The 144179-nt window shown below is 42.3% G+C and overlaps 1 protein-coding gene, 1 non-coding gene and 1 pseudogene across 14 annotated transcripts; all 3 read left to right on the top strand.

Annotated features, from left to right (window-relative positions):
* Nucleotides 1-22860: 22860 nt before the first annotated feature.
* On the top strand, nt 22861-141636 carry Lpar1 (lysophosphatidic acid receptor 1). 13 transcript variants are annotated; one of them, XM_011249932.3, is made up of 5 exons: nt 23487-23754; nt 32940-33078; nt 72107-72266; nt 89664-90411; nt 139254-141636. In XM_011249932.3, the coding sequence occupies exons 3-5, from the start codon at nt 72222-72224 to the stop codon at nt 139553-139555; spliced, it is 1095 nt and encodes a 364-aa protein (XP_011248234.1). In that variant the 5' UTR covers nt 23487-23754; nt 32940-33078; nt 72107-72221; the 3' UTR covers nt 139556-141636. The 13 variants fall into 13 exon arrangements, with proteins under 13 accessions (XP_011248233.1, XP_030109075.1, XP_011248231.1 ...); XM_030253214.1 differs by lacking the exon at nt 32940-33078 and adding an exon at nt 29716-29784; XM_011249933.3 differs by lacking the exon at nt 23487-23754 and adding an exon at nt 27177-28521.
* Gm12577 (predicted gene 12577) lies at nt 92886-94352 on the top strand (annotated as a pseudogene).
* Nucleotides 135790-135876, top strand: Mir3095 (microRNA 3095). The gene has a single exon (NR_037278.1). It is a non-coding gene; the product is annotated as a microRNA 3095 (primary transcript).
* Nucleotides 141637-144179: the final 2543 nt, after the last annotated feature.

Raw genomic sequence — 144179 nt, 5'->3', positions numbered from 1 at the left:
AGAGTTTTGTGCCAGACACTCAGAAGTTTTGCAAATGCTAAAGCAGTGTTTGATACTGATGGCAATCTTAAATCACGTTACCAATGAGGAAATCAGCTACTAGCATGGGACCCTAGAAAGAATGCCTGATGCGGCACAAGTTCAATAGCCAAAGAGAAATGGGCTATGATTTCAACCCATGTTACCTAACACACTGGATATGATCCCATCATGTGATCCTATCATAGCACTGCCGTGGTTATACTTTGTCTGAGACATGAGGTAATGCATGTATTCGTTTGGTTTCCTGCAGGGTCCACTTTGCCACTTATCAATTTTGTTTTAATTTTTTTAGCAATAATATTTCAAATCTATGAGAATTCATCATTACCATCCATTTTTTGCTTGCTAATACATTCTAATGGAAGGGTGTATTGCAACTTTTAATCATCTTTTAAATCTCGCGGGAGACACTAGTTGGATTGTTTTCCAAGAGCTACTTAGTTTTCTCCATTACGTTCTCCTGCTAGGGTCATTTTCTCTTATTTTTTTCAATTTAATATGCCTCTTCCTGATGGCTGAGAGTCTTCCAGTGAGTTTCCCGTGACTGTACACTCATAAAGGAAGAATTAGAATGCCCAGCATCAGTAGCTGGCTCTGTCTTCCTTCACAGCCTTGTTGGGTCACCTTAAGTACCCTTTGGTAGGCTTCTTATCTGCCTTATGCTCTCCTCGGGCTGACATTTGGTTGCTGTTATGACAGTATTATGAGGTGGGACCCTTAAGAAGGGACTAGGTCGTAAGGGCTCCACCCTCACTAATAGATTTGTGCAATTTTAGCCAAATGGGTTTGGCCATGATGTCAGTGGACCCCGATAAAGGGCTCAGCTCCAATCTTTCCATCCCTGTGTGTCACTTCCTTGCCATGTTATGAGGCAACCAAAGCCAGTGCTGTGCTCTGGGACTCCCAGCCTTTGAAACTGCGAGCCAGACAAATGTCCATTACTCAGAGGTTATCCGTGCTGCAGAATTCTGTTACAGAGACAGAAAGTCTACTTAGACGCACCTCTTCCCTGTCTTTTTGGGGAGTAGGGAGATGTAAGCACCCTGTGGATGGAACAATACCACCTGGACTAGATCAGGAACCTTGCTTCTTTGGATGATGTAAAGGAAACGTCCATGTTTATGGAGTCATAATGTGAAACCAGCCTAGACATACGCCAACAGATACAGAAACGTGTATGTACACAGTGGAGTTCTATAAGCTGGAAAGAGGTGGGAAAGTGGACAGAGCTGCAGACAGGTTAAGTGAAGTAAGACAGACTCCCTGGTGAGTCTAGAGAGATAGAGAGAAGATGCAAGTGGAAGGAGGACTGAGCTGGGTAGCAGAGAGCTCTAAGAAGGAGGGGCCAAAGAGGTTAGGGGTCAGGGGAAAGAGAACAGAAATACCATGTTATTCTCCTGTGAAGGATCTGTATTTAGACATGCATATGATCAAGGCACAAAAGTACATTTGTATGAAAATCTCATAATGAAAGTTATAAACAATAATAAAAAAAAAAGTAGACTACTGCCAAATGGCTAAGCAGTTAAAGGTACTCTGCCACCAAACCTGACTACCTGAGTTCAATGCCATGCATCCACACAGAGGAAGGAGAGAAGCAATTCTTGTAAGCTGTTCTTTGTTCTACAATCACAGGCAACCAGACACAGACATACACATACACACATACAGAGAGGCACACACAGACACACAAACACACAGATGCAGACACACACACACACACAGACACATACACACGGAGAGACACAGACACACAAATATACAGATGCAGACATACACACATACACACAGACAAGAGAGAGAGACACACAGACACATACACACATACACACAGACACACGGAGAGATACAGACACACAGACATATACACACACAGATACACACACAGATACACACAGACACACAGAGAAAGACACATGGACACACACAGACACATACATACAGACACACACAGAGAGATACACAGACACATACACACAGACACAGAGAGAGAGACACACAGACACACAGACAAACACATACATACAGACACACAGAGAGATACACAGACACATACACACAGACACAGAGAGAGAGACACACAGACACACAGACAAACACATTCACACAGACATGCAGAGACACACAGACACACACACAGACACACACACACACATAGACACACATACATACAGACAGAGAGACATACAGACACACAGAGAGACAGACAGAGAGAGAGCCAGCCAGTCAGCCAGGCAGGCAGGCAGGCAGGCAGGCAGGCAGGCAGGCAGACAGACAGACAGACAGACAGACATGTAATGCTCCCTGTCATCAATCAATAACTGTTCAGACTACAACCAGATCTAGACAATGGTCTCCTTGCAGCTCTTTTTGCGGGTCTGTGTGCTGAGCTCCCACTCAGTTAAACTGAGGCTCAGGTTGAATGATGTGCTGGTAAACAGGCTTTTAGAATCCTGTCTTTGAGTGACTAAAATGGCTTCTTAACCTTCGCACTCAAACATACAACCTTTGCTCGTGGCAAATCTTGGGATTTTGGCACCTGATTGGAAATGTAGTTGCCACTTAGAAGCAGGAAGGAATTACCACGGTGACTAAGCGTGAATGGGCTTTAATCCTTAACTCAGGCAGTTTTCCTTATGTGGTTTATGGTGGAAAATTCCATGCAGTAGAGGTTTGGAATTCAAAATTGGCTTCAAGAGTCATCCGTTGTGTTTATCTGGGCTATTCTTACCAAATGAATCTTGAAAGTCAATATACGAAACCTAAGTTTTATGGATTACATATTCATTATATTAATATGATTGTCCCCTTATCTACAGGGGATATATTTCATGACCCCCATTGGTGGTCTAATAATACCAAACACTGCATAGGATGTTTTTCCTGTATATTTACAACTGTAATAAGGTTTAATTGATAAGGTAGGCACAATAAGAGGTGAAAAATAATAACTAATAACAAAATAAGTAATCATCATGGTATGATATAATCAATAATATGAATTATTTTGAATCCTTAATGTTTAAGAGTATATTATTATGCAGAGTTTTGTCCAAATAATTAATATCGCTAATAATTTAATAATTATCCAGCAGTAACTAAAACTATAGAAGGTAAAACCAAAGGTTGGGGATACAGTTCAGTGGTAGAACATCTGCCTAGCATGCATGAGGCCCTAGATTCAATCACAACCAATGCAATAATAATAACCACAAAAACAAACAGCACCCCCAAAACAACATAACAACACATGGATGAAGGAGAAAAAGTGTGTAAGTTAACTCTTGGGTTTGCTTTTCTCCTAGCCATGTTAAAGAAGTGTTCTCCTTGAGCCGCCCTTGAGTTCTGCAGCAGAGCCTTCTTTCACCCAGCTACACTGGAGACATCAGGGAGTGGAGGGGTCCTGTGGCCAAAGGTGGCCCTCTCTCATGAGGAAATGTGGAACAAGAAGTTTTATCCACCTAAAAGTAAGCTTGGCCAACCATATACTCATTCTCCAGAACTAAGATAATGAGATAGATAGATAGATAGATAGATAGATAGATAGATAGATAGATAGATAGATAGATAGAGTCAGGGAGACATAGAGACAGAGAGACAGAGAGACAGAGAGATAGAGAGATAGAGATAGTGAAGAGGGGAAGAGAGAGAGAGAGAGAGAGAGAGAGAGAGGAAAAACAGGAAGAATAAAGAACACAGGAGTCTCGAGGTTCCTCAAGGATCCCAAGCAAGCTCAAGTGATGGCGGACAAAGCATGTCACTTGAATAAAAGACTTTTTATTAAGATGGATGAATTCCACTGTATCAGGGTGACTAGAAACTGGGATTATTATATGAGGTGGATCTTGGTGTGTTTGAAATGTGCACGGCCTACCTAGTGTTCTCAGAGCCCCAGCGACTCTCCATGGGCTCACTCAGAACAGCGCATCAGGGTACAGCTAGTCTGAGGACTGTGGCAATTCTGCTCTCTGACTTGGGGGTGAGGGAGGTACCTGAGTTCTTGCTCATTAAGCTGTGCAGAATTGTGAACGTGACAAAATAGAAACATTCTATCTATTCTATGGAGAAAAAGATTTTCAACTCTCTAATTTGTTGTACCTAAAGTTACAACACAAAATGTTGTATTTTGTTTCAAGTATTCCATGAGAATGACGAGCAGAGCAGAGAATGACTCCCCCTCCCCCATGAAAGCAAAGCTGGGGAGGTTTTTAGAAATGAATAGAATCCAGTTTCAGCAGCCAAGGAGCTCCTGGTTGATACAGAAAATCCACTGAGCAGAGATATTTTCTCAGTATTATCTGATAAAAGTTTCAGTTTGGTGTTGCAGCAACTTAGAGAAGATGACTAAAGACCACAGTGAGGTAGGGCATGGTTAAAGAGAATCATGGGGTGGAAATAATCTTTCTAGGGGAAGGCAGACAAGGCTGATGCTGAAAATAAAAGTATTAAAATATGTGTTGGGCTTCTAGAAAAAAAAGGTCTTCCAAATACAGGGATATATATATATATATATATATATATATATATATATATATATATATATACATATATATATATATATTTTTTTTTTTTTCTTTCCTGTGTCAAATAACAATCTACTAGTAAATGGTCCAGGCTCATGGGACAGCTCTTCTGCCTCCAGTTAACCATTTGGGGACAATGTTTAATTCCTAGGGCGTTTCTTTAGTTGACTGAAATTAGATCAAGCTAGAAAGGGAAAGCACAGAGATGGAGTGCAAGTGATTTCCTATGATACAGAAGGCTGCTACACCCCTTCCCTTCTGCTGAAGAGAATGATTCCATGTCTGCTACAAAGCAGTGTGGCAAAACCAGAGGCAGGCTGCAGCTGAGCATCCATATGCCCAGCTAAACTTTTACTGCTTGGGAAGAGAAGAAGGACTTCTGGTGACCACTTGCAGTCTGCTCTCTTGAGAAGTGTGGAAAGCGAGGTCAGCCTCCTTTTCCAAAGCACTCAAAGCCATCTGTGGCTCAGGGATCAAAAGGTTAGCACTCTGAAGTCGTAGGACGCAAGTGGAACCTCTTAGCTATCACCATAAAACTCCACTGGTTTTCAGTTGCTGGAATCATTTGTTGTAGCCATTTCCTGTCCACCTAAAGGATTCTGTGTAAAAGTGTAGATTATTTTCTTTGCTTTTCTTAAAGGAGCAATGTGGGCAGTCTATTTTGAGGCCCTGAAAGATTAGCTCTGCTCAGGGTTGCTCTAAAATCCTTTCTTTTGTTCTTTCTAGGACCTTCTTCAAGTGCCCATTGTTTTCTCTCACAAAGGAACACAGGGTAAACTCTCCTTAAATGGCTCCCTCTCTCTTTTTAACTCTTTGGATAGAAAGGGACAACATAAAAAGCTGAAATAAGTATTGGCACTGTCGACTCCTGGAATGTAAATGTCTACAGATGGAGTGTGGGTGCAGCTTGATATAGGTGTCAAAATCTGTCCTCCATATTAGTGTCTGAGTGCTGGCTTACTCCCTTTCCAAGGTCTTATTCATGGTGGTCTCTAACACTGTAAGCTTTCAGACTTACAACTTCAATTCCTAAGGAAATCCAATATTCTCCCTTTTTGTCCTTTTTGTTTTTATTTTGTTTTGCACCTGCAAAAGTCCCAAGATCACTACTACAGAGCCCAACTCTGACCAGACTCTTGACTCATCTCTAATTAATCAATGTGACCTGGAACTCAATGCTATGGATAGTTAGGACCACATCATAGCCCTACACCCAGGGCAAAAACCGAACCACACTAAATGATAGAACAGAAAGGCATTCAGCTGTGAACCCATGTGAACACAGAAGCCAGATGATGGAAATTGTTCCCTACCAGTCCATCTGCTTGCAAAGTTGATGCATGTGAAGCAATTGTATAGCGCTTAAGTAGTTACCTTTGTCATTTTTTTTATTACATTTTAAATGTGTATATGTGAGTTGGGCATGTGTACCCAAGTCCCCCACAAACATTTGAAAAATCAGAGCATAACCTGTGTAGGCCAGTTCTCCTTTCTCACCATGTAGGTCTTGGGGATTGAACTCAAGTTCCTGGGATAGGACTCAGGTTGCCAGGTTTGGTGGGAAGCACATTCATTCATTCATTCATTCACTGAGCTAGCTCACCCCCTGTCTTAGTCAGGGTTTCTATTCCTGCACAAACATCATGACCAAGAAGCAAGTTGGGGAGGAAAGGGTTTATTTGGCTTACACTTCCATGTTGCTGTTCATCACCAAAGGAAGTCAGGACTGGAACTCAAGCAGGTCAGGAAGCAGGAGCTGATGCAGAGGCCATGGAGGGATGTTCCTTACTGGCTTGCTTCTCCTGGCTTGCTCAGCCTGCTCTCTTATAGAACCCAAGACTATCAGCCCAGAGATGGTCCCACCCACAAGGGGCCTTTCCCCCTTGATCACTAATTGAGAAAATGCCTTACAGCTGGATCTCATGGAGGCATTTCCTCAACTGAAGCTCCTTTCTCTGTGGTAACTCCAGCTGTGTCAAGTTGACACAAAACTAGCCAGTACACCCCCTGATGCTTGGATGTCTCAGGCAATTCTCTAATGCCTCTAACTGCTCACTTGCCTGAGAAGTTCTCTGGCAGTGCCATTCTTTAAATGCTTTGCAGTTACCACACCCCTGTGTCCTTTTGCTTGAGGGCAGGCATATGTCTATGCACCTCGACCTAGTGAGACTATGGACTTCAGTGTGCTACATCACAGTACTCACAACACCCTAACTGCAACTTTGTATCTTTGGCTTTATATCCTACTTGTATGTTTGTCTGATTTTTGTGTACTTCTCTCTCATGTGCTCTACTCTAAGGGAAGCTGTCAAGACTAGAGCATCCTCAGCCAGACTGCAGGAAATCAAATCTTTATTGCTTAAATATACTAACGTGGTATTTTTCTATGATCCATGAAATACTGGCTTTATTGACCTGTGGTTAGACACCCTGGGATGTTGCCTCAGGCTTGCAGTAGACAGGTTTTGTACCACAATAATAGCAAGACCATTCATATCATCCAGGACCAAGAAACTGAGCCTGGTAGTGCCTGCTTGTAACTCTAGCGCTTGGGAGGCATTTGCTGGAGGGTGGAAGTCCAAGCTCATATTCAGCTGCACAGTTAATATGAGACCAACCTGAACTATGAGACCCTGTCTCAAAACAACACACACACACACACACACACACACACACACACACACGGGGGGGGGGGGATTGGAAAAGTAGCAGAGAACTGACTATTGCTTCTATACCCTTATAGCAAGCTAGATTTGTTGACACTTAAAGAGTTTAGTGTGCAGTGAGGGGGGTTTATAAAACCTTCTTTGGGCTAAAAATCAATGTCACCATTTGCTCCTACTTAGGTTTAGGTAAGTAATCTGACTTCCCCATGCCTTAGTTTCTCAAGATAGAAAGAACAGTACTTATCTCACAGCACTGACGTGATGTTGAGATGAGTCGATATTAATAGATATAAAATGTTTAAGATGAGTTAAGATCTAGCACGAGAGTCACGTGACTATGTAGTCATAACTTTGCTAATGATGGTTATAACCTGTGATGGTTTGTATATCCTTGGACCAGGGAGTGGCACCATCTGAAGGAGTGGCCTTGTTGGAATAGGTGTGAACTGGTTAGAATGGGTGTGTCACTGTGGGTGTGGGTATAAGATCCTCACCCTAGTTGCCTGGAAGTCAGTCTTCCACTAGCCGCCTTTGGATGAAGACATAGAACTCTCAGCTCCTCCTGTGCCATGCCTGCCTGGATACCTTGATGATAATGGACTGAACCTCTGAACCTGTAAGCCAGCCCCAATTAAATGTTGTTTTTTATAAGACTTGCCTCGGTCATGGTGTCTGTTCACAGCAGTAAAACCCTAACGAAGACATAACCTTTTCATGAACATTCGTGTGTAAGCACTCCGTGAACAATGGCAATGGAAGTACTTACTGTTCAGTAACAAGTTCCCCAAAGCAGGGAAGCATCCTGAAGCACAAAATGCATTTTCTTTTTATGAACCTTGTCTGAATTACCCACCTCTGAGTAAGAAAGTGGGAATGACATACTAATGGAAAAACAGGCTAATGTGCCTGCCCCCACCTCCCATTCGTGGGGTGGAATCATTTATGGGAACACTCTCCAACTTTCTAAATGCTGCAATCAAATCGCTGCATGGAGAAAGCTACAGAACCAAGTTCCAAACAATGAAAATATCAGTTTCTCCGTGGAGCTGGTCCAACCATCTGGCATTCATATGTCGTTCTGGGGTGGGTGATCGTACAGGCGAGTAATGACCCAACCCTACTTCTAGGCGAGTGAGTGGCTTTCGTACAGGAAGCTTTCTCTGGTCACTTGTGGCTGGTCACTGTTACCAGAAGAAGCCTCCTCCCCCCACTTCCCCTGTTGCCGATTTAAATTCAGATCTTTCTTCAAGGGCCCAAAAAAAAAAAAAAAAAAAAAAAAAAAAAGAAAAGAAAAAAGTAAAAGAAAAAGACTTAGCATGCCTCTGGGGAGTTCAAGGCACTGAGGATTCAGTATTTCATAAATAAATGTGTTCTTCAAGGCAGTTTCTAAGAAAGAAAGGGCCGACCCTGTTAGGCAGGCCAGACACAGTTTAATGACAATTGCCTCTTCTAAATGGATCTAAATTAAATATTGATAATCTTAGTTCATGATAAAATCTAGTTTTTTTTTGTTTTTTTTTTTTTTTTTGGGGGGGGACGAAAGGTTTTATTTGGCTCACATATCGAGACCACAGTCTACCATTGAGGGAAGTCAGGGCAGGAACTCAAGCAAGAGCAGAGGCAGGGACAATGGAGGAAAGCTGTCAGCTGTCTTGTTCTGGGCCATTTACTCAGCTTGCTTTCTTATCACCCAGGGTCACCTTCCTAGAAGTGGCACTGTCCACACTGGGCTGGATCTTCCCACATCAGTAGTTAATTAAGAAACAGAAATCACTATTCAAGAAAACAGACATGCCAACAGGCCAGTCTGATGGAGGTAAATCTTCAACTGCAGTTCCTTCTTCTCGTGTGACTCCAGTTTGTGTCTAGTCAATACAATATGATGAAGCAAGTGGAGTAGCCGTCATTTCTTTCTTTTTTTTTTTTTTTGTAGTTTTAAATTTATTTATGGTAATTTTTAACACTTAGTAAATACTATCTACAGTTAAACTACTTGTTCTTTTTTTTTTTCTTTCCATTTTTTATTAGGTATTTAGCTCATTTACATTTCCAATGCTATACCAAAAGTCCCCCATACCCACCCACCCCCACTCCCCTACCCGCCCACTCCCCCTTTTTGGCCCTGGCGTTCCCCTGTTCTGGGGCATATAAAGTTTGTGTGTCCAATGGGCCTCTCTTTCCAGTGATGGCCGACTAGGCCATCTTTTGATACATATGCAGCTAGAGTCAAGAGCTCCGGGGTACTGGTTGGTTCATAATGTTGATCCAACTATAGGGTTGCAGATCCCTTTAGCTCCTTGGGTACTTTCTCTAGCTCCTCCATTGGGAGCCCTGTGATCCATCCATTAGCTGACTGTGGGCATCCACTTCTAAAATCTAGTTTTGATAAACCTTGGAACACAGACAGGTACTTCTTATTTCTTTAGTATAAGCTGTGAATTTTGTTAGCATTTTATCTTTTCCCCATAGTGTGAGACTTGACATACAGTTGAAGGCGCATTTGTTCCTTTAAAATAATTACTCTAAGGAGCTGAGCTACTAAGTTAGGTATACTTACTTGGTAGATTCTAAGGAGTGCTTTAAAAATATTGGGAGCAGTGTATGACAGTGGAAGACTGTCATAAAATGCCAATAGTGTGATAGGTTTTTCTTTTTAAACCAGAAAAAGGTGAAAAGGAAGCTGGAAACCAGAAGTGATACTCGTGAGACAAGTTAAACAGAAACACAAATTAAAATATACATCAGCGAGAATAAAAAAAAAACAAAAAACCACGGAAACAGGACTAGTGATGTGGATTTTACAGTGTGCACCGTCCAGGATTTGGGTGAGGTGCTGATTTGAATGAGCGCCCCCAGGCTCATGTGTTTGAAGGCTTGGTCATCCTTAGAACTGTGAGGGAACGATTAGAAGGTGTGGCCTTGTTCAGGATGTGTGCTGCTGGGCACCGGCTTTGACCTTTCAGAAGCGCACATCAGGCCCTTTTCCCTCTGCCTGAAACGTGTGGATCAGAAATGAGTTCCCAGCTACAGCTCTAGCACCATGCCTATCTGCTTCCAGCCATGTTGATCATGGACTAACCCTCTAAAACTGTAAGAAATCCCCAACTAAGTGCTTTCTTTGAAGAGTTGTATTCATCCTGGTATCTCTTCAACCAATACAGCAGTAACAAAAACAAAAGGAAAGGGGCTGGTGAGATGGCTCAGTGGGTAAGAGCACTGACTGCTCTTCCGAAGGTCCTGAGTTCAAATCCCAACAACCACATGGTGGCTTACAACCACCCGTAATGAGACGCTCTTTCTGGTGTGTCAGAAGACAACTACAGTGTACTTATGCATAATAATAAATAAATCTTTGGGTCAGAGCAAGCGGGCTTGACCAGAGCGAGCAGAGGTCCTAGAAATTCAATTCCCAACCACATGAAGGCTCCCACCCTTCTGTACAGCTACAGTGTACTCACATACATAAAATAAATAAATAAATCTTAAAAAGAAAGAAAGGGATAAAAAATGACAACAAAGTACCTAAGTTCAGGAGAGGGGACATGGAGTTAGTGCATGGGTAGAGCTGACCCCAAAGGAGGCAGAGCAATAGCTTCAATTACATGGTTAGATGTTCTCTAGCCTGTTTTGTTAAGGTTTATAAACCCACTGAGACCTATTTTTGCCTTGGGATTATAGGTCAGTGGTAAAGTGTTTGCCTAACATGCATCTAGCCCTAGGTTCAGTATGTGGTGGTGATGGTGGGGCAGGGAGGCAGGAGTGGTACCTAGTTTGGAGCAGTTAGATGGATGTTTAGGTTTTTATCAGCCCTACAACTCTCTCTCTCTCTCTCTCTCTCTCCCTCCCTCCCTCCCTCCCTCCCTCCCTCCCTCCCTCCTTTTCTCTGCCTCCTCTCTCCTTCTTCCCTTTCCTTCCTTCTTAAAAGGGCAGAGAAGTCGAATGTGCACAGAGATTGAAATACATACCAGTGTTGTGGATTGTTTGGATTACTGTGATAAAACACATTAAACTAGCTAGTTCCTTTTCTTTTCTTTTGGGATTGTGATGTGGCTATACGTGGTATAGGACTTGCATGGTCTGTGCAAGGACCTAGGTATGACCCACAGTACCTGTGAAAGAACACTTAAATAGACAAACAATAATTGTGTACATTGTAGAGTATGGGCAGATTTTAAACAGAAGGAATCCACCAGTCAGTGTTCTGAGGCTGGAATGTCTATGACCAGGATACTGGTAGATGTGTATCTAGTGAGGGTTTGTTTCCTACAGAGACGATGTCCTTTCATGGTGTCAGTGAATGGCAGAATGGTGAGGACGTTCTCTGGGGCCTGTTGTATGTTATGCACTCACCCTTGTTACTCACAACCAGAGCCACCATTTCTCTAATCATCTATCAAGCCCCCTCCTCCCCATACTGACCCCCTCAGCATGTGGGTTTGGCATATGACACTGAATGGAACATAAATATTGAGGGCCTTGAAATCAGCCACAAAACCTTATTTATTTATTTATTTATTTATTTGTTTATTTCAAAGTATGAAGGTGATGCCAATTGCAGAACAACATTAAAAGAAAAGAGTAAATTAAACTGAGTATTTAGCACCAGAAACTAGAGAGAGTAACAAAATGCACCCGAGGAAGTCAGTAGGAAGGCTGAGACTATAAACAAAACACTGGATGAGCTACGTAGCTATCAAGGAGCATGGTCAATAAATCCAACTGGCTGTGCCTCTATGCACACACAACCTTTTAGTAATGTGAATGTTTAAAAATTGCTAAATCTAAAATACGAACATAAACCAAAGGGCTAAGACATGACTTAATAAGGTGATTATAACAGTTTCCAGTCAGGAAACTTGAAACTATCACCTGAAAGACTGTTACATGAAATTTATTTAGAGATAGATGTTAAGGCGGCTAGGACCTTTGTGAAGGTACACGCTACAGGTTGTGCTTCCTGGGAGTCAGCTGGTGAGGCCGAGAGAAGCGCCGTGTGTATTGGAGAGCATCTCCCATGAAAGGGAGAGATGAGTAAGCAGGGCAGGGAGCGGAATCCACAGACTGATGCAGACCTCTGGTACTCCTGCAAAGCCTTTGCTAGCCCCGCTTGAGCCTCAGGAGCAAAGGCAGCCCTTTGGAAATGTCTCTCTTTAGACAATGGCTAGGCCTATGTTTCCTTAGGCATTGGCTGTGGTCCACCCTGAGAAGAGAGTTATCTTGGCTGTCACCACTTTGCTCACTACTCCCTGGAGGAACGTGCCAAGGAAACTCAAGTTCCATCTCAAAAGCCACAGCGAACTGTGCAGGTATGAAACCTCTGCTAGCCACATCCTTTAAAAGGGAATTGAACAGGGCTCCAAGGATGGGAAATATAATGCTATATTTAGAATATGAACCACTAATTCTTCTAAGATGGAGGAACCCGAATCTGGTCGTCAACTTGATCACAAGTGGTCTCCTCCAGGAATAATACATTCTAGGGATTCAGAGGTCGCTTCCTTAGCTGGCAGCTTGCAGATTCAGAAACAGCACGCATTAGATTGGATTTGGTAGACACTGTGCTGAGTATCTTGGATTTGGATTCACCTAGGACATACACCTCTGGGCAGGCATTGCTGACTAGTCTTTGTGTGTGTTGTCTCTGTGGTGTGTGTGTGTATGCTGCATTGTGTTGCCACTGGAATTTCCAAAGAGGCTTAATTGTGGTGAGAAGATTAGCCCTAAATATAGGTGTCACCAGTCCATAGGCCGGCGTCCTAGACTGAACAAAAGGGACAAAAAGGCAAAAACAAGCTAAGCACTAACATTCAGAGCTCTGTCTCTTGACTGTGCACACACTGTGGCCAGTTTTTTTCACACTCCTGCTACGGCCAGAGCAGCTTTTGTCCACTACTCCTTCCTTGTCACGAGAGACATTCCCTCAAACCATGAGCTGACGTAACTATTTTCCTTGACTTGTTTTTGACCGATGTGTTGTCACAGCAATGGAAGAGGAACTAAGGCAGAGTCTACATTGCCAGACCTACACGCATTCCCCTTCTCTCTGACGGCCGACACGCTCATCTGTTTTATGGGGTCAGACTGACCCAGACTGGCTCAGTCTCCCTGTGTGTGGAAACTAACTGGCATGACATCCCTTTACAGTTAGAATAACTGCTCGAGGACTATGAGCACTCTAGATCGTTCTGGAGTTGATTAGCATCGTTTCATTGCACCTGCCCAAGACTTGTCCCTACAGGGTCAAAGTCCATCTTCTCTTAAGCCAGTGCGGTTCTCTTTGAGAAAAAGTCCACTTGTTTATATTGTTAGTCTTTCAGAAACTTGAAGTCCCAGAAAGGGCTGTCAGAGTGACTTCATATTCCTTTTCTACATGTTTTTGTGGACATGGGACCTCAATGAACATCTTCAGCAAAGTCTGTCAAGATGCAGTTATTATAAAAATTTCTTCTTTGATCACACTTTTTTTTTTTTTTATTGTTGTCTTGAGACAACATGTAGCCCATGCTGGCTTTGAACTTACCACATAGCCAAGGTCAACCCTGAACTTCTGACCTTACTAATGCTGTGTCCCCAGCACCTTCCCCCATCCTTTTCTGCATGGTGAGTCAGAGCACTGGTCCTTAAAGGAGGCTAGCTTTGCAACTTGGACCCTTCTATGTAAACATTCTCTACAGTATTTTCCCCTCTGAGGTCTTCCTGTCCCCCCCAACACCACCTCCAGGAAGCAGGTGCTCTCTCCTTTCAGAATGCACAGACCTCACTGTTACTGTCCCACACCTCAAACATGTTTTCCTGTCAGCTCTGGTCACATTGTTCTGTGGATGCGCTTCTCTCAGCCTCTCTGTACATATGTTTGGCTCTTCTGTCTTCTATCTTGTCACATACATGCCTGAGTAACAAATGCAGGGAGAAGTCAATGTACAAAAAAAACCTCTCAAAACAGAGGTCTATCTGCTCAGAATGTTTATATCCCTCGAAAACCAGAACACACTGTATACCCATGTCCACTGAAGCATAATTTATATATGTTTAGAATTAGGGTGTTGGCAATGGGAAGTCATATTTCTGCATAGCAACAAACCATTGACATTTCATATACAGCTAACTTGCCATGGGATATGAAGGTGACAGGTCTGTTTTTACACAGTTACATAATCATTTTCTGCTTCCAGGTGTTCTAAGGTTACGTATCTAATGACAGCTGCAGCCCCAAAGGATCTTGTGGTTGAACATCATTACACATTCATTTGTTTTCAATAGATCAACATAATTTCATTTTCATTTAAAAATGTATCATTGATTCAGGTGTGGTGACACATGCTTGCAATCCCAGCATCCTGGGGGCAGACAGGAGAATCATAAGTTTGAGGTTAGCCTGGGCTACATAGCTCTTTCTCAACTACGTGAACTAAGGAATAATTGAAGAGAGATTTACAGAGGATACATTTTATTAATATTAAGTAAGTATTCAGTTTAATGGATTAGGACAATTACATTCACTCTGTGAGTACCACACTAAGAAAAATATAGGACATTTCTCTAGCCATAGAAACTTTTCTTGTTTGCTTTTGAGTCTCTCTCCATCCCTTAGACAACCCCCGTTTTGCTTCTATCATAATCGATTAGTTTTGCCTATTTTAAAAACCTTATAGGAACATGTAGCAAGGAGTATTTTATGTCTGTTACCTTTTGCTCAGCATTGCATCCATCTACTTATTTATTAGTATATGGGTGTGGTATGGGGGTGCTCTAGCCACAGCAAGCAAATGAGGGTCAGAAATTCTCCCTTTCCACTGTGTGGACTCTGGGGATGGGGTTCAATTTGTTAGGCTTGCTAGCCTTACTCCCTGAGCCATCTTGCTGGGCTTCAGCCTGGGTTTTATCCATTTGTATATCAAAAGTTTGTTCCCAGTATTACCAACTGGTGTGTTTGTGTGCGCGCACGTGCGTCTGTCTGTCTTGGTCTGTCTGTATCTTAACTTTGGAATATTCTTTGCCCTTGCCTTTGGCAGAGTATGCTTTGAGAAAGCAGGGAGGTGGCAGAGCCAGCCAGGAAGACGTAGTCAGTGCTTAATCAGGTAAACTTTGAACAGAGGTGTAACAAATTCCTATCTTGCTCTCTTTCAGTGAGATTCAGTCTGCAGCCAATATACTTGAGTCTCTCAGTTTCTCAGATTTATCCACAGTCTATGTCAAAGAGTGCCAGCAAGGCTCTGAGCTGACACTCAGGATGTCTGTGACTGAATCACCAAGTTAAGCTAGGGCCACAGGTAGATGCCTTTAGGTTAGTATCACGGAGAACATGACAACAGTGTTGATTAGGTTCTCAAAGGTGGGGTCTATACCTCCAGAGCCTTCTGTTGTGGGATTGTTAGCCTTTTTGTTTCCCCTTGCACCAAAAGGTATAAGGGGCCAACAAGAGAGAACAATAGAAATTACACAACATTCACACAGTACAGAAAATCCCTCTTTCCCACTGTTGCCCAGGTCTTACACGTGTTCGCGACCGGCCAGGAAAGACGCAGCAAACCAGAATCTTCTGCGGCAAAACTTTATTGCTTACATCTTCAGGAGCAAGAGTGCAAGAGCGCAAGAGAGAGAATGGCGAAACCCCGTCCCTTTTAAGGAGAATTATCCTCCGCCTAGGACGTATTACTCCCTGATTGGCTGCAGCCCATGGCCGAGTTGTCGTCACGGGGAAGGCAGAGCACATGGGGTGGAGAACTACCCTTGGCACATGCGCAGATTATTTGTTTACCACTTAGAACACAGGATGTCAGCGCCATCTTGCAACGGTGAATGTGAGGGCGGCTCCCCACACCCAGGGTGGCCCAATACCCCTCACCTTTCTTGGAGTGTTCCCATTATGGAACTTGGCACAAATATCCAAACAACTACTCAGGCTCAGGAAAACCTAGCAAATTATAACAGCCATGCTTTATCTGAAAGAAAGGACCGTATTATTTCATGGGGCTTGCACTTTTTTTTTTTTTTTTGAACATTATGTGGCTCATTCTCTGCTCTGCGGTGACGAAGAGTCTAGAACTTCTAAGTTCTTCTTTGCAAATTTAGGTTTTTAACTTACTAAAAAGATGCAAAAAACAGGGCTGGAGAGATGGCTCAGTGAGCAAGAGATAAGGTTTCGTTCCTAGCTCCCACCTGGTGGCTCTCAGTCACCACCTCACAACCACCTGTCCCTCTAGTTCCCGGGGATCCCATCCCCCTCATCAGGCACACGTGTGCACATACGTACAGGTAAGTAAAACACTCAAACACATTAAAAAAAAAGCAGCTTTGAAAAATGCTCGTAAAATCGGAGCAAGGAAGGGAGCCATTGTTTTTTCACGTAGAGTGACAGTGTTTTAGCATTAAAGTCCATTGGTTCAGTAGTTAATTATATGTGATACTATTTCTGGACTTCTAGGTATTTTTAATACAGTGTCTTAGCAGCCACCACATTGGTTCCTTGTCTTAAGGATTCTTTTGATTATATTCTTCACTCAGTCACATGAATGTTGGAGTCACCTTGTCAAGTTCTGTGAAAGTTATTTTAATCGCAATCTACGAATTTATTCACGTAAGCATTTTGCATTAGCTTCAGTCCAGTAAAGACCTGCTGCAGTTGTGAATGAAAGTGTTCAAAAACTCATCTTTAATTGACTGGGGCTTCTTAGTGTCAATCTTAGGGCTAACACTTGTGAAGCTCACTGTATTTCATGTACTGCTGGATCAATTTTGTTGGGATTTCTTAAGCTGACACCATATTATTCATAAACAAGATGCCTTCATTTTTTTTTTTTTTGTTTTGTTTTTGTTTTTGTTTTTCGAGACAGGGTTTCTCTGTGTAGCCCTGGCTGTCCTGGAACTCACTCTGTAGGCCAGGCTGGCCTCGAACTCAGAAATCCGCCTGGATGCCTTCATTTTTAACCTTAACACTACTTAATTTCTTTTTCTTATTTTGTTGGCAAGGGGCTTGAGCTCACTGTTGAAGGTACACAATAAAGCTGTCTTGATTACTAACCTTATTAGGAAGATTTCTAATGAATTATCCTTAAGAGTTAAGGTGTCTAGACCAGCTTGTCAGTTGCAATGTTTTATTTTGCTCGGGAAATTCCTTGTTTTTGTTTGGGAATATTTTCAAAAATGAATGGTGAATTATTTTATATTTTCTAATATTAAACCATTCTCATAAATGGGGGAGATAGCTCAGTAGTAAAGTATTAGCCTAATAAGTACCAAGTTATAGTCTTGATCCCCTAGACTACAAAAACCAACCAACCAACCAACCAACCAACCAACCAACCACATTTATATGTGTGGTGTTAATCTCATATGTTTATCTTAAAGGCTATTTCTGAACTTGGTTTGACAGCATTGTGTATAGAATTTAACTTCATTCTTTATGAGATTGGCCTTATTTTATGTCTGTTTAATTTTAGCAATAAGTTTTATTAACCCGGTAAAATTATAGAGATAGGGGCTGGAGAGATGGCTCAATGGTTAAGAGCACTGACTGCTCTTCCAAAGGTCCTGAGTTCAAATCCCAGCAATCACATGGTGGCTCACAAACATCTGTAATGAGATCTGATGCCCTCTTCTGAGCTTCTGAAGACAGCTACAGTGTACTTCCATATAATAAATAAATAAATAAATAAATAAATAAATAAATCTTTAAAAATTATTGAGATAACCTTTTTTCCTATTTTTTAAAACATGTTTTTTTGTTTTGTTTTTTGTTTTTTGTATTTGTTTTTGTTTTCTTTTGAGACAAGGTTTCACTACACAATGTAGGCTGGCCTTGAACCTGTGATCTTCCTGTTAAAGGTTCCTGAGTGCTAGGTAGTAGGCATGCATCACCACACTTAGCTCTTTAAAATCCTTTGAAGTTATCTCCATGTGAATATTTGGCCAATCATAGTCACCAAAATGTTGATCTTTTACATGGGTAAAATTTAAAACAGAAATTCAAATTATTTAATAATTAAATATATTCATTTTTTTATTTTTTGGTTTGAGATTTTTTTTAAATGATTACCCTTTTTTTAGTTTAAAAATTTCTACTAAAACTGTCATTGAAATCTTCCTTTACATAGTCATTTCTTCTTCCTTTTTTGTCAGTTTTACCAGAAAGGTTCCTATCCTCCTACTGTTTTATGCAGTAAGATTTTGTTTTGTCCACCTTTCTGACCATTCCTTTTAAATAGTTATGCCTTATTTTAGCTCTAAAATTATACATGCAACACATACACCTGTGTTCTCGCTCTCTTTGCCTCTCCTTGGACTCTGCAGTTTTAGCGATGTAGGGAGAAGTGCACTCAGAGGAATTATCAGTCGCAGTCTGCTTCCAACGTTGCTTGAATTACTCACACAGAGATATGTGGTAAGATTCAGGTAAATGCCTGCTCACTCAGTTTCAGATTTTAGCTTCCTTGCTGCCCTAGTGCACAGCAGGAAGCTACTCTGTAGCTCCAGCTTCTAGCGCCCATTCCTGGAGTCTCCTTAGCCTGTTTCTTCTCTAAAGAGAATCTCCCCCTCCTCCTCCCCCTCCTCCCCCTCCTCCTCCTCCTCCTCCTCCTCCTCCTCCTCCTCCTCCCCCCTCCTCCCTCCTCCTTTTACCAGAGGGAAGGGTTCTGAGGGAGGCAAGGGGAATTAGAGAGAAGAGCAGTCAGTAAACCCTTCGGAACAAACCCTGCCTTTCAAACCCCAGGAAATGCTCCCCTGTTTACAATGTTTGGACCACTGGATAATGTGTAAGACTTTAAGGTGTTTTGTGTGTATCTGTTTGTGTATGGTGTATGCCCAGGCACACATATATGTGGCCACCACATGACATTTGGTGCCTTACTCTGCCATTATCCTCAGGTGGGATCTTTCACTGAGCCTGCAAGTTCCAGCAACCCTTCCTTGTTGCGGGAAATAATAAAAAATAGAACCAGCATGCTCCTATGCTTGTACCTCTGCCCTGGAAGCCTGGCCGGTCATGGACTGATGGGCAATGGCTAACCTGTTTTTATCTCATGGAGACTCTGACTCAGAACTCTACAATCTCTCCACCCAGCTCACTAGTTCCCACTGGCAAGTTGCTACCATGCCAGCCCCATGCTTCAAATCCCCAGTGGCCTTTGTAAAGTATCTCAGGCAAACCCATGCTTGGCCGCCATACTTTTCTCTCTTAAACTCAGATGAGCCACTGGATGAAGGAAAACACAACACAAACTCAGTCCAGAAACAATGGTAACTCAGTCTCTGGGCACAACAACTAGAACCTAATCTTGTAAACCTTATTAAAATCCAATTCCTCCAGTGGTGAATTCTTGTGGATCCTTCATGATACCCGGAAACTCTAGCAGCTACATCTTACCCCTCTGCTGTCACTCTGACCTAACTCTCTCCTGCTTCCTCTCTTCCTTTGTCCAACCCAGAAGTCCCGCCTACTTGCCCAGTGATTGGCTCCTTTATTCATTAGGGGATTGGTTCACAAGAACAGCACCAGGCCCCTCCACAGTACTTCCATGTTGCTGGGAGTGTTTTTCCTCAAGCTTGACAGGACTAGCTGTTTGGCCGTTTTGGCCTCTGCTGAAGTCACCTGAAGAAACCCATTCTTTAATTTGGTGAGATTATTTAGTATACACAGAGAGATTATTTAGTACAGATAGCATGAGAAGGTCATCTGAAAGGGGGGATGAGTCTGAATGACAGGAGGACTCCAGACAGATATTAAATAAAGTGTGTGTAGGCATTCCCTTCTATTTGTATCCAAACAACATCATGGATGTTGGTGTGTTAAGGAACTTACTCAAATACATTGTCTTTGATAAAGACAACTTGGAGCATGGCTCATGTAAGCTTGTCATGCCAGCACCAGGGAGGATAAAGGAAGGCTGAGAGTGTGAGACCAGCCAGACTCCGTTAGTTACACAGTGCAGTCTAGGCTTGCTTGGAGGACACTGTGAGACCTAGACAGCATACAAAACAAGACAGCTTGGAGCTCTGGGAAACAGTGTACAGTTGCCACCTTATAGACTTATAGACTTGGAACTCATTTCACACTGGTTTTGATGGTTTAGTCTGGGTTTTGCACTATTGTATCATATCTCATTCTCTCTCTCTTTTGTACTGGACACCTAACCTACTTCTGGTTGTTGACCTAAAGCTGGCTGCAGAGCAGTCTCATTCAGACAGGCCTTTGCTTGTTAGCAAGACAGGTCTGTCCAGGCAGACCTCTTGTTTATTTCATTTTCAGCCATCGAGGATGGAATAAGGAAGAGATAAGGCAAGGATCTCTCTCTCTCCCCCCCTTCTCTTTCTTTCTCTGTGCATGTGTACATGTTTGTGTATGTATTTTATATATGTGTATATGTGTGCATTTGCGTATGTATGTTCCTGTGTGTATGAATGTGTGTGCATGTGGGTATATGTATATGTGCACTTGCATATGTGTGTACATGATTGTATATGTGTGTTTGTGTGTGCATATGTATATGTGTGTACATGTATGTGTGCCCTTAGGTATGTATATGTGTTCATTTGTGTATGTATGTACATATGTGTATGAGTATGTGTATATGTGTTTGAGTATGTGTATATATGTATGAGTATGTGTATATGTGTGTTCATGTTTGTATGTGTATATATGTGTGTATATGTGTTCATGTTTGTATATGTGTGTACATGTATGTGTGTATGTGTGCCCTTAGGTACGTATGTGTATATGTGTTCATTTGTGTATGTGTGTGCATATGTGTATGAGTATGTGTATATGTGTATGAGTATGTATATGTGTCTACATGTTTGTATGTGTATATGTGTGTGTGTATGTGTGTGTATGGATCAAACCCAGCAAATGCTAGACTAGCACTGATCGGCTGTGGTACATCTTTTCATCTCTAATGAACTGGTGAGCACATGGGTTTAATGAGGATGGACACTCCCACTTGAGGTTGAGAAGGACCATAGAGTAGTCAAAGTAGTTAACACATTGGGATGGAAGTAGCTACATTCCTCAAGAAGGCAAGAGATAAACCAGCCATTCAAGGTGAGTACGAGCTAAGAGAAGCTCATTTACCTTGTGCCTTTAATAGTGAGGGATGGCTAGCCATGGGAATCACTTTGTCTTTTTATTTGATTTAGAAATATTGCTATCAAGAAACCAAACAGATGGAGTGAGCAGTAGGAGGAAGAAAATTAGGCAATAGGTCTGATTATTCTGAGTTTAGTATCACTATAGGGGAAAAGTGAAAACCTTCTTCAGTGTATTCTTGTTTTCTTTAATATGTATGTATAAAACTTGATGGTTTCCTATTCATCTCAACTTCCTAATAGTTTAAGATCAACTATCATTATTTGTAATTAGGGAATGGTTTTTATATATGAGCTTATTTATTATTTTATGGATTTTGTACTGCTGGGGGTCAAGCTCAGGATCTTATACTTGCTAGGCAAGCACTGTATATACCTCAACAATACTTGCTACACAATTGTATATGTTTCTGTTTGTTGTTGAGAACAGAATTGGTGTTGGGTCTAATTTTTATATTTTAAGTAGATAACTATAAAACAAGTCATAAATTGATATAAAATGGATTTGGAAAGCAGAGTCTTTTTAAAAAGAGATTTGAATAGTTTCCCCCACAATTCTTCATCCTGTCTCAAGCTCCCCAGGGCTGAGATTGCAGGTAAAAGTCATCGTTGCTGCACAGAATGAACAAAATTCTTGAACAGAAATCTGCCTGCCTCTGCCTCCCAAGTGTGGGGATTAAAGGCGTGTGCTACCACCTCCCGGCTCAAAATTCTTAAAAGTAAACAGCTTTGGAGAATAAATAAACGACCAGCTTTACAGTTCAGTTTTGAGCACCGTGAAAAATCATGGACAGGAAATGGTCATGGTCCCATCAAGTCACAACCTGTTGAAAGCTTGGGAACTATCCAACCCCCAGTGTCTTATCTTATCAGCTCTGCCCATAGCTGCTAGGCAGCGACCTCTTTGTACGAAGCAAGGGGTTGTCCATCCACTCCCTCGCTGCCTTTCATTTTCTGTCAGCTACGGTGCCGCCAGCCAGTCCTGCTTTTCTGTGGTACTACAACCCTAGATGTCCCTCAGGCTTTTACTCCCAGGCATCTGCTTTTGATGTGTGGAGGACTCCGCTGTGGGTTGAGGCAGAAAATTCTGATGACTCAACACACCCTGGGGGCCTGGAGTGTGAAGCAGGTGGGTGAAGACCGGCTGGAGAGTCCTCTCTCTCTGTCCGCATCTACTACTGAGTGATGGTAAGGCTTCTGAGATGGAAGTCTCCAGAAAATGATTCTTAGGTCCTGCCTCCGCCTACACTTCCAGGTGTGCCTTCCCTGCCCTTAATTGCCCTATGAAAAATCTTAGTTTGCCCTTGGAAAGTTACACTCCTAGCTGAAGAGAAATTTATAATCATAGCTCTAGGGACACAAAGGCACGCTCGCTTTGATTTGCAATTGCAAAGCCAACTATTGCTTTTCTATGGCCTGAAGTACAGGGCTGTGCTGGTTGAAACTTTGTGTGCTGCCTGAAAAAGTTTAGAAACTCAACTCGGAGGAGGCCATACACCAAGTTCTCTCTCCCCCCCCCCCCTTTCTTTTCTTGTTTTCCCCAGGCTCTGTGATGGTTTCCAGGGCTTTTCAAATGAGGAGGGGACAGCAACAAAGCATGCACCATGCAGGGCGTCCACCAAAGCTCTGCAAGAGGCCTGGCGCTGGGGTGAGCACAGGAGGGGCCAGGGGTGACGGAGGTGGGTGTGTCTGCTGTGGAGGGTCAAGGGAGCGCCGCGAAGGTACTGAATGAAAAGCTTAGGCTCCCCTCACCCCCACCCCCTCCCCGACCTGCAGCAGCGCGGGAAGTTCAGTGAATGACTGGGGGAGGGGACCACAGGAGGCAGAGTCGCTGTGGGTGCCACGCAGGTAAGGAGAGCAGAGCGGCTTGGGAGGAAAGGCGCTTTGGGGTGCGGGGAGTTTCTGACTTGTGCTCTGTGGATGTGGCAGAAAGCGCCAGAAGGAGGAGAGGTAAGGAGGCTGGCACCCGTGCCTCTTCTGCTGCCTGCCTGTTCCTTGAGCCCGGGAAGTTGGAACTGGGCGGCAGTAAAGCCCCGGGAGTTGTGACTCTTGTCCTCCAGCACAGTGCTGCCCTCCGTAGGCTCCGGGTTGTGCTGGGGTGAGGCTTGGGTTGGGTTGGCCCGGCGGCTGCGTGAACTGCGGAGCTGGACCTAGCAGGTAAAGACACGGCGGCCGGGTGTCCCTTGGCGCGGCGCGGGTGGCGACCGCCCCGCCTCCCATCGGCGCGATCGGCTCGCACTGTCCCACCACCCGCCGCTTTGTAGCCGTGCGCGTGAGCGCCTGAGTGCGCGCGCCCGCGGGCCCGGAGTGGGTGGGTGTGCGCGCGTGTGTGAGGCCGCCTGCAGGAGGCGAGGCTGCCCTGGCCTCCCGCACCAGCCGGTGGAACTCAGCCCGGGAGGGAAGTCGCCGCAGCCGCCCGGGCGGCCCTCCCGACCTTTGGCCAGGTCAGTGCGCCCCAGGGTCCGTCCAAGTGACACGTAGGTGGCCTCCTGTTGCTTACCTGGATCGGGTTGGGGACGCGAGAGGGCTGGCAAGGGGCTCCCCAAGTTTATTGGTGCCGCGTCCCCGACGACTTAGATGGCTCGGGTGTCCGCGCGTCCCGCGCTCAGTTCACTGCTCACCAGAGACTTTGTCGTCCCTTGAGTTTAAGGAATTTAAACTGAAGTTTCCTTGAAGCCGCCCTAGGCTTAGTCTGTACCTGGGAAATGCAAGGCGGGGAAAAACCTGATTTTGCTTGAATGGGTTGATCGGCTGTTTGCTCCTGTAGGGAGGGAGACTTTACTGTGAATGGTTTTAAACTTTAGGCTTGTTTTTCTTTGCTGCCATTTGGTCTTTGATGTGAGGCACCCAGGGCTTGTTGCTGCTTCCAGGCTGGGGCCCTAGACTGTCTCTTTTCTCAGTCCTTTCTTCCTCGTCTCCCGTTTTCTTTCTTCCTTTCGCCTGTGTTTCTTCTTCTTCTTCTTTTTTTTTTCTTTTTAGTTGAAATCTTCGGAGCTTTCCTTCCATGTGGGTTTCCAGCGAGTACTGGCTTGTGAAAAGTTTTACTCTTAAGCTATACCCATCGTCAGAGATACCTATTGCTAACTGCAACTAGAAGAAGGTAGCTAGTTATTAAAGCGGAATCCTCTATTCGTTTCGACAGAGCTGCGTGCTTATCCTTTTGTGTAAGTGTCTTTTGCTCACCTAACATGACTATGAAGTCAGAAGTCCGGGTTTCAAAGTCTTAGAAAATGGAAGAACATAGTCTCTTTCAGATGGAATGAATACCAAGGAAGAGGAATCAACATTACGCTTAAGGCCCCGTGCACCACAGCCAGCTGCATTAAAACACAGCTGTAATAGCATCTAGTTTTTGCCCTTGGTTCCTCCAGATGCAACATCATGAATAATAATCACCAGGGCTCTAATATTTTTTAAAATTCTATTTTATTTTTCCTTTTCTTTGGTCTTGAGTGTGAATTTGAGGGAAAAAATGTAGAAAGAGAGGGAAGCAGTTTGAGGCGGAAAGGCTGAGAAGGGTGACTTGCAGAACCACATCAGAGCCTCCTTGTACACAGCGTCCCCTAGCGGTGTACCCTGAACGGGTTCTGGGCTCCTGGGCTTGGTGTCCTCATCAGGAAAATGAATGGGTAGGATGATCTTTGCTGTTTCAGCCATCTTCCCTGTAACTGGGAACTAAGGGTGGGTGATTCCTCCATGAGAGACTAGTTGAAGTTGAAGAAGGAAAATGAAGAAAAATTAGTCTTGTGGGGAAATGGGAGGGCAACAGAAAGAAGGTGGGATGAAAGAAACCCGTCAGGAGGGGGATGCTTGGAGAGAGGGACTTAAGTAGGAGTTGGCTTTCTCTAGCCTGCCTGCCTGCCTGCCTGGTTCCTTTCTTCCTTCCTTCCTTCCTTCCTTCCTTCCTTCCTTCCTTCCTTCCTTCCTCCCTCCCTCCCTCCCTCCCTCCCTCCCTCCCTGACTTCCTTTCTTTCCCCTCGAAAGAAAGCAATAATTTCTTCTCCTGCCAACCTTATTATTACAAACCTGCGAGGCTGCTTAAATCTGACATGAGGTCTAAGTGATCCTTGCGGTCTGGCCTCTACTAGGCACCACCTACCCACCCACCCTGCCCTTTGCATCTTCAGCTCAGGGGAGCTGCCACCATCCCCCAAAGCTCAGCGTCCCTGTGAATGATGGTAAAGAAATCACAGAAGAGAAAATTTAAGTGGCAGCATGTCAGAGACGTCTGTTTCTATTCAGAGTTAGTATTCTTCAGAACGTAACTTGATTTTGTTTTCCAGGTTCTGTTATAGGTGTTGGTTTTTACAGAATCTGTTGTTTGACCTAGTGGGACATCCAGGGGACGAATAAATCCTGGTTGCTGAGTCTTTGAGGACATAATAACATTCGGTCTGAAATTTGTGATTTTTTTTTTTAGGAAAAGGGATCTCTTCAGACACTTGGTGTAAAAATTTGTGCTCGGAACAGAACACACCATGCTGATTTCAGTGGGAAGTTACAAGTATTTGACTCATAATGTCTTTAGAAGTTTAGTTTAAGGTCAAGTTTTTAATGTCTGTGCTTAATGTGTGGCCACCCCCCCTCAGTCCCTTCTTCCATCCTTTCCTCTCTCCCCTCCTCCTCCTAATCTGCTCTCTTCCCTCCCTTCCTCCCCTCCCTCCTCCTTGCATCCCTATCTCTCTCTCCTTGCCTCTCTTCTCCTTCCTTTCTCTCTCCTTGCCTTCCTCTTCCATCTGCCCTTCTTTCTTTCCTTCCTTTCCCTCACATCCTCTTTTCCCTTCTTCCTTTCCTCTCTTCCTTGGTACCATCAGGCCTGCCCCTGTGAGGAGCGTTATTTACTTTGAAGGTGAGGTATAACGTCATAAAACCGACCCATAAGTCAGTCAGCATCTTACTTTCTGTCTGGTTTCTTACTTTTTGCAAAGGATGATAATTTGAAAGGCTCTATGGTGTCAGTGTTTAAATATCTCTTAGGGATGTGTTAGAGCGTTGGGAGAGAACGAGACAAATTCAGTCCAACAAGCAACCATTGAATTCTTGTTGTAACAGATACAAAGAAAATGAAGAGAAGGGTTTAGCCAACGCTGAAGTGCAGAAGGTGGGACACAGATAGCTGTGGTGTAGAGAGTGAAGAGTTTCTGTGCCACATTGCATCACTATGTGCTGCAGAGGAGTCTTGAGGACCTTGGCAGGCTGGGGGCAGAACCTGAAATCCTTACTGTGGTGTAGAGGCAAACAGCTTGGCTTAAAGATGGATGTGAACAGTGAGGACCTTTCAGAGGTGCTTGCCACGGTCCTTGGTGGTGATGGAGAAGGCCTGGGCATCACTTTAAGGAGTTATGGCTTGCCATTATTTAACCCCAAGATACCTGAAACTTCCCCACCCCCCAGTCATACCAGCTAGCAGCAGAGCAGAGGTCACATGTTTGAGGGATGGCTGAATGTGTGTTCTCTTACGTTCTGCTGTAAAAGCATGGCGAGTAAGTTGTGCAGCACCATTGCCAACTTATTTAATGTTATTATGTAAAGCTTCTAGAACAATCTGCGTGTCGTTTCTAACCCCCTTGCTCTTTCCAAATGATGGCTTCCTTTTGGGAAACTTAATTTTGTAAAAACAAGGCTCATGGGTTGCACAGGGCCTTGTGGGGCCTTTTGAGCACGTGTGTTAGAGTTACTCTGCACACAAAACGCTGTCCGTGGGGTGTTTTCATCTTCCGTTTGGGGGTAGCCTGCTGGCTAAGGCTAACTTAAACATGACTCTTCGCCACACCTGGCGGGCTTGACCCTGTTTATATTATACATAGTATCTTAATCACAGAGCAGAATATGCTAGTACAGACCAGAGAGGGTTGATATTAGTGCAGAAATAGAGTTAATGTATCTTTTAAAGGACGAGGTGGGGCTGGGGGTTGGAGGAGTAGATCTCTAAGACTCCTTTATAGAGTTTAACTTCCAATACTCCAATAGAAGTTCCTTGCTCAGTCTTGGAGTACTGATTTTATTTTATTTTTTTTCATCTCTGAAGCAGTTAGCTCCACCTGTCTCAGGGGGAATCTTGGTGGAACCCTTGGAGGACCCTCTGCTGCCCTCTGCTTTTGTGTGACTGGTGAGAATACATGAGTTTTCAGCTGCATGTCAAGCTGACTTGGCTAAAGACTTTGAATTACCCCTGAGTTTAGAGAGGCTAAAAGGACGGATCATTGAAAGAGATTTGTCAGCCTTTTATTATCTGCTGGATAAAATTTAAATGCACGGTCCTCTTAGTTGCTTTCAATTAATTTGTTTATTTACTTAAAAAAAATCTTTTGCAAGGTATGGGGACTTCAGTTTAGCATGCTTTAAAAAAAACTAGTTAATTAATTTGAAGAAGTTGAAGGCTGACGTAGTTTATTTTAGAGTTTCTCAAAAAGTCACTTTTTAGTGAGTGGTGAATTGTGTTGCAATGTCTTGGTGCTTTGTCTTGGTAAGCTAGTGCGATTTCAGTGTAGAGTTTGTTCTTCCACAAGCAGCTTGCTACACTGGGCCCAGGGAATTGTATTAATACCTGGACAATCTCTTCTGCCACCCCACCAGTGCTAAGGAAGCTCTAGCCCTGATGTTCAGGGTGATGTTCATAAAAGTCAGGGTTTCCCCTCCCCCCGCTGCTGAAAAGTGAAAGGGGACTATTTTAATGCATCCACAGATTTAGGTTATAATTTATTTTCTTTTTGTGGTACTGTTTAAAAAAGTGATATAATGACAGGGCAGACTCTTGACTTTAGTTCAGTGCTAAAACAAACATGTACGAGCCCGAGTCGGGGAGCCCGGGGTGTGCTTGTGGTAGCACAGAAATAAAGGAAAATACCTTCAAAACCAGTCTCTTCCTCTAAAGAAGAAAGCTGGTTTGGGAACATGTGGCTTTGGGTCTCTGCTTAGGTTGTAACTGTCATTTAAAGGATATCTTGTCTGGTGTGGACGTTCTGCGTGCCTGTGCCTTTAGAGATGCAAGCTTCAGAGAGGGCTGCTCCTGGCACCCATTCTCCTCAGCAAGCTTGCTACCCTCTCTTTCCATTTCTCCAGCGCTTCCTGTTTCCTGCCCTTTGTGACAGCATCTTACACTGTAGCCTAGGCTAGCCTGAACTATGAAACCCCGCCTGGCTTCTGACTCACAGCAAACCATTCCTGCCTCAACATCCCAAATGTTCAGATGAACTACTACCACACCTGAGGTTTGTTTGTTTGTTTTTTTTGTTTGTTTTTTTGGTTTTTTATTATCTAAATTTGAAACAATGGCCTAGGTTAGTGTTCTGGTTATCACCCTGCCTCCCAGTGATTCTCCTAACTCTTCAGTGAATTTCTGTTCCAGTAAAGGATAGTCCTGGCTCTTTTGAGAGAGATGGATGCCAGGCAGCGAAGGCAAGACCTGCCTAAGCCCAGGAGTATGTAACTGACGGTCAGTGCATACAGACCTCGAGCTAAGTATCGGGGATAGACATAAATGAACCAATCAGGCTCCCTCCGCCCCTAACAGAGAAGCCAGTGCGGGTTCTGAATGACGGAGTGCTGGTCCCGTGGGGACATCAAAGGCAAAGGGGCAGGGACCTGGCCTTCAAAGTTGAGGGTCAAGGCACTGGAAGTGGAGATGCGGAAGGTCTGGGAGGAACCATAGGAGATTAGACTCTGGAAGGACCGGAGGAGATAAGCCAAGCCTGGTGAACAAAGGGGACCAAGCTAGCAGAGTCAGGAGGTCTCTAGAGCTGGCTCTGCTGGGCTCGGTAAGTCAAAGGGCTTTTCTTTTTACATCTGTGCAACAGGACCATGTGTTGATATGATCTGCTTCTCAAGTCTAGTGTCTATTCTCATGGGCCCTTTATCTAATCCCATCTATGGCTTGCTCATTCTTTTATCCATTTTATGTTCAGTAGGTGTTTGTGAAATGTCCATCCACACTTGGGGAACAGTTGGAAACAAGCTGTGTAAGGCCTCTTCTGTCATGGAGATGGTATTCTATCATGGTGTCTCTCTCACTCTCTCTTGTTCAACTTTTGAGTATTTCTTCCATTTTTCAGCACCTACAAAGTCCTCAGTGTTTCCTCTCAGTGAAGGAGTGAGAGCCTGGTATTTATGCCTTCAGTTTATAAACGTAAGACACTTCACCAAGATTTAACTGAGAGTTGCAGCAATGTAGTACCAGACCCAGCCGCATCTTGTTTGTAGCCTTGGCTTGCTTCCATTTCCTTCTGGATATTTCTGCTTTGGACCCAGATTGTGAGTTCCTCTGTCCCGTTTATGGCTGTCTTCCTAGAAAATTCAGAGTCTGGCGTTTGACTTTTCAGGTCTTGTTGCTATCACTTAAGAATATAAACATTATAGAAAGCACCCAGCACTGTATCCATTTATAAAAGTAGATTTTTTTTTTGTAGTGATCCAAACAGTACACATATGTCTACAGTAAGAGATGAAACTTCTGCCACGTCAGCTGCTTATCTGAGGTAACTAAGTTGTCATCAGTTTGTTCTAAAACCTTCTATTCTTGGCTTTTGATTACCCTAGCCGAGAATGCTGTGCTTGCTTGCACGCATGGCCATATTTTTATATATTTGTGTGCAATCGTGCCAGCGTGTCTCTAGTCATCTCTGTTTCTCCTTGTCTTAGCCAGGCTGTACCCAAGGTTGCCATCAAAAGTGACAAGCAGAAGGGAGAGAAGAGCCTGCACAGGCTCTTTTTAAACACAGCCTGACTTCATCCAGTAGAGAGTGACTCGAATGACTCTTATGAAAGGGGAAACAGAAAACCATTTCCAGCTGTGTGACAGTCAAAATGAATAATGCCATTGCAGGGCGTGTTCTTTCCACAAGGGTTCTGCTGCCCCTGGGTCTCAAGCAAGGGGGGGAGGGGGCATTTGGGAACACGTGCGAAGCATCTGTGAGCCTTTTGTTAGGTAGAAAATGAGGCACCCGGGGAAGGCCTGGAACCACTTGTGGAATGGAGGAGACAGGTGGAGTTATTCATTATAGGCAGGTTGCCCTGTGGGAGCATTAAACAAAGACTCCCTCCCCCACCCTCCTTAGAAGTCTAATCAGGGGATGATAAGGGTGGCTCGGTCTCTTAATGGAGGAACCCAGCTCAGCTCAAGCAGAATTGCCTTTTGTCAAGGGGTTGCTGGCCTCCTTGGACTGTGATTTGTTGGGAGAAGGGTTATTGTCACGTTGAGAAAAGGAAGCCTCCTTCTGCCCCACTCTTTACTGCAGCTCCACAGAGAAGCCCTTGGCTTCCTCACTGAGTAGACACGGACACAAAGGTTCAAAGGTCAGGGCGGGCTGACTGATTTCTCCAGATTCAGCAACATCCTCTTTCAAGGCAGTTTTTTTTGTTTTATCTGAGAGCCTGTCAGTTAACTCTCATGCAGCTGATATCCTAGAGGACTCTGGGTCCTCGTGCGTGCCTGAGAACACTTAGAAAGAAAAATTAAACAGCAGCCCCAAAAGCACGGGTCTTGCTCTCAGTTAGATTATAAACATGGAAAGACACGGTCACAGATGACTCAGATGAGGGAGCCAGGGATAAATACTGCAAACCAAAGTTTACACGGAGTACTCCGCACACTTCTGAGGGTGAAGGGCAAGCCCTGCCTGCCCTGAAGTAGTTGACTGATGGGCACAGCAGCTGAATGCTGGTGTCAGGGCCATGTCTAAGAGTCAGAAGGGAAGTCCAGAAGGAATGTAAGAGAGGGACAGGCTTGGGGAAGATGCCTGGGATATATGGCGTCTGGCAAATCATGCCAGTGTTCAGGGGGCCAGTCTTGAACAGAACTAAAATGGCCTTTATGATGTCATTACCGGATGGGGCCCCAGGGTGTGAGATAGTTGGAATAGGGGTTGTTAGTTCTAGGCATGTCTACAACTACACAGGCAGAGGTGTTCTCTTGGTGCCTAGAAATCTGAGTTCGAAGCTTCCCTTTGAAGACAGAGAAATCTGAGTTCGAAGCTTCCCTTTGAAGACAGAGCTTGTGGTGTTTAGGGATACTCACAACACATGGAGCATCACTGTATGTAAGTGCCATTGAAATGTATGTGGTGAGCAAGCTCTTTGAGAGTGGAAGGATGTATTTAAGGCTGGCATGTGGCTCAGTTGGTAAAGTGCTTGCCTAGCATACGGGAAGCCCTGTGTTTGGTTCCTGGCATCGCATAAACTTAGATATGGTGGTGTGTGTAAAGTCGAAGGAGGAGGATTTCTGAGAGTTCAAGGTCAGCCTGGCCTATGAGAGACTGTCTGGAAAAAGAAAATCTACAGTAGCAGTTTAACGGGGATAAGATATAATTTTGGTCTTTAAGTGTTTTTCTCTAGTGGAGAACTGAACTCAACTGGGCATTCCTTGAGAATCCTCTACGGCTTGTCTCAATGGGACGGATCTGGGTTGATGCAGAAGAAACAGTAGGTGTGGGTCTGGTGGCTTAGGCCTGCACTCTAGCAGTTTGGGAGGCTGAGACAGGAGGATCACAAGTTCAGGGTCTTTTGAGGCCCCGAAATTCAGAAACCGTTTCATATTAAACTTCTAATCGTGGGAGAAAGTTCACACGATAACAGCGAGTTCAGACCTAGAGAGAGTCTCACGATAGAAACTTAAAAGAGGATCAAGGCTCCATCCCTGTGGTAGAGCATTTGCCTCATCTTGTGTGAGGCTCTATTGTCAGCGGTAGGCCCAAACCCCAAACAGGAAACAGTGTGGATTTTGGCATGGCATCCTGAGTGGTGAACAGAACCCCTACCCTACCCCTGTCCCCCAACGATGATCCTTTCCAATTACGATTGTCTGAAAAATATTCTTAAACTTGTTGTGGGGATTAGTGGTGATTTGAGGGCAAAGGTGAAACAAAGACAGTTTTAATTAGCTGTGGAACTGGCTGTGGGACTTCCATTGTTGTCATGACTAATAAAGGGCAAACTGAATCCTCAGAGGAACTTGGAAATCCTAGGAGCCTTAGGAGCACTCTGAGAAACTCCAACAGGCTTCCATGGAGGTTCTAGAAAAGTCTACTGGTCATTCCGAACTTTAAGTGCTCTATTGAGGTAAGCAGTAGGAGTTGGCCCACCTCTGTTGTTTATGTGGGCTGGGATCAATTCCTGTTTATGATGATCAAGTCTTGTGTTAAACTTCTTCATGCTTATTTCACCCTGTAGTGAGAACAGTACACACTGGAATATCTGGGATGGACAGGAAATTGACCTGTAGTCCCAGCACTCCTGTCTTTCTGATGCTGGGCATGGTGGCTCTCATCTAGCATCCTGGCCCTTGGGAGGCAGAAGCAGGAGGATGGGGGTCGGGGGGGACTCAACGTCATCTTCAGTTGTACGGCAAATTTGAACCCAACCTGGGCTGAATGGTCTCCAAACCCAAATCAAAACCAGACTTCCTTATTATGTTTTGGAATAATTTCCTGCAGCTCTTAAAATGTTAGGGCCTCCTGAATATTTACTAACATTTTGCTTTGTAGCTAAACTATCTGCACAATCCATTAAAATATTTCATATTAATAATGAATATGAATATTAATATTTCTAATGATGGGGTGATAGTCACTACATGTGACATGGTTTGCATTTAACCATTACCTCATATCTCTGCCTGCTTCTTGTCCATCTCCAGGGCTTGTGCTTCTCGGCCCATTGCTATTTGCTGTTGAGTTATCCCAACTTAAAGCCATCGCTACACCTGAGCTTATCTGCACAAGGACTGTGGCTTCCGGGGCTGTCTGTTGACTCTGCCCAGAACTTTTTCACCCCAGGTATCTAAATCCTTGCCTCAAAGGTCACCACTCTCTAAGTGAGACCTTCCCTCATTGCCTGCCTGTAAGATGGAATGATCTTCCCTGTGTCAAGCTTGCCTCGTAGCCCCTTCTTCATCCTATTTCTGACTTCTTAGCCGAGGAAAAATACTTAAGAAAAGAATTCTCATTTTGTTTTCTGCTGTTTCCCTGTACCTAGTACAATACACTACACATGGCAGGAATGTTTTTTTTTTAATAAAACATTGAATGAATTTAATTATAAATACCTGAATGAATGAATAAAAATGCATTTGTGGTCATTGAGCATGCTAGAATAAGTAAAATAGAGCCTGACTTCATGATATTTACCAGCAAAGGAGGAGATGGCCTTTGGGAGTTCATGTGTTGGTGTGGAAAAGCTCAGAGGAAGAGGCAGGGCTGACATTCCTCTGAGATGGAGGAGATGTGTCTGGGACTTGAAGGGTGGACTGAGTCAACTGACTGACATCTGGGTTGGGAGAGGAAGGGGAGGTTGGAGGCCAAGAAGGTTGGTTCTAAAAAACGAAAATGGAACTCATGTTTTTCATTTTCTTGAATTGAAAGGAAGTCATTTGCTTTAAATGACGAAATTATGTAAGACTAGACATTTACCGTGCTTATTAGTATATTTGATGATTCACTGTTTGATCTTCAATACTTTTGAAATTATCAACAGTAATTTTATTTTAAGCTTTGTTCATTCTTGGTTTTTGTTTTTGTTTTTTTCTTTTTTCTTTTTTGTGGAGACAGGGTTTCTCTGTGTAGCCCTGGCTGTCCTGGAACTCACTCTGCAGACCAGGCTAGCCTTGAACTCAGAAATCCGCCTGCCTCTGCCTCCCAAGTGCTGGGATTAAAGGCGTGCACCACCACGCCCCAGCAGTTTTGTTCATTCTTGAGGAATTTTCCATTTGAAAGCAGGGATTTAAGCGCACAGAAGGGGATCGCTCTGTGGACTGTAAGCCTGGAGTCTTTGTTTTATATTATTGCCCTTTGCTGTAAAATCTAAAACAGTACAAGGAGGATAGACATTCTCTGAGGCAGTTGGGTTCCTGGAGGTTCCCTTGGGAGGCTCAGCGGGACACACCTGAAGATTGCTCTACTGCAGACACTTATGCATGTGAACTTCCCGTGGTAAGTTCTGTTGATTCTTATAAGTGAAAGTACATTTTTTAGTTTTTACTTCTTGTGGATTAGGATTTCTGCTTCCTGAATGCTTAAAAGGAGCTTGGTTTTCTCTGGGTGATAACTACAATACATATTTATTAGTCTGTCCACAGTACTAATATTCATAAACTCTAGATTCTACTAGCCTACTTGAGCTGTTATATACCAATAACAGCCCCTTAGTGTTCCTCTGAGATGGTCTTCTGTTTGTCTGTTTCAAATGCCAACTACTTTCTAACAATTTTTTTGTGTTAAATACACAATGTGAGATACAGTGTAAAACAATCCTCTGCATCAGGAACTTTTCTACCTTCTGTTCAAATTAATGTTGCTAATTCTTATTGTCGTTTGTCTGTGCCTGAGATGACTTCATCTAAATGTCTGATTTTAAACTCGGCATGTTATTTTATCATATATTTGCCTGAAGGCAAGATTGAACTGGATTTTGTTCCAAGATAATTAGGGAACACTGGTTTTATGGTTATAATGGATGCATTTAATGTTAATTCTTTGTGTGGGGTGTGTGTCTGTTTATGGTACATGCACACAACAGCTTGTATGTGCCCATGAATAGGTAGAAGCCAGAAGAGGAATTAGCTGTCTTCTCTGTCACTATCTACCTAATTCCCGGGAGACAGTTTCTCACTGAAGTGGAAGTTCCTTGGATGACTTGTGAGTTCCCAAGATACACCAGTCTCTGTTCCACGGCGCAGGGGTTACAGGCATAAGCAGCTGCCTCCAGTTTTTTATGTGGGTACTGGGAATTTGAACTCAGATCTTCACGACTGTAGAGCAAGTATTACTACTCACTGAACCATTTCCCTAGTCCTTGATGTTAATTCTTACTCTTGTATTTTTTTTCTGGTTTTTAATGAAAGGCTTTATAATAATTATAAAGGCAGAGCACATTCGGAAGCCTCCTCCACCAGCCCACAGTTGTGTGGCCTTTTATGAAGCACACAGTGCCTTTAAGCTCCTTTTCTGCCTGTGCAGAAACAACACATGCACTCACAAATTTTCAGTTGTCTGGGAGCATACTGAAGGCACTGGCTGTCATTGTGGTTGCCGTTGCTGATAGGTTGAATCACATGAAATGGCTCTCACGCGATCTTAACCTGTGAAGAGAGGCATTTTCATATGGTTCTGTCTGTGGCCCCTCTTGGCCTTTCCGTTCGTTTTACTTTTGTCTTTTTGCCTGTCTTGTTTGTTCCGTGCATCTGCAGCATGGTGATGTGGACACCTCTGGTTTTCAGTGTTGTTGGCTACTGTATGCCCGTAAGTTTCTCTCTTCACAAAGTCAATGTTCAAATAATAATTTTCTACCTTACTCTGGCATTTATCAAATGATTTTGCATCTTCTTTTCTTGCTCTATTTCTATTCCTTTTTTTTATTAATGCTTTTCACTTTATAATTTTTTCCAAAGAAACCTTTTATTAGGTCTCATTCTGCAGAGATTTTAAAAATCCAATCATGCTTTAGTACTGAGGATTTATTTCAGGAGCGGGATACCAAAGTGCACGAGTGCTTAAGTCCCTTACGTAAATGGTGGCATTGTGACATACCAAGAGGCCCATCTCCTTGTGTACTTTAGACCAACACTAGACTACTTAAATGACCTGGCAGTCTACATAAATCAATTCTATGCAAATAGTTGATATATTGAGCTGCTTTGGCAATAGTGGTAAGGAAAATAAGCTTATACATGTTCAGGTGAGATGTGGCTTCTTCCCCTTGAGTGTTTTTGGTTGGTGATTGGTAAGATCACCTCTTGCCTAGGTGAATATTAGGTTTCTGTATTCTGTCTTGTCATGGTGTGCATCAATTTTGTGTGTATTACTATAATTAGTTGTAATGGGGCTGTTGAGCGAAGAGACCATCATCTCTGGAGGCAGGAGGCCTAGAGTCCAGTGGGAACGAGGATGTCGGCCACCTGATCATGGTGTAGAAATGAAGAGAGAATCAGTGCTCTGATGGTAGGCACATAAGTGACTGAGTACGGGACCTCATTTGACGTCGGAGTGATTCAGGAGTTCCTGAGGAAGTGCTGTGTCTGCAGAATGAGATGGCTTGCCTCTGCAACAGGCTAATCAGCCGCACATGTGTGGGATTGCATAGATGAAGAAGACATGAATGAGGAAAGGCAATCTTTGTTTGATGAGTTGGCTTTTTTTCTTTTTTTCTCTTTCTTTCTTTCTCTCTCTTTTTTTTTTTTTTTGGTAACTCCCCACCCCGACTTACTTAGAAAATTTCATAAAGGAATAGAAATGACTTTAGGGTTTTTTTTTTGAGATGAGTGTAAGTGTTTGTTGAAACAGTTTTGCATGCTGACCCTTTAGAATATTGCTAGCTAATAGCGAGCATATATTTATGGCTTGCTCATTAGAAGTTAGACAAAGCTTTACGTAGCTTTGTGGTACAAGTAAACCCAGCTGGGTTAAAAACACCACTGTATAGAGTAGTTACCAGTTTTATAACTGCCCATTATCTGTATGAAATTCGAATAGCAAAGTTAAGGTTTTGATTTGTAAAGACCAGATGGTTGGCTATTGTATAGCTTCTTGGTGATTTTCATTGTGCAAGAAATTTTCAATTTGCTAGGATGCTCATTTTGAATTTATATTGTTTTGCCATGGTAAAATTTTACCACTTTAAGAAAGCTGTTTGAAGAATTAAAATATTATACACTGGAAATCTCTGAAACAGGTTTGAGACTGAGAAGCAGGAGACCAAGACCCGAGTGCCTGCTCCTCAGTGCTGCCCACAGGCCCTGCCCCAGCTTTTCATCTTAGAGGACTCAGAGCCCAGTTTGCACAAATCATTCCTCAAGTTTCGAGTTTGGCGGCTCTGTGCTTTTAGTTTGCTCCTTAATTTTAAAGACCTGGCTGTCTACCATTTAGGTTATCTTGAACTCACGGTTCAGGGAAGGATGACCTTGAACTCCTGACTCTCCTGCCTCAACCTCCCAGGTGCTGGTATGACAGACATGTACTTCCATGCCCACTTATAAGATAGTATTAACTCTGGTCACTCTGCTGCTCACCAGGTCTGCAAAGCTTAGCCAAATCACAGCTATTACTTGCTAGCCTCTGGCCACCATTTCCCACGCCAGAGTAGCTTTTCTTACCCATGTGTTAAATCAACTGATTTAAATGTGCCTAAATGTCATTCTTGTTATCCAAACCATTCAGTCTTCTACATTCCTCCATTGCAACATCCTCTTCTTTTCCCTTCCCTTCCCTTCCCTTCCCTTCCCTTCCCTTCCCTTCCCTTCCCTTCCCTTCCCTTCCCTTCCCTTCCCTTCCCTTTTCTCTTTAGCTTTAGAAATTGAGAGAGAAATAGCCATGCCTTTTATTTTTAAAGTCTACCTAATTTCTTGTTTATAGTTGTCAATATTTGCCTGGATCTCAGGCAACTGAGGATTTAACGTAGTGTGTTTGGGGCTGATTCATCAGCGTGTATCCCCCAGTTTACTCGTGGGCGCTTTCTCCTTAGGTTGACTGATACATGGAAACCAGACAGATATCCAGGCTCTTGATCTGAAACACAGGTAGAGACAGTGTTTAGGGATCAGACAAGGCATTGGTTCAGGCAGGTAGCAGGCATGGGTGTTGCTTCAGGCTAATACCTGAGATAGGTTGGTCCAAGAGGGGGTGGGGTCATGTGGTTAGTTGAAGCTTACAGAAGACAGTGCCAGGAAGAACACAAAGCCCTCCCATGCACTGTGAAGGTTCTGAGAAAGGCCCTCTGTGTCAGCCTGAGAGAAAAGCAATGAACGACTAAAGCTTCCTTGAAAGAAGTTGTTTTTAGAATTGGCAGCAACAGGTGAGTGCTCTGTTCCAGGCGATCTAGACACCGAAGCAGGTGTTTGGCAGTGGATGCACAGGAAAGTCCTAGCTGTAAAGCATTTGGCTATGTCTAAGCAGAGAGCCACAGATCTCAAATGCTCATCGGAGTGAGCAACTCTTTCCTAGGAGTAGGAATCGGAGTTTTCATGCTCTGACAGGTTACTGCAGCACTGATGTATATGTTGTAAAATGTATTCAGCCTTTGGTATGGCTAGGGTTTCCCCACAGACCAAGAGGATTGACGCTCTAGCCTCCAAGGTATCTGTGTTTGGGAGTAGGCCTCATTGGATAGCTGACCTTAAGAGGGATCACGTGAGTGGTGCTCAATCCAATAGGATTTTAGGAACAGGGAGCTCTCTCCATGCAGGTATCCTGAGGAAAGGCTGTGCTTAAACGAGGAAGATGCAGTCAAAGCCCACAACAGAGCCAGCAGCACACGTAGCCACACTGTACCCTGATCTCCAGTTTCCAGCTGGATCTTTGCAAAAAATATGTGTCACTCTATCCCCATAATCAGTGACAATATGTTATGGTAGGATAAGGTGACCAGCATATGGTTTTGACTGGAAAGAAAAGTATTAACTCTGGCTAGTCGTTGTCATGTCAGATGCTGGTAGTTGGCTTTGAACTTGTTCTCACACATGAAGAATGCATGCCACTTCTCTGCCACTCCTTTTTCCTTCTTTTCATCCCATGTTAATGACAAAATAACCTAATGCATACATTTTTTTACTAAACACACTTCAAGTATGTAAACAGTGTGCTTCTGCTTTGAAATTATTTGCTTCCATGTGAAATACTGCTCAAGATATTAAAATGTTTCTGAAACTATAACTATATAAATAACAAACACCCATATTTGCACTTCCATAATGAATAGAATTTTCATTTAACCTGGTGTTTTCCCCCCTTTCTTTTATGGCCTGTTTCCATTATGGCCGATTTTATGGTCTGCTTCTTTTTAGAGACAATGAATGCATTTTGTTTCTATAGACCATATTTTAAGCCACTGTTGTACATGGTAACATGTTTGGAATTGAATTTCAGTAGCATGATATGATAATAAGCCATTAAATTGTTCAATAACTTCACTTAACCACTGTACTGGTTAGTTTTATGTCAGCTTGACCCAACTAGGGCCATCGGAGAGAAGGGAACCTTAACTGGGAAAATGGCTCCTTAAAATCAGGCTGTCAACAAGCCTGCAGGATATTTTCTTAATCAGCAGTTGACAGGGGAGGGCTAGCCTATTGTTGGTGCTGCCATCCCTGGGCTGATGGTCCTGGGTTCTCTAAGAAAGCAGGCTGAGCAAGCCATGGGGAGCAAGCCACTAAGCAGCATCCCTCCATGATCTCTGCATCAGCTCCTGTCTCCAGGCTTCTGCCTGTTTTTGAGTTCCTGTGCTGTCTTCCTTGGGTGATGAATGGTGTTGATGAAGCAGAAGCCAGATTAACCCTTTCTTCTCCAAATTGCTTTGGTCATGGCTAGTTTCATCACAGCGGTCCTAACCCTAGTGAAGACATCCATCACCTTCCTATTGGAAAGGAGTAGAACTTTCCATTTCTTTTGTTGTTGTTGTTGTTGTTGTTTTTTGTTTTTTGTGTGTTTTTGTTTGTTTGTTTGTTTTTTTCGAGACAGGGTTTCTCTGTGTAGTTCTGGCTGTCCTGGAACTCACTCTGTAGACCAGGCTGGCCTTGAACTCAGAAATCCGCCTGCCTCTGCCTCCCAAGTGCTGGGATTAAAGGCATGTGCCACCACCACCCGGCAAACTTTCCATTTCTTTACTATCTTACAGAAGACTTTCTCCACAGCTTTCTGTGTCATTGTTTTATACTCCACACAGCTGGAGTCACACTAAACTGAGAGCGATAGCACTTGGTTTTTAAGTACACAAAATATCCTTGAACTTTTAAACTCTGTAGAAGGTAAAAGAGTATAATGAGAAAAAGGGAAGCCATAATCCTTCTTAATGAGAAAGGGGCCATTGTCAAGTTTTTAGGATGTTTTCTGCTAATCTTTTCCTAGTTGAAATCTTTGCTAGGCACAGGCATTGTCCTCCTGCTCCCTCAGCTCAGTGACATAGCTAGGAAGGGGCTTTACTTAGACTCAGTGGCTGTTCATTTCTGCAGGGAGCACAGATATGGGAAGTTCTTTCGGTGTGTTTGTGTGTGTTCTTGTGCTGGCAAGAGGAACATTTTCTTGACTGAGCCATTTTTATAGCTTCTGAGAGGTGATTTCTTTAGAGTGTGTTCCTGGAGACAGAATTGGCTGTCTTAAACCACAAAAGACAGTTTTTACCAGCCAGTGTCAGTGATGATAAAACTGATGTGCAAGACAAGGCTCACACTTCATACTTCAGATGGCATGGCCAGAGTGGAAACGACATTAGTGTGAGCAAAATGTGCCCCTAGAACGTGGAAAATAATCAGAATGACAGGGCATTTTATTAGTGGTGAGTCTTTTAGTGGCATGGAGGGGAAGGTACCTCCACCTCACTGCTCTGCTGTGGTACCCTACTGACCTGTGTGCTACCTGAGAACATCTCCAGCTGGCCTTTGGCCCCTTGTCTTTTGAACTCACTGACTTTGATCAGCCATGAGAAGTTTAGTATCTAGCTGGATTCATTTATCAGATGATGATGATATATTCCTCGTGAGTGCTTTTCTGTGACATAAATGGATTGGATGCCTAAAATCGGGACAAGTATCCTAGATTAAACACTCAAGGGTTTAAACCAAGCCTGTTTGGACCCATACTGCCTGGTGCCTATTCTCCATGTTAGTGTGCTTCACGTCATTTCCCTCTGAGAGACAGTGATGTCACGGCTTACAATGAGCTTTGTTAAAAGTACTTCCCCGTTTCATCGGTTATCAGGAGTAGTCACAGGAAACATGCATTTGACATCCAGTATGTGATCCTTGGAGAGACAAAGTTGATAAAATAGGCTGTCTTCATGAACTCAAAAACAATGGGAGAGAGAGTTCAAGGAAGATTTGGCTTGCTACTTGAGATATTTGAAATTAGTCATGTGTGTATCTTACTACTGAATGTAATAAAGTTTAATGGCTATAAGAAGGAAGGAGGAGTGAGGAAGTTCACATGTAAGTTTAAGCAGAGATGAACACTGAGAGTCCATCTCAGGGTCCAGTTCATCCATTAGAAAAGGACCAAACATTTGACCTAACCTTCCAGGTAGCTGACACAGAGACAGGACAACAATCAGTATGGCCCAGAGAGCCCATGAACATGAATGACCAACGGGCGTGGCTCTTCATGGTATGGGGAGGAGACAGGATAGTCTCTGTGGTTTGTCAAACCATAGATAGTTTAAAGTAGTGTCTCTAAACACAATTTATTATCATCATCATCACTAATTTTTTGGAGACAAGGTCTTACACAGTAGCCCAAGAAGGCCTCAAATTGACAGCAGTCCTTCTGCCTCAGCCTCCCAAGGTTTGAGACTACAGGGATGAGCCACCATACCTGACTCAGGACACTATTGTGAGTCCAACAACAGAGTTTTGAAAGAGCCGCAGTTGTTCAGTACAGGTCTATGGCATGATGCCAAAGCTTATCTCAGGAAAGCCAACTGTGAGCCAAAGGGAGGCAGTTCAGACAAGTAGCTCTGCCGCCTTAGTCTGAGTCGGATGCTGCTGCATACTCCACATTCCTTGTGGAGTGATGGGCTGGCTGCTCAGGATATTGCCTAGAAATACCTCTTTGTACAAAATCGTATGCTTGATAGTTGCGGAATATAAGCGAGTTCAAGTTATCAAGAATTTAGCGCTGCACCCTTTCCCCGTGGTCCAGTTCTGTGCGACGCTGTGTGCTACCACCAGCAGCTCCACTTTGGACAGTGTGAGCCTATGACCAAGGGAGAATATGCTGAAGACTCAAGAGGCAGGAGGATCACACTAGAGGAGTAAGGCTATCCTGGCCGATGATATCCAGTTATCAATTCCTTTATACATTGCAAGGCGGCAGGCGTTTGCAAAATAGCACGTATAAGATCCTCCTTTCAGCTCATTTGACAGTCTGGAGGCCGAGGCAGCACCTGGGATAGACTGGAGAGGAAGGAGATTTAGAAGAACACTCCAAATCATTCTTGTGGTGGGTGGTAGCAGGGAGGCAGGCAGGGAGTGCGGTGGAGCTTCATGAAGAGCATCTAGTGCCTTTGCCTTGCTGGACCTGCAAACGGGTTTTCTTGAAGGGAAGAGGCACTGTGATGGAATGGAGAGAGCCGAGGGAAATGACAGCTTTAGGGCTCAGCTGGGATTAGAATGCACTGATTCATAGTGACAGCCTTATCTTGTCTCTGTTTTTTTTTCCTTCCTACGGGGTCTCTGGAGGTTATGAATGAAAACAGAGCGGCAGGGTAGATTTTAATCGCGATGGTAGTGTCAAAGGGCAGAGTAGCAGAAAGGACCGTGGGAGATAGCGGGCTGGCGGAGGGGAGCTCAGGACTGAGCATGCGTTGAGGCTGGGCATCAGGAGATCTGAGGTTGGAGTAAGGTGAGCCGGGTAGAGGGATCAGGAAGCCGGGTAATTTGATGTTCAAGGGCAGAGACAGTGTATTCAAGTGTCAGCAGCGGTGCGGATGTTCAGCTTCAGTTTGAATAGGGGAGTTTGAGGTGCCACAGAACATTCTGGGTGACAAGGTCACTCGAGGAAATACTGAGAAGAAAAGTTAGTTTTGTTGAAATTGCCCTTGACAGCGACATGCCCGATGACTGACAAATCTGGAGGAGAAAAGGGCAGTTTACTAGACAACCTTGAAAGTCCCCTCCAGTCTTAGGATTTTTAACAAAATTTTATTGGGGGTGGTGGTGAGGCACTGCTTTCCTTCCTTCCAGTACATTTTCTTTTAATCCAAAGGCCAGAGTAGACTGGAAAGGAACTGCTCAGCAATTCTGTTTTTATTGATCCCCTTGTAATTGTAAATGTTTGACAGATTATGGGCTCTGTGAAGGCCTTAGGAGTCCATTAATACGTTTCACTGGGTTCACTCAGGGTCGAGGAATACAATGGTCAGAAACCATGTGTCTGTCTCCTGCTGTGTGCCTGGCTTCTGAAGTCCCATGATGGGCAATTAGGGCTGAAAAGGGAAGAGCTGCTTCAGTTATCTTTAAGGTAACATTAATTGGGTTCATCTTTTACCACGCTGTCAGGGGCATGGTTAGTACATTTGCCAATTTGAGGTTTGGCATTTCACCTTTTGCTTGGGGGGTGGTTGGTCCTGGGCCTTTCAGAATGAGTCCTGTGGTTGGATGTTTTGTTTAAAGTTTGTATCTGTATTTGGAACTCAATTATTGAGTGCAGGTTTAAAAACTAGGACTCCAGAGACAGAAAGGATTATATGAGTACATTTTGTATTTGATATTTGAATACCATCTTGATATGGGAAGAAGGAGATCCATCTTCATCCTGTAACATAGAAAAATGACCCTTTATGACCTATTATTGTTATTATTATCATCATCATTATTATTTTTGTTATTATTGTTATAGTTGTTATTGTTATCATTGTTGTTACTGTTATCATTGTTTTTGTTGTTCTAGTTGTTATTGCTATTATCATTGTTATTATAGTTGTTACTATTATTATCACTGTTGTTATTGTTACTATTATCATTGTTGTTAATATTATCATATTGTTATAGTTGTTATTGTTGTTGTTGTTGTTGCAACCATCAACTGCTTTGAGTTTGCACTTACTTATCTGGCGAGATGGCTGTATTAAATACATGAAGCTGATACAAGAAACGTTTGAAATTCAAACTTGAAAGAATGACATCTTAGACTTAATACGGGCTGTAGGCCAAATCTACTGGCCTTCCAGTATAGTAGAGGAATTCTTTGTTCTGTGATTGGAGTTTCCTTCCTTCTTTTGCCCTCCTCCTCCTCCTCCTCCTCCCTCTTCTTCTTCTTTTTCTTCTTCTTCTTCTTCTTCTTCTTCTTCTTCTTCTTCTTCTTCTTCTTCTTCTTCTTCTCTCTCTCTCTCTCTCTCTCTCTCTCTCTCTCTCTCTCTCTCTCTCCCTCCCTCCCTCTCTCTTTCTCTCTTCCTCCAGACTTGTAATTTTAGTCACAAAGTGAAGTGATCCCGTGTGAGAGAACAGTTATGATGGGTGCTTTTATTTCTAGCAGTTTAGGCTTCATCCAGTTCACTGCCTTGCCCTCGTCCTTCCACATCTGAGATACCACCTTCTTACCCAGCTTGTTACACAGCGAGCAGATCATGACCCTCCATGGGGTCAAATAACCAAATACATCCCAAACTCCTGCAGCCTTGGCTTTACAAGCACACAGTTTGCCTCACATGGGCTGTCAGGCTTCATAGTGACATCAGAGCTGCCTCAAACACCCCAGCTCAGATTGGAGATTATGCTATGGATGTCAGTAGTAGGGTTTTGTTTTTCTTTTTCTTTTTCTGTACATACCAAGTTCTCTTATGGAATCATAGTGGCTTCATCACGTGTAACAAACTTATAATGTTTTCCCATGTACTACTCAGTGTGGATTCATTCTGTTGTTTCAGAATGCTGGGTTTTTAACTTTGTTGTTTAAACTGCTAACCTGAGTTTCTTTCAAAATGATCTAGTGAGTTTTGGCTTGAGATGAAGACAGACTCTTCCATGCTTTCTGAAGTGGCCCTGCATTTTGTACTATGTGTTTTGTTTAAAAAGGCATTCTCAGTACTGACAAGTATTTTCTTTATGATTTCTTATCCATATATCACTTAATTTTTATACCAACTTTATACACCCTGTGCCGAGTGGGGTCATGAGTGGAAGGGCTTAGAAGCCTGTTTTAGATAACTGCTTTAGACTGGTGACAAGATCACCAGGGCTCTACTATGCCCTCAGCCATCCCATTAGCGACAAGCACGAGATATACCTAGTCACTTTGTGTCTGCTTTTGTGCTCTCAAAAGAGGCTATGTGTTTGAGTACCCAGATATACATACTCTTGGGACGAAATACTATTCTTCTGTGAGAGCAAAAAGAAGTTGGAAACAATTGTGAAGCAGAAGTAGGGATGGGAGAAAGAGGAGAGAAGAGAACCTTCAAGGTCATCTTTGATTTCATCATCTGACAATCCTGGAGGGTTTGATCAATCTGGTTTGGATCCTGGATCCAGGAGAGCTGCTAGCTGCATGTATTTATTATTATTACTATTATTATTATTATTTTATGGTATTGGGGATTGAACCCAGGGTCATGCACATCATAGGCAAGTACCATTCCACTGAGCTACACCCCCTCCCCACCTTGGTGGACTTTTTAGGTACCATGGTTTGAACTTTTCTTAAGAAAGAATTTGTCCTATGTGACCTGCCCAAGGAATTTACCACTGGCTTTGGAAGGTAGTGAGCTTCCTGTAACTGAAGGACTCACTAGAGACTCCGCAGCAGATATTCTGTTAGGATTAAAACACTGGATAAAAGGAAGAACTAAGTAACAACTCTAGGGGTTTCTTGCCAATCATGAGAGATGCTGTATTAAATTTTATAATCAATACCATTTTATAAACTGTGCTGAGAGAAGTCTAGTAAAACTGTAGTCAATTGATCATTAAAACCAAACATAGACCCACCCATCACCCACGTATGCGCACATGAAAAAGCCAGGATAGTTCTCATCGCCATTGAAGTTTACTCTTTGCAGGTTGCAATGTTTCTAGGAATGACGTGCTTTCCGACTGTCTTTGATGGCCTGATCTTTCCCTGTTGTGTCCTCTGTGAATTTGGCCAGAATCCCTTTAAAGACCAGGTAAAGGCTGGATAGAAAACATTGAAGCTTTCTTCTGAATTCTGGTGCTCTTGCTCTCTGCCTGGGGAACAGCCTTCTGGAAGAAGAGGGTGAGCCATGATATTTTGTGTGAGCCCAAGAAGGCAGAGAGGTTTTCCTATCATTAGATAATAATATGTATGTATTAAAGGTCGCAGGAAAGCGCTCCGCCTGGGGTCTGAGTTTTTACTACTGCTGATTATGATTTGTGGCCTCCAGAAAGTTCAAGGACATCTTACCAAAAAGTTTTATATCTGATGCACTTTTGATGTCACTAAAAAAGAGAACCAGCAGGCAAACATTTTCAGCTCTGTCTCTTTTCTTGATGATGTTTGTTCTTCTGCCCTGTCTTGAAAGGCCTTAGAAAATGTTGACTTTGCCCCTGTGATTGCTGGGGATTGTAAATTTTTATGTGCTTTAAGACAGGTGGTCTCAGTTCCTACCTTGTTTTCCGGTCTTTTTGCTTCCACTGCTTGGGTTCCCAAGAGTCAAAATTGATGCCAGATGTGTGTCAACATCAAGAATCCCTGACTGGCTTTCTTGTTCTCCCAACCCCCTCCCCACTCCCTAGATACCAATGCAAGAGAAAGACTCAGACACCAGAGACAGACGCTGTTAGCACTACCAGGCTGGTTTGTGAGATCTGCAGGCACGTTGTTTGGGGCTTAAGAATGCTCACACTCACAGATGAGCATATCAAATGTATTGTGTTAATCAGTGATCTAGAAAATTCAGTTTTGTTTCTATTTTGTTTTTAATGTTTCTGTTTTCTGATTCTGTGGACTCATGTCGTCTTCCAATTCTGGGACTTATTTTTTTTTTTCTTTTTTTTTTTCTTTTGAGACATATCTCATTCTGCATCCCAGTCTAGCCTTGAATTCTATGTATCCCAGACTGGTTCAAACTCATGGAAATCTTTCTTCTTCACTCTCCCAAGTGCTGGGATTTCAGGCATGAGCCACCATGCATGTAATCTGGGGTATTTTGGTTTTGGCCTATTTCTTTACACTTGTTACTTCTGTAGGTTGGGCTTTTTTTTTTCTACACCAAAAGTTGTGTGTGGTTTTTTGTTTGTTTGTTTTGTTTTGTTAGATATTTTCTTTATTTATATTTCAAATGTTATCCCCTTTCCTGTTTTCCCCTCTTAAAACCCTTTATCCCATCCCTCTCCCCCTGTTCACCAACCCACCCACTTCTGCTTCCATGTCCTGGCATTCCCCTACACTGGGGCATTGAGCCTTCTCAAGACCAAGGGCCTCTCCTTCCACTGATGTCCCACAAGGCCATCCTCTGCTACATATGCGGCTACGATGCTTCCTGCATCTGAACTTTACTTTCAGATTCTTTTCACGTCTCTGTGTAATTTCTTCCCAGTAAACCTCTAGTGTATTAATTCTTTCTTCAGCTGCTCTCTGTTGTGTGTTTTATTTTCTTTTGAGTTTTCGTTTCTGGAAAGTTTGAATAATTTTCAACTCTTTAACATTTATTTACGTATTCTCTCTCTCTCTCTCTCTCTCTCTCTCTCTCTCTCTCTCTCTCTGTGTGTGTGTGTGTGGTTTAAGTGTGCTTATGAGCGATGGTGTTTTCAGAGGTCAGAAGACAGCCTGCTGGAGTTCTTTCTCTCCTTCCACCATGCTGCCTAGGGGAATCAAACTCAGGCCATCCGGCCTGGCAAGCACCTTTATGTTTTGAGCCATCTCAACCGTCCCATTTTAAAAATGGAGTAATTTAAAATCTATCATCCTTTTAATAATGTCCTCTTATTAAAAGATTATCATTTTATAAGCTGTTCTGACAACTCCAGTATGTATAAACTTTGCATTTGTTGGTTTTGGTGACGTCAGTATGTGCTGGCTTGTTTCCAAATGTTTTGTGCTCCTCCAGCCCCCAGTCCTTCCTCCAACTCTGACCCCACCCCATGCCTGTATATGTTTCTGTGTTTCTTTCCCTCTGGGCATTTAGAACTTAGGTTAAAAACACTTTGGAAAGAATATGCGTTTGCTTCTGTTTTAACCCATGGGCACTGCAGTTTCAATTTTCCCTTTGAATTTTTTGGTGGCCAGATGAATAGGATTAATTTCAGTCTCTGATTAATTAGTGGCAGGTGCCTGTCTGTAAGTTCTCAGGGAAGATTCTTTGCAACTTTCATCCAAGTCCAGAGGCAGTCACACTTTTGTGCCTCCTCCCTTGTGATGCGAGTCTGTGTTCACGTCTCTGGTTTACCTGTTGACATTCAATTTCGGGGATCTTTGATCTGATTCTATGGTCCTTCTGAGTTCTTTCTGTAAACACCAGACTAACAGCTGACGGGGTTTGGGATCTTAACATTGGCCACATTCAGACTTCTTTTACCTCAGCTGATGACATATATTGTTTCCATGGAGACTCGATACTTTTGCCAACTTGGCTGAAAACCGCACAGGTAGCTGCTTGTGGGTCTTCATATTGTGCATATAAAATATACTCAACAAGTTCAGGTGCTTTAATGTTGGAATGATTTTCAGGATGTTTGTTCTTTAATATTCCTGGAAAGAAGTCTACAGTAGGACACATTTCATCCCCTAAAGGCATTGTTTAAAAAAGATCTGTGTGTGGCTGCATGAGTTATACACACACGTGCATTGTCCATGCAAGTCAGAGGAGGGTATCATATCCCTTGGGACTGCAGTTACAGTTTTGAATTACCTTGTGGGTGCTGGAAACTGAATCTAGGTCCTCTACAGCAGCAATGAATTCTTGGAACCACTGAGCTGTCTCTCTAGCACGTGGAGTATATTTTTATTAACCAAATAGTCCTATTCTTCTGTCGACTGAGGAATAGGATTATTTGGTTTCACAGTTGCTTTTGGTTTCACAGTTGGTTCTGTAATGATGCCCTCATATAGATATGCCTGTGTAGATGGCTGATTATCTCCCCACAGTAAATATCTTGAAGCAGAATTGGTAGGTCAAAGAGTATGTTTGGCTTATTCTTTATGGATGGTGCTAGAGCAGTCCGGAGGAGTAAAGGAACCCTGTGTCACTGAACCTCCTCATCTTATTGGATAAATTGATAAAAATAATCAGTGGGTTGGGAGAAATAACACTGTAGATTTAAATTTAGGTTTAGATTTAAATTTAGATTCTGTTGATCAATCAAAAAGCTCATTTTTTTTCTGGTTTTATTGACTTTTTTGTATTTCACATATATATTTCTTGTATTTGTCAAATTTTCTATTGGGGTTATCATTTAACAGTTTAATTTTGTTTAGCCCATGCATTTAATAATATAGCTATTGTTTTTACAACTTTCAAGATATTAGTAGTTTATCTAAGATCCAAAGGGTGTTTCTTGTTGTGTGTTCTTTTCCTCCGTCTCTCCCTCCTTACCTCCCTCCCTCCCTCCCTCCCTCCCTCCCTCCCTCCATCCCTCCTTCCTTCCTTTTAAATATAAAGTAGCTCCAGGCATTTGTTTGGATTTCTTCACTAACCTTTTATGTTTGAAGGTTTTGCATTATGGTAAAATATACTCCTCCCATTCTAAGATGTTATTAACATTTACCTTTTGTTTAGATCACTTAAGACTTTATTTATAGTATCTAGTTCTAGTGCCATGGACATTTGTTTATGTGATATGAAATCTTTGCCTGACACTGCAGGTTTTAAGTTGCTTGCTTAGGTATCAGTTGGTGGGATAATTTATATAGAGCCAAATTTTGTGTGTGTGTGTGTGTGTGTGTATGTATGTATGTATGTATGTGTGGTATATAGGTGGTTTGCCACAAAAGAACAGCTGGATTAAGGAGATGTGCTGAGGAAGGAGGTTTATACAGAGCCTATCCATTTCCAGAGTCATCTTCCTCCTTGTTTATGTATCCCCCTTTCTCCCTTGTGATGATGGTTGGACATGGCATGGATAGGACTGACAAGGAGGCTCTTGTGTTGCCAGTGACTGTGGAGCTATATTGGGGACTGTAGTGCCAACACTTTGCTTCTTGTGTGATATGATACTTCTTACATGCATGAACTCTGGGTAGTTGCACTGGTCAGGAAATAGTGGTGGGACATTTTGTTTATTTCTAAATTCTGAGACAGAATCTTTTTTTTTCTTTTTTCTTTTTTTATTATTAACTTATTTTTTTATTACGTATTTTCCTCAATTACATTTCCAATGCTAGCCCAAAAGTCCCCCCCCCCCGACTCCCCTACCCACCCATTCCCACTTTTTGGCCCTGGCGTTCCCCTGTACTGGGGCACATAAAGTTTGCCAGTCCAATGGGCCTCTCTTTCCAGTGATGGCTGACTAGGCCATCTTTTGATACATATGCAGCTAGAGTCAAGAGCTCCAGGGTACTGATTAGTTCATAATGTTGTTGCACCTGCAGGGTTGCAGATCTCTTTAGCTCCTTGGATACTTTCTCTAGCTCCTTCATTGGGGGCCCTGTGATCCATCCAATAGCTGACTGTGAGCATCCACTTCTGTGTTTGCTAGGCCTAGTCCCCTCAAGAGACAGCTATATCAGGGTCATTTCAGCAAATGCTTGCTAGTATATGCAATGGTGTCATCGTTTGGAGGCTAATTATGGGATGGATCCCTGGATATGGCAGTCTCTAGATGGTCCGTCCTTTTGTTCTGAGACAGAATCTTACTATGTTGCTCACACTGAACTGGTACTGGTGATGTGTAGCCCAGGCTGGCTTCAAACTCATGTCCTCCTTCCTCAGCCTCCTACGTGCTAAGATTGGAGGTGTGGGCCATTATTCCAGTCAAACAGTTACGTTTAAATACTTGTGTTTGTGGCTAAGTCAATTGTTTAGTTCATTTTTTTTATTTAATTTTTACTGCTGATGGCCAAATGCCTTCATTCCTCTCTTAGCAGTCTTGCCAGAACACTGGTAGTAAGCCAGCCCTGACTGAACTTCTGAATAGAAAGATTAGGTAGGGCGCGCTCTCCACCTTGAAGATGTTCAAGGTCCAAGTGTTGATGCCTGGATGATAGAAGTTAGTGTGTTTAAAGCTGTTATACAAGGTGCAGAGGTGATGGCATACAGGAGGGTGCTGCCAACTCCCTGCTGAGGGCGTTGGGTGTGTGTGTTTGGGGGAATGAAGAAAGAGGAGACTTCTGAGAGACTGAAAGATAAGAAGTCCACTTTGTGGCTAGGGAAGGGACAGGGCCATTCCAGTCAGTGAAAACAGGACATGGAAAGAAAAAGAACTAGCAACAAACTCAGTTTCTTTAGTGTTCCTGGCTTTGAAACAAAGAACTGGGGAGGGGGAAGGAGAGGGGGGAAAGAAAGGAATTTGAGCATTTTTCTTTTCTTATTTCTTAACAGGAATTTTAGCATGTTTGTATTCTGGGGCTGAAGGGAAAACAAGGCTAAATTCACAAAAGAGAATGAAATAAAATAAAATAAAATAAAATAAAATAAAAGCTGAGGTGAGTTGGGAACTAGGATGGGTGGGAGAAATGTCCTGTGACGTCAATGTTGGCCAAAAGTATTGACTCTGACTATCATGGGAAGGTCCAGGTTTGTGAGGCAAGCATCTAACATATGATTATGGCATAGAAAGATGTGGCTGCTCCCTGCCTGGTGGATGCTAGAACCTTGACTTCATTTTTATGCAACAATTTATTGGATGTTTTCTTCCAAGTCTGAATTGTTAAGATCACATTATTAAAACATTCAGGTCCAGTACTAACACTGTGAGAAATACACATCGCTTGGGACAGTGGCCGAAATTAATGTAAATAAGATGTTACTGTTGCAGGATTGCTTCTAAGCCTATTCCCTGTTCCCGTAACATTTTCCATCTATGAGTCAAGGGAGAGACGCTCCTGACCCTGCCACACGGCATCCAACCTTGTGCCACTCTGCCTGTTCTGTGGTTATCACCATTTTCAGGCTTGGAATCCTAAAGGGATTGTTCACCTTACTTAGATCCTGTATCCGGTCATTTTCTGTCCCTGTGATAAAACACCATGAGCAAAAACAACCCGAGAGAGAAAGAGTTCATTTTGGCTGCCAGTTCTAGAGGGAGAGACCATAATGGCCGGCGAGGCATGGCTGGAGTGGGAAGCTGACTGGTCACATTTTGTCCAGACACACAAATAAACACAGAGTGGGGGTTAGGGAGGGAGAGGGAGGGAAGGAAAGGGAAGGGGAGGGGGAGGGGGAGGGAGAGGGGAAAAGTGGGGAATTTTACCCTCAGTGACATACTTCCTCCCACCAGGCTGCAGTCTAAAGATGCACTGTCTGGGAAGTCTAACCTCCCCCAAACAGTTCCACGGGGGACATTTCTCATCCGAACCACCATACCCTTCTTCTTCCTCAAGGAAGGAGATCTTTCTTTTCAGTTAGCAAAACTCCTAAGGCATCCCTAGAGATACCGTGTTCTTATAAATCTGTTTGCATCATAGATGGCCCTTTGTCTTTCAGATGGCCGTTCCTTCTATTGGTGAATTATATGAAGTGTCCCCAGATGGTGGGTTGTATGATTATTCCTTGTCACCCTTTGCTTGCAATGGGAATGTGCACCAGTGAATTGTGCCTTCTGTGGGGATGGTCCAGCTTGCCTGCTAAGCTCCAGGGATTGGGTCAGTCATACTGTCTACTAAGTCCCAATCTCTGTGATTTAAATACTTTCCAATTGACTCCTCAAGACAAGAGATTTCCATTTTAAAAGGGACCCTGTGATCTGGCCAGATTCCAAGAGTTGGGCATGCAAATTTGGTTTCTCATCTTCAGCATTACTTATTTTCAAGAGAAGTAATAGAAAGAGTGCTTTAGACTTCGGGTAGACACCTCTTTCAGGAGATGGACTCTATTTATAGATGGTTACGTTACTTTGTTCTATTAGCCTTAGCAGAAAAAAAAAAAAAAACAAAAAACAAAAAACCCTATCTCTATTTATGATATGAGGTGCCTGGTTTATCCTAACTTCAATCAAGACTTATGCCCTCCATCTCTTCTCAAGAAACGCTGCGTACTGTTGCACACTTGCCATCCCTTGCCCCCTCGTGATTACACTGCAGGGAAGTTTCCCCACGTTGTAAAAATTCTTTCCCAAGTCTTTTCCTGTATCAGGCATTTGTGTGATGATGACATCATGAGTATTGTTGGGTAAAATAAAATGATATTTGCCCCACCCCGACCCCCCTCCATTGCTGGAATACACAGCTGTGCTGCTGTGATTTGGTTAGCACGGATTAAGGTGTGCATCGGATCGGTTTCTCATAGGTGATGGTTTTGCTAGGAGGGAGCTGAGTACACAGTTAGCATCTCAGTCCTCTTAAAGTGGGAAGGTAAAAAGCTTTATTAGAATAGCTGTCTTTATATCAGCAGCCTCACTAAAATTGGCCCTCGACTGAATGCCCATACCGTGATTTGTTACTGTTTTTAATCAGCTGCAATAACAATAACAATATTGTATCAAGCAAAGCGAGCTGTTACTGTAGAAGTGAGAAAATTCTAAGACACACATAAAAAAACAAAACAAAACAAAAACACTGTTGTTTCCATGTAAGATATTTAATTTTGATATATATATATGGTTAAATCTTATTCCACCACTGGTGGTATCCTTTATATGAATTTTCATGTGGGCATTTCTAGTCAGTGGATTTTAATTATCCATCTATTCTTTGAGAAGCTGTAAAGTTTATTTTCAAAACTGGATTCTAAATGGAAATTAAAAAAAAAAATGTGTCTCCAGAATCAGGATCTGAGTGTGAGCTTCCTTGGTGTGGAAGAGACTAGTGGTTAGTTCTTGGACTCAAAAAGACCTTCAAGGGCAATCACATTTTCTAAAGGCCTGTGTCTGTCTTATTTCATGAACATGGCAGCTTTTCCTACATGAGTCTTAGCACAGATAACCCACAGTCCAGGGTTCAGGAATGAAGCTGGGGCTGTGGAACGGAAGCTCAGTGACAGAGTGATTGCCTCATGTGCCCAAGTCCCTAGGCTCAACCCTTACTACTGCGTCTACTGCAAAAGATAGAATAAAATAAAGAGGAATTAAAGCTAAAAGGAAGGAACCCGTGAGCATCATAAGCATGGCCTTGAGGTCTTCCCAAGTCAGCCAGTAATGTTAAGGGCCAGAAGTCATCAGGGTGTTAGCTCTGGGTGCGATGTGATGTTGGGGGTCTGGTTATACATCGGTCAGGATTCTCCAGAGGAATAGAACCAACAGGCAGGCACGAATGGCTGGCAGTGCCCCTCAGCAGTGGCAAAAGCAACAGCTTCTTACATCACATCTATCGTGAGGAAACAGAAAAAGATGAATGAGTGCTCAGCTCATTCCCCCTTATCACCCAGCCTAGGACCTCGGCCCCTGATAGTACCATGCTCATTCGGGATGAATCTTCTCCTTCCATTACAACCTAGAAACCCCCTTTGGAAATGCCAGCTGTTTGTCTCCTGGTCATTCTAGATCCTGTGATGTTGACAACCCTTATCAGCTCCCATAGATAATTTGGTTCTGAGAATTACCACTGGAAGTCAGATTGGGTTTGCATAGACTCCTAGATTTTGGATATAAATGATCATTTTTGACTGCAAAGAAGGATGGTTTGACACGTGTTTGGTTTTAACTGTAGAAAAATAGCAAACACGCCTGAAAGGGTTAATTATGAACCCACTGGAAGAAACTGCTTGGATGATTACATCATCCGTTGGTGTATTTAAGCTAGAACTTAGTTTGATTCCTAAGTGATAGCATTCTAGAGATGGCTTATCTCAGGGGAGATAATCGGACATTCACACTGAGAGGTAACAAAGTTTTCTGTGGCCATACCATTTTTTGTTGGGTGACTTTCCAATGTTTTTGCACTCTTCTGAGGTGAGTGGGTATCACAGCAGACACTGTGATGTTTTAGACTTTGAAGTTAAAACTGTGTTCCATTGTTGGCAGTGAAATCCTAGCCTCTGGGATTAATGGGGGTCTTTTGGGTGGATCTGCCTCTCACACTTAGGCTGGTGGTCCTGTGCAGTGAACAGCTTGCCCTGCTGGCAAAGATGATGCCGTGTAGGCCCTGTCACCTGACTACTAAACCAGGAGAGACCCCCTAGCTCTGTTTTCCTATCAAGGCCTCTTATCAAGGAGGGTCCCATTGTTCTGGAGTTATAATCATCTTCTTCCTGTACACAACCCAGCATGTTCAGGAGCCTATGGACCAATGGATGATTTGTGGTGCTTACTGACTTAGGAGAGAAACTTTGATACTGGTCAGAGAAGGGAGAATAAGCTAATGTTTGTCTTTCTCATCTCCTGGATTCCTATGTTGAAATTCTAATCCCCAGGGTAATTACATTAGGAGATGGTGATTAAGTCAGGAGAGTGGAACCTTCATGAGTGGTGGTGACTTTATAAAAGGTGGGTCCTGAGTGTCCTCTTTGTTTTGTGTGAATTGTGAGAATTCAGTGGTTAGGCGGAAGGTCTCATACCAGTACCCATCTCTGCTGTTAGTGTCGATGGATCATAGACTTCTGATCTTCAGAACAATGAGAAATCTGCTTGTTGTAGAGGCCACTTAGGCAATGGTGGAGGCCAGGGCAGTGCAAATGCACTAATAAGAAGCTAGCTGGCCATGCCTACAGGTAGCAGAGCAGCATAGGCGGACGCTCCTCATGGTTTTCTCTGGGAGAGACTCATATTCTGGCGAGTAAGGTGGAGAGGGGGAGGGGGAGGGCTGACCCTTCTGATCCAGCTGTTCTTTCTTCTCGGCAACTGTAGCTCCCATGGAACGTTGTCTGTTGTTAATTTGTCTCCTTCTGCGCTGTAGTCACCGTCTTCCCAGGTCCCTCTCAATCACTGTTCGTGACTTTGGGCTGTTTGGAGGTTTTTGTCTTTTTGTTTTTGCTTATCTGTATTTTTACTAGAAATTGGGTGTGCTCTGTGGTAAATTGGGGATGATGTCGTCTTTACTCGGAAGTTTGCAAGCCTTATTGATTAACTACAGCTGTTGATGCTAATGAACTATCTCTGTGTTGAGCTGGTGTGAAAGCTGTTAGACTTGACTGTTCTTAAGGATCGATGCAGCCGCTCCAGGAAGAACACGGCATATAGGAGCCATCTTTCCACAGATCACATGCCATCTGCAAATGACAAAAAAAAAAAAAAAAAAAAAAAAAAGCTGCCCATCTCTACAATTTCCTGTCTTCTTTTAAAATTACAACCTAATAACTTAAAAAAAAAGCCTTTGTGTAAGTTAGAATTTCCTTTTCCAGTTGAGCTGTGATATGATCTCAGGCTCGTGAACAGGATATGAATGTAGGAGACCTCAGACCTTCTGGCCAGCTCATTTAGCAGAGGAGAGCTTGCCGCAGACTTTGTCTAAAGTTGCTGTTTTCAGCAGCAGTAGCCTCTCCCACTAAGATGCTCATAAGATGCTCAGCATCCAGCCGCTTCATCCTATGGGCCGACTCCAGGAAGATGTGGGGACATTCTCTTCTGGTTAAGCTCTATTAAAAAGCCGTGTGTTCTTAGGCTCTTGGCTGAGTGTTTTGTACCCGAGACTTATAAATGGCAACACCTTCTCTCAGAATGGTGCCTTTAGAATTACAGCTAAAGTCTTTACTGAATGAGTCAGAAAATTTCTCCTAAGACATTTTCTAGTAGTCTTTAGAAATGGCCTTCAGTTTGGATTAAAGTCCACTTTGCTTTAGTTTTTAAGAGAAAGGACCCATTTTGTCTCTTAGACTGGGTATTAAAAATACATATGACTGTGTTTTTGTTTTTGTTTTTGTTTTCTCACAGTCTTGAGCTGTCTGCTCTCTGTTCTGTACAAGGCCTTGTGGAGGCCTTGATCTATGAAATGGACAGTGTAGTGAGTAGATCCTTGGGTGAACTCTGGACCACCAGCACCAGCTTGGCCAGGGATTCATTGTTAAATCATGTTAATAGGCCCAGCCTATACCGACTGAGTCAGGGACTCAGCAGCTTGAGGCCTGCGACCTGCTTCTGAACAGTCATTCCAGTGGACACTTGGGACTACGTGTTGTAGTTCGAGAACTGGTTGACTGCACATCTGGCTTTCAAGGTTAACTCACTTTGAGAGCCTGTGAAAATATGGATTCTAGGTCCTATCCATAGAACAGGAGTCAGGAGGTCTTGGCAGGGTCTGGGAGTCAGGGTTTTCTTTGGAAGAGTGTACTCCATTTCCCACTCTGTCTAATGGATTACTCAGCAGCTGTTGTGTTCATCGTAACAACTTGTTCCAACTGGGATCTTTAAAGAATTCAGGTTGCAGATAATGGCATGTAATCTAAAGTTAGCTTCTGAGTTCCTTAAGAAATTTCATTTCAGAAATAATAAATACCTTAAAAAATGTAGATATCTAGGTCCTACTAGGTTAAAACCCCTCATTGAGTTTGGTTAAACCTGCATTGTTTAGCGTTCATTTTGTGTGTTATAGCAACTGAGAATGATGAGTTTTTAATATTTTACTATTTATTGACAGTTGCTATAAGATATTGTCATATTAATATCTTTATGTATTTTGTATCATACACAGGGCAACTCTTACCAAGATTTAGTAGATCTCTCGGTATCTTCCCTCTTTCTCAATATTATGCAACTTTTTTCTTCTTTTGATTTAATCTTCAGGGGTCTCAGAGTAAAAAACCTTACTTTAAAAATTATTTATTTATTTAACATATATGTATATATGTGTGTCTGTGTGAGTATATGTGTATCACATGCAGTATATGAGTGAGTATATGTGTATCACATGCAGTATATGAGTGAGTATATGTGTATCACATGCATGCAGGTGACCTTGGAAGCCATTGGATGTCCTAGAACTGGAATTACAGATGGTTGTGAGCTGCCTGAAATGGGTTCTGGGAACTAAATCCTGGTCTTCTATAAGAGCAGTAAGTGCTTCTTGATTGTTAAGCCATCTCTCCAGCCCCTAATTTGTGATATAAAAATGAAAATCTATATCACCTTCGGTATCCTGGCTGGAGATAAACCAAGTGACCAGTGGAAGGTCTATTCTTTACCTTGAAGTAAGTTTCCTGTTTGGTGAGCTCGTCTCAGCTCTGTGCTGGTGTCTTTCCTTGTCTCCTTACATCTGATTGGCTGGACCGTGAAAGAGTTAATGTTTCCCAGTACGAAGCAGAGACCTAGGCAGTGGGGGAAAATCTGGTTCATTTTGTTTCAAAATAAACCATACCTCACATAAGTACAAACAGATGCAGGGCAGGCTTGGGGCCAAAAGTAACCAGTGTGGTGCTACGAACTCCAGCAGAGAGGAGTGCATGGATCGTGGATTTGAGGGCAGGCTCCATCGTGAAGTCATTAGGCCCCAGCAGGAGCACAGTCTTTGCTTGTCATGCTGGTCACCTCCCTAGACACCAACCCAAAGAAAAACTGAGTGGCTTTTTGAAGGCGGCCTTTTACATTTTTTGTTTTTAATCCCCATCCCCAGAAGACTGAATGCACTACACCTGTATGTACGAAACAGACAAAGCTGGACTTTAAGGCATTTATAGATTTGCTGGCTGCTTGGCTTTTTTTTTAAATTGCTTATCACTGGGTTCAAGCAGCAGGCACACTCACCCTGGCCCTGTGACACACTGCTTCCTTTTCCAGCCTCAGGAAAGTGTTGGTCAGGGAGAAAAGACCTTTGGGTTGTTTCTCCTCCCCGTTTAATCTCAGATGATGGTTTATCAGCTCAGGGACACCCTTTACTCCCACACAACTAGGGATTGACCCTAGGGCCTTGCACAGTTAGGCAAGGTCTCTGTCACTCACTGAGCTGTAATCCCAGCTAGCAACCCCTCCACTGCTCCTGCCCCTTAGCAATGCCCCCACACCCCCTGCCCCTCAGGACTCCCCTCCACTCCCCCTAACCTGTAGCAGACTTCTTTCTATCATCACAGTACAGTAGCCCGTCTTCAAAGTGGTCACCAGCTCCCTCTGCATGCCGGTTAGGAGGGTCTGTGTGACAGTTACTGTGTGTTTGCCGTAGCCTCCTGGAGCTTTCTGGCCATCTAGGATGGTTTCTTTCTGGCTAATGATGAGACAGTTTGAAGCCTTTCAGGTTTTAGGTCTCCATTTGGTTTTTAGATGATGCCGTGAGCGGAGCTTTGCTCGGTGACATAGGGTTTTACTAATCTCTTCACAGTCTATTTAGATAAAGTAAGGGAGGCACTTCTTCCTCTGCATTTTCTGAGGCTTTCTTGATAAAGAGCTTTAACAGTTATCTTCAAAGGTATCACTAGACAGGGCTACAGAAGATAGGCGGTAGGAACTGGGATACTAGCCATACCATTATGCTCCACTTCTTACATTTGTTCTCTTAGTTACTAAAATCACTGCGAAAAGGTCAGATACACTTAGTTTTCTTTGTTTCCATTCCCTTGTTTCTTCAGCAGAGTGGCCATGTTGGAAATGCAGTCCGCTGGATTGCTATATGAAAAACTGCTGTCAGATCGAAAAGATAGCTCAGCGGTATACCACTTGCAGAGCAAGAACGGGGACTTGAGCTTGAGCCACAACACACATAAAGAAGCCAGGTGTGGTGGCAAGTACACATGACCCAGCTGTGGAAGTGGAGACAGACAGGTTCCTAAGGCTTACTGGCCAGCCAGCTTAGTGTGGTTGGCATATCCAGGCCAAGGAGAGACCTTGTCTCCCTGTCTCAACAGACAATGGACATTGTCTGGGAAACAATGGCTGAGGTAGATCTCCACCTCTGTCTCTGCCTCTGTCTGTCTCTGTCTCTGTCATCTCTCTCTCTCTCTCTCTCTCTCTGTCTCTCTCTCTCTCTCTCTCTCTCACACACACACACACACACACACACACACACACACACACTGTATTTTTTTACACATGAACTCATACACGTACACATACAAAGTAAGGTAAGGCCAGGCTGTCCTTACTGATCCTTCAAGCTGGTAAAATCATATATCTGACTCCTCAGGAAATGGGAATATATATGTTATGCCCAGCTGGGAATCATTGACACTACAGCACAATGCTCGATTTTATTAGTTTCTCCTCTGTACTTGTAAGGGGAATTCACTGAGGTGGAGTGGTGCATCCTGGGAACAGGGAAGGAAATGAAATGAGGCACCTCATTATTTTCCAGCACTGAAATAGATACTAGTTTTGTATTCTACATTTTTTCGTTATTATTAAACTTTTGGCATGATGTGTATGTTAACTTTAGGTTGCATACTGATGTTCTTTAAAGCTAACTTTTATCTCCATTTTGTTAGGAGGTTATTCAGGGAAGCTAGGTTTCTCGTTTGGCTCTAGAACTTTGAAAATAAACAGAGCCTTTGTATTTTCAAATAGCACATTGTGGGCTGAGCAACATCTGGAAGAGATTATTCTTCTGGTAGGCAGAAGAAATATCATAATCTACTGTCTTCAAAGAACATGGCACCTACCCACATTTCTTCTAGATCCTTGAAACGGAAGTCCTGAGGGTCACGTTGCTGGATGATCTCCTCCCTGTTGTGTATCAAACATAAATGTATATAACACTAAATATTTTTGTGGCTTTTAAAAACAGAGCCAGGGCTGGTGGTCTGGGCTGCCTGTACTTTCTTGAGTCTAGACTTCTCTTTTTCCAGGAGTCCTCCTCGAGTTTTTGGCAACATGCTCTTAAGCTTTGCAATTCATCTTAGACGTCTTTTCTTGTCTTCTCTAAGACCAGGCCCATGTGTGTCTGGCATGGTAATGTAAATTTTAACAGGAACTTCGGCCCAGTTTGAAAATTGCAAAATTAAGTTTATTCTTGGCTTTGTCTGTTCTTATGGTTGGTATGGCAAAATATGAATACTTCCATTTACAAACATTTTTATCACAGATGTTTCTGTAATAAAGGACTCTCCCTGTTTTTTTTTTTTTCCTCCACTCCTGATTCTGTTTCTCTCTCAAGCCTGTAGGAAACTTGCAAGTATAACACAGAGTATGAAGAACCTTTTATTTTAGCAGTTGATTAAGAGTGAATTTCTTACATTTATTCAAGACTGTGCTTGGAAAATACTTTATAATGTATTTCTCATAAATGAGGACATTTTCCATATAGTCAAAATCAAACAGCCAATCAAATCAGTCAACTAACATTATGTTGTCTTCTGGCTTTTACATCCCATTTATGCTGTTTCAGATCACCATGGCTTTGTCCTGGCAGTTAGGTGTTCAGTTCATAACCTTGTGTTGTATATACCTGCCCTAACTACACTTGTCTCTTTTATATGGAGTACTCAGGCATGGCACATGGTAACTTCAACTTCATTCCTTGACTGTAGAAGTTAGGCCTCATTCTGCCTCCCAGCCCCATGCTTCCAAAATAAGACTCAGACTCAAAATATATTTACAAATACATTGGCCATATAGCTAGTCTCTACCCTGACTAGATTGTAACTAAAGATAACCCATTAATTTTAACCTATGTTCTACCATGTGGCTGGTTACCTGTGCACAGGTACCATTATGTCCATCTCTTCACGTCTCTCTGGGCTGATCTCCCGCCTGTCTCTATCCCAGAATTCTTTCTCCTCCCAAATGTCTCTTATGCCTTTTCCTGCCTAAGCTTTTTAATTGACAGGTGATGCATCCATCATACAGTACACAAGAATATTCTCTCTACATCTGCCCTCCCAGGCCTTCCTCTGAAGACTTGGTGAAAGCCTCTATAACCCCAAACTCTTACATTCTGCTTGACTGCAAACCCAGGATCACCTGGTGATGCCAGAATCTTCTGCCTACGTAAGCAATGGTCAGACTCATTGGACCAAAGATGTGTGGCTTCTGTGATGGTCAGCCCATGGACATCATGTTCTTACTTCTCTAGAACCAGACCGCTCTTCTTTCAGTAGAGAATAGTATTCCAAGATCCACATGTATTGATTAGATATCAGACTATAATTCTTCTTGTTGGGTATTGATATTTTGATGCCTCTGGCATCAAATTACACCTAGTGGCCCACGAGTTACCTGGCTTTCCAGCTTTACTGATGGTAGAGAGACTGAGTGAGTACTGTTTCCTTCACTCTATTCCGGGTGGCATCTCTCTGCCTCTCACACCTTTCTCGAATGCATCTTATGATCAGTTTTTGTTGATACCCAAAGGAAAGTCCTTTGGATTTTTCAGGCTGTTTTTCTGTTTTCTCTTTTCTCATAGTCAGTTCTTTTGAGCTGTATTTTTTAAAAGAGTTCCTTGAAGTGTCATATCTATCTTCTCAACTTAGTAATTTCCCTGTGTTTCCATGACTTTTCTTTGGACTGTAACTTGGACACTTTTAAAATTCTTTTAAAGGTGTAGAAATTGAACCCAGGCCTTGTGCATGCTACCTCTGAGCCACATTCTCAGTTCTCCTAAAATCTTGAGTCAGGATGGAGTTGTGGCCATTGTATAGGCCACTATTATTCTTCTACTTCTTTGGGGGGCACTGTCCTTTGTGCCTGGTGTCCAGTCCTCGTATAGCTTAATCTTCTTCTCCACCTCCTCCTCTTCTCCTTCTTCCTCCTCCTCTTCCTCATTATTACTATTATTATTATTATTATTATTATTATTAATGTGTTAGATAAGCTGTTTTACCTGGCCCATGTTATTTCACTTGAGTGCCTTTTTTTAGCAGAAAACTTAAATACCCATAACCTCCTCAGAAAACAAAACCTGTGTAAGTGCTATGTCTTTCTCTGTGTTTTCTCATGTAGGAGAGAGATATTTAAGCACAGTCTAATTTCATTGATTAGATACAATTGGATTGAATGTAAACATGCTGTGTGATAATATATGTAGTTGATAATACGATATTATTGAATTTTCTGATCATTTCTATTTTATTGTCATATGGTTTTACATTAAACATTCTTGGAGCTAAATGTTTGCATGTAACATTCATCCCACAGGATTCTATAGAGTCACATAGCTTCAGATTCAATATAGTGTTTAGGATCCTGATATCTATCTTGTCCATAATGGGTTCCAGATGGGGCATTAACAATTGCATCCACATTAGTTTGGGTTTTTTTTTTTTTTTGGTTTTTGGTTTTGGTTTTTGGTTTTTTTGAGACAGGGTTTCTCTGTATAGCCCTGGCTGTCCTGGAACTCACTTTGTAGCCCAGGCTGGCCTCGAACTCCATCCATCCCTGTACCGTTGTGGTCCATATTCAGACACTGAGATGAAGGTTTGGACATTGTGGTTTTGCGCTATGGGACGACATAGGGTTGTGCTCGGTCTGTCTATTACCCAAAGAAGGAATTTAGTTTTCCTACTTTCCGAGATCCTCTGTCTTCCTTCCTTTCATTCCTTCCTGAGGTACAGATCCCATCTTTCTCTTCTTGAGCTCTTTCATTCTGACCACACTTACTTGGATTTCATTTCCTTTTAACTCAGAAATTCATAGTTATGGCTCATTCCTGAAAATGTCCCTAAAGCAGAGATTCTCCAGTTATCTAAGCATAATAAAACACACTAGCTTGATTCTGAGAGGGTATTTATTTTCCAGTACATCCTTCACTATTGAAGTGACCACTGATTTGGGGCTATTTCATTATTATGTCTTATATTCTGTGAGTTTCGGGACAGCATTTCTTCCTACCAGGAATGTCTGCAATGGTAATCTTTTGTATTCAGTTTTAACATCGAGATAATGAGTTTATTAATGCAGTTTTTGTCTTATTTCTTCAGCTTAGAAGCTAGCCTAGGCATCTTCTCTTTCTCTCTCTCTCTCTCTCTCTCTCTCTCTCTCTCTGTCTCTCTCTGGTGCTTTCCTTTCCTTTTCTTTTCCCTCCTCTTGTGTGTGCCTGACTGGCCAGGAAGAACGACGCTGCAACAGGATCCTTCCGCACACATTTATTGGGAGAGCTTGATTGCAGAGGCGAAGAGACCCCAAGCCCAGAACTGGTGCTGCTTATATAGGCCTAGGAGAGGCGTTCTCTCTCATCTGATTGGTTAACTTGTCTCTCATCTGATTGGTTAACTTGTCTCTCATCTGATTGGTTAACTTTGGTTAATTCTCAAAACCTCATCTTGGCAAAAGAACCTTTACTGCCTATGTATGTGTGGTGGCCAGCAGTAGCCAACTGCTACTCTGCAACTGCCACTCTGCAACAGCTTCCCACACCCTCCCTCCCTCCCTCCTTCCCTCTGTCCCCCTCTCTTCCTTCCTTCCTTTCTTCCTTCCTTCCTTCCTTCCTTCCTTCCTTCCTTCCTTCCTTCCTTTTTATTCATAGCTTCAGACCTGTGATCTTTCTGCTTCAGCCTCCCAAGAGCTGGAGTCCCCATTCCTCTTCTTTAAAGGTTCAGTGTCTTTTGAAGCCCCACACTCATGACCTCATCATTTGGCTCCACTTCCAAGAACAACTGTTGTAAATGGTGATTGTGGGCATCAAATCTCAATGCGTAAACTTAAAAAATTCGATGTGTTTACTTTATTTTATTTGTATGAGTGTTTTACTTGAATGTATGTCTATGTACCATATGTGTTCCTGGTGCCCAGTAAGGTCTGAAGAAGGCATCCTCTGGAACTGTAGCTATGGATGGCTTGATCTTGTATGTGGGAATCAAGCCTGGGACCTTTGCAGGAGCAGCAGGTGCTCTTAACCACTAAGCCACCTCCCCAGCCTCAGCACACACACTTTTAAAGGTCATAGTCAAGCCATAGCGTACAACTGTTCTCCATAAACCTTTCCTTATGATGATTCTGCAATTCTATGCCCATTAAACATACCCTGCGGACCATTCTTCCTTCTCAGTGCCTGGCAACACTAGCATGTGACCTATTTCCCTTAGCAAAATGTCACTAAGGTGCACCTTGCTTGGTGCCTATGTCAGGGCTTGATTCATTTTTAAGGTGTAATAATATCCCATTATGGGTATCTACCAGTTTGTTTATATATGTGTATCTACCACTGGACACTTGGGTTTCTTCCATCTCTGGGCCACTGTATCTATGCTATGTGAACATGAGTAATTGAGTAGCTCTGAAAGATCCTATCTTAATAATTTGGAAATGTGTTCAAAAGTGGGATTTCTGCCTCACATTTTGAGTTTTCTGAGGCTTTTCCATTTGCTTCTGCGTTGACTGTAGCACTTTACATTTGTACCAGAGATCCAGTCTTTCACATCCTCTTGAACAAGACCATAATAATTTTGCTTTGTGTCTTTCTGGTAGTCAGCACTGTGGAGTTTCATTTTGGCTGTTTTCTGTTCACTGACATGTCCTTTAAGGAAGTATTTACTTAAGTCCTCCACCCATCCTTTATCACATTATTTGCTCTTGCACGAAGAAAGTGACGTCCCTGTTAAACCGCCTCTGTGCCATTTGTTTTCCCTCAAGTGTGCTGGTTATCCTTACTTGAATATTTGCTATTCTCTGAGCCATACTTTCTAACCAACATGACCTAATCTATTACCATAAGCACTTGTGCTCCACCCCCATCTCAGCCCCAACAATGGCTAACATCATCTTGAATTTCTGCATTGATACTTTTCATTTTATGGATAGTTCTGAACTTTTTATTTGGGGTCATATTCTTTGCAATTCATTTTTTTTTTTTTTTTTTTTTTTTTTTAGAATTTGATCAGTTACAGATGTTTTTAAAGTGTTAGCTCCATGAAGCTTGATTAGGAAACTGAGCCCTTCTTCTGATTTCCCCTTATTACACCAACTCTGTTGTCCCTCTGGTGTTAAGTCTTTGTTTCAATTGGGTTAGTAGTCACACCTGTCTGTTGTAGCGTTGGGGATCGACTTGAGGCCCCAAACCTGGGGCCTGGCTCATGCTAGGTAAGGGTTCCGTGGTTCATCCGTGTCTCTAATCCTTCATTAATGTGCTGGGCCCCCATTACTATCGTTCACTCTCATGCCGTGTGAAAATCTGTGGACCTTTTTATTCTGAAACAAAAAATTGGGTCTGTTTCAAGGTCATCATTTTTTTTTTGTCATCATCTTTTTAATGCTGACTTAGTTTTCTATGTATTAACTCTGCATTTAACATCAGGCTCTCTTATAAACCTACCATCTGTATATCCAGATGGACAACTGGTCTACCAAGGACACCTTCTTCACTCTCATGTGTGCCATCCAGGGATGCTCTTCACAGTTAACTTCCTTTGGCTCCTCCTGTGTTGACATCTATTGTCCTAGTCTCCACCTCTGTTTTCCTTCCTGTCTCCAGCAGCACATCCTCCAGAAGGGTCACCTCCCTCTCATTGTCCCACTGTCACCTTGCGTCTAGGGGCATTACTTAACAGTTTGAAGGCACTTGGATTCCCACCTGTTGGTTTCTGAGTTCCCCTTTTCTGAGGTCTTTCAGGAGTTTTGTTTAATGACCATGTTGCTGCCATGGCTGCCTTGGTGTCAGTTTTTGCAGTGCTGGCTTCAGTCCTCCTGCTGCCCACATGCTCACACATACTTGTCCTCTACCGATAAGCTGCAGCCTTTCTAGCCCTTAAAGGACTTTAAAATCTCCAGATTAGTATAATCCTATCAAAGTCCATTGAGGTGAACAGCTTCTTATGGCCTCTTTCAGTCTACAGACACATGACCTACCATTTTAGGGACTCATGAGTCCTCCCCACCCCCCTTTTCCCTTTTGAACCCAGGGCAATGAGTCTGCTAGCTAAGGCCTCTGACACTGGTCTACAACCCAGCCCACTTTTGGCTCCGCAGTTGCCCAGGCTGCTCTTGAACTTGCAGCCCTCCCTCTGGCCTTAGCTTGTTTTCCTTTATTCCTTTATTCTTCTGATATATCTCTTAGGGTTTCTGCTTTATTTCTTTCTTCCTCTGCTCTGTTCTCCCATCTTATTTTTAAATTCTAGCCAGCTTTCTTAAGTTCACATTCTAATCCTTTTAAATTTGGAGTTAATTGCTTTTTAAACATCCTGTTTTTGTTTCAGTGAGCACAGTGTCTCGCTCTGGAACTTAGGATTGTTAAGTCTTTTCCTTCTGATCAGAGTTTCCAAAGGACAGACCTTTCTATCTCGTGCTTTGTGGGAGGTAAGTGTGGTGGTGAATGCTGTCTCGTTCTGGTGGAAGGACAGATGGGGACAGATGCTAAGAGAGACAGTGTCTCATCTCCTCAATGCTCCAGGTCTTGGGTCCAGAACACTTCTCCTGGGTTTCCGCCAGGAGGCTGTCAAGCTTGTTTGTAGAACAAAACAGGTATAAAGACTGATTCCCCCCACCCCCACACACACACCATTTAATCTCAAGTGAGTATCCGTGAAGCAGTTTTCTAAAATTTTGGGGCATTCATCTTCAAAAACAAAAACCAAAAAGGATATAGAATCTTATGGAACCCAGGCTAACACCAAGCTCGCCATTTAGCTGAGGGTGACCTTGAACTTCTGATCCCCCTGTCTCTGCTTCCTAAGTTTGGGATTACAGGCATGTGTCACCATGTACAGCTTCCTTCCTGCCAAGACTTTCTTTCGCCTATCCTGTGTTGGGGATGGTGTCTTTAAATGTAGGTTTCCCTATCCCAGCGATCTGATTTGTCTTCTTCTCAGTATTCATTTTCTGTTATTTCCATGACTACCTTTGCTTAAGTTCACAGTCCAGACCTACCTTTCTTTGTCCTTTGGGACAAACTCTTTCCTGACCTTGACTTTCCATCCTGGTGACGTGCCCTGTGTTCAGAGATGCTGCTGCAGTGCCCTCAGCAACCTTACAAACGTGAACTAGAAGTTTCTCTTTTAAGAATCATACTTATTGTTTAAGTAAATACAGGCTCTCAATCTGGAATCCCTTTACTTTCAACTCTCACAGTATGTCTTACTGGCCTGCTGCGCTTGGACATTTTTCTGTTGCTTATCCTAGGAGAGAGAAGCTGGTGTCTACTCAATATTTCTCCTTTTCTTCTCCTCAGCCCCTCTTTGCTGGGGATCTACCCTGTGTGTTTTCAAGAGGCTCGTATGAGTCATGACTTGACTGATATCCAGAATAAGGAAAAAGGTTAGGCTTATAGTAGGTTAATTTGCCAATTAGAGGTTTATCTTCCTGTGAGGCCTGGGGAGGGAGCCAGCTTCAGTTGAAGCCGTCAGATGGAAGTCTGCTTCCAACTGGAGTTTTTCTTTTAGGCATTTGGTGTGGCATTCACTAATTAGTGGAGCCTTTGTCATTTGGCACTGCTGTCCCCGACTGCGACTGCGGCTGCGGCTAGCTTGTGGCATTCTTTTCTCACAGTTTTCTGGTGAATTCTTCATAGCCGATGCAAGTCAGGAATAAATGCAGCCTGAGTTTACTCTCTTTGTTGGCTTTTGGAGGCAGAGGCTCTTCTGAAAGTGTTTTCAATGCACCCCAGCTCTCCCAGGCCTGGTGCCCTCCTCCTGCTGAGCACCCGGCCAGGTCGCCTGGGTTCTCCATTGCTTATTTCTGTACATGCACTTGGAACTTGCAGCTTCTCATGGAGGGTTTGGCCTTTGCTCCCCGTGGGCCATCTAGGCCCATCTTCCCAGCATATGTCTTTGGAGGTTTAAGCGAGAATTGGGATCCATTCTGTGGTTTCTAGGGCTGATTTCCTAATATTTTCTCCCCTCATCAATCAGTCTAGTAGACTGTCTTGACAAGGAGTCAGCCAGTGTATTTTTTCATTTGAAAAATTAAAAAAAAATTAATTCTTTGTGATCCTTGCTACTCCATTTTAATTTGTGCATATTTTACTGGTCTTCATATAAGAGTCTAGATATTGTTTCCAATTTGCTTTCTTATACCAGAAATGTCATTCCTTAGTTATATTTATAATTAAATTAAAAAAAAATGACTCTGTGTGTGTGTGTGTGGTATATAGATGTATGCATGCATGTGGTAGCCTGAGGTGTCTTTCTCAATGACTTAGTACCTTATTTCTTCACATGGGGAGCTCAACCATTTAGCTAGATTGTCTGAAGAGTGAACCCCGGGGATTCTCCTGTCTTTTCTTCCACAGTGCTTCCTCCCCCATACACAAACATATATGTATATGTACATGTATGTATCCAGGTACATATGCATGTAAAGCCAGAGGATAATTTTAGATGTCATCTTCTGGAATGCTGTCTACCCCTTTGGATTAGGCTAGACTGTCTGTGAGCTCCAGAGACCCTCCTATCTGTGCCACGTCAGTGCTGGGCCTTCAAATAGTTGCTACCACCCCTAGGCAAGGCAAGCACTTTATTAAATGAGCTATCTGCCCTGTCCTCCAGCTTGCTCTTTCGCTTGGAGGGTTAGGCTGTAGAAAGAGCCTGGTCTCTGGCATCAGGCTGGTCTGAGTTCAAGGTTTAGAGCTCTCCTGGCTTTGTGGCTGTGGTCGGGTCATGCACGTAACCTTTTGAAGTCTTGGAAGTCTCCCTTGTGACAGGAGCTAACGGCATCTGCCCAAGGCTGTGTGGAAGAGCTGCTGCTGAGCTTGGTGTGCAGAGGGCTTTCCTTAACTCCCGGCCCCTCTCTCTTCTCTCTTTTTAGTACTGATGACGTATGACAGCTTGGTTTTTGATAGGTGTCTTAGTTAGGGTTTAATTGCAGTGAAGAGACACCATGACCAAGGCAACTTTTATAAAGGACAACATGTAGTTAGGGCTGGCTTACTGGTTCTGAGGTTCAGTCCATTATCATGGCAGGAAGCATGGCAGCATCCAGGCAGGTATGGTACTGGAGGAGCTGAGGGTTCTACATCTTGTTCCGAAGGTGAACAAGAGATGACTGGCTCCCAGGCAGCTAGGAAGAGAGTCTCAAAGGCCACCACCATGGTGACACACTTACTCCAACAAGGCCACACCTACTCCAACAAGCCACACCTCTTGATGGTGCCACTCCCTGTGTCAAGCATATTCAAGCCACCAGAAGGTACATTTTCTTGTTACACACTAGGTGTTGTGTTCCCCTCTGGTCAGTCTTTTTACTGTAGCAACTGAAGTTACTTTGAGCCAAATAGTAATAGACTTGATCATGCAGATTAGTGTTTTAGAATGGAATCCCACTTGCTGGCTTTTGGTTGTTGTCATGTTCCTTTTATACTCATTTGTGAATATAGAGAGTTGAAATGAGTTATAAATGCATGAAGATTATGGAGAACTGAAAGTAGGGTTGGACATGAGGTCATGTGTTAGTATAAAACAGTACGCTGCTGGGTTCTATAACTTTCCTGTGGTTGAATCCATATCCTAGAAGCTGCTATGAGGAACAGAAAGCACCATCCTTTCTCCTGGGTCTTTTGTTTACATTGTCATTGTCTTTTTCTTTCTCTTTAAAGTAGGGCTGAGGAGAATATCAGCATTGGCTTAGGGTAGCTGTGGAATCCCATGTTGACACCGGGCCAAGATGGTTTGCAAAGGTTGCTTGCTATGTGTTTGTTTATAAAGCAATTACCCATGGCTTAAAACAAGTAGAACCTGATGTGCTTCAGGCTATGGTTGAAGGCATGATACTCATGCAAGCAGAAAAATGAAAACCTGCAGGCTATAGGGGTGGCTGCATGACCAGAGCATTTCTTACAGAGGCTCCACAGCCTGGAGCGGCTAGCTAGCATAGCACACTGCGGGATGAAAGAAAGGTCTGGGATTGACTGTCCATGTCCACTGCTCCCACTGCACAAGGCTCAGACCATTTTGCCCCTTGGCTTATGACTTTTATTATTAAGGCAACTGTCATTCTCCAAGAGTTGAACAATACTCAGATATCTCCTTGCATACCAATGAAATTACAAAGTATTTGCAGCAGGGGCTGGCGACATCTTGTACGCCACTCCCAGTTTCCTGTAGATGCTCAGTAAACACGTCTGTCCTCCTTTCTTCCCTCTCTCCTCTTCCATTCCCTCCCCCTCTATCAGTTCTTCCTTTTCTCCCTTCTCCCATTACCTCCTCCTCTCGTTTCTTCCTCTCCTTCCTCTCTCATCTCTCTTTCTCTTCTTTCCTTCCTCTTTTCAAGCCAGAGCCTTACTTACGTAGTAAGCCTAGCACTGAACTTCTGATCTTCCTGCTTCTGTCTCCTAAGGGTTGAGATTAGAGGTGTGAGCCACCACATGCCTTCCTTAATAAATCTTTTTTGAGAGATTGCTAGTTGGGATGAAAACACAACATTTAGAAGAAGGGAATGTGCAAAGCTTCTTCAGGGGAGAGTTTTTCCTTTATGGACTCAATTGTATTGCTCCTGTGATCATGGGACCCAACCTCACACCCCTATTTTTGAGACAGGGCTTCACTGTATAGCTCTGGCTGGCCTGGGGCTCACTTTGTAGACCAAGATGGCCCTGAACTCACAAATAACTTCTTGCCTCTGCCTCTTGAGTTTGATTGAAGCTGCAGGGCACCAACCCGGCTAATCTTTTGACAGAATCAAGGTCCTAGTTTACTGCTGGGAGTGTAATGAACCAAGGCATGAGAAAAGCACGGCTTTTACTTTCTGGTGGCTTAGCTCCCTCCCCTTGAGAATTTCAAAGGAGTTTGGAAATGCTCTCTCCCTTACTTGTTGTTGAAGGCGGCTGATTTATGACACACTCCACCTCCTTGAGTTCCTGATCCTTCCTGTCACTTACTCATGTGATGATCCTTGAATCTCTACAATGTTCACCAAGTTCTTTGAGGAAATGTAAATATAGAATTTTATCCCTTTCTTATATCGTAGTGAAAATGCACAGTTCTCTAGAATCCCTTTCCCAACACTCAGGGTTGTTTTTGGTTTTGTTTCCACAAAAGGGTAGGGAGAAGCAAGGCTGGACTATGGTCATCTCCAACCACTTGGTGGGTTCTTCTCTTTACGCTTTGTATATAGATGATCAGATCTCAAGATTTTAAGAAATCAATATAGTATATATCAATATATTATTACATATTATACGATTGTTAAGTTAAGAAATAATTAAGAAACAGTAAGGTAGCTTCTCTTGATGCAATCTCCTTGTGTTCCCAACTTGATGCTATTTCTCTAGAACATCCAGCTGCTCCCCAGAACATCCAGCTGCTCCCCCAGAATATCCAGCTGCTCCCCAGAACATCCAGCTGCTCCCCCAGAATATCCAGCTGCTCCCCAGAACATCCAGCTGCCCCCAGAACATCCAGCTGCTCCCCCAGAATACCCAGATGCTCCCCAGAACATCCAGCTGCTCCCCAGAACATCATGTGAGCAGATGCTAAGGAGTCATGATTTTTGATGGCAAATCTGCCTCAGCAGGCCCTTGTGTTCATACAGCTTCTATTCAGTTCTTCTGAGTGACTGTTGCCACATCTAGATGGTGACCTTTCCTTGCCCTTGCTCTACTCATTCTGGGATTCCTTGTGTTTCCGCAGGCTTACAGTTCCTCCTAGCATGACCGAGATCTGATCAGCCAACCCGCGCATTGCTTTTTGTGCCTGGCACTGCAGTGCAGGGGGCCTCTTCATCGCCCCAAACTACAGCACTGTCATGGCAGCTGCCTCTACTTCCAGCCCTGTAATTTCACAGCCCCAGGTAAGTGCTTTGACCTGGTCTATGTTTTTGTTAATCATAGCTTTGGGCCATAGTTAATCTGAGTATAAGAAAGTATGCTTTTCTCTGGAGAATCGTACACACCTCTTATTGTCATGTGGTGGGTACTTAGGTGGCATGCTTGAGAGAGAAAGAGAGAGAGAGTGTGTGTGTGTGTTTGGGAAGCAGCTGAGAAAATGAGCTGGCCCCTGCTCACAGGGGGACAGATTTACGACACTGAGGACACCCAAATGTCACTACTGCCATCCAGCTCCAAAGCCAGACAAGTCAGAGTCAATTCTCCTCTTTCTTTTCATGGGGAGGATGATAGTACAAATGGTATTTCTCACTTTGATCTAATCTTACAATAAGCCCTCCAAGATGGCTTCATTGTTCTTTTCCTGTAATTATTATTTTGCCTTGGCCCATTCTGGGAAATTTGAAAGCAAAATGGAGTCCTAGAAATTTCTGAGCAGTAGTCCTGGGAAGTACTTTGGCTGTACGTGGGGAGCAGTAATTCTGCAAGGACATCTTTGTTTAGATCATGGTGTGACCTGTTGCTTTGATTATGACCTGTCCTTCAGTTTCAGCAGGCAGGGTGGTGCAGTGGGAGGGAAACAGACTTGGAATCTTGGTTTCATCTCCCTGTGCCTTGGACGGATGCTCTCCTTGCCCCCATCCCAGCTTCAAACTCCGCTCAGGTTACCTTCCTTCATACAATGTTTCAATGGCTGAAACAGTAGCCTAGATACAAAGCCCTCAAGAGAAACTCAGTGAATATAGGTTCCCATTTGCTTTCCCTTTCTCTTGACTCCTCTGTGTCCAGCGAGGTTTCTCATTTATCATGGCCATTTTTAGGCAAAGGTTTAAGAAAAATGGGTGCCTTTGAGAAAGAGAAGTTTTAAAGTTGTTTATAATTAGTGCACAAAATACTGGGTTTCATTATGACATTTTCATACATACATACATACCATTGCACTTTGCATTTCACTTATGTGCCTTTTTCTGCCCTGCTTATACCCCTATTACTGGTACCCTTTCCCCCTTCCACACACCCCTTTCCGTTTTCATGTTATATACATATATGGACTGTATTTATTATTTTTATTACTGCACTAAAACACCATGACCAAGGTAACTTAGAGAATACAGTGTTTATTTGAGCTTCTGGTTCCAAAGAAGAGTCCAGCACCATCGTGGAAAAGCAGCTAGAACAACAAGCTGGAGGCTCGCTTCTTGAAACACAAGCAGGAAGCAGAGGGTGGTGTAGAAAGAAGTAACTCGAGTCTTCAAATTCTCTTGGCCCACTTCCAGTGACATCTTCCTCCAGCAAAGCCACACCTCCTGACTCTCCCAAACAGTGCTACCAAATGGGACCAAGTGTTCAGTTCCTCGAGCCGATGGGGGCATTCCACAAACCACCACGTGGGCATATTTTATAATCTAGATTCTGAATATGAGGGAACCTACAAGCTTTTGCCTTTCTTTCCCCATTTCCCAGTACTGTTCCCTCCCCCTCTCTTTAGAATACTTCCTCTTCCCTCATTGTCCTCCTTTTACTTCCATGCTGAACACACACACACACAAACACACACACACACACACACACACACACACACACACACACACACACGGTGTGTAATCTAAGGGTTTCCCGAGGACCAGCCACACTGATTGAAGTTTAAATCCTGATGGATCAGCATGTTGTATCCTTTTTTTCAGTCTCATTTAGAAGGTTATTATATTTTGTTCATATTTAAAATAAGAGTGTCTGGGGATTTTGTTGCTGTTTTGTTGTTGTTTTAAGAAGAAGTCAAGAAAGAGGGGGAGAAAGAAGAAAGGGTCACTTCTCAGCACTTCTCACCTGTGGGTTGCAGCCAGTTCCGGGGTTGAATGACTCTCACAGGGGTCACATGTCAGATATCCTGCATATCAGATATTTATATTATAATTCATAGCAGTAGCAAATTTATAGTTATTAAGTAGCAACAATACTAATTTTGTGATTGTGGGTCACCACAACATGAAGAACCACACTAAAGAGCTGCAGTAGTGTCAGGAAGGTCGAGAACCACTGCTATAGGTTAACTTGGAGGGTTTCCACCATGGGTAAAACCCTTGCTCTTCTTTAAAGCTTTCAGTGGTTTCTGGGCTGTTGGATGCCTAGTGTCTTCCCCTCATGCCATTTCTCTTTTGTTGGATGCTTCCTCACTGTTTCAACACTTGACTTACTTGTGTGTTTGGTTTCATTACTCTCAGTATGCAGGGGACTTAGAGAATGGGTCAAGAGATTTAGTTTATGTTACTTTAGGTTACCAGTTCAAAGCCCATGGCAGCTGTTCCTGATAATTACTATTCTTAGCCTCTGCCTTTTGTGTGTGTGTGTGTGTGTGTGTGTGTGTGTGTGTGTGTGTGTGTGTGTGTGTGTGTAGTGAGTTAGGCCTGAGCACAGGCTTCCCTGACTAGGCATTTCAGCCTCCATCACGTCATCATTGTCGTTTGTCAGCATTTCCGACATGGACTTACCTACCATCTTCCCTGTCATGTAGACTGCTATGGGTTTGTGAGTAATATAAATGCTTTTAAGTGACTCATACCATCAACATGTCCAACACTATCCAAAGTAGAAAGAGACCCTATTTAAACCAAACACCTAGGGAAATAGATGCTCTTGAAGACTTTCTGTGAGTAAAACTGGTACATCAACTAGGCAGAATGAATTAAAGTCAGAAACCTTTGCAGTCACACTAGTGTCTAAACACACGAGACCAGGGCAGAGTGTAAACAAGATAGTCATGGGAAGAAGTTCAAAACTTCCTGACTATTCAGCAGTGGTTGGTTATTAATAAAGCCAGGTACCTGGATACGATTTAAATGTCATATAGCAGCTAAAACATGAGCATATCGACATGGCTGTGTTGTCATAAGACACCTTATAAAGGGGAGAGAAAGCAAGACGTAGAATAATCCTCACAGGAAGAGATCATTAAAACGATAAAACAAGACCATGTGTTTTTAAGGGCAAACATATGGCTCATAAACAGAAGAGCAGAGGGAAAAAGCCAGCGCATACATTTTCAATAGAATTCTATTGCCCCCCAGAGGGCCCAAATTGGATCTGGGGAGATGGAAAGTCCCGCCAAAGCTTAACCCTACCCTAAAGAATCATATTTCATAGCATTTTACTTCTTTCATTAGGGAGAATTTAAATTTAATTAAAAATCTCTCCTTGAGGATCATTATTGAAAAATAAATAAAAACGTCACGAAACTCAGCTTTTCGGAAGCACATGTGAGGGCCCTGGGGTCGCACTGCTTGAGTTCAGGCCCTGGCTCTGACACTCAGGGCTGAGCCGGAGGGAATATGTTCACGCTCTCAGTGCCTCCACGTAGCGCTTACAAAACAAGCAGAGCAGTCGAGAGGCCAGCCTTCTGGCAGTGCTTGAAGAATGTCACGTGCAATTACACACTCAGCTCAGAACAATGGCTGGTGCATATTGTCCGTGCGTGTTGGTATGTATTAGTGTTACTGCTTGGCAATAGGACAGGCCTCTACACGAAAGAATAAATAAGATTAAATAAGGTCGTTGCCGTGTTAGACTTCAGAAACATGGTGGAAGATAGACAGCTGAGAAAGGGACAACTTAAAAGTTATCACAACACAGGAAATATTGCTGTTCTGGGACTGGCACTTGGGCTTCTTGCAGGAAGACCACCAGATCTGGAGCCCGTGTGTGGATATGAGCTGTTTTGATGGGGACGCAGAAAGAGCATGCGCAAATGCCCAATGAATGGGCTATGGGGAGGAAAGCCCAGCTTCAGGATTGATCAGAGTGAGCACTGCGTGGTAGGGCCTGAGGCTGCCCCCAGAGGCTCTTCTACCTGGCCACACGGTCTGATTGTAGGATTGTGAAGAATTCTGTGAGGGGCTGGGTCAGTAGCTCGGTGGTTAAGAGTGGGTATTGCTCTTGGAGAGGGCCTGTGTTTGAATCTCATCACCCACACTGGGAGGCTGACGGGTCTGTAACTCCATCTTCAGAGGACCCAAAGCTTTCTTTTGGTCTCTGAGGGTACCTGTACTCGTGTGTGTGTGTGTGTGTGTGTGTGTGTGTGTGTGTGTGTGTGTATGTGTGTGAAAGATAAATCTTAAAACAAATCAATCCTAGCATTTGGTGAGCTTGTCAAGTTCCATCATGATATAATATTTACACTGCAGAAATTGGCAGACTCTGAGTATTAGAATGGGTGGGTTATTAACTCAGGAATTTTGCAGGACCTTAAAAGCCATAGTAAGGAAGTGAAAAATGATCTTAACAAAGCCTTGTCTAGCACATGGAAGGCTCTGAATTCACACACACACACACACACACACACACACACACACACACACACACACACACAGCCTGTGTAGTTTAACAGATATTACCCAAGTTTTAGAGTCCTAGACCTGTGTTTGAACCTGGACTTGACTATGCTCTGGGGCAAATTCTGGGGCAATGTCAGTCACATTGAGTAGGTCTCATTCTTACCCTGTGCTGGCGTTAGTAAGAGTTGCTGATACTTGGGAACTGGGCCATTCGGGAGGAGTCAGTTGCAAGCTTCAGTAATTAGATCACAGAACAAGTTGGCTCTCTTTCAGTTGAGATGCAGACCTTTGGGTCCCCTGGCTGGAGCATCCTAGCTTTGGCCACGATGAGCCTCCTGATTACAGGCCAACCCTTCCTTTCAGCTTTGCACACTTGGGATTTCCTTCAAGGTGGGCTTGCCTGTGTGTCTCAGCCTGCAGTGATGTCTCCTCTCTGATTAGCTATCATCTCTTGGTGGAGAGACAGCTCAAATTATACAAAGCTAGCATCTTTTTAGCTGGCACATAATGAGCAGCTCTCATGGTGCAGTCACCTTACCCTGACATTATCCAGTCTGGAACGTACATTCTGATGGACCCCCCATAGCATAAACTCACATTCAGGTGAGAAAGGCCTGATCATCTCTTTCCAAGGCAAAGGCAACAATTGGAAGAAAAAAGAAAAGGCTGTGGTTTTTCTGTTTGTTTTTCCATTCATCTGGTAACAAAGGCCATTTTCTAGTGAAGGCTGCCTAACACCAGACATAAACTAATTAATATGAGCAAATAGCCTGTGATTGTTTCGAATAACAATAGGGAAGAAAGCACTCATTGTCGCTCCTGCTGGGATCTCTGTTTAGTCAGCCTGGGATCGGCCTTGTGCTTTGAAGTCAGACCAGTCTGGTTCTCCTCCTTGCCCCTGCTTGGACTGACTCTTAAGATGCAGAATTGTTTTCTTGTGCTGGGCCAGCACCCAGTCCTGACACAGCTAAGGTGAGTCCCAGTATGGTTGGCACTGATAGTCACAGGAAGTCACCTCAACTTATTTATAGCTACGCTAGTCCAGAGTTGATATAAAGCTACTGTCAAGGGAACCTGAGGATGTATTTGTAGACAGGAACCAAGGAATTTGGTAATGTATTCCTGTCCTAAGGGATGTTGAGGGGTAGGGTGGGGTGGGGTGGGTTGATGTTGCCTGGGGTACGTTTGTTTCATTGTGGTTGGTGAGGTTCTGGATTGCAGTCTTAGTTTCAGTCTTAATGGAGGGATCCGTACCTCAATGCCAGAGTATGTCATTTGGCTCCTCCCACCCCCAGCACTGGTGATAGAGGCCCAAAGGGGTGTTTGAGATCTTACAGGTTGCTTGGCTGCCACCCTTGGGATTCCAGTGAGAAAGTGACCTTTGCCTTCAGCGTTGGGGATGCTGTTCCCTTCTGCCCTCAAGCGTGAGGTGACATCTGTGTTCACAGTAGTGGCACGGACAGACTTTGGTCCTGTTAAGTGATTTCGGTTGCTTGCATTAAAGGTAGAGTGTCTTAGCAGATTGTTCTCTCAGTTCCCAGCTGGTGTTTGGAGCTGTCTGTTTAAAATCCTTTGTATTTTAAAAGTCTATGTCTTAGAAGCTTTTGTTTTGAGTTGGATGAAACAACTGAGTTCTGCATTAAAACATTGGATATGTAACTCTGAGGTTGGAAAAACTCTCTCCCCACCTCTCCCTCCCTTACTCTCCTCCTCTTTTTCCTCCCCCTCTTCTTCCTCTCTCCCCTCCCTTCTTCCCTGTGTGGTGGTTTAGAATCCTGGGTAAAAAGGGTTTTCAGGCATTCACAAGCATGATCATAAGCTCCTTGCACACCTATCCAGAGTCACTCACCAGTCACCAGCATTTCCCTCCCCCCACTAGCATCACTTGGAGGATAAAGCACTTTAAGCCCCCAGTTTTGCTCCATCCTTCCATCAGTCCTCGTATCTCACTCTTCATCTGCCAGAAATTTTGTTCATGTAACCGTGATTCCATTATCACACTTAAGCACTGAAAGCAACTGCTAATATCACATTGTGCTCAATGAATACACAGATCTCTCTAATTTCTTCTCTGAAAAGTCCTTACAGTTGGTGCCCTGTTGTTTTGGAAGACCACCGGGCAGATCCATTTACTCTTCTGTATTAATCCATCCCATGAACTCATACAGTTTAAAAAGACAGTTTTAGTTTTCCTCTTCCCTCATAGAAGAAAATGGAAATTAGAAGCAGATATCACTAATGAAGACTACACAAAATGAGGGACACACCATAGTCCCCCAGGAAGAAAGTTAAGGCAATAGTGTCACTTTAAAATCTGACTGCCAAAGAGTCATGCATGCTTTTTATTAGGCTAAAGCATGAGTAATTAATAGTTGCATGGCATACTGTTATAGTATGAGCCATGGATCACAGTGTGATGTTCCCTGTGGCATACCATGAAGGTGCAGTGTGGTCTGGCTTTACATACATGGTACCGAGAAAGAGACAGAGTCCATAGGCTTAGGTCCACATAGATTTTGTAAATCTAAAGTATTGTATGCCATGGCTAAGAGGGTTGTCAGTACACATTTTTCTTCCAGCTTTATTTATTCTTTATTATGTAGAATTAAAACAATGTGCACCATGGTTGAGAGTATGAATGGGAAGCTAAGTGCTTTGTGGCATCTTTAATAGATACCAGGCAGATGTTAGCTCTCACCATTTCCCCTGCAGTGGTTGTGAGAGTTCTTTGCAGGGAGAAAGTGGTTACCGCATATGGTTTGTGTATGTGATGTGCGTTTGTCTTCTGCCAGAAGAGCCATCAGAGGAAAGCCAAGTTAGATAAACACTCTATGGAAAACTCCCATGGGCTGCCAGGAATAAGTGCGTGTAGAGGTAAACACTGAGATTTCTGACTTACTCCATCTTGATTCATGTTTCGATTAGAAGTTGGATTTCTTCTTATATTACTATTTAAATTCATTTATGCTCCCTTCTGTGTTTATAAACTCAGAAGGTTTGAGAGGATATCTGATTTTGGAATCTGAGAGTGCATTTTCAATTTTTCTTTCCTAAGCTAAAATCACATGGGTGCTGGTGGAGAGCCCAGGGTAAGCCACAAAAGATACCCAACCGCAGGCATCCATTTATTTATCTTTCTAATATGCCCTTTTAATTGGCTCAGTCTGTACTGGTTAATGAGACTGCCTCTTTATCCTGAAAGGGCACGTGGCCGTTTCTTTCCCACCCACCGCGGTGTGTGTCTGAGTTGTGTGTCCGTGGTGTGTGTCCATTTTACACTCCTAGGTTCTCCGGAGCCTTGGATTTTTTGCAAAGTCAGCATATATGTCCAAGAGGCACAATGTCCTATTTTTAATCATAATCATAGGGTCCGGGGGTTGCTGCCTTCTGAGCTCTGAAAGTTGCTGCTGCAAGACTGTCATTAAGGAAATCAGCCTGCCTTTGCTGGGTGATGACCCTGCCACACTGCAGTTTTAGAGTGTCACTTAAGCACTGCCCCGAGGTTAAACTTTCTCAGGTCATAAATCAGAGTGGTAGGCAGGCTGAAGTCTGTGGGGAAGGGAAAGGTGTGTTTTCTTCTACGTGCTTCTTAGCATGAGATAGAGCTATGGTGCACATTCATTTCTGCAGCCTTAGGTTGGCCGTGAAGCAAGTTTCAAAGATACATTCAACCTGAGATATGCATTCAAGCAGAGCTATGAGATCTGGCAGGTAGAAGGATGGGGGTACATGGCTGTTGATGGCCAACAGGTTGCATGACCTCACAGTCAGAGTGGCCAGAGGGTGATTTCCAAACACTGACCACTTGAAGAGGCTGCATCAGTCAGCAAAGAGAGGTTTGGGAGTCTAGGTTCAGGTCCAGATTGGAGACTGTTCAGTGGATCAATGCATGAGCCCCAACTCTGCACACTTTGCTCCGGGACTTTACTTAGCTACAACTGGTAAGGCAATCAGTAACCTAGACAAAATAATGAAGGGGTGGACACAAGAGAACTGCAGCTCCATGGATCAGTGGCACAGGTTGTAGTTCGGGGTTAAATTGGAGGGCTACGCTGGGTTGTGTAGAGATGCTGTGGTCAGGTGATCCCACCTCTGTGGGACATGTCCAGATGGAGTGATGAGATTGCTGGCATCACACTTTCATGAGGAGCTTGGAGCCCTAGGCCACCACCGCACCTGTGTGTAGAAATTCAACCCTCTGGCAGTGGAGAAGATAAAGCAGGCAGGGAGTGCCACTGGCATGAGAATTAGTCAGCAGACGCATGAGACAGTACACATTTAATTTGAATTGGAAACAGTTATTTTATAAGACAGAATTTCACACCTGAGCCCAACATAACCTTGGACTTGTGGTAATTTACCTACCTCATCTTTTTTACGTGTTGGGGGTATATAAGCCAAAATACCTGGCTTAATCAGAAATGTTCTTTTAAAAATATATTACACTTTTGCCTCAATGGGGGCACATGCCTTTTAGTCCCAGCACTCAGTAGGCAGAGATAGGCAGATCTCTGTGAGTTCCAGGCTAGCCCGATGGGTCTACATAAAGAGTTTCCCATCAGCCAGGGATACACAGTGAGATAGCCAGGGATACACAGTGAGATCTTGTCTCAAAAAAGAAAAAAAAACCTGAAAAAAAGTTATTTTATTTATTTACTTTGTGTGCTTATGGTGTGTGTGTGCATATGTGTGTACACATATGTGTGCATATGTGTACACCCATTTATGCACATGCCATGTCCCATATGTGGAGGTCAGAGAACAACTTGCTAGAGTCTGTCATTGATATCCAATAGGTAGGATCTGGGGATTGAACTTGGTCAGGCTGGGTGAAAGATGCCTCTTTCTGTCTGCTGGGCCATCTCACCAGCCCCAGAATTCTTTTAAGTACTTCTGTCCAAGTTTTCCCTTAAAGTTATTAAAACTGTCTCTTGATATGTAGAATAGGAAAAGCAGCTTTTTGTTGAATATTTTAATATAATTCTTAGTCCAGTCATAGCAAAATCAGTTTCCCAGAGCAGGTTTACATGAGGGAACAACAAGAGAAGCAAGAAAAGAAATAAGCATTTACTGCCATGTTTAAAAACTGAAACGGAACAAGTTGCTAAATGTGCTCTGACAGTAAGTAGAACCTGCTGTAGAGAGCTTAATGCACACAGAACATGGAGTTTCAGCCTATCTGTTTAGTGACAACTGCATTTCAGAGCCTGCCTGTGCTCCATGGAGGTTCATTCCCAGAGGGTTTTGATTTAAGCCTCAGAAGAGCAGATGTCACAGAAATAAGTAACTGATAGTCTTCAAACAAGGTGACTTCAGGTTGAGCATGGTGGCTCATGCCTTTAATCCCAGGACTCTGGAGGGCAGAGGCAGGTGGATCTCCATTAGGCTGGGGGTTACCTGGTCTGCATAGGGAGTTTCAGCCTAGCTAGAACTGTAGAGCGAGTCCCATTCCCCCACCTCTGCCTCCACAGGTGACTTTTTCCTCTACAGTTTTTGGATGAAGAAATTAGCCTCTCTTCTCTTTGTGTGTGCATTTGCTGGTAGAGGTCAGAGGTTCATTCCAGGTGTCCAGAACTGTTAATTTCTTCATCCAGATCAGAAATTGATGTCTATTATTCTCTTTGCATGTGTTTGAGGGTACATTTATGTGAGGAAAGTAGGAATAATTATAGTCTTTCTATAAATGTTAGTGTAAGAATAGTGCGCCATATGTATACTGTATACCTGCGCCCTCACGGTTAGTGTATGTGGTTTGGCTTTATTTAACTCCTTTTTACTATACTTTCTTGGTATTGACGTAATTTATTCCTTCTCTGGTGGTTCAGTATTTATGTTATGTTGCTTCTATATTTTAAATTATACAATATTGCGTCTCCTTAGGCACACTTGAGATATTTCCCCGGAGGACTCAGTGTCTGATATGTGAATTTGAGTTGGTTTCATGAAACCATATTTCAAAGCTTTTGTACTGAGTTTTCTCCAGCATTGTATGGCTATCCTCATCAGGCTGTGATTTTTAGATTTGCTAATTTTTGCTGGGATGGAAATCTATTGGACCTTCCTATACATTATGCTCAGCCTTCTGATGCCCTGTGAGGAGAGTTTTCACGTGGCTTTGGCTGTCACGGTTTTCTCTCCTGGGGATCGCCTGTCCACATCTTTGCTCATGTTTTCTTCTGTTGGATTGTTCAGTTTTTCTCCTTTTTGATTGGTAAGGAATCTTTACTCCTCGATGTAAAGAGAATCTTCTCTATGTAAATTGCCAAACTTCCTACAAGTTTTTTTTTTTAACCATTCATTATAAGGTCTTTTATAGTACTGGGTTCTTAATTTTTTGATCAATTAAATTTGGTCAGTGTTTTGGTCTCATTTGGGAAAAAAAAATCTTCCCACTCTCCACAAGTTATAAATATACTTTTAAGAATTCTCATTTACATTTTTCAGATTAGTGTATATATAACAATATAATAAATATAATGTAATGAAATCTATATTATACATATAACACATGTAATACATACATACATACATATTAACATATTACCTCAAATGGGGTTCTGTGTATGATACTGGTTTATTTAGCCTGAATGAATTTCTGTGTATGACATAGGTAATATTTTTAAATGAATGAATAGTTATAGCATTGTCTTAGTTAATGAATAAATCCCCACTGCCCTATCAAGTTGCCATGTGTGGGTGTTGGTCTCTCTGGCCCATTCCATATCCTGCCTCAGGCTCCTGAGTACTGGGATTCCATTCCTGTTTGGGCAATTCCTTATTCCTATAATTGATTTTCCCAACGTGAAGCCACCCTTCCTGTTAGCAGCACTGTGTGTGAATTGATACTTTTTTCTAATCCATTATTTTACTAACATGGAGATTGTCAAGACTTCTAGCATCATTAATGGTTTTAGGTCAAATGCACTGTCTCAGACAAAGACAAAAGCCATTTCTGCTTCTCAGCAGCATTTAAAGCCACATCGCCAATGACCACGGTGGTCTGCTGTGGGGATAGCCCATTAACATTGGTTTGCAGTTCTTGCCCAGCTCAGAAAAGCATCTGAAAGATGCCTGCTATATTTACTCCTGCATGTCTCCAGTATTTTTAGTGGCTCTTATCATTCCTCCTCTTAGGCTCAACCCAGAATTCTCTGGAAATCCTCCAATGTGATGATGTGCTTAGCCTGTAGACAGGGGGCTTCATGAGATGAAGAGTACCCTCACTGACTGGTGATTAACTATTCTCCACAGATTCTTCACACACGTGTAAACATCTTATTATCCTGCACTGTTGCTTTATTAGAGGAACCACTTGATGCACTTTTTTTTTTTTTAGGTAAACTTTTAAGACATTTAGTTTGCATAGTCTTCAGTATCCTATGGACTCTAGGATTAAAGCTATCTTTTCGCTTGTATCAGTATTGTTTTGTGATCTTTAATCCCAATGAGAAGTCATCCTGCTTTTTCTTGTTTTTAATTTGAGGCTCTAAGAAGGATGAGAATTATTTTCCTGAGAATAAATTTAATAACATTTGAATAAATCCCATGCCGCTTCTTTTCTATCCTTATTGGGAGAAGTCTGTAGACTGATTGAGAAGGATAGAGCTCAACTATGGCCCCATTTAAAACGAGAGAACCAGGTCTTGGAGCCATTGCCTACCCTACTGAACACCATGTTAGGGGGCTGGGCATTAGAATCAGGATGACACGTGCTTCAAGAAGGCACATAGCCTCGAACCTACCGTTGCTTTAATAGAAATGGAACCATAAGATCCTGAGAAGGAGACAGGTGGCTCCCTGGAGCTCACTGGCCAGCCGGCCTAGCATATTTGGTCGAATCCAGGCCAGTGAAAGATCCTGTCTCAAAAGTCAAGGTGGGTGTCTCCTGCAGAACAGTACATGAGATTGATCTCTGGTGTCCACATGTATACACACACACACACACACACACACACGCGCGCGCGAATACTGGGACACACAGATTTATATGTACATACATATGCACACACAGAAGTGGAAAGCAGGTTGACCTCATTTATATCATATTGCTCATTCTTTACCCAGCATGGATTAAAGTTCCTGTAAAGTATGCCCGCGGAGTATATTATTTACATTCTTATCAGATTCCCTACTAAACCACACAGGTCTAATTAGTATTTTGTGTTTTATGCCAGGTGTTTGTTTTTCCTCTTTGCTAATGAGTGTGTAATTGCCTTGTGGGAGATTAAAAAGCAAGTCAAATGGACAGGGAGTGGCTCCAGCAGGCACTCAGGTGTATCACTGGGGTGCCCTTTGAAGGCACAGTGTTAAGCTGTATCCATGACTGACATTCCATAAATGCCTGGGAAGGTAGAGATGAGTTAGCAGAGGACAGAGAGATCTCAGACAGCTCCAGAACCACCCCTTTAGAGTTCAGGCTTGCCAGGTTGTTGTGACTCTGAACGAAGATCACAGATTGATTGGGCAAGGAACTTTCCAAGATGGGCGTCTGGTTTGCGGAGTAGCCACTGAGGTCCCAGAGTATACATTCGAGATGCGGTGGCCAGCGAGGGAGAAAAGGGTGTGAATGCAGACTTTCTGCCCCTGGGGGACATGTCATTAAAATAATTGTATCTGATCTGCATATTCATGCCCTATCCAGGGCAACATTTGAGAGCTTCTTATTCCACAAGGGTTTCTAGCTGTAGCGATTTAGATTTAGCATGGTTTCGTTCACTTACAAATATTGACTGAGCTTTGTCTGGAGTATATATTTGTTTTTGCCCCTATGTTCTATCAGGAAGTATTGGTTTCTTTTCTCGAAGTAAAAAAGAAACCGCTTAAAAACAATCTTAGGTGGAGTCATTGGGAAAATTTCAGTCTCTGCCTTGTTTGCTCTTTTCTCCAACACGACCAGCAGGAGACCAAGCGCTCATGTCTTCCTCAGCAGTGTGGAAAGTGAGCTTCGGATTTTTCAGATAGATTGTGTATGCCTCAGCGCATTTGAATAATTTTTGCAAGTTGTCACAGTTTAAACAGTAGGCTTAATATGTTTTGATTTCTTCCTCTTCCTCCTCCTCTTCTCTGCCTTTCAGGGTTCTTATCTGAAGAATAGAGAAAAGGAACAGACATTTGTTTACATTCCACTCCCCAGTCCCGAGCTCTTTCTGATACAATGATAGATTTATGCTGGTATTATTAAATTGTACTAACTGTAATTTTTATATTTAAGTTTTGACCATGGGAAAACAATCATGTCTTATGAATTTTATGGTCGCCCCAGCTTTTTATTGTTTGTTTTTTTCTTTTTTTCTGATTTCTGTTTTCTTTTCTTTTTTTTTTTTTTTTTTTGAGATAGTGTGTTTGTTTCACTGTGTAGTTGTGGCTGTCCTGGAACTCATGTAGACCAGGCTAGCCTTGAGCTCAGAGATCCGCCTCCCTCTGCCTCTCTAGTGCACTTGCAAGTGAGCACCCCCCCCCCCCCACGTATATTAGTTACTTTTCTTGTCATCATGGTAGAATTCCTAATAGAAACAATTTAAGGGAGGAAGGTTTATTCTGGCTCACAGGCCAGAGGTCACAGGCTGTCATGGCTAGAAAGGCAAGTTGGCAGGAGCATGAGGTGGCGGTCACATAGAGAAGTAGAGTTATAGCTGACCTGGCCTTCAACTCCTGGCCCCACCCCTATGTGAGCCCCACCCCTATGTGAGCCCCACCCCTATGTGAGCTCCAGTCCTATGTGAGCCCCACCCCTATGTGAGCCAGCTAAGTCTCACGTCCCTAAGAGTCTCTCCAAAATAGCACCACCAGCTGAAGACCAATTATCTAAAGGCCTGTGAGGCCGTCTATGGCTGTGGAATTCAAGGCTCCTTTAGGGTTTCTCTACACAGCAGGGTTTCGTATACCTTTGAGTTTTGTCCTAAAGCAGCGAGTCTCAACCTTCCTAGTTCTCTGACCCTTTAATACAGTTCTTCATGTTGTGCTGACCCCCAACCATAAAGTTTCTTTTGTTGCGGCTTCATACCTGTAATTTTGCTAGTGCTGTGCATCAAAATGTAAAGCTGTGACTTGTGACCCCTGTGGAAGGGTCTGCAGATCCCACAGGGGTATCACATGTTAAGAACCACCGTCCCAAGGATCTCACAGCAGAAGCACAGAGGAACTCTATCGGACTTGTTCTCTCCACCTTAACCATTTGCTGAACTTTGTTTTACTTTATGTTTCTGGAACCTTTTACCCACGAGATTCCAAAATCTCGTTAAGCTATAGGAACATTTTGTTTTAGCGTTGTTTTGAAATATATAGAAACATAAATCGGTAACGCACGGTCTTCTTAAGGAATCCCGTTTCTGTCGGCGAGTGGGGCTCTGCCTCTCCAGCTCTGCCCCAGCCCTTCTAGTATCTGCAGAATGACTAGCAGTTTGTTTTAATCCGTGCCTCCGTTTCCTTCTTGTTATCTCTGACTCTCTCATCAGATGCTGAGTGGATGTCTGTGATCTCTTTTATTTGGCATTTCTGTTCTCTAGAAATTTTATACTCTTTTTTTTTAATTCAGAAATTATTTTTTATTGTGTTCTGTCTGGTAGACACAGACATGGCTTCTGAAGACATCCATATCTTAATCCACGGGACCTCTGAGTAAGTGACCTCAGTGGGCTGAAAGGATTTTTCAGAAATAAAGAGATTTGAAACAAAGAGATGATCTTAGATTCTGACTTCTTAAAAATGTTATATTTATAACCCTTCTGTGCCTGAGAAATGTTTAGACCACCCCCCATGCGCTTCTCTGGGAGGGAATTTGTAGATACAGTTGGTAAGGTGGGAAGACGACCCTAACTGTGGGGGGCAGCATTCTGTAGGCTGGAGTCCTGGGAAAAGCCAGTGGGGCACAGCATTCTTCATCCCAGCTTCCTGGGCGTGTTCGGTTGACCAGGAGCTTCACGCTCTGCTGGCAGGACCCCGCCCCCCAGTAGAGTGTACCAGATCCTTAAACCGAGAGACAAAAATAAACCCCTCCTGGCCTTAACTTACTTTTTGCTAGATATGTCCTCACAGCAATAAGAGAAAAAATTAGTACAGTAGCTGTTGTTAATGTGATCAGAAAATTCTGAGTTCAGGTGCACGTGTCACCTTAATGTCTTCGAGAAGAGACTCTGTTCCTGTGCTCACAATTAAGGGACTGAGTCAGTCAGTATAGAACCCAAGATGGACAAAGGAGAATGGGAAGTGGGGAGGAGATTCCAGTGGGGGGGGGCAATGGAAGGGTCAAGAAAATGGATACACCCTCAAAAGATAGATATATTACGCATCACGTGAAGAAAACTTGAAAACTGAGAAATTACAATGAGTGATTAGAATGTCTCCAGAATTTCCAAAAGCAGCTGAAAAAGTGTTTTGGGTATGGCCATGGGTGTGGGCCACTGGAATGTAGTGGAATAGGTCATTAAAGACGAGGTCAAGGAAATGAAAGGCTGGAGAAGCCAATTAATTACTTAGAATAAGGGCAAGACTTGGGGTAGAAAGAAACACTACAGGCCAAGTTCTCCAATCGCCAGTGAGGGAGACCCTGTGGACTGTAGAGAAGATAGATGCCTAGAGATGTAACACAAGGTCCCCACTCCTCCTGGAGCGTGATCGTCTTAATGAGGACAAGAAGGGCTGATCATACAGCACGGTGTGTGCACTACCAGAAGTGCAGCAGTGACACTTAACGTTGGGACAGGGAAGAGTCCGTAGAAGTCTTCATAAATGAATCACTCAGGCATTTCATCTGCTGTTTAATAAATTACTTAGTGTTAATAAAAACATTTACATATAACCTATGGGTATCTTGTAGATCAATTACTGAAAACTTTGATTAAGGTGGGCTTGGTTGTGCAGCCCAATAATTCCAGTTAAGAAGCCCTAGGTCCTATCCTTAATCCACACAAATACAAGTACCCAAACTACCATGTTTGCTTAGTGATTTAAGAATCACAACAAGAGGAGAGGAAGAAGAACGTGATGTGTCTTCGGGGGATGGTTTCTAATTCTAGAAGTCTCCAATGAACTGAAGGTCTCAGGAAGAGAGATTTTTTTTTTCCACTTGATATATGATTTCACCGTTGTATTCTTCATCGTCTTTTATTTTCTAGCTTTGCTTTATTATTCATAGACTGCCTGTATTGTGTTTTAAAACACCTCGAACCTTTCTGGACTGAAGTGTAAGTGTAAATAGTATGAAAACATATCCCAACTGTTTCCGATAAAAAGAAAGAAAAAGAGTAAGCAAACACAGTATAAAAGCAGTGCCACCCAACACTGGAGGCCATGCGTGTCCCTGAGCTAATTATATTTTACTTCTGATGGAGCAGTGTCAGGTATCAACTGCTTGCATTAAGCCTTCCAAGGGGGAAGAACGTTCTCAAGAGTCTCACGTTGGGACATGGATGCTATTCTGGGGATGAAGAGTCCTGGGGGGTGGGTCATGCTAACCACAGGAATGTTGAACAGTACATGCTGGCTTTGGCTAAAGAATCTTTGATGCATAGTGTGACCTTTGAAATGTTGGGCCTGATGGTCCTTTTGCAAGCTTGGGTTACAAAATGTCCGCCACGGGTCAAAAATGCCGTGTGGGATGAGAACAGATTAATTGTCCAATGATAACATCTAGAAACTACCTTGTTTACTAAATAACAGGGCAGAGTAGATTTCAATAGGATAAACGCTCCCAATAGTAACGTTCTGAAAGATTTTTGGCTGCATTGGGTATTTTAAGGAAGTTTTTTTTTTTTTTTAAATGTGTCATGTGGTTTTTCCTGTAGACTTCAATGACACAGACCACCAAGCAGAGACCTTTTACTTATTTGCCTCACCATCTTTAATCTAGAGTCCCAAGTGACCAGTGTAAATTTTGGATGTTATTCTGGGCCAGATTTTTCAAATTCTTTGCTTTTGTATTATTTTATTTTACTTTACAAATGTTATAGGAGTCTTGTGTTGCCTGTCCATCTTTAAATTTAGATCTGTGGTTTCTTCTATTCATTCATTCATTCATTCATTCATCTTCTTTCTTAGTTCACAGCCATGAACGAACAACAGTGCTTCTACAATGAGTCTATCGCCTTCTTTTATAACCGGAGTGGGAAATATCTAGCCACAGAATGGAACACAGTGAGCAAGCTGGTGATGGGACTGGGCATCACTGTTTGCGTGTTCATCATGTTGGCCAATCTCCTGGTCATGGTGGCAATCTACGTCAACCGCCGCTTCCATTTCCCTATTTATTACTTGATGGCCAACCTGGCTGCTGCAGACTTCTTCGCTGGATTGGCCTACTTCTACCTGATGTTCAATACAGGACCTAATACCCGGAGACTGACTGTTAGCACGTGGCTCCTCCGGCAGGGCCTCATTGACACCAGCCTGACAGCTTCTGTGGCCAACCTGCTGGCTATTGCTATCGAGAGGCACATCACGGTTTTCCGCATGCAGCTCCATACACGAATGAGCAACCGGCGCGTGGTGGTGGTGATTGTAGTCATCTGGACTATGGCCATTGTGATGGGTGCTATACCCAGTGTGGGCTGGAACTGCATCTGTGATATCGATCACTGTTCCAACATGGCACCCCTCTACAGTGACTCCTACTTAGTCTTCTGGGCCATTTTCAACCTGGTGACCTTTGTGGTCATGGTGGTTCTCTACGCTCACATCTTTGGCTATGTTCGCCAGAGGACTATGAGGATGTCTCGGCATAGTTCTGGACCCAGGAGGAATCGGGACACCATGATGAGCCTTCTGAAGACTGTGGTCATTGTGCTTGGTGAGTTCTGTATTGACTGTTGCCCCCTTTATAGCTTTTCCAATGTTGTCAAATGGCCACATACATTTATGATCGTAGTAAACAAGAATGTGAACATTCACCAGGTGTCTATGCAGAATTATGAGTGGACAGGGAAATTTCATTTTAAATGTCTATGGCAATGTCAGCTTACTGTTCTTCCTATAGTTATAGAATATGCTAAATATTGGTCTCTGTGCTGTTGTATAAAAATGAGGAAAACAAAGATATCATTGAAGAGTGTTCCTTCTAGAATTAAGAATACCAAAACATTAACGATCCCACACCACTAAACCCAAAACAAACAAAAGCCTCAGAATACCTGGTTTTATTTAGCTTTAAAAGGTTGTTTTATAGTTTCTATTGTAAGACTCTCACTCTTAGGACTTTGCTTCACAGATGTTCAAATAGATAGTGCTGTATATGATATGAACATCCTTTATGCTTTCCTACACAGTTATTCATTAGTCCAAGTGTCCATGATGTAGTTATCTTTAACTTTACTTTTGAGAATTTGATACATGTGTACAATGAAATCTGATCCTATATGTGCCCATTTTCTCTTCCAGTTCTCCCTCCATCTTCCTAACACACTCCCTCTCAACTTCATGTCTTTGATTTTGCTGTTTGTTTATTTATTGACAACCCAGTAAGCCCTGTGTGCATGGATGTGGGACATTGGAAAGCTACCAGTGTTCACATCTTACATAAACAATGATTCTCCCTCCCCTGGCAACTATTCGTGAACAACAGCTCATGAGAATGGAGTGTAGCCTGAAGATCATCTACCTGTCTCTGCTGGGATGGTCTTGTGATGACCTTATGCAAGTGACCATGGATGCTGTGAGGTTGTGATTCAGATAGCCCTGTCATGTCCTAGAGGCAGCATTCCACAGCACTGTTCAACAACCACTGGCTCTTACACTCTATCTGACTCCTCTTCTGGGATGGTCCTTTAGCACTGATGGTGGAGATTGACGTCCTGCTTAGGAATGGATACTCAATCTCTTAGTCTCAGCGTGGTGACCAGGGCTACATCTTTCCATTGACTGCCGGCCACTGTGAAAAAGTTCTTTGACCAAGGCAGAGAGCAGCCCAGGTCTGTTGGTAGCAGAAGCTATATCAAATTGTAGACAAGGAAGTTTAATAGACATCTATGATGGTAATCTTTATAAAAATTAGTTCTGGAAAATTAATTTTCTCTCCATATTAATAGACACTAATTCATTATTTAAGATAAAGGTTATAACTTTGTTCTTTCTATAAACTCAAACAATCATTTTATTGTTGATTTTTAAAATTGAAATGTAATTGCATCATTTATCTCCTCTCCTTCCTCCATGCAATCTGTCCCATGTACCTCCACCATATCTATCACCTGTCTGTCTGTCTGTCTGTCTGTCTATCTGTCATCCGTCTGTCTATCATCTCTCTGTCTATCTACCCTATCTTTCTATCTGTGCCTAAATTCACTACTACAGACTGCTCAGCCCCTTTAGTGTTGCTTATACAGATATCATCCCAAGGCTGACCACTTAGTCACATGCAGCCACTTAGGGAGCTCATCCTGAAGAAAACAATTTCTCTTCCTCCCAGCATTTTTTTTTTTTTTTGAGAGAAAGGCTAATCCTGAACTCAGTCTATGTAGCCCAAACTGGCCTCCTGCCTCCTGCCTCCTGCCTCCTGCCTCAGCCTCCTGAGTGCTGAATGATAGGCATGAATTACCGTACCCAGTTTTAAACTCGAAAAAATTTTTACCTTTAAGTTTAAAGTATTACTTTACTTAGATTAAAAAAAACAAAAACAAAAAACCCAACTCATGGTATTGATTAGTAGGAACACACACACACATTTATATAATCAGAAAATGATTAAAGAGAACGTAGGCGTTCTAGGCACTGGGATGGCACCTGGAGATGCACCCACCTAAGGAGCATTTGGAGAACATTGGTTTGGAGTATAGAGGACCTAAAAAGTTCACTTGGTGGGAATTTGTTTAAATAATTACCTAATTGAATTACCTATTTTTTATAGACCATATTTAGGTTACTGTTTGATCACATTTATTAATTGTAAAGCACACAGACATAAAACAAATGCCATCACAAACCCCTCACGAGCAAACAAACCATCAGTACTGTTGAGTGCGGGCAAGCAGAAGTGCTGCCTTAGCAGCCGGGAAAAAGTCGGTCATGATTCTCCCTGATGAAGACTATAGTTATTCCTTCTGAAGTCCCAAATGAGAAGTTGATAAACACTTGGTGGAAGGAGCAGCTGCCCAGAGTATAAATACGAGAGGCAGAACATGTTTTGTTGGACCTCTGTGCCAAGGGAAATTTTTTCATTAAAGGTTAATTAGGTTCTCAGGCTATTGATACAGAAGGAGATGGACTAGCCCCAGAAAAGATATCACCAGATAGAGAAAAGAAAGAAGAGCAGTCAGATATAGCTATTTATCCTAGAGCCTCAAAACATCATTATTCAAGGTCAAGGTCAAGAGAAAGAAAATGAAAATCAGATAATGATGAAAGAAAGCAAGGAACCGGGGTAGAAGCAAAGAGTGTGCTAATTCGAGAGAGACTGAACTGAAGATGCTGCAGACTCAGATAGCAAAATAAGAAGCCTACTTCACAGTAAGAACCAACTCCTTGTTAAATCAGGCAAGAAGACGTGAATCCAAAGATAAGTCCTCTGGAGACACAAGTCTGAGGAGCACAATGACAAAGAACATTCTTCCGACAAAGGAAGAGAGCGATTAAATTCATCTGAGAATGGTGAGGACAGACATAAACACAAAGAAAGGAAGTCATGATGGGGCAGAAGTCACTCAAGGTCTAGATCGCGTGAAAGGCGCCATCGCAGTAGAAGCAGGGAAAGGAAGAAGGGATCGGAAAAAAAAATCTCCATCCAGAAGCAGAGACAGGAAGAAGTCAAGATCTAGAAGCAGAGTTAGAAAACTAAGAATCAGTACACATTCCCAATCAAGATCCATACACAGGCATGGGACTAGAAGCAGGAGCAGATCAAGGAGTCGAAGTCGAGATAGAAAGAAGAGAATTGAAAAACCAAGAAGATTTAGCAGAAGCCGAAGCCGGACACCTATTCCACCTTCCTTCAGAGGCAGAAACATTAGCTGGATGCCAAAAAAGCATTAGAAAGGGCAAAGAAATTATAAGAACAACGAGAAAAGGAAATGTTGAAAAGCAGAAATAAGAAACTGCTGCAATGGCTGCAGCCACGGGAGGTTCTGTTCTTAATGTCGCTGCAACGTTGGCATCAGGAATGCAGGTTACTCCTCAGATAACTATGGAAGCTCAAATGGTAGCCCTGCAAGCTAAAGCCTTGGCAGAGACTGGCATGGCAGTGCCCACCTACTGTAACCCAGCAGCTGTGAATCTTCGCTGAGCAAAAGAAAAGGAGGAAAATGCTCTGGCAAGGCCAGAAAGGAGGCAACACATCTCAGTCTGCTGAAGTCTGGGAAGAATTGAATTTTGGAAACAAGGACCGAAATGTCAAATTTAGGAAGTTAATGGGCATTAAGAGTGACGATGAAGCTGCCTGTAGCTTTGCTGATGAAGAAAGTTACAGGACTTTGAAGCAACAACAAGAAGTTTTTCTGCAATCTTGATGCTCAGTATGAAGTGGCAAGATTACAAACCCACACACAAAGAGGAATAAATGGGTTTGGGTTTCACATCTTCAATGTGTGGAATGGATACAGTTTGAAAACAAATCAATTTGGGACTTTATAGACTTGTTCCGATGTTGGGTCCTTGCTCACCACACAGCTAGTATTCAAGCTTGCCTGGGGGCTGCATTGACTTTCATTTATTGAAAAATACGATTTTTTTTTTTAAATATCAGATCAACAATACTGGTGATAGTGTTGTAATCAGGTTAAACCCACTTCCGTTAAACTTGACAGGACTACAGAAGGACAATATTTTTTAGTTCACGAATTCTACTTTTTCAAATATATTAAAGCTTTGGGTAGGATAAAATTTCATACATGGATTTTCTCGTGTCTGCTGTCTTATATACTTCTGTACTTAACCTTTTACAGTTATTTTCATCTCTTGAAACATGAAAGCAATGTTATGTAGATGTTCTTTAGAAGATCTGGCCATTTGGTACATAATCCTGCCCGCAAGCTGGGCAGTGATAATAAAAATGGTTTTCTCAAAAACAAAACAAAAAAATAAAATAAAATAAACAAAACAAACAATAACATTTTTAGTTGCCCAAGATACAGTTGTGTGGTGGACTAGTTTATTTTTCTTTTCTCATTGAAAATCTATTTTTTCATACAATATATTCTGGTCATGTTTTTCCCTCTTCTGATCCTTATCAGGTCATTCGTACCTCCCCACCCACATAAATCCACACCCTTTCTTTCACTCTGTCATTAGAAAATAAACAGGTCACTAAGAAACAAAAGCAGACTAGGAAACAAAAGTAACAGAACAAAATCCAAGAAAAAGCACAAGAAATACAAATAGATAAACATGCATATGCACACACACACACACACACACACAAACACACACACACACACACACACACACACACACACACACACACACATGGAGGGAGGGAGGGAGGGAGGGAGAGAGAGAGAGAGAGATCATAAAAACACAAAGTGGGAAACCATAGTATATAAGCAATAACCTGTAAAGTAAAAACAAAATGAACAAACAAAAAAGCCCACCACCAACAACAAGATAAGAAAAGAATAATGAGACAAAAACTCTCTAAAAGTATCCTTGAGTTCATTTTGTGTTGGCCATTTACTCCTGGGCATGGGGCCTGCCCTTAAGTGTTGTTTTTATACCAAGTGAGACTCTGTTGGAGAAAAATATTTTTTCTATTGTGAGCCATTGTCAGTTGGAGATAGCTTGTGGATAAGGGGTGGCACTTGTGCCCACTTCTCCCCTCAGCACTGGGACTTCATCCATCTGAGATCCATGCAGGCTCTGAATGCTGCCACAGTCTCTGTGAATTCATATGTGCATGTTGTGTCTAGAAGACCTTGTTCCTTTGCTGTCATCCATCCCTGTTGACTCTTACAATTTTTCTACCTTCTCTTCTATACAGTTCCCTGAACTTACGGGGAGGGATTTAATGGAGACATCCCATTTAGGACTGAGTGTTTCAAGACCTCTCGTTCTCTGTACATTGTCCAGTTGTGGCTCAAGGTATTTGTTCCCATCTACTGTAGGAGGAGGCTTCTCTCCTGGTGGTTGAGCAAGTCAGTGATCTATGAGTACAGCAGAATGTCATTAGGTGTCATTTTATTGTTGCACTCCTTTAGTAGCATTTGGTTTTACACTGGGTCCATGGCCTATTTAGTCTAGGGTTCTTGGCCACAAGAGCAATGTTGGACATAGGTTTCATCTCATAAATTGGGCCTAAAGCCAACCAAATAGCGGTTGGTTACACCCACAACTTTTGCACCAGCATGTTTTGCAGGCAGGTCACTATTGTAGATTGAAGGTTTGTAGCTGGGTTGGTGTTCACTTTTCTTCTCTGGTAGTGTGCAGAGTACGTTTCAATACCATGAACACTAGTCAGTAGGGGTGAAGGCCCTAGGTAGATCCAGCTCAATTTCTTCCTGTTTAGAGAGGTGAGTAGTTGTTGCTTTCAGCAATAGGGACTTACTATCAGTTTGTGGACAGCAACCAGTAGCCTTGGCAATAGCCTGAGCTGAGCTATGGGACCTCTTTGACCAACAACCTAATTAGATATATCCTACTCCTGCCACACTTGGTGTAGAGAGGTAGACTGTTTCTCTAGCAAGTGTAAGACCCCAGAGCAGGTTCCCTAGAAACACAGACAAGCAAACTTTATTTCATCTTTTCTATGGATGTTGAGTATAAAAGTCCTGTAGTTATCTTTGTTCTCTGGAAAGCCCCATGGGTAAGTAGGATTATGAAACATCTTTGAAACTATGATTTTTGCACATGTTAGTCCCTGAAAGCAGATAGAGCCTTAATTTTTCTTAAATAAGTTAGCATCCCTGGAAGAGTCTTCATCCTATTCTCTTGGGTCAATGCTGATATATCATGATGATGCTCTATGGTTGCACTGATTGTGGCCTGAATGTAGACTGTGAGAATGAGATTTAGGCCTTAGATTCAACAGCTTACTCGAATCCCTCAGGAAGCATCCTCACCGGGCACCATCACCTCAGACATAAAATGTCTAATGTCATCCAAAGCCGGATGGGTACAAGAACAGCTTCCTCCTTGCTTAATAACCAACAAAGCCCTTTAAGTAGCTCTCTGTGCCACCAGACAGTTCCACTCGAATTGGAGAAAACACATCTCAATTTTCCATGGATACAATCTGTGGATGAGATGATATGTATAACCTAAGATATTTTGCTTCCGTATTGATTCAAACATTTGCTGCATCTAAGAGTTGATGGACATATGTGTGTGTGTCTTCCACTTATAATGTCAGGCACCATTTAGTTCATGGAACAGTAAATGATTACAGAATCCACCAAGTTCTTGCTTTAATCTTGGCCTTTGCTTACTCTCTAATATATCCATACCACACACTGTACTTAACAATTCATGTAAAGTTAACATCTGTGTCTCATTGGGTAGTTTTTCCTCTGCCACAAGAAGACTACTACTACCCATCACACAAATTTCAAATATATGTATAACAGAAGTAGTGTCATTTGAGGCTTAAACTATCAGCCTCCATAAAGATCAAATACAGTTATCTTTCTCCAGAGTAAATACTAATTCTGTGGCCACGAAATGAAAGTTTTAGAACATGGAAAAACTCCAGTCAGGATGATATGTAAGGAAACTGGGTAAGGCAAGATGGGAATATGATTCTAATTTAGGGAATAGAGTGCAATAAATGAATAACAACTCCTTTTGAGAAAAGAAGCAAGCATGAGGGAGTGGATAGGCTATCCATGGGGGAACAGTAGAAAGCTCAGAATAGGAAATTCACAACCCAGAACAGTCAGGTCTTTGTCACACTGATGCCTGATGTTTCTTGTGCCATTCACTCTCCTGCTAGAAGTGGCTCTACTCCTAAGAAGGTCTGGTTATTTGGAAAACATGAGCTCATCTCATGGCAATGAGAGCTGTCATTGGCCTGAAGCTCATTTCATTATAAGTTAATCAATTGATAATCTGGACTTTGTTTTTACCATTGACCTTGGCTTTTGCACAAATGTTTTTTGATATTTGAAACTATGATCTAGGGAGATTTTGAACCTGTTGAAGGCCAGAGGGGACTGAGTGCTTTGTGGTCTCTTTTCTCTATGTAGTCATTCACGGGCTGACTGGCTCAAAGCAGGTACTCGACAACTAGACATTGAATGAATGGATGGATGGATGGATGGATGGATGGATGAATGAATGAATGAATCAACTTCCTGAGCCTTCAAGATGGAAGAGCAGAGAGCTGTAGTGAACTCAGTGTGGTATCACTTTAGTCAGCTATAAGTGAGACATACTTGCCCATACTTTTACCGTGTTCTGTAAGTTTAAAAAACAAGCCTTTTTCTTTTTTAAATTGAGATAGGGTCTCACCATGTAGCCCAGGATAGCCTTGAATTCATGGTTTTTCTGCTTCATCCTCCTGAGTATTTAAACTGAAGGCATGCCTCCTCACCACAGCTGGCTAATAGCCTGTGACCTCTAATTAGAATATGAACAACTTAGAAAATGATTAGCTACTGGGAGTGTTCAGTTAATAACTAACCAGTCATATTGTGATTTACTCTGAGCTAGAGATGACTTATCACTTATGTGGAAAAGCCTTTGTTTTTCCTGTGTAAGAAATGGTTTATGATTTTAGACATGTGCAGTGTTAATGTCCAAGCAAGCATTTGTTGGTCAACAGCTGAGTTCCTCAGCATTCAACTTAAAAAAAAAAATTAAGAAAAGGCATCTTAGAGTTTTATAATTGCAGGATTGATTGTGAGGCATGAGAGCACAGGTAGTCACTTGAAAGTGAGTACTAGGTCTTAATAAGAATTTTATTTCAAATGTGTACAGCATTACTTTCATACAAAGTGCTCAAACTACCTTGGAGGTTTATATTTAGAAATAACAACCCTACAGAACATGGGTACGATGATTGGCTTGCTGTGTTTGCTAAGAACCCTAGGTAGGTTGCCCAAAGTCACATAGGTCATGCATATAGGAGCTAGAATTCAATACAACTCATGGCTGGTGTTCCATGGTCTGTGAGTTTTTCACTTATGTGTCAAGCTATTTCTCAAGAATAAAACCAACCTGTGTCTTCTAGGAGAGTTTACAGGCTGGTGGCTTGTGTTGATTCTAAGACCCTCCCTTGATACTACCTAACCCCACCTTTGCCTTGTTTCCAGGGTCATAGAAAGCCTTGAAGGGGTGTTTCTTTTCTTTGTCCTGCTTCTAATGACCGCCAGTATTCACTTCTCTTCTATGCTTTTCCAGAGTTTAGTATTGCAGCATCCACAAACCAGCTGCTTCTCGCCGAGGGGAGTGTTTTGTTCAAGATGTGCTTGCCTCTCTGTTCCTCGCCCTAGTGTGAAGCTACAGAGTTCCTCTCTAGCTCCAGTTTCCATCTGCTTGACATTTTACCAAGAATTCCTTGAGTCGGCTCCCCGAGTGACTCAGGCAGTGGAGGCGTCCTTCCTTATTTGACCACAGGCTCTCTTCGGATATGAGTCCTTTCCTCTCCCACTCTGTTATTTGTGGTGGCACTTCTACTGAGGACCATCAACAATGATGACCAGACTTCAGAAAGGAAAGGAATCCTGGGGAAGGAGTGGTGGCATTGACATCTGACCCCTGCGAGGCATATCAAGTAAAACAAGTGTGGAGGAGCATCTCTCTTGGCAAAGAAAGATACACGTTTCCCAGGTTTGATCCATTTCAATGGCCAGTGGTCGCCAGTAAGGATAAATTACCCATTATTATCCATGGACTTTGTGCCAGAGTCAACACTCACCACCACTCTTGAGTGTTGTTTGGACCAACTATTAGGGAAAGTTTCATTTTCTTTTCAATTTTATATTGAAGTTCCTCAGTTAGTATATGGCAAGTAATTTGTGGACAGTCTTGCTGTTTGTAAGTGGTAACAGGGAATTCAAGCTGGAGGCATGGAGTCCCTGCACTTTCAACACAGGGTGCTGACTCTTGACCCTTTCAGTTTAGTTTAGTGAACTTGATGAGTGCTAATTCTGTGCTAAGGGAAGAGCAGACCACCAGGACAATCCTTTGCAGGGCCCATGTTGGAGGAGCTGTTTTCGATGGGACAAGGGCAGAGACTTTGAGTGAAGGGAGGGCAGGACTCGTAGAAGAAATGTTCTCTCACTTTTATAGATTGGTTGACTCAGATCCTCATTTTGGCCTTGATGGTCTGGGTGATGCTGGGTGATTTACATTCTCTCTGTTAATTAATGGCTCTCTACCTTTGCTTGAAGGATAAGTTGGCCAGGTTACTTTGATTTTCAAGATATCTAGGCTATTATTTCTTTTATGGACAAAATTGTAAGGCTAAGCTGGCCAACCTCTAAGACCTTTCTAGTGGAAAACTTAGAAATCAGGTCAGATCAAAAGCACAGACTGTCCTCTCTATGCACAGTGCCCACTTCTTCCGTAATTCATGTTAAGACGCTCTGTTGACTATTAAAGTCTGTGGCGCCTTTATTGAGAATCGTCTCGGAGAAAGATGTTTTGGCATTTCATTTTCCTTTGGAGACCTGGGTGGCAGGGAAGGAGGACTTCCCAGTTGGCCCTGCTGGTCAGAGAAGGGAGTAGTAGACACAGAGTCTCTTCTTCTCTGGCCACAGGTGACGGAGTTACAAATCCTCTTTCTGTGGAAGGGAATTAAAGCTACCTCATGTGTCCTTAGGGCCCAGTGGCATCCCTGTAAAGGCCTCTTTGAAGAAGAGACTGAGGGAACAGTCATGGGAGTCATGATTGTTTGACCAGTTCCTAGGTTGGCTTGGCCCTGTGCGTGGTGGCCGGGGAGACACCCTGCAGATATCCTGCTGCAACTGCCCCAGCCCCAAGCCCCAGGCTCAGGTCAAAAGAGAAAACACCTTTTAAACAGCAGCCCTGTGTTACTCCTTGTTACACATCTCCATTCAAATATTTTTATTCCAAAGAAACATTCAAACAGAAACAAAACCCCCAGACCACATGGGTCCAAGAGCTCTCTTTGAGGTGGAGGCAGAGGATCCCACTTGAAGCCCGTTCTTATTTTAGGCCAGTTAGGAGTGACTCAGGCCTGTCGGCCTGAGACACCACATAGACGCCGAGTGCTAAGGCTATTTGTCCTTACATGGAATAAAAGATACAAAGATATCTTTACTGTGGTGATTTTGACTAAGGTGGGAATTGCACTTGCCCAGGGACTGGAAGCTTATATTTGGAGTGAAATGGCACAGTTGGATGCTTGAGAAAAATGCCTTAAACTTCCTCCAGCCTCTGTTTCAGATTCAGGATTATATGAATAGATTCCTATATGTAGATACGTTCGTTGTTCAGCCTCTTACAAAGAACATTTTCTATAGGAAAGTGAGGAGTCCCCAACTAGTAAGTCTCAGCCACACCTGTCCCTCCATCCTTTTTCAGACACACCTACAGCTACTCACCCACCAAACCCACTCTTGCACACAAGGATGGTATGTCACTTTTCTGACACAGTATAAAAATACATTGTGTTTTAGCAGCTCAGTCCGATAGCAGGTTGCACATTTTATTTTGAATGTCTTTTCTTGTGATACACTTTTGCCATTACATCTCTTGTCTTTACATATTTAGTGTCCACACATAGGAAGTGGCAGTTTTGATCTGCTTCACTCCACACAGGTGAATTTAAATGGGGTTGAGTGAAAGAGACCACTTGGACAATATCAATGATTTGAAGATCATGTCTTCTATAGTAGATCTACAATAATTAAGCTGCAGTTAGCAGCCCAGAACTCAGGTAGAACTCCTTTCTTTTTCCCTTTGATAGGTAGTAAAGACCATATCTAGAGTATATGGAAAAACTGTCAGACAATATATGACTTACTGTTTTTTTGTTTTGTTTTGTTTTGTTTTGTTTTGCTTTTTGTTTTTTGTTTTGGTTTTTCAAGACAGGGTTTCTCTGTGTAGCCCTGGCTGTCCTGGAACTCACTGTGTAGACCAGACTGTCCTCGAACTCAGAAATCCGCCTGCCTCTGCCTCCCAAGTGCTAGGATTAAAGGCGTGTGCTACCACTGCCTGGCTAAAACACCATGTCCAAAGACAACTTACAGAAGAGAGAGTTTATTTTAGCTTACAGTGACAGAGGAGTAGGAGTCCTGTGGTGGCAGATCAGAAGCACAGCAGATAGTGGCAGTCATGATGGAGCAGGAGCAGGAAGCTCAAAGCTCACATCTCATCTCCAAACACAAACAGAGAAAGCAACTGGAAGAAGGCAGGGCTCTTTACTAAAGCCTACCCCCAGTGACTTACTCTTCCAGAAGGCTCCCCACTTAAACTTCCCCAAACAGTCCCTCCAACTGGGGACCAAGTTTCCAAATGCTCAACACAGTGGGAGATGTTCCCCATTCAAAGCAGATCATGAGACCTTGGGCCGTTCTCAGCTGCTCCCGATTTCACATTGTGACCACTTATTGGACCTTTAAAGTGGCTTCCATCACTATTCACCTAGGCAGGAAAGGATGAAGCCCTTCTCCTCCCTAATGCTACCTTCCAGTCTCTTTTGAGAATCACTTTGGATATTTCATGATGTTGGCCTGTAAATGAGACCTCAGACTCTGAAACCCTACCTATCTGATGGGTGCTAAAATGAAACCTACCCCTGGGGATTTGCATTGATTGTCTCAGTGCAATAGGAATGTACCTCTGCAGCCTGAGACTCAGTGTGACTTCATTGTCTACTCAAGGGACATTTGCCAGGAGGTGGTTTAATAACACAGCTCCATAGCCTGTCTGTCAGGGATATTTGTTAGGCTAAGGCCCAGGGATAAATTGTTAGCAGTATTTTATTTTTACACACAAACTGAAGGCCTTCTAGGCCTCTGTTAGGAATCAGGAATGCAAAGGCCGATGGAAACAGGACCCTTGCTCTTAAGGACTCCCATTTCAGTAGTTAGAATAATAATAAACACTATAATGTGGTAACGTGCAAGGACTGTTGGGATGTCACAGTGCACCAGAGCAATGTCTGGAAAGGCTTCAAGCTGTACATGGAGTTGAGATTTTATATCTTGTATGGGGCACACAAGCTTACCAAGTACATCCAGGTGAAGGAAATATTTCTCATATATTCTTTACATGTTGAGTTTAATAAAAATTTTAGTCATTTCCTCCAAAATATAATTATTATATCATTTGCATATGACAATTTTTATTGGGGCTATGGATCTCCATATAAATTCCTGGAGATGTAAGTGGAATCTTCTATAATGGTCAAACAATATTTTTTATTCTCATGTTACCTATATTTTATACTGTTGTAAAGTGTTTTATCTGTCTGTCAGTCTTTCCATCTTCCTAGCTTATCTACCTACCTACCTACCTATCTATCTATCTATCTATCTATCTATCTATCTATCTATCTATCTTTCTATCTATCTATTGATCTATCTATCACCATCTGTCTATCATAGATACTAAATATCTTGGCATTATATTTTGCACTACTATATTCCCTCTGTATATAATGCATATTACATTCAAGTAGATTGGTATCATCACATAGTTATGAAGTAGGTAGATATTGAATGGTTACTACTCTAGAAGGAATGAGATAGCTTTCTTTTTTAAAAGATTTTTAAGTTTTAATTTGATGCATATGAGAGTGTGGCTTCATGCTTGTGTTCATGTCATGCTCATGGCTGATGCTCATGGGAGCCGGAAGAGGGTACTGGACCAGCTGAAACTGGTATCCTCATGGGAGCCAGCAGAGGGTACTGGACCAGCTGAAACTGGTATCAGGATGGTCTCCAGCTGCCATCTGCTTCTAGGAGCTGAACCTGTGTCTTCTGCAAGAGCAGTGCTCTTAACTGCCGAGCCATCTCTCTAGCTCCTGGGATGACCTTCTACACATACAAATTAATATCCTATGGGAAATAGGAAGGGCTCTACAGTGATGTGCACATGTTTACAACCTGGAAGGTTATTACTCTGAAAACTGGACACCCACTTTGAAGCATGGTGAAACAAGTTTACTGTGGTACCTTACAGGTTGTTATGGCTGTGTGGGACTGGGGGATTTCAGAATGTCAGTCATTGGTTATTACAGCAAGAAGACTTCAGGACAGCGAGGTTTATACAAGATCTTTGGAAACTAAATGTCATTTCTGATTTTCTGTTACAGATAGGCTAAATATGTTATGAGTCTGGGATACATATGCACGCACACATGTGTGCATAAACATATTCATACACAAGTATTGTCAAAATTTAGTAATTAAAAATTATTGCATATGATGTACTTATACAAACATGTGGTTTAACCATGGGATATGTTCTGAGAAGTCTGCTGTTAGGCAGTTTCATCATTATGTAGACATAGCATGCATACCCACAAATTGAAACAGCTGTGAATATCATTATGAAGCAGTGTAATCTTGCTAGATCACCATCCTATATACAGTTTGTCCTTGTTTGAATATTGTTAATATAGTACATGGCTCTTATAATAGGCAACATTTGCTATTCATTTGTTTAAGTTCAATTAGATATCCAATTTAGTGGAATTGCATTGGGTATTTTATATAGCAACCTTGACACACATAGGAAATAACACATTTTAGATAACTTATTCTGTTGAGTATATTTTCCATAGAATCTTGGAGATAAATTTAAGCCCAGAAAGTGGTTCACTTACTGTGGTGGTTTCAATGAGAAATATACCCCATAGGTTCATATATTTAATGCTTGGTCCTGAGTTGGTAGTGCTGTCTGGGGAAATGGTGCAAACTTGCTGGAGAAGACGAAGTCACTGGGAGTGGCCTTTCAGATTTCATACCCTTACAAAATACAGAAACAGAGATACATGCATGTAGTTTGATCTTTGCTTTGAGCTTTTGTTGAAGACATGAGTTCTCAGCTTCTTGCTTCACCTGCCCTTATGAACCCTTCGTCTGCATCTATAAACAAAAATAAACTTTCTTCCGTGAGTTGCTTTGGTCATGGTATTTTATCATAGCCACAGAAAAATAACTAATATACTTATTACTATTTCTCCTTTTTATTTGATGTTTTCTGGAAATAAATAAATGATCTTTTCTAATTAAAAACTTTATGATTGCTTCTTAGAAATTAAGCATTCACCTGCTGGTAAACAAATAATTTTGCACACTTCCAGGTCAAAATGGAATTATTGTCTTCTTTTACATATTCTTTGTCCTACTATATGTAAAGAAGCATTTAAACTACATTTTTTCCCCATAAACAAAGACTTATTTTTTTACTCTTTTGAGATAGGGTCTTATGCCACAATTCAAAGTGGCTTGGAATTTGCCATGTAGTGCAGGTTGACCTTGAACTCATGACTGTCCTGCTTCTGCCTGAGAGCTGCCATGCTAAGCTAGTAAAGTTGTTTTCTTGTTTTTCTTACAACTTTGGTAGTTTCTCTTTGTGGTCTAAACTACAGCCTGTGCCTCTGAGAGGCTTTTTATTCATGTATTTGCTCGAAGATGATAGAGTCTAGACTGAATGTGGTCACAGCCTTACTTAAACCCTGGCACATCTCCTTCATCAATAGAGGACATATCAGAGTGATCCAAAGCAAATATGAAGTTCTCACAGGGTGACGCAGCAATAACAGGGTCTTTTTGAAGAAGTGGGATTGAATTTGGCATCAGGAGACTGGAAATTCATGGCTTCACCTATTTATCCTGCCTAAGTAGACTTTTGTTGACATAAGGAACACTGCATTTTAAGTAGGGTTTCCATGAGTTCATTCTAAATGGGCGTTTCTGTGCTTCAGAAAGCTTCTCTTTATGTGGCAAGTGTGAATTCACTTACCAGAGTTATTTTTCCCCCTTTAGGAAAGTAAAATTAGGTGTAAAGGAGCTGAGCCTTAAAGGGCACACAGAAGAGAGTCAGGAACAAAGCGTTTTGCTGTAGATAATGAGTCACCATTTTGTAGTGAAGGGATTTGCCCAGCTGACCTTGCTGAGCCCATGGTGTGCAGCCTGGGCCTTTTATGTGCAGACCTGGTTCCAAAGGAAAGGCACACTGTAGTCAGGGGGTTCTGAACAAAAATGGGAGAAGCCATAGACATCCTGTAAAGTGTGTGTGTGTGTGTGTGTGTGTGTGTGTGTGTGTTGTATATGTGTGTTGTATGTGTTTGTTGTGTATGCATGTGTGTGATGTGTATGTGCAGTGTGTATAGAGTGTAAGTGCACATGTATGTGTGTGTTGTATGTGTTTGTTGTGTGTGATGTGTATGTGCGGTGTGTATAGAGTGTAAGTGCACATGTATGTGTGTGTATGTATGTGTATGTGTGTGGTGTGTTTGTTGTATATCTAGGTGTGTGATGTGTGTGTATGTGTGTGTGTGTGTGTGTGTGTTATTGAATAGCCAAATAGTTGTGGAGATGAAGCCCTATCTTTATCTCCTTTAGTAAAGGGGAGAGATTATTTTCATTGCCAACACTTTCTATTCTTTCTATCAACACTACTATGCATCTATCCCATAGTCTTTACAACACTAATGACTGAGCATGGCTATTAAAATGGGTAATGAAGTAGAAGGTGTGATTAATCAGTTGTGTTGTAGATTATTGTGCAGATGTGGTACTGTGCTAAGACCGATGGCATTCTGTACTGGAATTTTCTAGTATTTTATTTAGTTCAACCTGGATTTTACCACTTCTGGAGCAAGAAGTCTGTCACTAATGTGTCTGCACATGAAGCAGTACATACTAAAGTTGGAAATGGGAGCAGAAAATATTTTTCCATGTATATGCTATGCTCAGTCAGTAGCATACTGTGAGACTGTGTGGCTGCTGTTACAGAGTGGCAGTACTGTCCCTTGGCAACTATTGACTCTCCTGTGGTCATTTATGTATGACCACATGTATGAGTCATATATGTAGTTACATCCTGAATGGCTTATCTGGTTGTGTAATAATTTGGCTCACTGTTTTAATTAGATGCTGATGACAGGGTTTTCCCCTATCTTCATAAGTGTGACTATTTGAATGCTGATCCACGTGTAATTGAATTTTGTTGGGGTTATTTTCTGCACTGTGTTTTGTAAGTTGGCTTCCGTCTTTTCAGTAGTTTAACACATAGCCACACTTAGAACATTCTCAGTCTGTCACCCTTTCTGATGGAACTGAGGAAATTTTTGGTGTTAAATCTTCTCGAATAAGTTATACAAAGACAATGTTTAAACTTTTATTCATTCTGATATAAATTTTCACAACTAAATCATTTACTGTTATGAATTTTTATTTTTATTTAATTTTTGATATAAATTATACTAAATTGTGTGGCATTTGCTCAATTTCAGCTTTATTTTAATTTTTTCCCTACCAAATGTTAAGTTTTATTTTTAGTCTTAGGGGAGTTTCTGAAACCATACATTGGTGATGACGGGTCTCACGAAGGACTCACTGGTCTTTGGAACTCAGTGACTCATACTTTGTCATACATGGGTAAGGTTCTGAGCAAGAACCCTTCCCCTTTTACTTTAGTTGAGAATTTCCTACAATGTGTTTTTATTACACTCACCCCCCCATGCCTCCCAGATTCACCCCCTTCCTTACCCACCCAACTTTGTGTCATCAAAAACAAACAAACAAACAAACAAAACAAAACAAAACTAAACAAAAACCCCCAAAACTATCAAGGGTAATTTTGAGCAAGAATCTTAATCTCTTTGAAATTCAGTCCTGTTATCAGCCAAACATAGGAACTACTTCCCTAATGATCATGTGTGATGGTCAGGAAGGATGGTCTTTTTATAGGAGATGCTGTCTGGGTGTCAAAGATGGGCACTTTTGCAGCTGCTCATATACAGTTTACAGTATATAGGGCAGTGACCCAAAATTTTAAAAACGTTTGGCACGTGGTGTGAGAAACATGCTAACTATTCTAGCTCCAGGCTCTTCGCCTGCTGGGGAGTGATGTTAGATCGTCCATTTAACCTTCATGACGACTTCCTGTCTACTCCATGATGGCTTGCACTACATCAAGGTTTTGCCAAGTGTGATCCAAGGACCACCTGCGTCTGAGTCACCGGGATGCTTGTTAAAGGGTACTGGGTCTCTGCCCAGACCTACTGTAGTGGAGTCTTTGTGTTGGCACCCAGACATGAATATGTCAGTCACACAAGTCTGACAGGGCCACCAGTCTCTAGCTTTGGTTTAAATGGCCTGGTATTCAACTTTTTTTTTTTTCAACTTAAAAATTCTACTTTTTACTTTTTCCAGAAAAATTGGCACTATTGTTTTTTTTGGTTCCATTTAACTATTGAGTACCTGTGACAGTCCCAGGCATATCAGTTTGCATACCTGCTTTGAGAGAGAGAGAGACAGAGAGACAGAGAGACTCAGAGACAGACAGACAGACAGACAGACAGACAGAGACAGAGACAGGATGGGGAGAGAAATGGAAAGAAGAGTTTCTGGACAAGGCTCAAAACAGATAAAATTCTTAAGTCCCGAACAACTCCTTTCAATGCAAACTCATATTTTCATACAGGAAGGTTGATCTCAAAAGTATTTGAAATGACCACTCCAGTTATGACACCTCAGGAAAGTGTGTCACATACAACTCAGTGGTTACAGCAATACCTTCAGAAGTTACAGAATCTCCTAGAGGCATGGGAATTTCTCTGAAAGTCTTTTATTTCTCTCGGGAAGAGATAGAACACAATGCCCCCCTTTTTAAATTAAGCCAGTAACAGTTATATATCTCTGCCTGGGAACTTTGTTGAGAAGGGGACACTGGCTGTTTACTTCTTCCCAGGCTATATAAGGAGTGGGCCATCCTCTTTGATTTTCTTGGATCAACATGGTGTAGAGTTTGAGATTGGACCCACATACACTTGGATTTAAAGTCTCAATTATATTGACACACTAACCCTCTGACAGGTACTGTATCTGATCTTCCTAGAGTTTCTGTTGCCCTTCTAATCACAGAAGGCAATAACTAATAACTGAATTAGTTATTTTTCTGTTGCTGTGACAAAATGCCCTGACAGAAAGCAACACAGGAAAGGAAAGGTTTGTTTCTGCTCACAGTTACAGAGGGATAAAGTCATCACAGAAGCGGAGGCATGGTGTTAATGAGGGAAGGAGGCCTGGTAGTAGGAAACTGCCTGATCTCATTGCAGTCAGGAATCAGAGAGGGGGTGGAGTCAGGAGAGAGGGAGGAGGGACAGAGAGTGGGGACAGGCTGTAAGCCCCCAAAGCCCACCCGCAGGGACATGCTTCCTCCAGCAAGGCTCCACCTCAATATTCTCAAACAGCATCATGAACTTGGTGGTGACTAAGTGTTCAAATACACGGGCCTGTTGGAAACATTTCTCATTATATTATATATCATTATAACCCACCATAGCACTTTGCTGAGAAATGGGGAAATGCAATGAGATATGTTCAAATGCTTAGAGTAGTGTCTGGCACACATTAAACATGACCTTCTCCTTCTGACTCACAGACATGAAGGCACCACCTCTGTGCTGCTGCAGTTGGTTGAAACTGTTTTCCCAGAATGCTTCTTCTTTGGAGCAATCGAAGATCTTTTACAGTCTGATGGGATGATGACCGATGGTTTCCTGATCTCTTAGAACCAGAGGCGTTGTATATGCATTCAACCTATTAGTTTTATTTTACGTGTCCAGTTATTCATTATGTTATCTTATACCACGGATTTTACCAATGAGTACAGAATCTTAAGTTTGGTGTTGGTGTGGAACTGTAAGAATTATGGTATTTGTATCCTTTTTGAAAGCCGGGCTTGATTTTTCTCTATAGTAGCCATTATATATAGAGTTTATATAGGTGTAGTGTGTGTGTGTGTATACCTAGAATATGTGTTTGTGATCTATATGTATGTGGGTATTATAATATGCATATGTAGAGAGAAAGAGAGAAAGAGAGGATTATGTTTCAGATAGATGGAGATATACATATACCTTACACATATTTATACACATACGTCTATCTCTGTATCAGTTACTTTTCTGTTGCTGTGATACAATAGCAGAACAGATATCATTGTATAAGAGTTTATTTTGGCTTATTGTGACAGAGGAATAAGAGTCTATCTCAGCAAGGAGGCAAGGCAGCAAGTGGCAGATATGGGGAGGGACAGGTTCTGAGAGACCATGCCCTCAACCTCTGCACAAAGCAGAGAATGAACTTCCAAAACCCAGACACCTAACGCTTGAGCGTGTTATAGCACGGCAGTAGTGAACTATTACTACCTGGGTCCTAATCCTCACCCACAGTTACTGGATATCAGGGGAGCCAACTTGGGCACTGTATTCACTTCCTTAAGGTTTCAGTTTCCTTGTCGTTCAAATGAGCAGTAGGGCAGAACCTTAAGAGGCTAAAGGAGATCAGTGAGTGATGAGATGCCAAGGACGTCAGCACAAAACACATAACTCAGTGCTTTCGGCCAGTGGCTGGATTTCTTCATGGAAACCTGGACTCCCATCTTATCCCTTGCTGTGGTAGACAGCCATCATACCGTGAGGAGACTCACCCTGCAGGAGGGACCAGACTTGCTTCTGCAGCTTCCTGAAATGTGTTTCCTTGGGCTGGACCATGGCACTGTCAGAAGTTCAGAGACTCTGAGAGCTTGCTGGGAGCTGATGAGCAGCTCAGCTGGAAGAGCCTCTGCTGAACTGTCTTCCCAGGCAGACGCAAAGACTTACTGCCTGGAATGCGCTCCCATTCCATGTCAGTTTAGTGTTCTTATTGCTTAATAATTTCGGTGTCCCTTGACCTCCGAAAATACTTCCCAGTTTCATTTAAAATGTTAAATCAGTTTGTAAGTGTCTTAGTCAGGGTTTCTATTCCTGTATAAAACATCAAGACCAAGAAGCAAGTTGGGGAGGAAAGGGTTTATTCAGCTTACACTTTCCACATTGCTGTTCATCACCAAAGGAAGTCAGGACTGGAACTCAAGCAGGGCAGGAAGCAGGAACTGATGCAGGAGGCATGGAGGGATGTTACTTACTGGCTTGCTTCTCCTGGCTTGCTCAGCTTGCATTCTTATAGAACCCAAGACTACCAGCCTAGAGATGGTACCACCCACAAGGGGCCCTCCTCCCTTGATTACTAACTGAGAAAATGCCTTACAGCTGGATCTCATGGAGGCATTTTCTCACCTGAAACTCCTTTCTCTGTGATAACTCCAGCTGTGTCAAGTTGACACACAAAACCAGCCAGTACAGAAAGCATATGGGTCTTAATCTAGCAGTAGCTATCTTATAACTGCATAACTTTACAAAAAAAAGCATTTTATTTTAAATCTTCCTTCTATGCTCTGAGCTTTCCTGTTGGGGGGTGCACACTTCCTGAAAACCTGGACCCAGGCAGGGCGCTGCCTTCTTTATTCCCTGTTCCACACTGAGTTTCCATTTCAATTGTATTGAGATTCCACTTGTGGGGCTCAGCTGACCTTGTATTGGCCAAGGCATGACTTCATCGATGTCGCTCTTTAATGCTGAAACCTGAATCACCTCGTGCCAGCCTGTCTGAGGGTGAATGCACAGTCTCACTATTCCTTATAAATCGTGGTGAATAATCATTTTGGAGAAGATAAAACTGAGGCTTAAGAGACTGGAGGATAAGTCAGTGGCTAAAAATTAGGTCAGTTCCCAGCATCCACATGGTGGCTCAAACTATCTGGAACTCAGTTCCAGGGGACTGATGCCCTCTTTTCGCCTCCATGGACAATGCCCATATATGGTGCACATACATACACACAGGAAAACACGCATGCACATTAAGCGACAGCAACAAATAAAGAACCAATGCAAACAAACAAATGGCCATTCCTGAGGCTTGGAGAGCCTATGAGAGTTGCTAAAGATAACCTAGAACCTAGCGGACCGCACAGCCTAAGTCAGCCTTTGTCAGTTTCCTGTGGATTGTGTCTTTCTTACTTCATTATTTTAGAAGTTAAAAAAAAAAAGGATGTAAGAGGAAAGACTGAAGAAAGGAAGAAAAAAATATTTATTTTTTATTTTTTTAAGCTATAAAAATGTTCTATTCTGTTCTGTCTGGTACCTTCAAGCGTTACTGCCATCTTAATTGGTGTGAAAGAATCAGGACAATTGGAAAACAAAATGCCAGTGTTTTTTTTTTTATTAGAAACAAACAATTCTTGCAGGCCCTCCCTAATTGGGCTACATATCAAAAGAGTTATATTCACAGTTCAGGAAAGTATAAAAAGAGAATCTCTAAGCTTGGTTTCCAAGGGGCAGACAAATGCTTCTGGAAAAACGGACAACCATGCCCCATTTTTCCTTTCCTCTAAATGGTCACGTGCCTCGTCCGTCACCCACCCTAGTGCTGTTGCCTCCCAACCACTTTCTGGGCACAGCCACACGGAAAGACATCCTCAGGGTATAATTTTGTTCCAAGCACAGAGAACATGCTATTATGGAGCAGGGGCTCGGCTAAATAGCTTGGCCATAGACAGTGTCTTGACTTCCGGGTTAAAAATGGGACTAGGACAAAGCCTCTTCCATGAAGGTCTGTTAGGAGGTCTCTGGCCCTGGGACTGTGGCTGATTGGTGATTTCATCCCAGAATAGCAAATGAAGGGAGACCTAATCAGCTGCAGTTGGAGTCCTTGACTTGAGTTACCGGAACGGTGACGCTAGATTGTTACTATGCTGAGTCACCACGCAATCTAAAAATGCTACTCACAAGAAAACCCTGGAAGCCACAGGCTGGCTTGGTTAAACCCTGTCTGGAATAAGAGGCAGGTGTCTCTGGATGAGCAAGCACTGATGGTCTCTGAGTGACCCTGGTTCTTCAGAGCCACACCTCAGGAATGGAGGCAGCCATGTCTGTTAAATACCAGGAACACGCTTGTGGGAGAGCTCGGCCAAGTGTGAGGTGGGAAGTTGGGAAGGGAGTCTGAGGTTTCAGGTACTTCGTTCTTAATTAACAGAAGACAATTCTTATGCAAATTGCCCCTCCTTCTCTTTAGATGGTATGTTGGTTTTCTAGGCTGTGTAACAAATCACTCAAAATGTATAGGCTTTCAAAATAGCTATCTGCTATTTTCTGCTTTCTATAGGTTAGAAGTTAAGGTTTGTCTTGCTGGATTTAGGGTTCAGAGACTGGTAGCTGAACTCCACGCACCGAATGAGCTCATGAGCTCAAGGAGACCTGACCCGGAGACCCCGTCTCCAGTTCAGTTAGCTGGCTAGTGGAATTAATGGTTTTTGTCCGTACAGTCACCAGTCACGGCTTTTTAAAGGTCACCAGCAGGATTGCTGCTACTTCCAGTGTTGACCTATACATGATTCTTTTAGTACACTTACTAACGAGGTTCAGTTGACCCAGCTCTCAGCTGAACACCTTAAAGTGAATTTAATGACATCTGCAAAACCCCTTTATCTTTGCCATTTAACAGAGCCTAATCAAGGAGTGATAGCCTGTAGCTGGTGCCATGGTCTATTTGTGGGAAGCAAATTAAAAGCAGGTGTGAGGTTATCGCTTCAGTCTCCAAAGCCGCAAGAAAAACCAAACCAAACCAAACCAAACCAAACCAAACCAAACCAAACCAAACCTATCATCATCATCATCATGATCATCATGATCATCATCGTCATCGTAATCGTCATTGTCATCGTCATCATGCTAAAGCTCTGCTCGTGTCTATGGAAAGGGGGAGCTAGGCAGGGTGAGAGGCCACCTTAGATGTTTCCAATATGATGTTCAGTGTGTTTGGGTACTAAGGAAGAAAAAGTGGCTTTTCAACCATGTTATTTTAAGAATTGTTGTCTTACACTGAAAGACTAGGATGCAACCTCTTTAAATCTATGGTGAGTTTCTTTTTTTTTTTCCTCTTTTTTTTTTTAATTAGGTATTTTCCATGGTGAGTTTTTGTTGTTGTTGTTTTATGCTCTGTATCTAACCTCCGTGTCTTCTGTTTGAATGCATCCCTTAGCATATTTTCCCTTCTCTCAGGACTCATACTTTGACTGGTGTGCCCTTTTCACTCTCCACTTGTGTTTGAAACGCCACACCTCTGACCGTTGTTCACTCAGTACAAGCATAGTCCGAAGTTCTTTTTTTTTTTTTCTTTCCTGCTACTCACTTCCTGAACACAGTGCCACAGGAACATGAATCATGATGCAATTGTGACCCTGCATGTGGGTCAGCAATGCAACGCTAGACTCAGGCTATGGTCTGTTAAAATAGAAGTGGATCCTTCATAGTCTATAAGTGACAGTCTGGTATTGTTCATGTAGGTGATTTATATAAAAATTATTACAAATACTTGCAGAGTATAGATGGGCATGTGTTTATACCTAAACTCATATAACAAAAGAGCTTAAAACAGCATATATATTTTATATATATATATATATATATATATATATATATATGCATCACATCATAGAAAAAAGTTGAATTAAAATTAAGCAAGAACAGAGAGCCAGAGAGATGACTCAGCGGTTGAGAGCAGTTGCTTTGTAATCATGAGAAAGGCATTCAGACCTCAGCATCCACAGAACAAGTCGGGCATCTGGTACACCCCTTACCTCCAGCTCTGAGTCAGGCAGTGCCAAGAGACCCACTGGGCCTACTGACTCTCAGCCAAGCCAAGAAAACAGTGGACTCCCAGTTCAGAGAGAGACTCTGTCTCAAAGGGATGGCTATAGACTATAGAGAAGGGTACCCACACCATTTTCTGGCTTCTGCATGTGCGCGCGCACACACACACACTAATAAATAATAATAATAATAAACTACCAAGGAAAAGGGAGGAAAGGGGAAATAAGTACAATACAGTAACAAGGGGTCACAGAGGGATCTTCCCCTGCAGTTAACACAATCTAAGCATGGCTGGTTCTAGTACCCACATTCTGGAGGAAGTTTGTCATCCGCTGCATCTCTGAGAAGGAACGACATTTGCAAATGTCACTTCTGGATGTCTCCTGGGCTATAAGAGGCGTCAGACCTGACAATAGCTTTCCAAGAGGAAGAAAGCAAGCCACATCTTTGTTTTACCTAGTTTGAAAGAATGGATTTTTGAGTTTCCCATGTGTGTTGCAATTTTCTCTCCAAGTTATGTTTTCCAAATTGTCCTTCTTGACCTGGACAGACTTTTTTCAAAAATGTATGTCTAGCTCGGTATAAAACATTTGAAGTTGCTGGAATGAGAAGGCGATGATTAGCATTCCCTGATCCTCAGGAAGCTTAAGGCACATCTGGCTCCTGAGAGGCCTTTACCTCTCTCTCAGCTACAAGGAGAGAGAAGACTCTAGGGCCAGCCAAGGGTTGCCAAGTTACAATAATGGGTGTCCCCTAGCTCTGGGCCTCATGGCTGAGTCACAGAGTCTATGTGTTGTTGGCACTTTTCTCTCAGCCCTGGTTACAAAGTACATCACACACAATGCTGTTTCTTTAAAAACTGCAGAAATGCAGAAATATGAAGATAGGTTTCCTCATTTAAAAAATAGAGAGTCCTGTTGCCTATGGCTCTCTAAGGTCTTTGTGGGTGAGCCGTGGGGGTGTATGAAAGGGGGCGAGAAAAAGAGACAGAGAGAGGGAGGGAGGGAGAGAGAGGGAGAGAGGGAAGGAGGAGAGGGGAAGAGGGAGAGAGAAAATGATGTCACTTGTAGTATCCTTTATTCTAACTCTGAAGTCTGACTTTAGATCAGAAAGCACCATTGCTGTACACAGATCGGCTTCCTTTTTATTCACTGGTTCTGTTTTATCATAATTTTAAAGTTGACTATTTGATAACTTATCAAATTACAATACTGTCAGATGCTCAAAAAAGCAGGAAAAAGTGAAAGAACGCAAGGCTGTTACACTTTTTTCAGCTAAATTTTTTGTTGCTGTTTCTTTGCCGATTGATGGGGGTTGCCGCATGTGCCATTGCGCGTGCACACAGAGGAGAACTTGCAAGAGCGGGTTCTCTGGAGACTGAACTCAGGCTGCAGGCTAAACAGCACGCACCCCAACTCAGCCCTCACATCTTGTTAAGCCCTAATTTCCTCTCTTTCCGAAGCCAGTTAGCATTTCTTTATTGATACTAGGAATGAAGATACTTTAAAGAGTTTAAACTGTTCCTATCCTTTCACTTCTTTGTACCTTTAAAATTTTGTTTTAAGAAAAACGTGCTTAAAGATGTGCGTGATTGTTTGCATATGAGCATATGGGTAGGTGTGTGTGTGTGTGTGTGTGTGTGTGTGTGTTTTATTTTGTGTGTACAGTTCACATAAGATGCTCTCAGGTCAGGTTCTGGAGGCAGTATTATAGATAAATATTTTGTGTATTTCATTTTGATACTAATATTTTCTAAAGAAGATAAAGGAAAAGCATCACCATAAACACAGTTGGAGAGTGTAGTTTTACACAGAATTTAGACTCCTTGAGTCCAGAGTCAGCATATTAGCTTGATGGCTTTCATAGTCCAGTTCAATGTAGGAGCCCTTGCCATCCCCAGGAGTGATTTGGTCCTGTTTTCTTTTTCAACTTGTAAGATTGTGTGTCCCTCAGGTTCCTGGGCAAGGCAGGTGGTTAGGCTCTGGTTTCATTGTTAAGGGTAGGATTAGCCTGAGAACCAAAACAACTCTCATTAGGAAGAAGCAAAACTAAGAACAAGACACTCCACCCCCAACTTTGGGTCTTTAAGGAAGAGAAGAAATGGAGAGAGACAGTGGTCCCTTCTTACACACTTGCCATGCAGGCGTCCATTTCTGTCCCTCTTGGTAAGACTGTCCATCTGGGGAAGAGCTAAAGCAGGATGCGGGGAGAAGCTAGCGGACATTGCTGAAGACATCCATGTAGATGGGAACAAAGTTACGTAAGAACTCGAGTCATGAGAACACACTGGGGATTGATTATCAGAGCCCTCAATCCTGGGTGTGTGGATTTCCGGGGAGCCGATGATGTCAGAGAGGCTACACCCTTTTGTAGAAATAATCAAGGGGAAGAAAGGAATGTGGAGACACCTTTTGTCCCACATCTCCCACTGAAGGTAAAAGGCACTGATACTTTTCAAGCTTGGACATGTCATGTGAGTAAATCTGGTGGTAGTGGTGGTGATGATGATGGTAGTGGTGGTGATGATGATGGTGAGCCTTCCTTTCTGTGGAGAGATGCAGCAGGGGCCAGTTAAACTGCTTAACTATTATCTCCATGTTCAGCATCCCATCTTGCTCTTCATTCTACAGGGCCATCACTTTGATCCTCCTAATCAGCCTTTTAAACGGATCCTCACCATTGCCTAAGAAAGCTGGAATCTAACATTGTCACCCTTCCAAAGCCATATTGCAATCTGTCCTTCAGTCTTCAGTTATACTATTCCACCCACTTACTCTGTGCCAGCCAAAAATGGGCTTATTATTCCTTAAACATATCTTAGGCTTGTCTCTGTTCTGAGCTTTAACACAGAGGTTTGTATATCTAAAGCCAACAATGGACACATTTATTAAGATAGCCTTCCCCAAAGAAGAGCACACCAAATGGTTAGGCAATACCAAATGGGCAGTCCCGAAAACATCTATAACATTATACAGACAAAGCAAGCTGTATTTATGTATTTAAAAATATATAGGTATATATAGATTCAAATATGTATGTACCAACAATTAATGAAAAAAGAGGCCATGAATTTGAAAGAGGACAAGGAGGTGCATATGAAGGTTTATACACACACATATGTATATGTGTATATATATATATATATATATATATATATATATATATATATATATCCTCCTGCTAATATGTTTGTGGACTTTTGACTGGAAGACATTCAGAACCAATCAGATGTCACTGTGTATGTAGACTGGTGCTGATTTTCATTTGGTAAGAAAATAGAGCTTTCTGATTTTATTGTAGGGCTGATCCTGAAGTGGTAATTAACCCCTCAGAAATCTACCCTGAATCTGTCTATGGCTCCAAAAGTCTGTATGTTCCTAATTCTGTTTTTTATTGGGTTTGTTCTTGGATAGTTTCATGCACGCACATCATGTATCCCAACTGCTCTCATTCATACCTCTGATCGCTCTCCTTTCTCTGCCCACCCCTTCCTACTAATCTCTCTTCTACACTCATATCTTTTTAATCTGTATTCCTCTGGGTTTGATCAGGCCATCTGTGTAACTGTACGGTTGAAATTATCCATTGGGACTTCATGGAATCATCAGAGGGTACATAACTGAGGATGATGGCTCCCTTAGAGTCTATCAGTGAAAAGTCATTATTTTCCATGCAGCATGATTTAATGTAATATTTCTTTAGCAATTCTTTTATATAGCTACAGATACATATGCAGATAGAATAGGATACATACATACATACATAGCAGGACTATTCAACACTTTCATTATGTAGCTATGTGCATGCAGATAGCTAGCTAGCTAGCTAGCTAGATAGATAGATAGATAGATAGATAGATAGATGGTAGGATACAAAGAGAAGGAACTTTGTAGCTGGTCTTAGCTACTTTGTGGGTTCTTCTTTATCCTACTTTTTATCCAGCCAGTTTCACCCCCTATCACTAGATAGGAGAGAAGGAAGCAGAGAGGGGTGTGACAGAGATAGAGATCCCTGAATCTAATTTCATTCTTCTTGTTTCTTCTTTGAGCTGGACGACTAACAAACCCCAACCAAACCCCATGACCAACAACCACTAATCTCTGCCTATTGGGGCTCTAGCATGTATATATCCTCTGAAAAGTTGCCAGAATTCCAAAGTCACACAATCACAGAAACCATCTGCAGCTGGCAAAAACACACCTCTGCTAGAGCATGAGGCAAATCATAGTCAGCTGCTATGAGCATTGCAAAGCAGCCCCACATCCCTACACCTGGGATTAAAATGGAAGCATGTTCTTATATTTCTGGGTTGTTTTTTTTGTTTTTTTTTTTTTTTGTTTTTTTTTTGCTTTTTAAAGAAACTGAAAATCCCAGAATTCTCACGACAGAACTCAGGACATATCAGATAAATTCTGGGTCAGAGAATATAACAGAAGATCTAGATTTAAACAGACTTTTACTCTCATGGTAGTATAATGAGTGACTTTATTTTAGTTTTAGATTCTTCGCCTTGGAGATAGCATAAACACCACATCTTCATCTTCAGATGCTTTGCTAAAGAGTAAATGACAATAGAGCCCTCAGCCAGTGTCCAGCAGCCTCTTCCCTCCCTCTCGTGCTGAAATACCTGAGATTGACCATGTGGCCTTCCCTGGTTCTCACTTGCTTTTTTCCCACTCATCCCAGCTGTCCCAAGAGGCATGATTTAGCTCCGTGTGAACCAAGAGTGAACTTTTTCATGGGGAGGAGCAGTGAATAAGGAAGGACAGAGAGTCCTGGTGACATTTAAAATGGAACTCCGAGCCCTGCTGCCCGCACACAGTGGAGCCATGAAGAAACCCGTTGTTGAGATACTCTGTCTTCACTAAGAAACTTGGGTCTGGATTTTAATAGTTGGTTCAAATTTAGATTATGCCATCTTCTGTGGTCTAATGCACAGTTGAATAGGCAAACACTGGCTCCATTATAAAATTCCAGGGCTCTCTGAATGGCCAATGTCTAAAGATGGGCTCTAGGATGAAAGGAAACGCTCCTTTATCTCTTACCCTTCTGTCTCTGGAAAGAGAAAAAAAAAAAAAACAACAACAGTGAAAAATGCAGTAGCTGGCAAAAAGTCTGCCCTGTAATAAATCTCTCCCTCTCTCTCTCCCTCTCTCTAGAGAGAGAGGGAGAGAGAGAGAGAGAGAGAGAGAGAGAGAGAGAGAGAGAGAGAGTGTGTGTATGTGTGCGTGTGTTCCTTTTCATTAAAAGGCAAGGTTTGGTTTCTCTTTTCACTGTTTGATGTTCTATCACGGAAACAGGGACCAGATAGCTACATTTATAAAGAGTAAAGGCCTGTTGGAATTTTCGGGAAGTTCTCATAATACCCAAGCTCCCAGGCTCCCAGCATGGCTCTGTGAAGGGTAGTTTTGGCCACTTTTGTGGTGAAGGGGGTCACAGTGGAGCGACTTGGCCTTCTGGGTGGCCAGATGTTGGGTGTGTGTGGAAAGCAGCTGTGTTTTCATTTCTGTTTCTATTATTAAGCATGGAAGCGCTAGGATTTGTGCCTTTGTTTCTGCACTGCTCTTGTGTTGCCTTTTCTCCCTTCTCCCGTCTCTTCCGCTCAACCTCCTCCATCACTTCCGGTTTCCTGCCCATTAGGTTTTCAGTGACCTTTCTTCCCCGTGGCTCTCCGTAAAGCACATCCCTACCCTTTCTGAGTATGATAAGCATTCATCCAGATCTCAGCTGAGAAACAGAAGAGAACGAAGACGAGGGAAAGCTGTAGGAACTCGGAGGCACATCCAAACTTTTACTCTGTCTGATTGGTGGTGCTCTGGTTCTTTCTGACCTGGAAACTAAAGCATCTTCTTAACAAAATACCTGAGACTAACAACTGAAGGGAGGAAATTTTGATTTAGATAATGATGCATTGCTGTTCCGCTCCGTATCTGGGCCAGTCATGAGGATGTCAGTTAAGATGGAAGGGTTTATTTGAAGCTTCTTGCTTCATGGTGCCCAGGAAGCAGAGAGAGGCAGGAAGCTTCTTGCATTGGGGGTGGGAATAGGGGGAGCAGGAGCAACTTTTCAAAGTCACACCCTGCTGACATGCGTTCTCCAAGCAGATCCACTTTCCACTTTCTGCCATTCCCAACAATGCCACTGTCTGATGAATCAGTCCGTGGTTAGTCTATCAGTTAGATCAGAGGCCTCTTGATCTAGGCACCTCTCAAACACTGAATCCACCAACTAGGGAACAAGTCTTCATTACCGGTGCTTTCTATGGGGACACTCCTGCAGCATGGTTCTTCCTGGTGGGTAGCTTTGCCAGCACCCCTAGAAGCTGTCCCTTAGAGCTTGCAAGGCCTTCTGGGAAGTTGTATTCATATCTTCATATCTGTTGTTTTGGTGTGTTTGTTGTTTCTTTTGCCTACAGAGAAAAAGCCCTTTTTTCACAGTGTCTAGTTAGCTGTACTGCCTAATGATTCTCCTTCCAAGAGATTAGAATGTTTTATTTAATATATTTATTTAAATGCATTTGCTCTTTCTAGTTATCCCATTATAATCTATTTATCTGTCTTTCAAAGATATGATGTTATTCATTTAACTTGGAATGTTCTGATTTAATACTTAAAAGATTACAGTCAAAACCATTATAATTCAGTTCATTTACACTTTCTCAGTAAAAGTAGCCATGTAAAAAAGTTTATTAAGAATTCCATTAGGGATTAATAATTTACTACAAAGTTCTCTAGATCAAGGTTTTAAATTATAAAAGTTAAAATATTTTATAGCTAGCTTATCATTTCAAAATATCTAGATAAGTAATTTAAGTTAATAATGATTCAGTTCCTAGTTAAAATGGAAAAAGAGTTCCAGAAGTGTGCTCTGAGGAAAAATAGCCTTCTCTGTACCAAGAAAAAATAATGAGAAATTCAGCTATGGGGTTTGGTTTAGGGTTCGTCTCTGTCATGTTTTGAGTATGCTTAGCCCAGGGAGTGACTTACAACCTTCACCCTAGCTGCCTGGAAGTCAGTCTTCTAGCTGCCTTCAGATGATGATGTAGAACTCTGAGCTCTGCCTGCATCATGCCTGGCTAGGTTCTGTCATGCTTCCACCTTGATGATGGTGGACTGAACATCTGAACCTGTAAGCCAGCCCAGTTAAATGTTGTCCTTTATAAGACTTGTATTGGTCATGGTGTCTCTTCACAGTAGTAAAACTCTTAGGAGCTGTCTCTTAGGAGACAGTCTCTATCTTCAGTAATGTAAATTCCTGATTTAAAAACCAAAGCCTTGGGGGCTGGCGAGATGGCTCAGTGGTTAAGAGCACCGAATGCTCTTCCGGAGGTCCCAAGTTCAAATCCCAGCAACCACATGGTGGCTCACAACCATCTGTAACGAAATCTGATGCCCTCTTCTGGAGTATCTGAGGACAGCTACAGTGTACTTACATATAATAAATAAATAAATCTTAAAAAAACAACAACAACAACAAAGCCTCCTATTTATACATGTGAAATGTAATTCACATGTTTCAATGCATACATGACATGTAATAATCAAATCCATCCTCAAAATTACTCTTTTATTTTTGTTCAAATCCGAGTTATCTGAAATATGCCAGAGTGCTGTCAATAGATTAGCATTTCCCTCCTGAGCTGTGGAACAGGAGAATTGATCATTCCTCTGGGCTTGGTGCCCTGTGTTAACTTATTTCCAGTCTTGGTCCCCAGTGCCTGGTCCCCACAGTCCTTAGTGAGTCCTACTCTGTGCCATTATGTTATAGGATCAGCTTTGTCCTTCATCAGTGAAAGTGTGAGAATTAACCCTTCACTGTCTATCTTTTTTCATTCAACACAACTTCTACCTCCATCCACGCTGCTGTGACTTACTATTTCATGCTTATTGTGGCTGGGTGATATTCCATTATGCATATATGTGTCCAGTGCTATGGCAACAGAATTCATAATAGCTAAGATGTGGAATGGCTATTGAATTCTTTATGATTTAGTGCTTTATTGAGATCATCCATTATCTCTTTCTTCTTGTTAAGGCAACATGCAACCCTCAGCATTTCCAGATTTGCAGGAACTTTTGTGATAAGGTAGATACATGGCAATGCTAAAAAATACATAATTCATAGGTATGGTTTTATTCTTCTATATTTTCTGAAAATTATTGCTCTCTCTGTATAAGAGTATAGTGTACTCTATAAAAGAGTAAAGACTCTCTTTATATCATAATTATTAGAAATTTCTTTTAGAAATTTTTGAGAAGATACATAATTCACAGGTTTCACAGAATATATTTGTTAGTCAGGCTAGGCTTTTTTGTCTCTGTTTTTTGCTGAGCATATTTGTGCATTTTATATAGGAAAGCATTTTAATTCAAGAGAGTTTTCCTAGAGGAAACGTGGAGGGAAGATAATGTTCGTAAAGAGCTTTGATAAGCTATTACCTCCTCTAACCGTTGGGTTACTTCGAAGCATTTCATTCTCCTTATTGAGAGAGTCAACCCAAGAAAAATATTTAAATATGAAAAAAAAAAGCCCTACCACAGAATGATAGGAATGTGTACTTTTAATTTTTTGAGGCAGCCATGTTGGCAGATGTTGGGTTGATGTTTACAAAGAACAAGTAAGCGTGCTTTCTGACACTAAAGGCTAAAAATGTGGGATTGGTAGTCTTAATAATTTTATGACTTTACCCAGAAGTTTGCTACTTGGGAAAAGAATACTCAGCTTGAAATAAGATTTTAAAGAAAGTGACTGCATCCCAGTTACACACACACACACACACACACACACACAGACACACACACACACACACACACACGGAGCTTACTCTGTTTAATGGAAGCCATTATACTGTGGGTGGGAAGGGAGGACACTTTCCCATTGTGGAATGTGGCAGTATGTTTGATCTGAGAGGGCTCCTATCTTCAAGTCCCCAGCATGTTCAGAATAGAACACAGGCTCCAGAAGTAACATTTGCTAGGTTTTTAGAACTTGATGTCTCTTTGTGTTCCATGATCCTCACTGAGCTGACTTCCTGAAATTTTATCTAAAGCCAGTGCTGCGGGTGATAACGAAGTTTCTTGCAAAAGGCATGTCCTGGATTAGAGCAGCTACTGTGGAATGTCTCTTTCGTGCCAAGTACTTCAAATGTATATATCCATTTGGTTCTGCTAGAAATCCTTTAAAGTGGGGAGTGTCATGTGCTTTTTATAAATGAAGAAACTGAGGCCCAGGGTGGTAAGCCGGGACACTGCCAACAAGTCCATAAACTGGGGCCTTTTAGCTCAAGCACATCTGACATCAAAGCCTGATGCTTAGCTGCTAAGCTGGACACATTCCTGAGACATTCCATCTGCTTCCATCTAGGAAATAAAATTCTATTTTGCCACACAAAGTGGAGATTGAAGAGAAAACATAAAGTATTTTGAAACCTACATACTAGGGATTAAAAACCAAAGACCTTAGTGTCTTTATAGTAAAACCAAGGTGTCCATATTTATTTACAAGGCACAGTGGCAACCTGTTTTTGTTTGAAATGCCTTTCTTTGTCTAGTGAGTGAAGCTCTCCAGGATGAGCTATGACTTCCCAATGGTAAATGATCTTCGATTACCTTGTAGACGGGGTAGGGTGGAAGAGTGAGCTGAAGACAAACGGAGGGCATGTTGAGTTGACATAGCACGGTTAGGGTCGGCTGGTTTTCAGTTCCTTTATTTGTGGATTTAATGGTAGATCTAAAGAGGCAGCAGCTAAGTATTTACCCTGGCACATTTGCTTTTCCCTATGGTAAGAAAGGACCATTGGGAAAGTGGTCCATGCATCAGTGAGTCTGTTACACATTCCTCCGAATCTCCCTCAACTCTTAGGAATCACGAGAGCCTTGAGTATATCGTGCACTAGCCTCTAGGCATTGTGAACTGGATTCTGTGACTGTTAGTCCATTTTTTTGAGGAAGGAGCATCATGTGTGATAATGTAGGGTGACAGAAAGACAGAGGTCTATAATAATTGACAGGGTCAGTTCTGGAAACTGTCTTATAGATCTACCTTCAAAATCACTCCTCCTTGGAGGGTGGTATGCTGAAGTCCAGAAAGTTCTAGAAATCTACATTCCTAGTTAGAATTGGACTTGTCCCAGAGTGATGTAGCTCCAAGTTTTAGTCTCTTGTTTGTGTGTGGATGTGTGTACACAGATACACATGCATATGTGTGTACGTGCATGTAGACACCAGAAAATAACCCTGAAGATTATTAGTCGGGCACTGTCCACCTTGAATTTTCTTTTCTTTTCTTTTCTTTTCTTTTCTTTTCTTTTCTTTTCTTTTCTTTTCTTTTCTTTTCTTTCCTTTCCTTTCCTTTCCTTTCCTTTCCTTTCCTTTCCTTTCCTTTTCTCTTCTTTTCTCTTCTTTTCTTTTTTTTTAAGACAAGGTCTCTCACTTGCCTGAATCTTGCCTAGTAGACGAGGCTTTCTCCCTAGTGCTGGGACTTCAGGTTTTACTGCTACACTTGTTTTGTTTTGAAGCATCCACTTCTATGTTTGCTAGGCCCAGGCATAGCCTCACAAGAGACAGCTATATCTGTGGTACATTTACACAATGGAGCACTACTCAGCTATTAAAAAGAATGAATTCACGAAATTCCTAGGCAAATGGTTGGACCTGGAGGGCATCATCCTGAGTGAGGTAACCCAATCACAAAAGAACTCAAATGAAATGTACTCACTGATAAGTGGATATTAACCCAGAAACTTACTATAGCAAGATATAAGGTACAATATGTAAAACATATGAAACTGAAGAAGAACGAAGACCAAAGTGTGGACACTTTGCTCATTCTTAGAATTGGAAACAATCACCCATGGAAGGAGTTAGAGACAAAGTTTGGAGCTGAGACAAAAGGATGGTCCATCTAGAGACTGCCATATCCAGGGATCCATCCCATAATTAGCCTCCAAGCGATGACACCATTGCATACACTAGCAAGCCTTTGTTGCAAGGACGGTGATATAGCTGTCCCTTGTGAGACTAGGCCAGGGCCTAGCAAACACAGAAGTGGATGCTCACAGTCAACTATTGGATGGATCACAGGGCCCCCAATGGAGGAGCTATAGAAAGTATCCAAGGAGCTAAAGAGATCTGCAACCCTATCAGAGGAACAACATTATGAACTAACCAGTACCCCAGAGCTCTTGACTCTAGCTGCATATGTATCAAAAGATGACCTAGTCGGCTATCACTGGAAAGAGAGGCCCATTGGTCAGGCAAACGTTATATGCCCCAGTACAGGGGAATGCCAGGGCCAAAAAATGGGAATGGGTGGGTAGGGGAGTGGGGGGGGGGGAATTTTGGGATAGCATTGGAAATGTAATTGAAGAAAATACGTAATAAAAAAAAGAAAAAAAAAAAGAAAGATTGTTTTCAAGCTGTTCTGTAAAGATGGTTCTAACAGCATCCTCTCCACCCCATGCATCCGATGATGTCTTTATTCCTCTGGCATCTCTAAGAGATAGGTTTTCTGAATGTAAAATTTAAAGACCATGGTTCTTTTTACCTGTTGGAAGGTAATGAATTTCCTTAATGGTTTCAGGTAACAGATTTCATTTTATTTTTGCTAATACTCCAAAGGATAGTACATCAGTTCTCCCTGGGTGCTTTTAAGATAGGTGTTTCCATTCTAATTTTTAAAATATTAATTTTGAAATTAATTTGGAGACATCATCCATATGGCTTCTTATGTATGCGTTTGTATATACATGCATATATACACCATACATATGCTTACATTTAGAAATTTCCAAGAAATTTCCTTCTTCCAGTATTTTTCAAGCCTGTTCTCTTTGTTGACTTCTGTGATTTTAATAATGCAACTCTTGTCTCTTTTGTTACCACGAGTCCTGAGACTCTGTTTTACCCTCGATTTTCATCCTTTTCTCTGTTGTTCAGAGCAAGTGAATTCAATAATAACTGTGTGTCTATCTGTCCTTGCCACTTTGCTATTGGACCCATAAAGCTAGTTTTCATTACTGGTTTTATAATTTCCACTTTTTAAAAAAATAAAATGGCTTGTAAATTTTTGCTGAGTTTTGCATGCCCTTCATATGTGACAGTGCCGTCCGTCCATGCCAAAGGCTGGTGTGCTGCATAGGCCTTCGAGTTTCTACCCCTGCTAGCTCTCTGTAAAACACAACTGAAGCACACATGGCTCTCTCCTCTCTTCACTCTCCTGCTCTGTGATTAATCATGGCCCCGTGGGCTTCAGTGGGCGGACAGCCTGTGACTTCAGGAGTGAAGCTTGCCACTCTTGTTGCTGCAGCAAAGTGGGTCAGGGAGGGCTCCAACCGGGCTTCTGTGCTCATTAGGCCACTCAACCATCACCAGTGACCTTCTTGGTACTAAATCTGAGTTTTAAAGTTGTTTTCAGCCTTGACTCCACTCTTTCTCTCACAAATCCAGTCAGCAGACCACATCGCCTGGACCATCAAAATGCCTCCCTCCTGTGTCCAAAGGCAGCAGTCGCAGCACTGGTGATCATATTGAGCAGCCACTGCCATCACTACTGTGTGGTGCTACAATTATACTTTACTGTCTCTGCCTGTCCTCCTGGTCTCCAAATACTTCTAAAGGGCATTATACCAAGGTTCTTACACCTCTTCCAGAATCTAACCTCAGTGAGGACAGAGAATATTTTTCCTCTTTGATTCACCAGTATATCTCTGCTACTTCAAAAAGCACTTGATACATAACAAATATTCATGTTTGCATGAGATTTAAAAAAAAAAAACAGAAAAAGAATACATAGTACAATATCACCCTAAGGTCAGTAAGTTAGCTCCTGACAGCTACCAATCACCAACTGTATTTGTTCTTTAAACTTTATCCCAAGCTGTTATAATTACTTAATTACTACATTAGCTGGTAAATAATGAATGCAAACAAAGAAAACATATATGTATAGGTTATGTGAATATTTTCCTAATGTTCAGTGAAAGCAAACTGAAAAGAAAAAGAGCTTGGAAATGACTGGAGGAAAGCTGCTTGGAGGAAGCAGAAACTATCTCGGAGGCCTTTGCAACTGGGTTGCTTTGGAGAACTTTAAGTGGGCATTGGGTACATGCCTGTAATCTTAGCCTTTGGGAAGCAGAGAGGATCACAAATTCACAGCTCGAGTTAGAGTAAGACTCTAAACAAAACAGAAACAAAAATCAGTGGGCGAGACAGCTCAGCAGGTCAACACTAGTGCCACCAAGCCCGATGGCCTGAGTTCAATCCCAACCCCCACACAATGGAAAGAGAGAGACAGTGAGGTGCGCATTGAGCCCCACAAGCACACCACAGCATTTGCACCATAAACACAAAATAAAAATTTACATGCGATCATTTAAAAAAAAACAAAATGGAAGAAGAAAAGGGAGACTTTTAAGTGCTGACTCCATATTGGAGGAGCCAAGTTGGAAGTAGTGTGTGAGGGTTAATTGCTGCGGTTTTTGCTTGGGAGATGGCACAGGGCTTCAGTCAAAAGACCCAAGTTCACATAAAAAGTCTCGGCTATGTTTCAAAGGACTGGCAAATGAATACAAATTTTGTTTTTCAAGTTGAATAGCACGTCTAATGTATCATCTTTATGATGCGCTAAACATTTCTAAAATGAGTTGGCCATTAGTCTCAATTGAGGCTTGTGTTGTGCAATTTTTGGTTGTTTGGTAGCAAATTATACATATTTCACATTGTGTTCTTTTTAACTAATACACTTTTTGAGATCATTTGGTAGCAATAAAGACAGAATATCCTACTTTTTGAAATGGAATATGAGTTCACTTTTTGTATTCAATGTAATTTGTCTTATTTTCCATGGCATTGTGCTATTTTAAATTTTTTGACCAAAGAGTATTGCAAATGGTCATACATCATTTGTACAATGGGCAGAGGCATTTATAAGATAAATTCTCAGAAGTGATATTGCTACAGTTTATGTGTTAAATTTTACTTATATGTATGAGTGTTCTGCCTGCATGTATAGCTGTGTTCCACATCCACACTTGGTACTGAAGGACGCCAGAAGAAGGTATCAGATCTCCTAGAAATGGAGTTACAAATGGTTGTGAGCCGATTGCCATGTGGGTGCTAGGAACTGAACCCTGGTCTTCTGGAAGAGCAAGCAGTGATCTTAATCTCTCCAGCCCCTACAGTTCATCCTTAATGCATTGAGGAAACATTGACTGACTTTGCTTAGGTTTTGTATGCTATGAGAACTTACTGGGTTATATTCAAAGTAGTTTTTGTCACAGCTGATCCACCAAGTTTTCGCTCAATACCCATAGTTAAAATAACTTATATTCATGCAGAAAAAAATGACTAATAATTGTAGATATGGAAATCTTAACCATGAACACACCCTAACACCCATTTCTCAATTGAATATTTCTTTTCTTTTCTTTTCTTTTCTTTTCTTTTCTTTTCTTTTCTTTTCTTTTCTTTTCTTTTCTTCTTCTTCTTCTTCTTCTTCTTCTTCTTCTTCTTCTTCTTCTTCTTCTTCTTCTTCTTCTTCTTCTTCTTTTTTTTTTACATTTTTAAACCTTTTTTTTTAAATTAAGATTTTAAAGTTTTTGATAACGGGAGAGATCTTCTGCACACAGCTATCATATTATAGCAGAACAGACTGTACCTCCCGCCCACTCTGTCAGGAATCGTGCTTTGGAAAGGTCAACCCAGGACATCTGGCAGCCAGAGGAGACACAACAGATCTCCAAAAAAACAATCGCGTTGACAATTTCAGCCACTCTTCCTTCTGTGTCTTCTGGACCACGAGGAAAAGAATATACGTAATAAACATTTTCAGGTTGCAAAAAACACACACAAATTTTCTTGATCTGCTTTTGGACCAAACTCTGATTTTTTTTTCCCCCTTTTGGCAGGGGGCAGGGGGGAGGGGGAGAGGAATAAGTGAAATTTCCATTATGTTTCTATTCCTTTGAAATTTACCTCTAAGTGGTTCATATAGTGTCGGTCCATACACATAGTTTATGAAGTGCAAGGATTAAAAATCCACCAGTGTTTGCCTCTTGCTATATAATCTTTGGGCATTTGCAGCCAGATTTCTGTACTTGGCTAGACTGCACATCATTTTGGAAGGGTCTTAATTCATAGCTGAAAATTAAATATGTTGCAAAACCAGTTATAAACTTCCTGTTCATGTTGAACTTTTGAAAGGGAAAGATTTGGGGGGGGGGATTCAGTTATTCCCTTAATGAGATAAATATTATTCAAATCACCTTGGTAACAGCTGGGCTATAGTCACAGTATAACTTTAGCATTACTTTCTAAGTTAGCTGATGTAGGTCTGGAATTGTCAACAATAATTTTCCTGGGAGAGCTAAGGGGTTTTAGGCTGGGGGTGGCATCGAAGTTTGGCTGTTGGCAGACAGTGACACTCTCGTAAGTCAGCCTCAATTTCTACTACATCCTGACTCTGAGACAGAGGTGGATATACTTGAGAAATCACATACAGGGAGGAGGGGACAGTGGGTGACCCATCTTAACATGGCTTAGACTGCCGGACAGTTTGTTCTCTTGAAGCTAAATTAAAGAAATTTCCTGTTTTGTATGCTCTCAGAGAGAGAACTCAAGATTCATGTTCTACTCTTGAGTGTCTTTGGGGCTAGAGGAAGTAGTGTGTGCATGCTTAAAAGGACACATGGCCCTATGTATCTAATGGCATTTGCATATATATATATGTGTATATATATATATATATATACACATATATATTCTCTTTGTAAAGTATAAAGATTTTTTTCACTGGAAAAAAAATCTCTGAAAATAAAAAATAAAGAAGTTTGTTTGCCCACCTTTCTTTACCCATTACTGACAAAAATTACCACAAATTTCCCAGCAACAAAATGGGCAAACAACAGCTAAAAAACCCAATATTGGATTTGGAAAAGACGTCTAGTGTGCCTTCTTAGTTACCAAGAAAAAATAAGATTCTGAAAACACAAAAGAAAAATGAGGAATCGGTCATATCCAGTATCTATCATAAAAGTAGTCCATAAAGAGCAAGAAGAATAGAGAAAAAAAATCATTCAGAGCAAAGATGGAATACTTCTTTGTAAAATGTCCCAACAGAGTCCAAACAGCAATTTTGAACAAAGACCATATATATGAGTTGACATACCAGTGATTTCCTAAGTAAAAGTAAATAAACCGACCTTTCACATAGGTAACAGGTGTAACAGGAAGGGTTGATGAGCAGACTTTATTGTGGGATGATGTACGCTCTTTTATTTACTTATTTTAGGAAAAATTAATTCAGCAAGTCTTTACAGATACTGTAGATCTAGTGATGAGCAAAAATAGCCTGGTGCTAGAGAAGAGTTGTAAGCAGTAACTAATCTGTAATAACAACACATGGCAACTGGTGAGGGGTACACAAAGTGGAGGACTTACGGAAGGGATCTTGCCTTCATTGTAGAAGACATCCTGAAAGTAATGGCAGGTATAGAATGAGCTGAAGTTATATTGAGGTAGGGGTGGATAATAACCGGGGCCAGGGTTGGGGGAGGGGTGCACTGAAAGTCACTGAGAAGGAAGAATATACCCAGGAATCATGAAGTCAGTGCCATGTGACACTGTAGACTGAGTGCCATATCTGCAATACTCCATTCTTGAACACAGTGTTCTGAGAGAAGACAGTTTTCAGCTTATGCAAGCTTTCTAGAAAGAATGCAGCTGCAGAGACTCTTGAAAACGGGGGAGGGAGAAGAGAAAAATTCCATAATCCTGTGGCCTGGTGACCAAGCCTTTACCACGTGGGCCTCTGGGAGACGTCCCAGAGCTAGACAATAGCATTCCACACCTCCGCATCTAGAAACAGCAATGTCTAGACTGTCGAGTGTTCTTGAGGGCAATATCATATATTATATCATTCAGGTAGCAGAAACATGGCTGGCCTGTGTCCTCCTGGGCTTCTGACCCATCCTGCATTTCTGTTCCTTAGACTCCATAGATACTCCTATCAGCATTTATCAAGGCAGGTTAGTTTATGCTGTCATAATGAATGCATTTGTAGTGTTTGATGCCCCCTTGAATGTCCTGTAGCATCTTTTCAAAGACTTTGCACATGGCAGTGTACCTTCCAAATGAATCATTGTAAAAGACTTATGTATTTTTGTATCATATATGTGTGATTGTTTGCCTGTATGTATGGGTACCATGTACAGGCCTGGTACCCACACAAGCCAGAAAAGGTCATCAGACTTCCTGGAACTGGAGTTACAGATGATTATAAGCATATAAGCACCATACAGGTGCTGAGAATCGAATCTAAGTCCTCTGCAAGAGCAGCAAGTGCGCTTAACCACTGAGCCGTCTCTCCAGCTTCCAAACAAAATATAATGGCTGTTTTTGTTTTTGTTGTTGTTTTGTTTTGTTTGTTTTTTGGATTTACTAGCTATTTTTCCTTGTTTGGAGTACTGATTATTTGGCTGAGACTTGCTAACTCTTTTGGAAAAGACATATTGAATGTCTATTGCATACCAAGTACCATTCTACATGCTAGAGAAAAAGACATGAAAGGGAAGCGTTCATTCTTCCATGAGGAGCACACTCTTGTCCATAAGCAATGAACATAAGCCAAAAATTAAGATAATTTTGGACACACACAGGGACATGAGGATAGAAAAGTGGAGTGATGTGGTAGTGCCAGTGAGGCTGTAATGGCGACTCCTCTCTGTTTTAGATTTCAGTGTGTTATTAACGCTCTTCACCAAAGATAATGGGCAGCTTGAATGGCCAAGGACAGCCTTTGAGAGTAAATGGCAGTTAATACTAAGTAGATTTGAAGAGCCCTGGAGGAGCACTCCCAGGTGAAGAACCTCTAAAAGCAAGAGATAGAAATAAGCAGGTCGTATGGGTGGAACCTCATAAGTGAGTTGAAATTGATGGAGCCAAGAGGATGTGAAGAGGCAATGATGTGTAAGGCGTGATGGACCACAGTGGTGACTTCAAGCAAGAAGGCTTTGGAGGACTTTAAGTAGGAAAGCAACATATTGTGAGTTGTTTTTAAGAGGTCATTCTGAACCTGCTGAACCTTAGGGAAGGACTGTGGAGGAAGAGGCATCGGTTAGGAGTCTGTTGCAGGAGACAGTGCTCATTTAGCTGGGGTATTGACAGCTGCAAGTGGTTTCTATTGGCTGCTCAGCACAGCGATTTCTTCCACAATAGAGGACACTAGCATATACTGCATCATGTCAACTGTGTATGTGTGTTCCAGGATTAAGGTTTAGAGCCTGTACTAGCGTCCAGAGACTGTGGAATACTGCCAAATTCTGAGACGAGTACACAGGGGTGTTGAGGCTCTCTTGAACAGAGGCTAGGCTACAGTGCTAGAGGCTAGAACTGGAGGGCTATGACCCTGACATGGGAATGTTGAGAATATTGTGGCCGCTCTTCTCTGCTGTAGAGGGCAGTATGCTGTTTACGTCCCATGTCTATACTGTAAGTGTAGCTCTTAGGAGTGAGTAGTGGAAATACTGGGGCACATTCCACAATGGATGAAAACATGAAATTCCAAGTGTCTGCCATTTATCATGGAGCCAAGAAGGGGATGTGGGGGGTGGGTGGGAGCAGCAAGCTTGCAGACCATATAGCTAGGTGTATGCTGTGGTGAGTAAGGAAGGCCCTGACTCAAACAATGTGGAAGGCAAGGACCAACACCTGAGATTGTCCTCTGATGTCCACACATGCACTATGGCATGGCTGTAACCACATTCACAAATAAGAGTGCTCATGAGCGTGCACACGCACACACGGACACATACGGACACACATGGACACACAGACACACATGGACATATGGACACACATAGGCACACACACAAACACATGTAAGGGCTGCAAAATAGAAGTAGAAATGTTCACTATTAACTAGGTGGGTTAAAATTGGCATTAAGATAGATGCTACGACACGGGTATGGAGAAATGGCTTAGCAGTTAAGGATGTATTCTGTTCTTACAGAAGACCTGGGTTTGATTTCCAATTCCCATGTCAGGCAGCTCACAACTCAGGCTCCAGAGCTTCCAGAGGTCTCCACACGCATGGTGTCTACTCACATGGACAAGCATACACATGATTAAAACTAAAAATCTTTCTTTAAAAGCTAGGCATAAACAAATGAATACATTATTTCCAATGTACAGGAAAACCAATTTATGATAATTAAGGTTAGTCTTCTAGGAAAAGCTTTTGACTCAAAAGGCTATCCCAAATTGGGACTGGCGGCACAGTCTGGAGTCCCAGCTGCTCAGGAGGCTGGGCAGGAGAATTGCAAGTTGAAGGCCCATGGGGGATAGAATAAGTTCAGGGCCCACCTGGTAGCTTGATAAGAATTTCTCTCAAAATAATATTTAAAGACATTGAGGATATACCTTAGTATAAAGCATTTGCTTAGCATCCATGAGGTTCTAGATTCAATCCCCACTGTTGCCTAAAAGCACCCCATGTAGTTACATCAAAATGACTTCATATAGTTACATCATATAGTTACATCATAATGACTCCATATAGTTACATCATAATGACCTCATATAGTTATATCATAATGACCCATGTAGTTACGTCATATAGTTACATCGAAATGACTCCGTAGCTACAGGACAATGGATAAGTTTTATTTTGTCTATGGTTCACTACCTGAGCTTCCTTTAAGATACGTTAGTTAAGAACTGATTCGGCAAAATCAAAATGTCCTTCAGAGATGGACTGAAATTTGACTGTATTCTGGGATGCAACTGGCCTGTCTGGATGGAATACACAAATTCGACAGCACTAGGGGGAAAGTAGCTTCTGACATCCTGATCTGAGAAGTGAAGAGAGTCAGGCCTTGAAGATGCTAACTTGGGTGTAGGGCTAGTGTAGGATTGTCCTACTTTGACTTGTTCCAAATCTGTGGAATTCCTGAGTATTTTTGTGAAAACCAATTTTTCCAGCCCAGACTGGCAATGCTTTCTACCCTGCTCACCCAGACTCTTGGGCTCCCTAGGAGGCTTCTCTGGCCCCTTCTTAGCTTTGGTTTTGTGTTCCATATGAAAGCAAAGAAGCAAAGATCAACCCATTAGGAAACAGCACTTCTAGAAAAAACGACTGATTCAGAGAGCAGGCAGTGAACGCCTTGCTTGGAGGGAAGGTGTGGTCACGTGACTGTGCTCTGCAGCTGGGACCTGTTGTTCCAAAGCTGCCCATTTCCTCCCTGACCCTTGCACCAGCATTCCAGGGTCTCTTACATTTGTTTTCGGGCAGCAGGCCCTCCCAGATTGCTTTGACAGACTATAAGAAAGAATCCAAGCTGGTTCAAGGACAGGCAACCCGCAGATATATTTTGAAGCCTCCTGCTTCCACCTTCTTTGTGATTGTGACAAGTTGTAGGGAACTTTCTATTCACCGAGAGGCATGGTTCCTGGGACTCAACCTTTGAGGAGCCTAGCAGGGTGCTGGACTTGCATTTTATTGATGGAAGTGGTGAGCAACAGTGGACAGCTTCTTGCTCTATGTTGCTGCCCAGATTCAGGCTCTACTTATTCTTGTTTTAGAAACTAGAGATACACATATACATGCACACACACACATGTATGCATACAAACACATATACATGCACACACATTCACACAGATATACCCAGACACATACACACAGATACAGACACACATACTCACACACATACATACATACACACTCACACACAATCACATATACTCACACACAGTCACACACACTCACTCACTCACTCACACACATATACACTCACAGACACACAGATATACTCACATACATACACTCATATACACAGACACGTACACATATTCACATATACTCACATGCACACATCACACATACATATACATACACACAGACACACACATACAGATATACAGACATTCTCACACACAAGCACTTGTATACACAGACACAATCATGAACACACAATCACACAATCACATACACACACTTATATACACACATAAACACTCAGACACACATAGATACACAGACACAATTCTCTTTATCTCCATCATTTCCATCTTTCGCTGTCACTAATCTGTATCCTAAGTGAAAACCTGACCGTTGAGGCCAGTAAGATTACAGTGGAGGTCATTATTCCTTATAAGTCTCGTTTGCATCATTGTTACATGTGATACAGGCTGAGAACCAGTTCTAGGCTGGAGAGAGAATGTCTTAGCCTGATATACCAGGTCTTCATGACCTTAGACCTCGTATCTTCTGCACTCCTGGCTTTACAATATGGAGCCGCAAACTGTATTTTCTCTCTTTCATACTGTTCCATACCACTTTTCAGGTTTGTGCCTTGGTCTGTAGAGTCTGCCATCAGAAGTAGGCCAGAGATAAACAACACCAAAGCAGCCTTGGCTCTGGAATTGTATATTATTTTTAGTTTCCATCTAGTCAAGTGTGGCACTAAGAAGCTGCAGAGCCACGGGGAGCGGTGTCACTTCCTCTCTTCCTTCCTTTTCTCGTGTTCAACTCTGAGTCCTGGGACTGTCTGGGAAGATGTGTAGCTAGTTCTGAGAATGCCAAGCCTTCATGGTTCGTATCATGCTCTCCTGCTCTTCCTCGCCGAGGATCCACCCAGAGCCCTGTGCACAAGCTTTCTCATCTGTGACACTCGAGATGGTTTCAGGGAGTGGACACTGGAGAGAGAGCTTTTGCAAGTCGCTCCTCATGCCTTGTGGGGTAGGAAGAGAGCTGTTGCTTCTCTGCTTCACAGATAATGAAATAGGGGTTTGCTCAACTCATCCACACGTCTTACAAGGACATAACCAAAACTACAGTCTGGACATAGCCTGTGATGCACCTCTGGAGGGTGACCCCACTCAGCTAGAGCTAAGTACTTATTTAAACACACACACGCACGCACACACATACACACACACACACACACACACACACACACACACACACACACACACACACACAGATGAGACTGATTCTTAGAAGCTCAGAGGGAAATTGGTGACGTGAGAAGACTTGATTTCAGACTATGCATTCTCTATGATTTAGGAGCCTGAACACCTTGGACTTTCCAGCCCCCTGCTCCTCTCTTATAATACACTGTTGTCTTTGGGTCAGTGTGATCCAGGACACCCCAAAAAGAGAAGGGAAAGGGGAGAGGAAAGGTCCACATGATCACTTTTTGTTCCTCCCCCTTCCCCCTTCCCCCTTCCCCCTTCCCCTTTTCCCCTTCCCCCTTCCACCCTCCCCCTTCCCCTCCACCCTCCCCCTTCCCCTCCCCTTCCCTTTCCTTCCCTTCCCTCCCTCTCTCCCTCTTCCTTTCCCCTCCCTTCCCCTCCACTCCTTTCCCTTCTTTCTTTTCTTTTCTTTTCTTTTCTTTTCTTTTCTTTTCTTTTCTTTTTCTTTTTCTTTTCTTTTCTTTTCTTTTCTTTTCTTTTCTTTTCTTTTCTTTTCTTCATTCATTTGTTTTCAGAGTGGGGTTTCTCTGTGTAGCCCTGGCTGTCCCAGAACTCATTCTGTAGATCAGGCTGACCTCGAACTTAGAAATCTGCCTGCCTCTGCCTCTCAAGTGCTGGGATCAAAGGTGTGTGCCACCACCACGCAGGCTAATATGATCAGTTTTTAATGTGGATTTCTGAGGCTATCACTGAGACATTTGATTGAATCATGAAGAGTCTGAGACAGTGTGGTTGGCCTAATCACAGTTATAACAACAGTTCCTTCCAGTGAAGAACGGAGAGGACTCCAATTCCTGCATGAAGTGTTCACATAGGTTAGCTTCTGTCAGGCTGGAGCATTTCCCATTTCCTGTGGCCAAATCTAATAGGGTGCTTTTTTTTTTTTTTCTGTCTAAAAGTGAAGTCCAAAGTCTCTTTTTTAAGGCCATCTCTTTCCTAAGAGGACCTTGTTCTTCTTGAATTTTTGCATTTTAAGAAATCATGAACAGCCCATGACAGTACTTAGATCCTCTTCTGATCAAAGTGAAGCAGCCTGGGAAGAAGGGTGTTTCCTCTCTGCCGCCCACAGGGAGAAGGAGGTAGTTTTATTTAATATATATCTGTCTGTGCTTGTAGCCAGCCAAGCTCTGAATTTGAGCTCAATGAGAGCTTTGATAAAGGGAAGGGGAAAAGGAACATTTAGGATTGTTTTTCCATTCATGACGAGTGTGTGTGTGTGTGTGTGTGTGTGTGTGTGTGTGTGTGTGATAAGTAGATGAATAATGAGACTGTGCACTTTCCCATCCAAGCCTTTTCCATCCTGAGAATGATTTCTTTCCTGGCTTCTCGATGAATAAGGCATTATTTCTGAAACCCAGGAGGCATTCTTTTGATTTCCCTTCATGTTTAACTTTCTGAGTGATTTTCAATAAAGGAAATTCAAGGGCTTGGAATGAAGGCTCTCTTAGCATTTTTATTGAGGGTCAGATAGAGCCGTGGCTATTATCTGCTGATATTTGGAATATTGTTTTCCCTCTCTGAGGAGTGTCTAAGGTATTGTATTTATAAGAAAAACGAAGCACCTTGGATGGCCTTCAAAGTGAACAGCAGTCTAAAACCAATACACATAGGTGGTACAGAACAAAGAGCTTTATACGGTATTTTTCTTCTTGCTCTATTTGTATTTCCCCGCTGAAAGGGTGCAAAAGGAGATGGGGGAGGCTCTCACATTCAAAGCTGGGCTGTTTGGAGACTAAATCACATTTGTTTTCTTTTTATGAACTCATTCCTTGAGATTGGTTCAAGCTGAAGACGCCACTGAAACCTGAACCACTGTGTGCATCTGAAGATTCAAATGCGTGTGGGGGTTCTCCCTGCTCACCCTCTCTCTGTTCACTACGTAGCTGATTATCCAATGGGGGGGGGGTAGCTGAGGTGTAATGGCACACACTGCCCCACTGGATTGATTCCTTCTGTAGAAGACCCCCAGCGCATGCCCCGATTACACAGTCATCAAAGCTAACGAATCATTTCATGGCTTTCATGTTCCCTCAGATCCAGGTGGAATGCGATCTCAGAAACTAAATAAGAAGGGATATTTTTTCTCATCTGCATTTCCAAAGCAATCATAATTATAGAAAAATCTGAATAATTCAGAGTAGTAGTGGGTGAGAAAGCAGAGAATTGACCTAGGTTACAGGGCAGCTGAAATATAAGATTTGGTAATAAATACTTAACTTTATAATTTGCAAAAGGTGGAAGGATAATGTGGTGCTTTCAGGAATGTGGATGCCAGAGCCAGCGTCCAAGGGCATAGACTCTGTGATTTGATTCTTGTTTATCACCTCACAGGGTCCTAGTTTTTTAAGCAAGGTATTTAATCTTCCTGGGTCTCAGTTTCTCTGTCTGTACAGTGGAGTTTTAGCTTGCCTGCTACGTGTGCACATTAGGTGAGTTATCCTTTATAAAATGTACACAAGGACTGTGATTGTTGGATCAAAAACTAAAGCGTTCATTATTGGCAGTTGCCTATTCACATGCCACAGAGCTTGGGATAACAATACTGTTATTGGGTTGTTAACATTCACTGGTCGATTATTTTCTTAGCATCCATTTACAATTTATAACCCACCCCAGGAGGCAAATAGACCACATCTGTTTTTTCAAATGAGAAAAGTGAGACAAAATTCAATTTGCCCAACCCACCCAGTTTCCCAAACGGCAAAGCAATGGTTTGTGCACTGGTGAGCAGAAACCAGAATCTACACCTTCACTAAGAGTGGAGGGGTATGCCTTAATGTCTAACTTTTAGCCCCTAAACAGCCATACCTTTATGAGATTTTGTTTTTAAAGATTCCTAATGCATTTTCTCATGGAGAATTTTTTTTTTTTTATCAAACTGAGTGGTCTGCTCAAAATTACTAATATTATCCATGCATCCTCGGGTTTAAGTAGGACTTGAGTCAACAGCGTATTATTAAGGTGACTTATTGCCTTGATTTCAGAAGCGAAGTCTCCGGGATTGGTGGCTCTCTGGTCTCATGATTTGCACAGAGACCTGAGGTCCTCTCACTATTTGGTTACATGCTTCATAGTGATATGTATTATTCTCCTTCTAACGCTCAGATCCCTCCCCTGTCGCCATAGGTGCCTTTATTGTCTGCTGGACTCCGGGATTGGTCTTGTTATTGCTGGATGTGTGCTGCCCGCAGTGCGATGTCCTGGCCTATGAGAAGTTCTTCCTCCTCCTGGCCGAGTTCAACTCTGCTATGAACCCCATCATCTACTCCTACCGCGACAAAGAGATGAGCGCCACCTTCAGGCAGATCCTGTGTTGCCAGCGCAACGAGAACCCTAATGGCCCCACGGAAGGCTCTGACCGCTCTGCCTCCTCCCTCAACCACACCATTCTGGCTGGAGTTCACAGCAACGACCACTCTGTGGTTTAGAAGGAAGCCAGCCGGCCTCTGTGGATCTGTGAACCCCACCCTACCCCCCATTGCCAGGGCAAGGTGGGGAGCCAGAGGAGATGAGGACACTCCTGTACTTAACACTAACCAATGGCAGTATTTGTCCCTAGACCCAAGAGACTTGAGGATGAATTTATTTGGCAGGCCCCATCTTCTCCTTTGGAAAACAGAAGGGGACCGTCTTGTGGTGGAATTGAGAAATGGACTCTGGGGTGACCGTGTAGCATTCACTAACTAGACTTAAAAGATTTTATGTGGTTTGGCTTAAGCCAGGAAAAAAAAATCTGCTGAATTGAGTATACAATCGAGTATACACAGGCTTCCCCTTTAAAGAACAAACAATACATTGCATTTATTAATGAGTATGTTTATGCCTGACAGCATGTTTGTGATCGAAAAGACTGCTAAACTGACATAGATGAGTTGTTTTTTTTTTTTTGTTTTTTGTTTTTTTTTACATGATGGAGGAAAAGTATAAATTAGAATGATTTTTGTGTTTGTTTAGAAAGCAAGCATGTGGTGTGTGTATTCAGTATGCCTTTCTTTAAAGATAAAAGGCCACTATTTTAAATCTTCTAGGGAATAGAAGAATCTAGTAAAAACCAGTATTCATTTAGGCTACAGGAAAAACCATATCCTAATCAATTACCTTTTAATTAAAGTAATGAAATATACATGAAAGGCAAAGTAATGTGAGCTTGTCACCCAAAGAGTGTGTGCTCTCCAAACGCTGGAGGAGATGAAGCTGTAGCGTTGTCCCTGCATAGTGAAGATACCCACGTGCGTTCTCAGTGCCAGACCCTCAGTGGGACTTGTTTTAAAGCCTGTGGTTTTCCAAGTTAGAAAATAATACCTACTTACTATAGAAAACTTGAAAATTGCAGAACTGTGTGAAAAAAGAAAAAAGAAAGAAAGATTGCTGATATACGACCTGGAAGTAGCCATCTTTCCCTGCTCACCCACGTATGCCTATAGACATATATTATATACCTTTTTTTTTTTTTACATAATCGGGTTGATATTGTAAAATGTTTTGTAACTTTTTCTTTCAGAATTGCCAGGTTTTTCTATGGCATTTTTTTTCAAAAACAGTGTTAGCGGCTATATAATATTCCATTTAATGGATGCAGCTCAGTTTATTTAACCATTCCTGTATTGTTGACTATGTTTTTAATTTTTTTCATTATTATAATATTGGAAGAATCTTGTGTATATAAAACTTTGCCAGTATCATTGATGATTTACTTGGGCTCCATTCCCATGAAGGACCTACTTTTAAAATGTGAAATGTCCTCATGTGTTGTCACTTTATAAAAAGGGATATTCTACCCTCAAACTGCAGGGGTGACCATGCTGACAAAAAGCTCAGAAATTACCTTTTTACAAAAGAAACACAGTGGCTACTTTAGTTGCGAATGGGTTCTTGACAAGATGTTTCCCAATAACCCAGACCCTTAACATAACTAGCAAATTTACTTTAGTAGGAACTGGTGATCCCTTTCTGGACACAAGAAAACACAAAGACATCAAGCATCAGAGTGAATCCAGCAATGCAGTACCAAGCAGCCTGGGTGGGGTGTGCTAGCAACTGGCTGCTGTGTGGTCTCCAGCAATCACCCAATGGACACCCTGTGTTCAGAGATGCCCAGTACAGTGTCCTGGAGACTAAGGTCTCTAATGTCATGCTATGAGGAACAAGGAGGAAGAAGAATAGTCCTGAAGCAGGTGTGGAGAGGTCAGGAGGACGTCTGAGAGAAGGCAGTCCTGCCAAGAGTGGCATTCTAGGGAGGAGGAAGGCAGGGTGTGGCTTGTGTCTGGACAGTCAGTGGTAGGCATGTGACATTTGCCTGGTGGAAAAAAAATAAGTAGGCGGAGATCCAGTTAGCAGGACAAAGATTTTGCTCGAGGATTCACAAAATGCAAAGAAATTTATACTGGAAATGAGTGAAACGAACTTGGACTTTTATTGATGCCCTTTTTATGGGGGAGGTAAGGACTATTTGAATTGAAAAGCATACTAATTGAACCTTAATAAATCATTCTCAATCAGTGTTTGGCGATGTGTGGTTCTGGTCTGTGCTTTTTTTCTATTTTCGAGAAGCCTCTGGCTTGTGCTGTGATGGCTTCTCTCTCTGACCTTCTTTAACAGTCTGAGGCAGCCCAACAACTGTTCCTTTAGCTCAGATACTGGTTCCTCATCCATGAGATTCATGAGAGACGTGTTACCTCAATGGAATGAGTACTAGAGCAAGGTATTTAGAGAGATTTTTTTTATTATTTATTTATTTATTTTGAATAAAATGTATGTAATAAATAAGATAAAACAAAAACTAGCACATCAGAATTGGGCAAAAACAAACAAAAGGAAAAGATCCTACAAGAAAGCTCAAGAAACAGAGATCCACTTGTTTACACACTCAAGAATCCCATAAAACCCACTAAACTGGAAGCCACAATATATATGAAAAGGACCTGGGGCAGACCCATGCAGACCCTGTGCATGCTGCCTCTGTCTCTGTGGGTTCATGGGAGAGTTGGTCATGTTGATTTAGAGAGCCTTGTTTCTTTGGTGAGTGTCCTCCATCTCCCCTGGTTCTTATACTCTTTCCACCTTCTATTCTGTAGGGTTTCCTAATCCCTGAGGGAAGGGATTTAATGGATATATCCCACTTAGGGCTGAGTGTTCCAAGGTCTCTCACATTGCATGCTGTCTGGCTGTGGATCACTGTATTTCTTCCTATCTGCTGCAGGCAGGCACTTCTCTGATGATGACTGAGCAAGGTGCTGTCTATGAATAGAACAGATGTTGATAGCAGTAATTTTACTGTTTTGTTTTGTTTTTTAACAAAAGTATTTGGTTTTACCCTAGGTCCTTGGCCTACCTAGTCTCAGGGTTTTGGTCACCCAAGCAGTGTCACATAATGGGTTCCGTCTTATGGAGTGGGCCTTAAGTCAAATCACATATGAGTTGGTCACTCTCAAAAGCTTTGTGCCACTGTTAACTAGCATATATTGCAGGCCATTGAGTTTGTGGATGAGTTGGGGTTGTGCTAGAACACAAGGCTCAATGTAGGCACAGCTCAGCTTCTCCATATTCAGTGAGTCTGGTAGGTGTTGTCTTCAGCAATGGAGCCTACAGGTGTTTGTAGAGAACAACCTATGTAGTTTTGGCAGCATTCTGCATTGTTTGGGGAATGGAGAATCCTCTCAGTTTGATGAGGTCCCATTTATTAATTATTGATCTTAATGCCTGCACTAATGGTGTTCTGTTTAGAAAGATGTATCCTGTGCCAATGCATGCAAGACTATCCCCACCTTCTCCTTTGTCAGCTACAATGTGTCTAGTTTCGTATTGGTGTATTTGATCCACTTGGAGTTGAGTTTGTGCCAGATAACAATGGATCTATTTGGATGATACAGACATCCACCTTGACCAGTACCATTTGTTGATGATGCTGTCTTTTTTTTTTCCAGTGCATATTTCTGGCTTGTTTTTCATCAAAAACCATGTGTCCACATGTGTGTGGATTTGTCTCGATCTTTAGTTTGATATCATTGATCAACATGTCTGGTTTTGTGCCAATACTATGCTATCTTGATTACTATAGCTCTGTAGCACAACATGAAATCCAGGATAATGATACTGTCAGCACTTTTATTATTATTATTATTATTATTATTATTATTAATGATTGTTTTAGTTATCCTAGGTCTATTGTGTGTCCATATGATGTTGAAAATTGTACTTTCATGATCTCTGAAGAACTGTGTTGAAATTTTGGTGGAGATTGCATTGAGTCTGTAGATTGCTTTTGGTAGGATGGCCATTTTTCCTATAGTGATCCTACTGACCCATAAGAGTGGAAAATCTCTCCATCTTCTAATATCTTCTCCAAATTCTTTCTTCAATGACTTGAAGTTTTTATCATACAAGTCTTCACTCGCTTGGTAGAGTACCCCAAGATATTTGATACTATTTGGGCTATTGTGAAATTTCTTGTTTCCCAAATTTCTTTCCTGGGCCATTATAATTTATTTATAGGAGAGTTACTAATTTTTGTGAGTTAATTCTGTATTCAGCTACTTTGTTGAAAATGTTTACCCACTGTATGTGTACACAAAACCTACCATTTAATCCACAGACCACATACAAGTTTCACCAGTTGTCTAGTGATGTCTATCAAAGGAAAAGAATCAACTTCAGAGCCCCATGTTATTTTTTTCAGTTGCCCACTGACTGGAGTCTTCTATTTGAACACCCTCTTCATCTTTTCTTGACCCCCGTGGTCTAGCACCTGAAGATTGTAGGTCATTTTGTAAAACTTACCCAGGTTGAGTTAGATTCACATAATTCCTTCCTTGAGTAGTCAGTGGTGGTGTTAGCTGTGACAATATGATTGCTGAGTCAAATCCCCAGCTCCCTTTTCATTGAATTTTAGGTTCTGATTTCAGCATCCATTTTTATGGATGAAACCATTACCAATGGCTTAGTCCTGCTGAACTTAAAATTTCATGGCTACAAATTCCATAAATTGCTGAGTTTTTCTAATGATTAGTAGGCTTGGAAATCTCTAACCAGAAATCAAGGAAGTTCTATTCTCTT

Source organism: Mus musculus, chromosome 4 (assembly GCF_000001635.26).
Source record: "Mus musculus strain C57BL/6J chromosome 4, GRCm38.p6 C57BL/6J".
Classification (NCBI taxonomy): Eukaryota; Metazoa; Chordata; class Mammalia; order Rodentia; family Muridae; genus Mus; species Mus musculus.
Note: the sequence above shows the minus strand (reverse complement) of the source record. Positions and strands in the feature narration are given on the sequence as shown.

Excerpts from the sequence above, each read along its gene's own strand:
- Lpar1 (XM_011249931.3), top strand. The coding sequence starts at position 72,222 with ATGGCAGCTGCCTCTACTTCCAGCCCTGTAATTTCACAGCCCCAG. Across the intron at positions 72,267-89,663 it reads CTGTAATTTCACAGCCCCAG|TTCACAGCCATGAACGAACA; the intron begins GTAAGTGCTTTG and ends CTTCTTTCTTAG. Across the intron at positions 90,412-139,253 it reads GACTGTGGTCATTGTGCTTG|GTGCCTTTATTGTCTGCTGG; the intron begins GTGAGTTCTGTA and ends CTGTCGCCATAG.